The sequence below is a fragment of the Tasmannia lanceolata genome, unplaced genomic scaffold (genome assembly GCF_043159265.1).
Source record: "Tasmannia lanceolata isolate RefF3 unplaced genomic scaffold, GAP_Taslan_0.1 ptg000007l, whole genome shotgun sequence".
NCBI classification, from domain to species: Eukaryota; Viridiplantae; Streptophyta; class Magnoliopsida; order Canellales; family Winteraceae; genus Tasmannia; species Tasmannia lanceolata.
In genome coordinates this window covers 3,618,526-3,737,183 of record NW_027518684.1, presented here as the reverse complement: position 1 = coordinate 3,737,183, position 118,658 = coordinate 3,618,526, and the positions used below count along the sequence as shown (strand labels likewise).

Genomic DNA, 118,658 nt, shown 5'->3' with positions numbered 1-118,658 from the left:
ATATAAGTCTCTAATCCTATGCGTCGTCTATTGCAACTTGCCCTCTACCTTCCCCTCTTCTGAGAATTTTAATTGTGTACGACGCAGGTAGGACCTCCTAGGACACTCCGATGGATGGTTTGATTTGAAATGAATCGTGACCGAGACATGGGAAGTAAATTCCGAAGAACACTCCGAATCTGATCCAACCGATGAGGGATTTGAATGGATCGTGACTGAGACATAGATCCAAAGTGGGTCTGTTGACACCACTAACTAGGAGACATCCCTGGTGGTCTTCGGGGAACAAGACAGTCAGTAGAAATGTGGCACCCAAAACCCAAGTAAAACCCCTAGGAAACAACTCTGTTTAGGCTACTTCCAAAAAGAAGTGCAATGCTCAAAATAGAGATTCAGTCTCAATCTAGATCCAACACAATGGAACAAGGAACTCTATTCCACTGCACTACTCTTACCTTAAAAGCCTGTGCCATCCCAATGAGGAACACTCTTCAATACATATGGTAATCTGCACCTCCTTGCTTCCACTCTTTTCTGCCCTACTCTCATTAGACCCTGTCTCATAAATGTCTTAATACTAGCTCTCATAGCATCACAAAAGTCACATATCAGCTTCATATGGAATTCACACATTTTCCCTTTTGCCCAACGTCTGCTGTAGTATTATCTGTCACGTGAATTCACTTTTTTTTTAATCTATCTCGAGGCAAGCCCTTCTGTCGGGCTGCCATTGGATGATCCATATCTTAAATCGCTCTCCTCTGGGTTAGAGAGAGAAAGACATAGGGGGTTGATTTAAGATATAAGGGGGTCGATTCATCACTCCCCAAAATAAATGGAGATGATAAATTCGCACTAGATGGAGGGTTTATCTTGGTTGGAAATTGGAAGGGAGGGGATTTGGTGAAAGGAGAAAATGATGGGGAGTATCCTATCATTTGTAGATACGACTGAAATCAATCTAATTATGATCTTACCACCCACTTTCAATTTACAAGCAATTGTCAGTATTTACCTTCTCTTTCAGAGGGAGGCATGTAGCGTGTGAGGTTTGCACATGAATAAATACCAAGAGAGTCCATTTAAATTTTAAAGACACATAAATAATAAGGGACAACCCATCCTCACTTGCGTGTATGTGTATGAGAAATGATATTTTCACTCCCGTTTCTTTCACTGCATTAACTTCCACCACTTTGGATTTGTCCTTTCCAATCCTTCCAATTGTTCTTTATTATATCCTCCCCCTTTGTTTTACTTCAAGTGGGAGGGATTCAGTGGGTCCGGATTGCCACCTACGCTGAAGCTGGCTGTCCCATGTAAAGAAAAGGGGTGAATTTATCATTTCCCTAGGTTTGCAATTCGGCAGGTTCTCCAAAACCCTAACCAAGAAATTATCCCGGGTTGGGTCGGGTTATTATTTTTTTAGCTTAGGATAGTGACTAATTTCAAAGACGGTAGAAAACAACAAATTTTCACATTAGAAATCTCTAAATTTATGTGGTCAAGTGTATGAATTAAAGAAGAAAACTATTTTTTCACATCACAAACACGATCAACTCAAGCTATTCGAGAGATATTTCACAAAGTCATTGTACACCTATATGAGTCGGGTCAGGTTTTGGGTTTCGGGTTTGTTTTTCAACCTAAAACCTGACCCAGGTTATTTTCGGATCGGGTCGGTGCGGGTTAGATAAAACCCGACCCAAGTTGCAACCCTACATTTCCCTTTCAGAAAGAGGTCAAACGAAATAAGAATTTTCAAAAAGGGAAATGGAGTGGAGTGGAAATGTCATTTCTAATTATAAATAAGGAAGAACTGATAACCGCACAATCATGTTTTGATAATGCTATGAATCGCCTTGTTTTATGCTTTTTTAACTAGCCATGAAAAGAGAATTCTGGTTGAACTTTTATCATAAGATGGGTCTGCTTCGGATTGACTACCTTTCATTGTTTTTTACCAGAACTCAATCCTACCCAAGTTGCACACCCATCTCAGAAGATTTGTTTCTTTTACTGTATCATCTTTCTATATATCAAATAAACCGGTAGGGCTCCCTGCCTTAACCCCAGCTTATCTATAAAGAAAAAGAAAAAAAGAAGAAGATTTGTTTCTTTTCATTTCCTTTCAATTTTGTTGGGCCGTTTTTACTTCCTTTTCCTTTTCTTTCAGCAGAAAGCAACTGATCCAACAACTGATCTTTCATTTCCTTTTTTCCCTGATTTTGAGCCATTTCTCACCCTTTACTCATTCGTGCCCTGTAAGCCTCTCCTTCTCCCATCTCCTAAAATTACAAATTTCCTGTTTCTTAGCTTTATTTTCTCTACATTTATTATTTACATGGTAGTACTCGTCTGCTGTAAATTTTCCAAATGCTTATGCAAGTCATTTTGCACTCTTTGATTTTCTCATCTCAAATCAAGGAAAAAAAGAAAAGTAAATAAATGATAATCCTTTCCTTCCACTTCTATATTACATGCATCCAAACTAATTAACCCATCGTGAAAAGCTATTAGAATTCCCAAAATGCTCCCATTAGTCAATTAGAGAAGTGTTAAACAAGTCGAGTCGTCCCATTATCAAAACACAGTCGTAGATGTCAATTCATTATCTATGATGAGAAACACACTTCCATTCCATGCATGTAAAGATTCTCGTAAAAATCACAAAGAGTAGATGGTGTATCTATCAAAACAAGTGGGTACGAAAGTTCTACAGATATTATTAACCAGCCGGGTGTACTGTACCAAAACAAGGAGGGTGCATTTTCCTGTCATTCCTACGCCCATTGCCTTCCTAATGTTCCTTCTGTCCTCATTCCAATTCCCGATTCAAATGAAGTCAAAGAACCCATTGAACTCCACACGTGTGGCCGAATTGATAAACACCCACGTGAGAACACAACCTTCTACAGCAAAAATTATGCCTCCACCCAAAAAAGGCCTGCAGTAGAAAACATCAGAAGAGGAAATAATCAGCTCGCTTCTAACCATTTTCGTTTTTGGATTCTGAGAATTGATTTTTGAGTCCTATAATCAGTTTTTGACTCAGAATCAATTCAAAATTAAACTAAAACGAATAAGGTTAGTCTCCATCAATTTGATCGTAGTCGTAGCCTCGTATCATTCGTTCAGAATTATAATGGGTAAGAAAACGATTTTTAGAAAGAAAGTCATGTTTATATTATCTTTTTTTTTTGTAAGAATGAAGGTTTCTCTAAGGAAGTGATATATTCCCAGGGACACACCTACTTTAGTGTATTCATGACTACTTTCAAACTAGGAGGGGGCGACCTAGGGAATAAAAGGGGGGCTGTGTATTTATCATTAGTCTTTTAAAACTAGGAGGGGGTGGCCCTGGGAAGAAAAGGGGGAGAATATATCATCTCCCCACTTTCTGGTGCAACCACGAGGTTGTGGGTTTACGCCATATTACTTACCGAGAGAGAGAGAGAGAGAGAGAGAGAGAGAGAGGTGAGGAAGCCATGTTGGAGAAGGGGAGCACGTGCAAGAGTGAACCCGGACATGGGTGAAACGATGATCTTTGCACGTGCCCTGCTTCTCCAACAAGGGCCTGCTCACCCATTAACACCATGCCCTTCAACATTTGAGTAAGAAGAGAACGAAGAAACAGCTATTTATACAAGACAGAGGGAGAGAGGAATTAAAAGCAATGAGGTTTGAGTATTGGAGTGGATTTTCTTTAAAGAGATGAATCAATCGAGTGCTGAAGAGGGTCTCTCTGCCACTTTAATGAAATGGAAGTATGGGGAAACACCACGGTGTTGTCGGTCTACAGACCATAATCTTGTTCCTCTTAAAGTACCCATGAAAATCAAAGTGGAAATGATGTGAAAAATAGTACAGTTTCTCTTTTATTGCCATATCTTTTCATGATTTCTCATTTTTTTTCTTCCTAGGGTTTCAAAGATTATATTGTAAAAGGTTAATATTGTAAAAAGGTTTCCATTAAAGAATGGTTTTTTTTTTTGTCGTGAAAAGATTAACAGATGGTGCAACTAGGGATTTCCTTGAGAGAAGTTTGACTATAGTTTTCTTTTCCCTATTTTTCAGCCACTCTAGACCATCTCCTCACTCAAGCCCTCTCACTTCTCTTCCTCAATTTATAATGTTATTCCTCTGGATAAGCCATAACTATATGTATCATTTCTCTCTAAATCTTGGAGTAGAAACAATTTTTCTAGGAATTTTTTTTATCATAAGAAATATTTGTCCTGCAATCAAAACATGGCCTTAGTTAGGGTTGCAACTTGGGTCAGGTTTTACACGATCGGCATCGACCCGACCTGAAAATAACATGGTTGGGTTTAGAAATCATGGGTCTTGGGTAGGGCCGGGTTTAAAGAAAAAAAACTCGAAACCTGACCCGACTCATATGGGTGTACTATGACTTTATTAAATACCTCTTGGATGACATAGAAAATTATTTTCTAGTATATTGATACAATTGTTTTCACTGGGGTGATCATGTAAGTTATGTGAAAATATAGTGTCCATCTTATATGTATACACTTGATGCCACAAATTTGGAGATTTTTGGTGTGAAGATTTGTTTTTTTTCCCTATAATCTTTAAAATTAGTCACTATCCCACGCTAAAAAATGAAAACCCGACCGACCTGACCCAAACCCACCTGAGAAACTATGTTGGGTAGGGTCAGGTCTACAAATCTTGAGTTTTCCGGTAAAAAATTAGACCCGACCCGACCTGAGAAAATTCTCATATAGGGTAGTGCAAGGACTAAAAAAGGGTATGGGCATTTGGGTACGTTTTAATTATAGCTCTTGTGTTGGATTTTGTACAGAGTTTTGTAAGTATACTGGGGATTGCGTGCCTCACAAGTGTATATAAGTCTATATGTATTACGTAGATATGATATTAATTAAAGAAAGGACGCAGGTGAGGTTGGTGGTTTTGACTGTCAGGTTCCTGCCTTGATTTGATTTCTATGCATCAGTTTCTTACACGAATGTAAGGCCCTCTTTGGATACCCTAAAATTTTGCCGTTGCATGTAAATAAGAGTATTTTAATTCAGGGAAATGATTTATTCGCTCCCTTTTCTTCCCTGGGCTACCCACTTCCGCGTAAAAGAGTAATCATAAAACTATAAAAGCACTAGAGGGGCTGGCCGAAAGAATGGGGTGTACTTGCATGCACGTGCCAACACTATATGACAACTGTTCCTATATAAGAACTTATCGTATTATTTATATCTCACTGGGGACTTGTATGTGCAATGGAGACTGTTGATCTCACGTGGGGACTTGAACAAAGGGCTTCTTAGATAGGGGTGCAACTTGGGTCGGGCTCAACCTGATTTTGGCTCGGGTTGGGATGGCATTTTCTCGAGTTGGGTTGGGTTAGGGTTTGGAAAAGCCAACCCAATTTAAATTCGTCTTGGGCTAGGGTTGAGGCCTTGGCAACCCGACTTCCGACTTCCGACCGCTAATTTATTATTATTTTCTCATGATTATGTTTTTCTTTCTTGTATTTTTCCGTCTGGCCGTAGATGAACCCGACTCCAACCCCACTCAACCCAAACCCAACCCGACCCAATTTGGAGGCGGGTTGGGTTAGGGTTGACCATCCTCAACCCGAGGCTTGGATTGGGTCGGGTTAGGATTGAGGGAATGCTATCTCGGGTTGGGTTAGGGTTGCCCTCAACCCGACCCGAGTTGCACCCCTATTCTTCGATCAAGTAGCTAGGATCATGGTTTTAAATTTCGACCGAAATCTCAGTTGAGACCGACACGAAAGAGGTACGAAACCGCAGAAATTTCGGCGAAATAAAAGCTTAACTTTTATTATTTTATTACTTTACCAAATTTCGGTTGGAAAAAACGGTATTTTGTGGGCCAGTACCCAATTTCGACCAAAATTTCAGTTTCTGGAAACACCGAAATTTCTGCCGAAATCGAAATTTAAAACCTTGGCTAGGATCATCCAATCAAGGTTTCTCTAGATTTATGGATCAAAGATCAATACTGACGGAGCAAGTTGGGCCCAAAGTGTATTTTTAAAATCGGTTGAGAAAGTAAAATCAGTTGCACTAAATGACATGGATCCAATCAATGTCCTTTCTCCGGCTCTTTAAACAAGGGGGCCCTTGTATCTATCATTTCTCTATTTAATTAGCTCTCAAAAGCTATTACAGTTCCCAAATTGCTATCAACTGCCTAATAAAAAGGAAAAGAGAAGGTGATTTCGTCTCATTATCAAAATTCGGTAGTGAAAACCACTGATCGAATGGTTGAGATCATGTGATTGATGCAACTCCGCACGGGATGGAAAAAGACTTGTCAAAATATTTCCTTTCTGGCATTTTCTAGGCAATTTTAGTGAAAGCGATTTCGTGACTACTTTTGCAGAAGCAAAAAGCCACACGGGCTGAGTTTTTATCAGATTTTGTTTTATCTAAGGTGGATGCTGTCTTCTGCAAAAGTGAGCCGCGAAAAGACTTTCCACAAAATTGCTCAGAAAATCCTTTCCGTAATCTTCCCTTCGAATATGGCTTCTTCTTCCGTACTACAAAAAAAAGATGAAGTCATATCAGCACAACCATGTTTTAATAATTGCACTAACTCAGCTTCTCTTTTCTTTCTTAATGGGCTGAGGGGATCTTTTTTGGAACAGTAATAACTTAAGAGAGTTCTTTAAATAAGAAAAGACAATAAGAGTTAGTGCAATTATTAAAACATGTTGTTTTCATATCATTTCCCTAAAAAATAATAAAGTCTGGCTATTGATATTGGCACTACAATATATTGATAATGGTCCTAATGCACCTTGTCTTTTATTTAGCGGAGTGATAAATCGACTCCCATGTGTCTTTCTCTCTCCTCTTGGTTAGAGAGAGAAAGAGGAGAGAGATAGACACATGGGGAGTCGATTTATCACTGCCCTTTACTTATTTATCTAGCTGTCGAAAGCTATTACAATTCCCAAAAAAGTGGCGTAGCCGATTAAAATAGAAAGTACAAGGTGAGCTCGGCTCGTTAATAAATATTGGTCTTGTAAATATCAGCACCATGTATGCAACTTAAGCCCGAAAAGGCCCGAGGGTATTTTGGTCATTTTATGCATCTTCTTCAGTATGGACGTAATTTTGTCTCCTCCTGTCCACCTCCATGCATGGAGAAAGGTGGAGTGTGGCCCAGAACTTTGCCTGGGGTATCTGAGCCGTTGATCTGAAAATCTGACAATTTAGGTAGCTTGACAATCCCAGATACCGATCTGGGTCGTTGGATATTAGCATCCATGTAAATTTTACTTGAAAGAATCAAGAAAGCGCTGGGATCAACTAGGATTGCTTTGATACAGGCACCCTTTTGTAACTTCTCTTGTTGGCTTGTTGAAAAACCAATGAGAGGAGAAGCTTCAAGTAAAAAAAAAAATACAGTTCCAAATGTATACCAGTTTTCTTGCATGGAAATTAATTATTATCACTGAGACTAGCTCTAATGGTTGTTTCTTAGAAGGGGGGGAAAATTTTCACTGGTTTTGGAGGAAAACTACGTGGGATGCTTAAGAAAGAGCTTGTGGGGCCGGATCCAGGAGCCCTTCTTCTCCTTATGATGTGTGAGGTGTGAGTACTGGGTGGTAGAAAGGAAGGATGTAGAGAAGAAAAGTGAGTTGTGCAGGGGCTTGCTTTTGGCTATCCATTATAATTGGATTTGGGCCAAGAGGTTTTTGTGTCAAATTCTGCACGTATGTACATAGTTTTGTTTTGTACCAAAGTAGTGTAAGGTTATCGATCGTTTGAATTTTCCATGGGAAGTGGGATTTTTGTGAGATTTCTTTGGTTTATGGTTTATGGTTTATGGTTTATGGCCTTGCAATTAGTCATTTTCTTGGATGGCAATTGGCATGGTAGAAAGTAGAGAAACAATAGTGTTAATTTTTCTTCTCTCCCAGTCGAAGGCCATGTTTGGGAGCCATGGAAGTTTTTTCCATGGAATAATAGTTTATCAAGTGGTGGGAGAGGAGCAAGGAGAGGGTGGGAATGTGGTCTGAGATGAATGCGTGGGCCTGCCGGTTCTTGACGCACAATTTGAAATTCCATTTGAGGGGTTGACGACCGATGCAGTCCAAACCATCCATTTGATGGGCCACAATGTAAATAGGTTGTGCCCTAAAAATCATTTCGCAACCCTCCGATCTATAGAGGTTTCCATAATATGCAGTTTCTCTTAGATTGGAGGGCTACGATCATCCTATGGAAATTATATTTTGGGATGTAGCCTATTTACGTTGTGGCCCATCAAATGTCGACGGTTTGGATCATCATGTGGTTTGGGCCGTACAGTTCATTTTGAAAAATATGGGTGGCCTCTCTTGTTCAAAGATTTCAACAATTAAAGGAGATGATTTCTTTTTGCCCCACTACAGGATAATGCGCCCCCTTGTAATCTGATTTGACCTAAAAAAAGCGTTAAAGTCTGCCCATAATTCACTTTACAAGGGGGCACATTATCCTACAGGGGGTGAAAAAATAATTTCTCCATAAAAAATCATAGTGTTTTTTACTTTCTTTATTCGTCTTGTCCTAACCCCCGTTTATCTCTCTAATAAATAGATTAGGGTTTTCTCGTCTTCAACGCAAGAAACCCCGCTTCTCTCTCACTATCAGTGCCCGTCTCTTCCCTTCTTTTTAGCTAGGGTTTTAAACCCTCCAGCTAGGGTTTTAGCTTTCAGAAAATTTCTCTTTCGAATCGGAAAGTTTCGGCCGTCATTTGATTTCAAAATGTCGATTATGCAGATCTCTTCACCGATTTCTTCATCTTCATCTGTTTTTTTAGGTCAACGAACCATAAATTCCAGGTGTGTCTTTAAATCTGTTTGAAAAAACCGATTTTTTGTGGAATTCTAAAACTCCATGGACTTAAAATTCCGTTTTTTCCTTCTAGCAGAAGGTCAAAGAGTTCAATTACAGGGAGAAACTTTGGGATCTGCAAATGCATTGCGACACCTCCTGAAAAGACTGGTAAGATTCTCCTTATGTATTAATGGATGGATAGTTGGGTGAATAAATTTAATTTCTTTATTTTCATATACAATTTTTTTTTTGTAACTACAGAGCATGTAGATATAATTTTAGGGTTTAGGGTTCTTGGTTAGGGAGGAGACGAACATTTGATATAAGACTGGTAAGGTTCTTGTTTTGTTTTATGTTGTTTTTGCTTATGTATGTATGTATGCATGTATGAATTAAATTAGTTTCCTCATTTTCATATATCCTTTTTTTGTACCTTCAGAGGATTAGAACATACTGCTTTTGTAGTTTGATCCAGTATTGAAAGCTCAGACTTGACACAGAAATGCATTCGATTGAAAGGGAAACTTGTAGATTTTGTAGAAAATGGTAACAAATTGTTCAATGATTGCATTAAAATCAAAAGTAAGTGTAAATTGATGATGCATTACTCAAAAAAAAAAAGTGTATATTGCTGATGAAAGAATTGAACATAAACCAGAATTTTCCCACTTTGTTGGTGGAAACTACTAAAAGTTTAAAGCTTTGAATATCTGAATTTGAACTTGGTAATGGGAGAGGGTTTGGAGTTTTTGAATTAGAATTCAGATTTGAACCTGGTAGGTTGCTAAATCGGAGGCAAACGGGGCCTTAAGATTAAGTCAAGTTTGAAGGTTTGGCGTTGAATCTAGCCGTTCGAATCTTGTTGGACCCTGGTTAACAAATCAGACCCTGTACTCATACATTGTGACGTATCAGATCTGGTCCGATTTTAAGTTTTGGACCTTATCTCATCAAAAGAACTACTTTAGACCTCATAGAATATTCTAATTGTGATTTCTCTTAGAATCTACATGTACATGTTCTAAAATATGTTGACTATACTATTGTTTTAGAGCTCCAAACTTAGAGATCAATTCTCTTCGCGTTATTTTTATTTCTGAATTTCGTTCAATTTCTCAAAACTTAATTTACTCAGTGTACACGCTGAATTACTACTCAAGAGTCAAGATAACTTTAACTTTGTTAACCAGGGTCCAATAAGATTCGAACGGCTAGATTCAACCCCAAACTTTCAAACTAATCTTATGGCCCCTTTGCCTCTGATTTAGCAACCTACTAGGTTCAAATCTGAATTCTAATTCAAAAAATTCAAACCTATGATTTGACCGACACTTCGAATTTACTGCCGACTCATGTGTCCTGCCGTGTCCGACACGACACCTGTGTCCACACATGTTGACATTCCTTTGGACACTTTTGCTTGTATTGCTGGAAGTTTTAGACTTAATGTGGGTGTGTGGACATGTTTTTGTACCGTGTCAAGTGTGACATTCTATTTTTTTTATTGAATATTGTGTTTACTTCATTTAGACAACTCGTATCCATGTTGAAACTGGACACACGAATCCATATCCACAAATCATGATTACATATACTTTCTATTTTTGCCGTGTCCCCGTTTCTAAAGTCTGAGGGTTTGCCATGTCCGACACTCCGTGTCTGTGTCGACACGCAACACTCGTGTCCGTGTCCACAAATCATAGCTTCAAACCCTCTCCCGTTACCAAGTTCAAATTCAAATATTCAAAACTTCAAACTTTTAGTAGCTTTCAGTTGGAAATGCCAAATGAATTGGTGGAGAGCTAAGAGTTTTTGAGTAAAACAAATGCATTTGTGATATGGATAATATGATCATCTAATGGCATTATAGTCTTTTAGCTAGATGGAGTTCCTTGCATATAAAATTTTCCCATTTAGAAGAATATATACCTTTTGTTGTACCTAAAGAATTGGTCATATTTGAGTTTGTCGACCCAGTTTGCTCTGTTGATGAGGCAGTTTGCATATATGAATCTTATAATCACTACATTTATCTTGGATAGAGATACTTAGGGAACCATGTGCCGTGAACCAATGAAACCTGTCATGCCAATGTGTCCTTTCTTTGTTTTTCTTTAAAAAAAAAATAGTACGTTGATTAGTTACTGAAATTTAAAAAGTGGCTCTCTTCTTGTACCTTTCAAGAGTACCTAATAACTTTTCACCAAGCTTGTTGATGATCCGCTGCCTGCAAAACAGTAATCATTCTGTCCTGTCTCATGTGGTCTGCTCTCATGGTTCAAAATTAGTTTAGTTTGGCTAAAACATATGAGAAAGCAAAAGGAGAATACGGGAGATAAGAGAAGGGTTCGTAAAATTTGGATACATTACAAAATTTTGAACAATTGGCAGATTGAAACTCCTCGTTTAACTTCAAACCCATGTCAGTGAGAATATGTTTATGGTCCGTATTTGATTCAGATGTGATCAAGGAGAAGTTTGATCGAGCTAATCCGCACCCACAAGAAAACCCAGGCCTTTCAGCATATAGAAACCCATCAAATGATTAGAGATTGCAAACATCACCCCCCCAATTTTCTCGACCCCTGAATTGTAGAGATTGGCTCTGAAGATTTTGGTTGACCTCTAACAAACGATCGTACTCAAGAAGTAGGTCCTTTGCTTGTTCCTGAAGAGCAGTGATTTGAGATTCTGCAGATAGTGCTTGATTGTCCTGCTCTTCATATTCCAATTTCAGCTTTTGCAACTTCTCTGTTAGACTGGAGATTTCTTTTTGGAACAAAACTATCTCCTTTGAAGCTTTCTCTTCTCTTTGAGAAGAAAATGCTCGAACGTAAAAAAAAAACTAAAATTAGTGCTACTTTACTTATCTCCCCTCTTTTACAGAGGTTGCATTATCAAAGGTAATATAATTCTAGGATTCAAGCGTTTCATGCCTTTTATATTGTTGCACTCGTCTAAAATTTTATGTTGACAAGCATTTTAGTTGGCAGATGCCAACTTTTAGTTTTCTATTAAAAATTTGGGTATTTGAAGGAATTTCTTACAAAATTTTATTAGATATCCTCCATTCAAAAAAAGAAAGAAGAGAAGAGAATTTTATCAGATATCCTTCATGCCCTGTCACTGATCTGAAGTTAAATTGCTTTCTTTTGTTTGGTTCTCAAAATGTATTTGCCTTTGAGAAGCCAGGGTTAAATGCTTGTGACATTGTCCTTGCTTAGGTACTTTAGTTGTGTTGGATGTACACCTAGATTGCATTTTGGGTGTACTTTCGGTCTTTCTTGTTATAGTTCACACATAAACTACATCTAGAAGGTCTGAAGAACCTGCAATCTAGAAAAGCCCAAGTCATACCCAACTTGCAATCTGGGTGGAGATCCTAATGCACCCTTATGTAGTTCATTTGGAGAAATCTCTATTTGATTCTCATGTGTTCTGCTGCCATTCTTTTACATTGTCAATGACACTGGAAACCATTTTCTATCTGTGAAGCTTACACAACAAAGGTTTCTCGCAATGCAAACATGGCAAAACTTCAAGCTGGCTATTTGTTCCCTGAGGTTAGTAAGTACTACTTTGTTTCCTTTCAAAAGATAATGCTTTGCCATTATATTTGTTCATTAAGCAATAGATGTTGAAAATCAATGCAGACATTTGTGGCATGAACATTAAATGGTTGTGGGACTTCCTTTGGAGAAATGTATGGAAGCACAGTGGATATGTTTGAGCATCATGCCATGCCTTGAACCTATAATTAAGGGAACTAGACAACTAAACTGTTCTAATAATTGAAACCTTCAGATGGACTCATGGTAGGATTTGCAATATAATAATTGGAAAAAATTGCTGGTCGACTAATGGACCATTGTGAGGCAACATACTTTAAAAGATGATCTGAGTTAATCCCTTAACATGGAGGGTTTCTTTTTTGGAAACTTAAAAAAACATGAGTTGGACCAGTCAAAACAAAAACCGTTTAATTCACTGAGTTAACTGTGGCAGCTCACCCAACTTGTATCATCATTTCTCAATATATTTTTTTCCAAACAAAAAGGATAGAAAATTAAAAGATGAAAAGAAAATTTTCTGGATGCGAAAGATAAGGAAAAAGGGGGTATAGCCGTAGAGATGAATGAATATGAAGGGTTAAGTAGGTTGAGCTATGAGTGTACGATCATATTCTTTACTTTATTACTTTTAGATTAATATAATTTATCATGACATGTCTAACAAACACGACATATCTATTTTTATTATTGTATTAAAAATGTGCGGGGAATATGAATGTGCTTCCGCGAGGTCCAAGATAATGCCATTAAATTTCTATTTCGGGTATCAAAACATGAATATATGATGCAACCTGAGGTTCAAAATATGGTAAGAGGGTTTTCTGATTTTTTTCCAGAGGTGGGAACAGCTTGGGTTCCATTTACCTTATGATTCTGAAAATATAGAAAAAATTTCTTTATTTTCTCCCACAGATGCTTCATTTCCTTATTTCAAAGATTCTTGACAGCTGTCATTGTAACCTCTGTATTGCAAACATCTGTATTGCAAAGCATCTTGGGTTCCACTTCGTTTTTACTTTAGCTATAGTTATCTGAGATTCTAATTGCTGAATTCTTTCTCTTAACATTGTTTTCACATTAAAAAAACTTATATATATCCTGGATGGGTTTTCATGTATGTAATGATATCTCATCTCTGAAATCAGATCGCCAGAAGGAGGTCTGCACACATGCTGAAGTATCCTGATGCACAAGTTATAAGCCTTGGAATTGGTGATACAACTGAACCCATTCCAGAAGTTATAACATCTGCCATGGCAATGGTAAGCTATCTTTAATGACAATAATCTTCTTATATGTTGTTTCAAAAGAGAGTTTGACAGGTACCATGTTCATTTTCGAAGTCTTTATAAACTGAAAGATCCAATTCTTCATCCTTCTGTGTCATTGAATGTTAGTGTTGCTGGGAACTGGTATTCGTAACAAGATGAATTATCTCAATTGTTGATTACTCATTTTGACTAGATGAAAATTAGCAATAAATTTCTGGCATATGCTTTTTGAATGAAACTGTTATTGTATTTTTATGGCAAAGGTCCAAATATTAGGTTAAGAAGAATTATCTCAATTGTTGGTTACTCATTTTGACTTGATGAAAATTAGCAATAAATTTCTGGCATTTGTTCTTTGAATGAAACTGTTATTGTATTTTTATGACAAAGGTCCAAATATTATTAAAGAGAAACTTGTATAGGAAAATAATTAAAGAGAAAGGGAACACGGATTTCCCCGTGTACTTGGAAAGAAGTGTTAACTAATCTTGGAAGACTCAAAATCGATGCATATTTTTTTTTTTTCAAATGATCTATTTCCAAACTGAGTATTATTTGTAAGAGGAACGCTAAACTCAGGGGCGACGTTGCAAAAATGAGGTGAAAGGGTGTCCTCTTTGGCTGCCCATCACCAAAGTGCATTAATAATGGCTAAAAAGTAAGAGAATTGTGACATGCAGCCAATGGGAACACTCTTTCACCTCATTTTTGCAAGGGCGCCCTTGTGTCTAGGATTCCTCTATTTGTAATTGCAAATTTTCAAAGTTGTCTAAGATAAGATTTCTGAACCAGCTGATTGTTGATTTTTAATTGTGATTTGTGAATCTGGTGAAACCAATATGCTTATATCTGTCTATTTCCAATATATATATATATATATATATATATATATATAGAGAGAGAGAGAGAGAGAGAGAGAGAGAGAGAGAGAGAGAGAGAGAGAGAGAGGCAATGGTTTCTGCGCTCGAGCACATTTGATGGGCCCTTTCATGGATAGGGTGTCCACCAAAAATCAGCTCCATTGGATCACCTTAGGGTGTCCATTTGTGGGGCCAAAAATGGACAGATTTGTGGACAAACAGTATCTGTCCATTTTTGGCCCCACAAATGGACACCCTATGGTGATTCAATGGAGCTGATTTTTGGTAGACCCCCCCCCCCCCCCCCCACATCCATGATGGGGCCTTCCAAATGAATGGTTTGGATTCCCCTCCCCCCCTGTTTCTGTGCTCGAGCGCAGAAACCCTTTTCTCTTGTGTGTGTGTGTGTGTGTGTGTGTGTGAACAAAAAGAAATGATTTTCTCAAGATGGGATCATTAATTCTCCATACTCTAGCTCTTGATCATAAGTTTAACAAACCATGGGTTAATAAATATAGTTTATTGGGGATGCATGTGTTTTCTGTCTTGTTTTCCCATTTTGTTCTCTTGTAGGATGTTGGTAAGAGGGGACATATTTCTCAGATTTGGTTAGACTAAAAAGACTCCGCAGTTGTATTTATTTTCTTTCTTTTATGTTGTCCTTTGTGCTAGTGTTAATGGGACTTATGTAATTATGCATCATTGATTCATGTAAGGGTCAAATTGACAACTTGGGGGACAGACTTTTTCTCTCTCTTCTCTTTCTCCTTTCTCTTCTTCGCACTTGCAACTTTCTCTGAATCGTGTATGCGGATGTGGCATTTTAGTTCACTGATCGATCACACTGGTATACTCTTCTGTGTGGTGGCCATGAAACTTAAATTTGAGATAAGCAACAAGTACAATCCTAGGATTTACTGTTTCTAAGAATTTCATTGTCTTAGGGGGTCACTGCTTATCTTGTATGTCGATCTTTGGCAGTGCAGGATTAGCCATAGCAGTGGCTGAGCTTATTGTATTAATATAGAGGGAAGAAATAAGTTCTGATTAAGGATTGGATTACGTGCACAAGGAAATTAGTTTTCTTGTGATTGATAAGGAAATGATACATCGAAAAACAAAAGTTTATCTGTTGGAGTTTGGATTCCTTCTGAAAGCAGTTGCTAAACATTTTATCAGTAATTTTCTCTTGATAAGGGAGACTGCACCCTTTTTTCCTCCTGGGAGGTTCTTAGCTGTTTACTTCAATCGTTAGTTTAAAATGAATGAAACATAAAATATGTATCTTTCTGTCAAGAAATTATTGATATTCTGAATTGTCTTTGTTGAAAATTGGCAAAGGGCATTTACCAATCCAATTACATCATATTTTAGTTTACAAAAGGCGAGTTAACAAGAAATCCAAAATATATTTACTCTGAATGTATAGCATGTAACGTCCCATTTGGTGTTTAAATCTAATTACAAACAATGTTCTGACCTTGTCTATTTGTATATTGAATTGTTTTGATGTTTGCAGAGAGCAAATGAATTGACGACATTAGAGGGTTATAGTGGTTATGGAGCAGAGCAAGGTGAAAAGGTATGTAGCTGTTTACCTTGCTGCGATCATTATCTCACAACTTTGAAGTTCACATATACAGGGTTTTCATGGTTGTGAGTGGAAAAACGCATGTAGTAATTGGCATCACAAGATGTTTTGGGTGTCAATTCTGGTGATGTTCCTTATTGGAATGCAATTTACTGTTAATTTTTAATATTGCCTTGGTGCCATCTCCAAATACATTTAGGCTGTCTTAGATGTTGCATTCTTTTCACATGTAATCTTCGCTGCTTCAGGATTATTGTTTATCATTGATTATTAGCTCCTTTTCATGTTTAAACCCATCTTTTGTATTAAAGAGTGGAAAATCATGTTTCGGGGCTCATCACACATCAAAAGCAAAGTGTTGGAGGCATGAGAGCTTCAGGCCCAGATGTTGGGACCATACTGCTAGCATTTTATCATAGTATTTGAATTAGTATATATCCATCTTTTGTTGCCTAATAATAGCCAAAGATACCAACTATTCACTTTCCAAACTTTCCTACCTCTGTCCTAAAGAGTCATTGCTTTCTAATCAATTGTTGGTTTGAACTTTGAATAGGATCCTGATGGTGGAGCACTTTGAACACTGAGAACGGTGCATCCCCAATAGGTGGATCATGTGCAGGGCAGCAAGGGAGACAGTTTTATGTATTTTGATGCTTTATTTTTTCTAGAATAAGATAACTGATTAGTAAAAAACTCTCATCCATCTAGCCTTTTGTTGAATAATTTGATCCCAATTATTAATGTTGTCACCTCTTCCTCCGCTGCTTTCCCATTTTTGCTGATAAGCTATCGCATGCATCTTCTCCTTGTGTGGAGTTGCTTTCCCATTTTTGCTGATAAGCTATCGCATGCATCTTCTCCTTGTGTGGAGTGAGATGGATCATCCCTGCTCGATCGAGTCTTTCATAGAGGCTTGATCAGCATACCCTCTTAGAGGAAGAATAATGCAAAAATTGAGTCTGGTTGCTACATGCTGGGTAATCTGGACAGTGTGCAATAATAGAGTGATATGTGATAAACAGAGACATGTGGCAGCAATTAAGTAGAAGACCATCAAATGCATTTCCTGTTGAGCCACGGGTTCAAATGCATTCATAGGCTTCAAGTGTGAGAATTTTAGGAGGTGTTGGAGCATGATAATGACAAGGGATCCCGCAAGAAGAGTCTAGCTAAGTGTCAGTTTCTTCCAGCGGACCACCTAAAACTTAACTTTGACAAGTCCTCGTTCAATATTCTTGGACCTGCAGGTATTGCAGTGTCCTTTGGGATCATATGGAGATGTTCAGATTGAATTTCTCAGGTATGCTAGGGGTAGAAGTCTAGAAGACTCAAGTGAAACAAAGATCTTAGTTGTCTTGTATGCTTGAATTCGTGCTCTCCATTTGAGTTGTGGACCTCTATTGGTGGTAGGTGACTTGTAGAAGATAATCAGATAGGTATCCCAGGGCATACCCTTGAAATCTTGCAGACCCAATGACCGTGTTTGGCACGGGGCTCCAAGAATCCAGGGATAGCCATCCATAGAGCGGTGGATTGTTGGTTGTCGGCAGTTAGATAATAAAATCTCCCAGCTTCACTGGTTATGCCTCTTTTTCTCCCCCCTTTGCCGGTTTCAGTGATAAAATCTCCCATCTCCTATCGATTTCGTTGATCACGTAGGAGGGCAGAGAGGATAATGAAGTCTCAGCTCCTCCCTGAGATTTTGTTATCCTTTCCTGACCTCCTCCCAGAAACCGGCTGGAGGTGGGGGATTTTATTGGCGAAACTAGTACACTGGGCATGGCTCAAATGAAAGCATTATCAAAATTAGGCACGGCAAAACCTGGATTCTCGTATGCCAGTGCTGAGCAGGGCCAATAGAGGAGATGTTGGATTGCGCATTGATGGAGATTATATTTCAGCACATATTGAGGGACCGCATCCATTATTGTTCATGTTGTTGGATGGTCCTGTGGTGTCTCTTTGCCTTATATGTTGGCTTTGAGTTTTGCATGACCATTGCGGTCATTTATTGTACATTTATCCTTTTTCAATAAAATATTAATGCATCATTCGAAAAATAAATTAACAAAAAAAGACACCTATTTCAGACCTTAGAAAAAATTCCACTTAAAAAAATATCTGAAAAATAAATAAATTAACAAACGAGACACCTATTTCAGGCCTTACACTTTCCAATCGGAAAGATTTCCTAGTTTTGTCCCCCAAATATTATTCACAGTTTTCTTTACAGACTGAACAAAACCTATTTAAATGTCACCTAAATTTAGATAATAACTTTTTTTTAAAGATAACAAAATTTATTAATATGACTGACCTGATCAAAGTCACAAATATCTTTCTCGGGAATTTCTCTGTAAGGGAAAATCTTGGGATATATTATTAATATTTTTTGGGTTTATATAGGGAAAAACAATAAAAATAAATTTATTTAAAAATATATAAAATATATAATTAAAGAACCAAATAAAAAATAAAAATATTTTAAAATATCACGATATTATCATGATATTATCGCGGTAAATGATTAAAGTGAAAATATTGCTATATTTTTTAAAATCTTAGAATTATTTTGGGATTTTATTGTGCGTCCCACACATGCAAATGACAGCTGAACCATTTCACAATTTGTGTACAATTACACTATCCCCAACCCAGAAACCTCTAAACACTCACATATATCAGACCTCATGTTTGTATAAACATCTATCCAATTATGTACCTTTTTTATCTTCTCCTCATGGGTTTGCTATGTGATCTCCTACAAAGATTGGGCGTGGCATCTCCTACAAAGATTGGGCAACAATCTAGGATACCACCCACCCGACTAGCCCTTTATCTCGCCTATGTCTTCCTCCTGGACTGAACTAATAACCTCCATGCCCTCCTTTCTCACCCCGTCTTTCACCCGTTTATTGGCTTGTGCCCCATGTTGTTAAAATCGTATGATTCACGATTTGAATCTACTATTCAAATCGAATTGAGGGTTGAACGATTCAAATCGGAAGGAAGAATTGTTTTTTCGTAAAAATCTTACGATTCAAGTACGATTCGACTTAGAATCGTGTGATTTTACTATTCTTTTTTGTTTGCTTATTTTTTGTGGTGGGCCCTTTATGATTAGAAATAAATCAGCAATGGCGGGAGCCTCGTGTACTGGGCCGCCCTTTATGAATCCCCGCGCCAACTTATAACCTAAAAACAAGTAAAGAAAACCTAACTCTATTCTTCTCCTCCTCTTCTTTCCTTCTCCTCCTCCTCTTCTTTCCTTCTCCTCCTCCTCCTCATCCTTCCTACTTCTATCAATACCAGCCGCAAGTTTGGACTGCTAATCATGGAATTTTTATTTAATTTAATAGTTTTGGATGAAAAATAGATAATTACTCATTTTATTCTTATTTTTTATATTTTTTAATATTTTCCCCATTTTTATATATAAATATGAAAAACTCTACGATTTACGATTCGAACTCTGTTACGATTTACGATTCGATTTTGATTTTCAGAACCTTGCTTGCGCATTTGCTGATCTTCTCTTATGATAGACAAGGGCAATTACTAGTCACACTAAAAGTACTCTCAGTAATTGCCTCGTGCTATTAGTGAACTGCCTAAAACACTGATGCGACCTGAGCTGGATGACAAAAGGACGTTACTCCAGGGCAGGTCTGCAAAATTGGCACAGCTGACAATTAAATAGTCTCATCTCAAAAGTAATTTGTATTTACTATAGTAGTCAACTGAGACTTTCGCGAGGAACTGGCTGAGGAATACGTTCACATTAATAAGCTCGTTAAATTCATAAAAAAATAAAGGGAAATGATATCACCATTACTGTATTTTGATGATCGCACTCCTCACATTATTAAAAAGTACGGTCTGGCCTGCACCATAGGATGATCCAAACCTTCCATCAGATGGGCCACAGCCTAAATAGGTTGTGCCCCAAAAATCATTTCCATAGGTTGATCCTAACCCTCCGATCTATAGAGGGACTGAATATTAGAGGGTTGATCCTAATATTCAGTAGATCGGAAAGTTAGGATCAACCTATGGAAATGATTTTTGGGGCACAACCTATTTAGGCTGTGGCCCATCGAATGGATGATTTGGATCATCCTATGGTGCGGGCCATACCGTACTTTTTTATAAAGTGAGGAGTGCGATCATCAAAATACGGTAGTGGTGATATCATTTCCCAAAATAAAACAAAAGGAGTAACTCGGGAATAATCTAAGGTATAAAGACTTGTAACTGAAAGCAGTCAGATACTTTTGACTGAAGCTAGAATATACTTATAAATAAGAGTTTTTCTGAGTACTTGTTTGCTTCAAAAAAGTGAAGGGAGATCTGGCCTCTGAACTTGAGATCTGATATGAGTCTCTAAAAAACAAGAGGAATCCCAGTTTCTCCAAAAACTGTGTTTAGTTAATTCATTCCCAAGTGAGGTAGGTTCCCTTCATGTTGAAGGCCATAGAATTATTTCACAGATTACATCTGACTGGAGCAATGTGCAGAGTGATATTATTCCTTTCGTATCTAAACCCTTCTTTTTTTCTAAATTCTTCTCATTAATTAGCTTTTGAATTGAATTGGCTTGAGGCTAAACTGTCTGCTTCATTGTTTCATTTAAATGGCATGCAGCAATTTTGTTGGATCAATTTTGTCAAATAATTTGGAAGCTTTCCATGTTTCAGTTTGAGTTAAAATTAATGTGATCACGATTGGCTGATTATTTTGGTGCAGAAATTGAGGGCCGCTATAGCTTCAACATACTACCGAGACCTTGGCATTGAGGAAAATGACATATTTGTCTCGGATGGGGCAAAATGTGACATTTCCCGTCTTCAGGTGGACTTGAATGTTTATATTAGTCGAATTCATATCATAACACAACAGTTGTGTGGAATGTGACCAACCCTGATCTTGACTGAGGGTTTTATTCATTATTGACTATTAAACCATACAGTGACATGCTTCTCTCTCTCTCTTTTTTTTTGGCAGCTCCTTTTTGGGTCTAATGTGAAGATGGCTGTGCAAGATCCATCATATCCGGTAATGTCAACCAATAACATTCTATACAATTTTCCAGGCACCAATCAACAAAACAATCTAGAAATGTGTACTTTCATTTTTCTAATTTCCTAGGTTTGGGTATTGAACAAGGGTTATCAAAATTCTTTTCACTTTTGCTTTGATGCATCGTTGATGACCCTAGATTATTTCACAGCTTTTAACTTTAAAACTTTCCTTGGCAGGCCTACGTTGATTCAAGTGTTATCGTGGGTCAAACTGGTCTATTCCAGAAGGATGTGGAGAAGTTTGGAAACATCGAATACATGAAATGCACACCAGCGAACGGTTTCTTTCCTGATTTATCAACTGTTTCACCAACAGATATCATCTTTTTCTGTTCGCCAAACAATCCAACTGGGTCCACTGCGACAAAGAACCAGCTGACGCAATTGGTACAATTTGCAAGGGATAATGGATCAATCATAGTTTATGATTCTGCATATGCCATGTATATTTCAGATGACAGTCCAAGGTCTATCTTTGAGATTCCTGGAGCAAAAGAGGTAAGCTGAATGATACTTATGCATTTCAATTCCATAAGCAAATTTTGAAACTTCAATTCTCTCCTTTAATTCCATATTTTCTTGGATGTCAACTCTGTTCATGGTTACTTATGCATTTCAATTCCATAAGCAAATTTTGAAACTTCAATTCTCTCCTTTAATTCCATATTTTCTTGGATGTCAACTCTGTTCATGGTTATCTCGAAGTTGAGCCTTTGCCTGGTGGTAATGCCTTCAAGTGTATGCCATTGAACTCAGATGTTGAAACAATTGAGGAAAATTACGATTATGACTAGAAAAATGATCGAAGTAGGAACAACAAATTGAGAACTTATTTTTTTTTTTTTGAATGATAATTTAAAATTTGTTTACAGAATGAAAACTAATTAGATATTACAAACAAAAATGGAATTGCGGAATAGAGACAAGGCAAGCCACTTAAGGCTCTATCGTTAATGACTTTTATTTCCCCACTATGTCAGGTGACTACCAAGGAAATAAAGGCCCCTGTAACATGCCCAAGCACACTTTCAATCACTCAATAACTGGACCCCAGACAATTCTATAACTTGCTGTAATTGAGAATCCCAACCACCATTTTATGGGCATGGTTTTAAATTTCGACCCGGTAGAGACCGACACCGAAATGGCCGAAATCCGAAATGCCCGAAACGTATCAAATTTTGGTAATTTCGGCCCAAAAAACCGACATTTCGAGCCTCTTTACCGAATTTCGACTGAAATTTCGGTTCTGCTAGGTACGAATTATATGTCGAAACCGAAATTTCAAACCATGTTTATGGGAAGTTGAATGTCATGAAGGCACCTCTTCACACTAAGGGACTTTTGAATAAAATAAAGCAATTTTGATGATTTCTAAGAATACTAAGTGACTTTTGAATATAAATTAAAACATTTTTTATGATTTCTTCACTCTGTCACATAATGGAAGTATATTTCCTTTCAATTCAATCCAATGCAGATCTCTGAAGAATGAATTGTCATCATAAGAGAAGGGGACATTTACCCTTACTTTATGCACCATGAATGTACATTTACCCTCAGTTTTGCACCCTAATGATATTCACTTCTTTAGTTCCCCATGAGTATATAAAGAATGAATATACCCAGAAATTACCTTTTTAACTCCAGGGTTCTGATACACAGAATACAACACTCAAGCTGAAATGGGGAAAAAAATACATGAGGTTAGTCTCCATGGCAACTATAAATGTTAAACATTTTTTTTTTTTTGAATGCTGAAAAGAAATGCTAAACATGAAAGGTGGATTTTATAAACAAATTTGTAGTCTTCTGATTTTGAGTTAAAAAGAGAGAAGATAACACCCAAGTGATATTTCTTGAATAAAATGGATAGTTATCTTGATAATCTTCATCCTCTTGAAACGCAAGATTGGGCCGACTTTGGATGGTGTTGATGAGTTGAGTATCTCTGCTAGTATTACTCTATTGCTCAAGTTCAGGCACTAAGTTCACAGGTTATAGCATCAATTGTTATATATATTGCGAATCAAGTATTATCCCACAAAATATTATGCTGATACAGGCATCCTTGGATAGTTGCCCTTGGTTAAGAGGATGCCTTGTAGTTTTGGCAATCCTTGTTTATGTCTTACTTATTGGTTAGGGTAGTCACACCATTCCTCACTTTGTTTCTACTCTTTGCTTAGAGAAGCTTTTGCATGATTATTCAAAAGAATATACACACACATACATACATACATACATACATACATCCTTACATATGTATATATGCATACATACATCTATGTATCATGTGTGAATCATTTTGTTGCAGGTTGCGATCGAGACATCTTCCTTTTCTAAATATGCTGGGTTCACTGGAGTTCGCCTTGGTTGGACTGTCGTGCCTAAAGAGCTGCTTTTTGCAGATGGATTTCCCATCGCGAAGGACTTCAACCGTATAGTTTGCACTTGCTTCAATGGTGCATCCAACATTGCTCAAGCTGGAGGACTGGCTTGTCTTTCTTCTGAGGGCCTTAAGGTCGGTTTTTTAATGTTCTGTGATGTTGGTTTTTAGTTATATTTGTCTAACCATTCTGCTCTGTGATCTTGGGATCCATTTCTCTGCAGGCCATGGGGGACGTGATCAGTTTCTACAAAGAGAACACAGCAATAATAGTGGATACATTTACCTCCCTCGGTTTTAATGTGTATGGAGGGAGTAATGCACCATATGTGTGGGTACACTTTCCTGGTCAGAGTTCATGGGATGTGTTTGCTGAAATTCTTGAGAAGACACATGTGGTTACAACTCCAGGCAGCGGGTTTGGACCTGCTGGTGAGGGATTTATCAGAGTCAGTGCCTTTGGTCATAGGAGCAATGTTCTAGAAGCCTGCAAAAGATTGAAGCAGCTCTATAAGTGAGGGAGATTTGTCCAACAGGTTCCAATGATCTTTCCAATTATTCCTATGGTTTCTTTAATCGATAGCATATGACTTGTGCAATTTTCTCCCTTGACAATTTATTACTTAAGGATTAGAGGAGTTCGATCCTTTCATCATAGTTTTGGTATTCTTTATGTTTATTTAATGTTAGTAGGATGGGACCCATCATGGATGACCCTAATTGCACGGTATATTACTATATTATTATGTTTAAGTGCTGCATTTCTATAGAAGAAAGTGGCTGTGGGGTTTTCTCTCAAGTCACTTTACCGTTTTACTCTATTTCTTCCTCCTTTGGTGCTGAGCAACGCATAAGCTGCGTTTGGATTGCCGGAATTATTAATCAGAATCCATATCCTATTCCGATTCCCCTATACTATAAATGGAATGGGAAAAAAAAATATAAGTAAAACAATTACAATAAAAATTTCATTCCGACTGGGGTGGAATGAAACCACCTCTTGGGGCGGGAAACTGATTCCAGCATTTCCCACCTTTAATTTTGCCCCGGTGTCATTTCCATAGGGCATGGAGATGCAAACAAACCCATATGGTTTTCTCTCTTTCTTGTGCACAGAAACTCCATGGGTCTCTATGAGTATTGTGCCCTAGAGTGTACCATTTAACCTATTCCTCTTTCGCTGCTAAATCAAGGTGAAAGCTGTGCAATGAAGCTAGTTTCATGAAAGGCTGGACTGTGATGCCCTTTATAAATTGAATTTTGGACTTTCGTGCTTTCGTATGAAGACTTTGTGCCTTCTTGTAGTAGCCGTGCCTTCGAGTGAGAAAGCTGAGGTACCTTTCTGTGACTGCTGTCCACTTTTCTGTGGACTGCTTTGGATCTGTTTGGACGGTTGTACCTTTGTGTGGCTGTTGCCCCCTTTCTGTGGAATGTTATGCATCTGTGTGGACTGCTGTTATATCTCGTATTATATATGTGTCATACTCTTGATTCCCTATAATGACTGAGAAAAAACCTACTATTTTAAATATTATGGAGATGCAAAGATACAACTTACCGCAATAAAGTTGAATGGACCCAATTCTCTCTCATGGGCTCAATCTATGAAGGTAGCCCTTGGTGGAAAGAAAAAGTTGAAAGGGGACCTAGTAAGTCTGATAGTAAGTATGAATGGTGGCTTGAAGAGATTTACCAAATTATGAAATGACTATGGAACAACATTTTATTTTTTTTGAAAGATCAGTATGGAACGACATGGAATCACAAATTAGAGTGAATGTGATGTTCCTTGATACAACTAAGGAGATTTGGGAAGTTATACGTGAAACGTATTCCTTTGATGCCAATATATCACGTGTATGAGCTATTTGAGAATGTGTTCTTGTTTTAATTAGGAAATAAGAGTTTGAACCCCTCACTGTCAACCTAAAACTTTTGGAAAGCCAACAAAAGTTTCGAAGTTCCTTTCGAGGCTAGCTTCAAAATATCATTCCGTTCATGGGAAAAACTAAATAGCAAAGAGCTCCCCTCTTTAAATAGATTGTATTTTCTACTCCAGTGAATTGAGATCCTCTTTGCATCTTAGCATTGAAGAGGAGACTGCCTTTCACATCTTTATTAACCAAAGGTGATGGTAGCAGAAGACTTGATCAAGTCACGTTGTGGGAAATTTAATCATAGATCTAAGAAGTATTGGGACATGGTTGGAAAACCATCATGGGCGAATCAAGAATCCTATTCACTTGACTGGAACAGTACTTCTCATCATGCTCCCATTAATAATCAGCAACACGGTATTCCAGCTCGTGATTCGATTGTGCATCAAGGGTGTGGTAATAGGAAGTGTGCACACTGTGGGAAATATATTCGTTCCTCTAATGAGTGTTGGGACAAGTTTTGAAAATCATCATGGACAAATTAAGAATCATATATAATTGATTGGGACGATACCTCTCAGCATGCTCCCATTAATAATCAGCAACATGGTATTCCAGCTTGTGATTCGATTGTGATCACCTGTAGGGAATAGGAATGCTTGTTAAGTGCAGTCAACAGTTTGTCAATCATCCATTCCCATCTCCAACTATTTTGGTACCTTCATGTAATGCCTCTCTTCTTGTTTCTTGTAATTCTTCCCTTGGAGTCATTGATTCGGGAATCTCTGACCATATGATGGGTGAGTAATCAATTTTCTCATTGTTTGATAAATTTGTTTTGAATTCTTCTGATACTTTGGCTGATGGATCATTAGCTCTCGTTACTGGCCAAGGAACGGTGTGTCCTGTAAAGTCCATTTCTTTATCCTTTGTCCTAGATGTTCCAGTTTTCCACTGATTTTTTTTTAAGTAAACTAATTCTCTTCACTGTTCGTAATATTCTCCCTTTCATCTTAGATAAAGATAAAGATAATGATGACGGTTGATGTTGAACTTGTAGTAGTGTTTTTTTTTTGAATGATTGGGAAGTGTTGCTCTTCATTCCATCAGTCACCCCCCAACTTTGGCATCTACTCATCCATCCATCCCTCTGTAGTTTGAATTTGGTAGATCTTGTTCTTTAGTCTTTTTCTACCTTAGATTGTGAAGCTTTTGAGTTAGGCAAGCATCATAGCATACCTTAGCTCCTTTTTCGGTTGTTCATTCTGAAATTTAGCGTCTAGCTAGAATTCAGAGTCTTCCAGATCACAAATATTTTGTTATTTTTGTGGATTATCATGGTAATATTCAATGGATGAAAGATCTAAGGGTTTGTCAACTTGATTAGGCGGTTAATGGAGAGATTTAGAGAAAACAAAAAGGACCTTCATTTGGTGTTTATTGATTTGGAGAAAGCATATGATAGGGTTCTCAGGAGTGTTATGTGGTGGGTCATTGAAAGGAAAAAAGTGCCTACTTTAAAATTATCTGGCACAATCTAGTATTATGGATCAAATGTCAGCATACTTCATAACAAAATGAAGTAGTTGAACATAATTGTCACCATCTCTTTGAATTTGCTATGATGCTTATTACTTAATATGAATGTTCCTAAGATTTAGTAAAGAGATATAGTGCTAACTGAATGCTAATGCGTTAATCATATGCCCTCCTCTATCTTGCATGAGAAATCTCCTCATTCAGTTCTACTCCGTGATTGTCTATCGTTTTTTGTTTACCATAAAGCGTTTGGTTTTGTTTGCTTTGTTCATTCTTTGAGTTCAAGTATAGATTAATTACCCTGTGTTTCTTTCTGGGGTACTCAACTCAACCCAACACAACTAAGTCTTTGTCCCAATCTAGTTGGGGTCGGCTAATGAATCCTTTAGAAATTTTTCATGAAGGTGAAAAGGTCTACCCGGCTCAAATTGACCAAGTCTAATCGTGACACTAGTTGAGTTCATCTACATGGATAATTTTCTTCCATTCTCTTCTATCCAAGGTCATGTTCTCTGTTATGTTCCTAGCCATGGAGTCTTTCCTCACTGTTTCTTCTACCCAAGTTGTTTTCAGTCTGCCCCTTGCTTTTTTCACTCAATCAACTTGACACGAGTCACTTCTTCTCACTGGAGCATCCAAAGGCCTACGTTGGATATGCCCAAACCATCTCAAGCGGTGCTCTCTCATCTTCTCCTCCATTGGTGCTCTCTCATCTTCTTTCTGGGGTACTTGTACTTAAGAAAGAATATTGTTGCCATTAATCCCATTTCCAAAAAATGTTTGTTTGTGAAAATATGACCTTTGAGGATAACTTATATTTCTCTAATTCCAGTGTCGACATACAAAATTAGTGTCCTCTTGTCCTATCTCGCTTCGTATTGTAGATCCCATGTTAGAGATTGTTGCCTTTTCTCCCTAGTCTCCACAAATTAGGTTGTTCAAGAGCAGTCATTGTTGGTTTATACTAGAAGGGAATGGATTTGATTCAAATCATCAATAGATCACCATCTGGCCAGAGAATCCTAAGCTGGACTCATGGTTTTAAACTTCCAGTCACGTGTCGGCTGACATGTGTTGACTCTTATGTGGACTGAAATATGAAGTTTGATTTCTTGCATATATACCGACATAACTAAAAAACCCATATATTCTGAAAATGCTTGTGCCCATTCCATTACTAAAAGGAGTAATTTGGAAAGTAAAAGAAATGTATGATCGTCAACTTTCAAAACATATGAAATGTCTATGTTTAGAATGAACGTGACTATTCTAGACATCCACAACTACTTTGTTAAACCATTATGGATGGTTGCCTTATGTGATAGCTTCCAAGTGTGTAGCTAGTATTTCTTGAAGTTCCATCTTAAATTTCTGTCATTTCCATTGACTTCCATAAACTTCCACGATGTTAGAAGATTTTAATATACTTCCATAAAATTCCACGAAGTACTTAACCTTCCACAGGGATCGCAGTTCGGACCGAAACCAAAGTTTGATTCATTTACTCGACTATACTACTTCCAATGTTCCTATAACTGTTTGTAAAGGTGAAGGGGTCTTGTATTCTGGATCCAATTGGTAGTTTTGTGTTCTTTGATAATTTATCTCCTTGTATAAAAAAAAATTACATATCTTTTTCTTCTATTAACTTTGTACGTGTTGAGACACTTTCTCATAGTTGAGAAGGCTGTGGATGATGAAATGTCTACACTTAAAACAAAATCACATGCGGGATCTATTTAAACTACTTGCAGGGAATTTGCAGTTGATTGTAGATGGGTGTATATACTTTAGTTTCTCCTTACTAGAACTATTAACAGATTAAAGGCTCGATTGGTTGAATGATTTAACTGTTTGGTTTATCAACTTTATTGAATGCTTTGTCTATAATTTATGCTGACAATTGGTCAAACAATTAGGTTATACTGGGCTTTTGCATCAATTGAATTGCAGCTAAAGGTATATATCATTATCCACAGAGTCATTCCTCACCATGTCTTTCGACATTAGTCACAAAAAAACCATAATTTCCACATGAACCCTAGCTTAGAGATGTTGAAGCTTTTGAGCTCTTGAAAAAAATTGTAACTTAGAATTATTTTTCTTTACCCCTTCAGAGTTTTCTCTTATAAACCTTTGTTGCAGCTGCGGCAAATATAGAATAACAGAAATGCATTTTTCATTTAAAACACGTCACATGGTCGATTCTGAGTGATAGGACAGTGCAATTCACAACAATAGTTAGCTTAATCAAAGTAAATTTCTCTAAAGTAGTATCGACTAAACATCCTTGTGAAGGAAATTTGATTTATTTGAGAGCATGAGTCCTTATGTTGACATTGAAGTAGATCAGTTCTCAAATGAAATTGAAGCTACCAGCCTTCTAAAACTTCAACGAGAATCCATTTCAAGAGGAAATCTGTTGACGGTCCTTAAGGTGTTGGACTCGGTGGGACCCAGTGGGGTCCTGCCTGCCTAGGTATTGGATTCAGTGGGACCCATCCTGGTATAGAAGGGACAGCCTTGTTTAACGCATTTCATTAGCTTTGGAGCTTTTTGGCGTGTTGGTTAGGTAACAAACAGTTGGAAGCCCATTCAAAATAGGGCTGTTTTATTCTTTTCATTAAACAATGTATGTTTTGGTCTTTTTTCTTAGTCAGGGTCAACTTTTGTACGAGACTACATGTGTTTTTAAGAAATAATGCATGCTGGTGGTAATCCTTTGTTAAAAAAAATCCCTTTTTAAAAAAAGACTAACAAAGGGGGTGAAAATGAGGAAATGGGGGTGGAAACACCATTACCGCGGTGATGCATTTGGATTGTCGGAATCAGGTACTGGAATCGGCATTTAAGAAAAGACTAACAAAAGGGGTGAAAATGAGGAAATGAATGTATAGAATAATAGGGAGGGCGGAATTGGAACCTGGGTGTAATAGATGAGTGGAAAATGCTAGAAATTTAAGGAATGCTAAACTAAAGGGTGCCAGTGCCAAAACCAGACGCAATAGTTCACTTCATCAAAGGGCATTAATAATCCAATGGGGGCGCCCTTTGCATCTGGTTTTTGCAAGGGCACCCTTCAGTTTAGCATTCCTCTAAAATTTTTATTAGAGTTTTTTATATTCAATTCACATAGGAATCCGAATAAGAATATGCCGAATTCAAATTTGTCTGCCGGCCGCATCATATTTTCCCTATCTTGGTTTCCTATCTAGTGTAATTACGACCATCCGTTTACACTAAAAGGGGTGGCCCATGGAAGAAAGGGGGAGAATGTATCATTTAAAATTCCTTATGTTGAACAGTCCAAATGCACGCTCTGCCTGGCCATCTACTAGTCCACGGTCTTCACTAGGTGGATCGATCTAGTGGTTGGGTGACCGTTAGATACATATGCAAAAGATAACAAAACCATACACAGAGAGAGAGAGAGAGAGAGATGACTGTAACAACCTTTCTATGGCTCTGGTTCTGGCTATGGCTAGTCGGCACGGCAGAATTGGTCGAACCCATATCGGTTCACAACACGTCGACGGCCTACGAAGCTCTACAAGAGTATGATTTCCCCATAGGAATTCTTCCCAAAGGTGCATTGGGCTATGATCTTGATCGAAATAGCGGAAAATTCTCTGCGTATTTGAATGGTAGCTGTAGTTTCTCACTTGAAGGTTCCTACAAACTCCGATACAAGTCCACCATCAACGGCTATATCGCCAAGGATCGGCTTAGAGATCTCACTGGCATAAGTGTAAAGGTTCTCTTCTTATGGCTCAACATTGTGGAGGTCGTGAGGAGCGGTGATGACCTTGAGTTCTCTGTCGGAATCACCTCCGCCAGCTTCTCGTTGGACAATTTCGAGGAGTGCCCGCAGTGCGGTTGTGGGTTTGATTGTGTTGGGCGACGGCGCATTTCTCCTTTTTGAATAGAGGGTACATCAATTTCCCTTCGATTTTTCAGTCTAAGCAGGAAACAATATACCTTGATATCATTGATCATTTTTTGAATCGTCTCATCTCAATTTCAAAAGCAAATTTCTTTTTCGGAAGAACTCGTATTGTCTTTTCTTTCTCCTTTTTTTTTTTTAAAGTTTGATTCTGCGTAATCCTTTTCAACATATTATTTCTGGTTTTGGGTATTTTATTTAAGATTCTCTTGATTTTGGATTAGAGTTGCTTTGGAAGGTCTCATTAATCTCCATCAGTTAGGCGCAAAATAAGAGACGAAAAGATAGAAACAGGCGGAACGGGCCAGTTGCCTGAACTTCATCTTCAGAGATTTTTGGGATTTCTTATTCACCACACGGAAGAATGAGGGCGGAGAATGGTTGTCCAACGGCACCTTAGTCTCTTCTTAGAATTTCTGTAACTAGTACTTGATTAGGCTTTGTTAACATGGTTGTTTCATTGAGTGGTGCCATTTGATTTTATTGTTTCTTTCCATTTGTGCCTAGGGTTTGCTATTGTTCATGGTTTGAAGGTTTGTTTTATGGGTCTCGCTCTCGTGGTTTGTTTTATGGGTCTCTCTCTCTCTCTCTCTCTCTCCCTGTTTTTTTTTGGGTTTGATAGGTAAGCTGGATTGAACCTCCGACCTCTTGGTTGAGGAAGAGACCTCTTACCAATTGAGCTAGAGCTAGAGCTAGAGGCTCAACCCTGGGTGTCAACTTTCTTGGAGATTAACTCAAAAAATAGAAAGAAAAGGGATGGGGAAGATGTTGGGTATGATTGTTTGGCAGTAAAATATCAGATATTAAGACCTAGTGGTTGAGTGACCGTTAAATAAGTTCTGTGAAGACTTGTGTACAAATCTAACCACAAGGTCAATATGTAGCAATTTTTTTAGGGCAGTGATGAATCGACCCCTATGTGCCTTTCTCTCTCCTCTGTGTTAGAGAGAGAAAGAGGTGAGAGAAAGACACATAGGGGTCGATTTAAGATATATGGGGTCGATTTATCACTCCCCTTTCTTATTCGAGTGTAACTTTACAAGAGCTGGGGTCCTATATTGTGAGCGCACAAACAACCAAGGAAGAGAGCTCGTGTTGTTGTTCATTACGTTGAAGAAGATGATAAGAGAAGAAGATGACAAGAGAAGATGAAAGGGGTTCCAAAGTAACCAATCTTGGGGAGTTTTTTTTGGTGCCAGTGCCTTCTACCGTGATAATATACAAGGGCCATATCCCTTATTTCTTGGTTCTGTTTATGCTCCCATCCCGCAACGCCATGAAATGTACACTCCCCGACCGTTACAGCTAGGCCATGTGGCCACTACCGTAACATCACTCTCACTTGGCTACATTGGCCTAGTGAATTCCACTTAGGTTTACGGCTCAGGGCCTAATTTTGCAATGTGGAATTGATTCTGGACTCAATTTGAATCTACAACCGCATCCCAAATACCCAATGTTGACAAGAATGGATTTTGGACTTAAAAATCCAAAACAAACAGGGTATTGGCTTTTCTAGGGTGTGGGAGTTCAAACAGGAATCACAAACAGGGTCTTAGGAATTACATTATTTCCCTTAAAATCATGGAAAGGAAAAAAATTCCCCAAGAAAAGTTTTGTGAAAAATATTTTTCTTGCAGTCCAAACAGGGCCTAATGGAAGAGTTTGTGGTTGTGGAGAGTTTTTTTTTCCGCTGTTTTTGTGTTCTTAAGGGAGGTTTTGGATGCGTCTGCTAAGTTATTCTTTGATAATGCTTAGGACCCGATAATGCTTAGGCCGGGTCCTGTTCGTTTAATATTATGCTAATGAATTTTGAGTCCAAAACCAATTATTTGACTCAAATTCTCATTTTATTTTGAGTCCAGCAATTGGTTCTGGACTCACAATTTTCAGTCCAACTTGTTATAGTACCATTATTCCGGCCCCCTAAGTGTAAATTCCTGGCTCCACCCCCTGCTCACATGCTCGATAAATTTTGCAGCTGGGATATTTTTCCCTAACACCTTACTTAGACATTTCTAAGTCCCATCAAACTCACAATGTCGATGAATTCCGCAGCTGGCACATTTTACCGTAGCTGAGGCATCTCACCATCCCTCACGTAAACTTTGTTGGAAAATTTGTTGAGGGTACTGTTGATGATAGAAAACAGAAACTTGTTGCTTCAAGGCGTGATATCACTTTCCTTAAGACAAGATTCGCCCCCACTAGTAGTGTGCAAAGGAGATCAGGGAATTGCCTCTAAGATACAATGAAGCCTAGTAGGAAAGCCCTACTAATGTTTGATGACGCTTAACACTAGCGGAATCAAACCCGAAATGCCCTTCCGAAATTTCAAGCCTTAGAGAAATCTCTAGATTCTGTTTCTGCAGAAAAAACAGTATCTAGAACAGTAAACAAAAGAAAAACAGTATGTAGAAATACTTGGGGATTTTTGTAGGAGTGTAGAAGAGAGTGTAAAGTCAGTCAGAATTGCCAATTCGATTTCTATATGAAATGACTGAAGTTTGCACATTTTTTATAGACCATCTGGTGTCTTTTTAGTGTGAAAAACACCTCTACAGAACACCTTTCCAGAATGTTTGAAATCTGACCGTTAGATCGCACCCATTGATATTGAATGGTCCTGATCGATTCTAGAGGTGACTGTTGGTTTGAGTAAAACCTCTCTCCAACCCAGTTATCGTTAGAGCAACCATCTATGGTATGGATCGCACCCCCTTGGCACATGACCGTTAGGGGAAGGGACACAACCCATTTGATCACACCCTTTGACCGTTGGAGTCATGGGCCCGTTGGGCCGACCGTTAGACCCGAACCGAAACGGGCCCACCGTTAGGCCCGAACCGAAGCCCAACCCAACTGAACCATTCGGCTTGATGGGCCTGCGAACCATTTGACCCACCCATCCGACCGGTCCACCTTCATCTTGATCCAATGGTGCAGATCAAATCTGGAAAAATTAAAGGCTCCAATCGCTCATCGCGACGTTGTGTACGTGCGAAGTGCAAAGTGCGTCAAAAAAAAAGCGCCACTATGCGTCCTATAGCCCATTGGCCATTGCCCACGCCGCGCGCGCGTGTGCGAACGGTGCGTTGCACCGTCCCGCGGGTCCAACCATGGGTTCAACCCAATGTGCAATCAACAAGAGTTAGAAAAGGTAGTGCTTTATAAGCCCTTCTCTTTCTTGTCTCTCATCCGGTACGAGACTATCTTTTCAACTACACTTCTAAATCCTTTTGTAAAAGCAAATATTTCTAAGAAAATATTTTCTTTTTCCCAAACGCTTTTGATAAAACATTTTCCAAAACACTAAAACATATAATATACATGATTTTGAAAATGCAAAATCACTAACAAACTTTGCCCGCCAAACATACAATTTCAAGTGCTGTTTTTCAAAATAAGTTCATAAATCTCAAAACATTGGGAGCGCCCCCCACATGGTAACCATAGAAAGCCATGTTGTTGTAAGCATTCCCTTGACTTATACAGTAATAAAAAAAAGCTTTGTTGCTCGGTAAATCCTACTATCAGCCAATACGAGCGGCAGATCGATTAGGTATTCCTCTAGTCTAAATAATGAGAGCTGTTCTAGAAACACCATGTTTTTTTCTTCAAATTTATTCATAATAAATATGTGTTACACAGACTCATATAAACTACAACATCAAACACAGTTGATCTTATTTATTATCCCCTAAATACAAAGAAGCACTAGGAATGACATATTGATAACTTAACAGACCAAATACACTCGGTCTTTTTTATTCCCTTAAAAGCAAAGAAACACTTGGAATGAAATATTAGAGCTTAATCTTCTTCTTCTTCATCATCAAGCTACTACTGCCAATGCTTAAAGAACACCAGGAAGGAAGTTGAAACCGCCTGCGCCAAGGTTGACGATGCTGAGAAGCCCGGCGAGGGTCCTGGTAACAAACTGTAAAGGCGATTGAAGAATTCCGGTGCTCGGAAGAGCGGAATTGCAACTAGACAGAGGGGTATTGACTACCAAATTGCAATTGTTCAGGAGCGACGAAAGAAGCATCGTGATCGGATCGAGCAAGATCGAAAACACTCCGGACCCATTTGTGGTTGCACTCGAGACCACCGTTTTGGAGGCCCCACATTGTAGTTGCACCAGGGCATCTGAAAAAAAAAAGGAAAATGATGGAATTAAGTAGAATACTACTTCATGGGAAATTTTATATCCTCTAATTCAATTTGAAGAAAAATGTTCCATGATATACATAGGCCATGTTTGGCAACCATGATTTTTTTTTTCTTATGTGAAATTAGTTTTTCAAGTGGTGAGAGAGGGATAGGAAGGGTGAGAGAGACTTAAGAAAGCATGAATGAGTAGAGGGTGATGACTAGAAAATAGGGGAAAAAATCATGTTTTGAGTGGAATTTTTTGTTTCCTTATTTGTCAGCCTTTTCTTATATCCTCTCTTCACTCAGTCCCTGTCGTGTCTCTCCCTCTCCCACCCTCCCTCACCATTGGGTAAGTTAATATTTCTTGGAAAAATAATCCATGGTAGCCAAACATGCCCATAATCTGTGATTGGAGAGCTAACAATACACTACAGATTAGATGTTGTACTACTTCATAGCAAATTTTCTCTTCTATAAGAACGTAGTCACAAATATTTGCATCCGAGAATTTCTCGAGAAGTGTATATCATGGGAAACTTTAAATCTTTTGATTACTCTTGGGTTCATATCGGGAAAAACTAGAAAAAATACTGTTAAGAGATATATGGATACTGATGTTGGCACTACCATGTTTTATGATTTTATAATTGCACAAATGCATCTTGTCTTTTCTTTTTTAACTAGTTTTTGAGAGCTTTTTGGGAACTGTAATAACCTCTGACAGCTGTTTAAAAAATAAAAGACAAGATGAGTTAGTGCAATTATAAAAACATGCTAGTGCCAGCATATATAAAAATATAAAATCTAAGAAAAATATAAAATAGAAATATCATAAAATTATCACGACATGTTTGCGATATTTTTCAAAGTAAATTGTAAAAATGAAAAAATCATGATATTTTAAAAATCGCTGGATTGCTTTGGGTTTTTGTCATTTTATCAAAATGGTGCGATAAAGTCATGATATTTTGAGAAAATCAGAGATATTTTTTACTATGTCTAATAACCATTTGTATGAAAATATTCAATGATACACATGATATATGGTTTAGAGAGCTAAGAATGCAATTGAGTCATTGATTTTCATTTAACACTACATAACACTTAAAACATGGAATTAAAATAAACTACACCATGGGAAATTTTCTATTATCTATTGTGGGAAAATGTTGTATGCTATATATGATGTGTTTAGAGAGCTAACAAAGGCAATTAACTCATTAATTGCTATTTAACACTGCATTTGGAACATCTAACATGTTTATATCTAATGGTATCCGATCTTCGAGAGTGCGATAGATGAATGTTTTGATGATGGGTGATTAGATTAATTACTTGAAAAAGCGGGGGTTGCTTGGCCATTGGTACCCATGTTACCATTGGCAGTGCAAAAAACAGTGCCTGAGATGTTAATCAGGCCGAGGAGGCCCCCTAGGCCCCCGAGTTGGGCCTGGGCCATCGGCACCGCCACTCCAACTAGAAACAAGGAAAGAAAGAGGAGAGATTTAGACGCCATCACTCTTGATTATGGGTTGCAACACAACAATGTAGTTAGTGAAGTGCAATTGATTTTCTATACTGCTATGTAGCTTGTGTATTTATAGGGGGTGGGTTGAGGAGAGAGAGAGAGAGAGAGAGAGAGAGAGAGAGAGAGAGAGAGAGAGAGATTTTTTAGCTTTTTTTTATGGTTGCTTTTGAGTAGGGGTGTCAACTGATCCACTTCGGGTCGGATCCACCTATGTCATAGTCACGATCCATTTAAATTCCTTATCGGTCGGGTCGGAGTCTGATTGTTCTTCGAATCCTACTTTCCACGTTATAATCACGATCCATTTTAATTCGGACCGTCCATCGGAGTGTCCTATTATGTCTCACTAAGCTAAGTAAACAATTAATTTTTTGAAAAGAGATAGAATGGCAGTCCATTATTAGTGTGTCTCTATGCATTTTCTTCAGCTAAATTAAAATTTTATTTATGTTTAATCTATGTGTATAATAATGCTTGTAAACAATAAAACTAATCATTTCAGATCGTGACTATCCAATGGGCATCTGTGGCGTGCCCATACACAATTCAAAAATTTTCATATCCCAGATTTCATGATCCAAAATATGCCCATGGATCCTATTCATATGTTTAGATCCTGTTCATTAACGTTCGGATTCGGACGATCCATCGGACCATCTGGATCCATTGACACCCCTACTTTTGAGCCTTTTATTGTTGCAGCTATTTCTGGCCCTTCACTTCATCACATTCTCAAGTCTTTGTATTTTGGCAGTATCACTGAAGTTGGGGGAAATGATATATTCTTCCCCTTTCTTTCTCGGCCACCCTCTTGTAGTGTAAAATACACTACTGGGGGTGCCACAGGGAAGAAAGGGGGAGAATATAATCACTATCAAAGTGTGGAGACTTTTGCATTAAGCGACAACTGGATGCTTTCGCGCATGCTCTTAGATGAAGGAATGCAAGATTGTTCTGTCACAAAATCTACACTCCTTTGCTTTGATATTGACACTCCAATTATTTTAGACTTCCCTTATATATGGGCTAAGCCAATGAGAGAAGTGTGTACTAAACAGACTGTTACCCATTTCTAGGGTTTGAATTATAAACTTTTTTTTAGGGATTTGCTAGGCGATTTCACGAGAGCCATTTTGTGGTTGACTTTTGCGGAATAGAACAGCCACCTCAGATGAATTAAATGAATAAGACAAAATCTGCTAAAAAGTGAGCCTGCGTGGCTGTTCTCTCATGCAAAAGTCACCGTGAAATGGCTTGATCTGTGAAATTGCCTAGCAAATCTGTTTTTTTTTTTATGAACTGATTTTTCTTACTTTTGTACCTAATCACATCTTGGTTACAAAGAATGTCATTTCAATATATTCTTAAAAGGGGTTATCATAATGAAGTCCCTATAACATTTCTATATTATAAATAAACCCCCCTGATTTTGACATTATTTCAAAATGCACATACCTGAGAAAGAACTGAAGGGTTTAGCTTCTCTTGGGGAAACCCTAAATGGGACTCGGTCGAATCTTTATGGGTCACCAGCCTAGGATCATACAAATCAAGTTGCCATTGATCAACGGATCCGATCATGTAAATAAGTCAGATTTAGGCCCCACTAAGTGTCTTTTAGGAAGGAGCCTAAAAGTGACTTCCTTAAACAATTTACAAATTATAAGTGCCGAAGATTTTGGGTAGTTTGTTTTTAGCTTTCCCCATCAAAATCCCAATTGCGTCATTGCATTCCTCATCACCCTTTTAGAAGCATTTTAATCCCACAATCTAAAGCAACTCTCCTCCCAATTTGCCTCTCTCCAACGGCACCCAAATTCAAAAAGTTTCTCTTGGCCTCTCTACTCTTTTCAACCTATAGGCCTGTAGTAGAGCCATTGCAAGTTGTGCCTAGGAGAAAACTAGCCTCCTACTAATTCAAAAACTGCACCAGAGGTAGTGTTAGTGTGTAGATACTTCTTTCAGTCCCAAGACAAACACTTACAGACAAAACCACTTACATTGCAAGTAGAGAAACTAAATGCACTCTTTTGTGTTGAATTTAAGCATGTGATGGCGTGTCCAAATCTCCCAACTGGAATTGGGTTTCAGAGATTGTGACTGACGAGTTCGAGGAAGGCCAAACCAAGCACAATTAAGTAGGCTTTTTCCTTGAGCTCTTGAAGAATCCAAATCCTATTATTGCGGCAAAGCCTAGGTTCAGCTAGGTTTGAGCCTCTAGCTCAATGGTCAAGGTTTTTTTCTCCAGCCTGGAGGTTGGAAGTTCAATCCCAGCTTACCTATCCTAAAAAAAAGGAATAGTGGTAAGTAGAGTTTGGTTGTCAACTGGTAGAGGCAGTGATAGCGGAGTGTCATTGCCAATATAGAGAGAGGAGTGGAGAGAAAAATAGCAAGGAGTGAAAAAGCATCAATCTCAAGAAAATCCAAGCAAAAAACCACCTTTTGCTTGGATTTTGTTGGGAGTTTGCCGGCATTTATGTCACCAGACAAGCATGAGACAACCAGGAGACATCTGTGGTAGTCTTCAGAGATTTCATTACTCTGATGGTAACTAAACATGGGATTTTGGTGATATGGCACCCAACCCAAGTTGAGAATTTTAGGCCCTTTTGTCAAAAACTGATTATTGGACTCAAAATTTAATTTTTAGAATCAATTTTGGACTCGAAATCAGTTCTTAAAATACAAAACGAACAGGGCCTTAATTTTGAGTACAATAATCAACTTTGCACTCCAAATCAATTCTCAAAATAATATGATTATGGTCAATTTAGAAGAAAAATAATCATAAATTGAAGTTCCCTCTAAAAAATCAATGGGTTGGTTCAAGTCAGTTTTCTCATGGGCTCAAAAAGTAGGCAATTTTACAAATATTTTTTTCCTAACTTTTCCATAAAATTCCAGCAATCCAAACAGGGCCTTAGTGAATAGATGCTTAGTTACTTAAGCTTTTGTTTTGTTTAACGTGACTTTGAGTAATTAGGATCCGTAATTTGGACAGATATGATTCAATCTTAGTCTTTAGACAATTTGATCTTAATGCTTATTTTCATTATTGGATCCTTGGAATGTTGTACCTACTCTCAGACGCGATTTTTCTCAATGGAGTTTAATTCTTCTTCAATTCCTTTTTTTCTATCTGTACAAATCATTCGATTCGAAAGCTTCTCTATAAGATGAAGACTCATCAATTTTACTTTCATTATCATTCAAAAAAAAAAAAAAATCAATTTTACTTTCATTAAGAATATATAAAAAAAAATCTCTTGGCATTGATAAATGTAGTCTAACTAAGACATACTCAAGGGAAATTTCATTTCATTGCTGACTGAATCACTTTATTTATTTACTTTCAATAACTTGATTAACTTGCCAGGGTTTTCTTGTATCTGAAGATTCTTCTAAGAAATGAGCATCTCTGATTTCGACTACTCCCGCTAATCCATTATCATGGTGAATCGTAAACTCTTAAGAGTACTTAGGAATGTACATTTGATAATCCTATCGATGAGTTTGTCTCTAGTCCGACTACGCAACAATCCATTAGCAGCTGATTAGCTAAAAGAGTTAACATTAAGAGGATACAGTACATCAACCTTATGTCCCAAAAACTAATACGACCATGTTTTCCCATGGAAACCTGACAGAATGAAAGCGAACCCTAAGGTGAGACACCGAGAGTAAATTACATATCATAGTCAGCCGCATACAAAACATCTATTAGAAAGAAATTAACATCACCGACTACTACACACAATTGGATTTATCATCCATTTTCAAGAATAAATAATCAAAAGGGGGTGGAAATATCATTTCTCCACCTGTAAATGTTCGAAAGTATGTTCAACAGGGAAGTGGTCACTAGGCCCCCACCATGGATGGGTCATCAGTCTAATTCAATTTCGTTTGAACAAAAATGGCCAATGACCCTTCAATGTGTAGAAGAAATTCCATTTGATAGAAAAAGTAGCAGCAGCAGATGCCTTCACGTCATATAGATTTGATAGAGGTTTGAGATCATTGAAAACAAGTAAGACACCAACATGAAACTAGAATGAATTTAACCAAATTTCATGCTTTACTAATATATCAGCTGAATCCTAGCTACAACACTTTTATGTCTATAGAGGACCACCATTAACAGGCTCAGCAGTCTTATTAAAACTAATACTGCATTGATTCAAGATGCTCCATATCATCTTATTTAAATGATTTTGCTTAATGTTCTTACCTTACATTGGCCTTCACTGTCATATTTGAGACAGACAATCGTGGGGGAGCATAAGAAGGGGAAAGATTGCAGTAATGGTTCTAGAGACGAGACTTGACCTGCTCCGCTGGAGCACTCTGCATTGGTTTCAGATGTTAATGAGTTAATTAAAATCAACAAGCAAGAAATAGAAAATATAAGATGATAACCCACACAAAAAAAACAGAATTTTCTCACCAGAGAAGCACCACTGGCAGCTCTTTCTGCCAAGTAGGAACATGGCTTAAAGAAATCACCATACGCCTTTGACCAGGCATCCAGTCTAGAACATATGTAACTTGAACCGAGAGAATCAGCCCAAAACATGACACCCCCTCTGAGGACAAAAAAAATACTAGAAGGTTAAGAGTGGTAGTACTATTTGGTTTGGCAGAAGAGTAGTTCCAGTTGCCAGTAAAATTTAAAACCTTGGAAGCTTTTAGTAAAATTTCCGTCCCATCCAATGTTTGGTTGCCTTTTAGCACTAGAATTTTTTTAATGCCACTCTCGTAATGATTGCTTATGAGTATGACATGGACTCCTTGTCCCCTCTTTTTCTTTCGTAGGGAATGACGTCCTCTCTCTTTCTCTCTCTTCCCTTCCCATATTCGGTAATGACACCCCTAAATTTTGCTGGGAATTTTAGGAATTGTAGGAAAAAAAAAAACCTAGCAAATCCCGTTGACGTCACTGTTGGGATTAAAAAGCTCCTAGGATAAAAATTTTACTGGCAACCAAACGGAGCAAGGAAAATTAGAGGACCTGTATGGTGGGAACCCCATGCCCATAACAGAGGCAATGTCAAGGTCTGATGACTTCACAGCAATTCCCTCCGCAAGGACACAGCATGCCTCATTCACAACTGGGAAAAAGATCATCTCCACAATATCCTTATCCGATATCTTTGCTAGCTGCATGCAAGACCACATAATATAAACAAACCAATGAAAACTTTGAAATCCAAACCCCCAAACGGGATCCAAATCACAGAATAGAAAAGCTGTTAAAATTTCTCACACGGGCATATTGTCCGCATGTGGAAAACATTAAAATATAAAGAGAAAAGACCCGGTGATCAAGCTTTTTATCTCTTTACATTTAAAACATATTGACAATTTAATGGTTCCCTGAGAATATCATCGTGGTGCCCTTTTGTTCGTACATGTGTCCCAAATACAACTAGGATAGCCCTGAAATGTTATTTCAGGACAAATGTCAAAACCATTGGTCCGTGAGTTCACTGTACTATCACAAAGGCAGAACTCTTAAAAATACTGAGAACTGTTGGGGGTAAAATTCGCCAACCACTTAGAAGTGGAAAAATGGCATCCAATCGGAGACGGACATGTGGCGGGCAACCAACCAGTAGACAGTAATGACTCTAACCTTTCCTATAAATAGAGGCACAATCTCCAAGGTATAGGACGTTTAGTCATTTCTGCATTTAGTCACTTCCAAACTTCTCATCAGAGAGCTCATATTACTATTGCCGGTTCTAACTTAAGCATCGGAGAGCCTCCCCGGAGTCCAAACTCTAGATTGTTTTCTAACCATTTGCTCGTGAGAGCGGGTCACCTCCTCAGGCGTGCTTTCAGCTGGGACACATTCAACCTCAGGTAGATTTCAGCGGCAACAAGAACCCAAGTTCAAGAAACCTAATCTTCTCATCAAAGTTGTCTAAGAAAGTAAAGAAACCCCATAAAAACAGAAGTCGTTTTGATTTCTTAAATGGAAAGGACACTTCCATGGCCATGTTTAAAGAGATAAGTACACTGAAAACATTAACAGTGAGACATAAGAGACAGAGAGAGAAGGGGGACCTTGGGATCAGCAGTCACACCAGCAATGCTCCTAGACTTCTCAACGTATTTCTTTATTTCAGGGTCTGGACTAGCCTTTCGCTTATTATCATATATGTAAAAACCCTTACGAGCAGCTTCACCTGATAGACGTGCCATAAAAATGAGCTGTTAAAACTTTGGACTTGAATACATACTAGCTAAGATAATACATACCACACTGACAACATGAACAATAAGAAAGGGGAATTGTAAAACTTAGTTCAGTTACTTTAGCATTCACAAATGTGCAATTACAGAACTTGGTTCAGTTTTTTTAGTGTTGCAAAATGTGCACAATCACAAAGTTGTCCTCACCTGTCCTTTTATCCTCAGCCATGACTAATATCAGTGCTGTTTTGTAGCATCTTTCGGGGAAGCTCTCAAGGAATTGTATACCAGTAGCCATTGCTACCCCAAAACCAACCAGATCCATCATTCTGCATAATGAAGGAAATATCGTAGAGATTCATTTAACATGAAAAATCATCTGATTTCTCCAAGTATACACATGATACGAAAAAAAAACGTAATTTCATGGAGTTATGGACCTGAACTTATGTTCAAAATGTCGGAAGGTAATAATTTCTGGTAAGCAAAAAGAAATCACAACTCCATAAAAGATAAAAGCGATGGCTTAATTACCTGAATGGGCCCATTTGCATTCCAAATTTGGTGATTGCGCTATCTATCTGATAAATATCTAAACCATGATCGACAACTAAGAATGCAGATTGTGAATAAGGAAAGAACATCCTGTTGACAGCAAAACCGGTGCAGTTCCCAACCACAACAGGGGTTTTATGGATTTTCTTCCCGACATCTAGTAAGTCAACAATCACTTGAGGAGATGTCTTTTGAGTACGAACTATTTCCAAGAGTGGCATGATATGAGCAGGACTGAGGCAGAAAAATTGATCAGTTGACTCAAACGAAGAAAAAAACAATCTATGGAACTGTTTAGTATGCATTACCTAAAGAAATGTGCCCCAACAATACGATCATGAGACTTTGTCCTTTCTCCAATCAAATTCAAATCAATGGTAGAAGTATTGCTTGCAAGAATGCAATGGGGCGGGCAATACTTTTCGAGGTCAGAAAAAATTTGTTGCTTCAAAGACATATTCTCAATAACAGCCTGTTTTAATACAAGAGTTGCCAGACTAACTACAGTTAATAAAAATTAATAGAGAAAGGAAGATGAGAAAAAAAGAAGAAGAAAATAAGCTAAGCTCACCTCTATCACCATGTCCACATCTCTAAAGCTTTCATAGTCAAGAACGCCCTTGAGAAGAGAGAGGGTTCTCTCAAGCTTCTCTTGAGTCATTTTTCCTTTCTTTACACGACTTTGTAAGTTGGCTGGAAACACATTCCATGCAAATAAGAATTTCCTACCAAATAATGGAAAAAGATACTACAATCTCTAGGATCCAAAATACAAACGCCTTACATTGGAGGAAATTACTTGTCTTCTAGTGATATTGAGTAAATTAGAGGTGGTTTATATTACTTGGTTCAGGATAGAAGGGAGTGTTGGTGTCTCTTCTCGATTAGTTCTTCTTTTGCAATCCTTACCTCTTTATTATTAAAAAAAAAAAAAACCCTAGCTTCTTCACCTTGTGCCAAGGTGTAAAGCACTCCCATTCCTCCATGGATGGAGGACTTATATTGGATGAAGAAGTGGATAAGATCATGATGTGAAACTTTCTAGAAAGCAGAAAGTGTGAATAGAAAGTATATGGTCAATGCAGAGGAGCCGTCGAAATAATTAACCACATCTTCATTCAAAAATGAAATGACCAGATAGGTGCAGGTGTGGCTGATTGTTCCCAAGTTGCAGTAGATTTGTTTTGATGTAATTATAATGCAAATCATGCGGGCCAACGACCCTGGCCAACGATCCCCAATTGCTCTTGAAAGCACTCAGACAGAAGGGAGCAACAAGAAGAGTCAAAAGAAGGGGCAGAAATAAACCCAACTGACGACATCACAAGGCCTCATGCTAACATCAGCAGGAGCTCTGGGCTCCACCATGGTCCTTTGTAGTAGATTTATTTCCGTGTGCTCCTAAGTTGTTGTAGATTTATTTTGGTGTCGCTATGATGCAAATAATGTGGGCCAACGAGGCTTGCCAATGATCCTTAATTGCTCCTAAAAAAACCCGGCCAAAAGGGAGCAACAAGAAGAGTGGAAGGAAGGGGCACAAATAAACCCAACTGATGGAATCATGCCTCATGCTAACGTTAGCAAGGCCCCCCGCTATGGTCCGTTTCCCTTGAAAATTGGAGAGGATGGTCAGTTTTTATATATTGATATTACGGTTCTTTTTTCAGGAAATTAAGAAGCTTCTGGGCTGGGTTTTTCAGAAAGTCAAGTATAAGGAGATTTAGGTTAATTTCTTAATCAGTAAGTTAATGCGATTGGGTTTCCAAATGCGCTAGGAATTGAGTTTAGCAAGTTGCTTCATATCAAGAATGCTGTCAAAGAATGCTAGTTTTGATTTGTTGGAAGTTGGGAATTTTTTTTTCCGAATGGATGAGAATTTACTAATAGATAGAAAAAGCAGGAGACCGAGTTGGGAATTTCACACACCACACAAAATCACACACACACACAATATTATATTTGTGTTTTACCTATTTTTAATGCGTGTTGTCATTTCATTAGTTAAAATAATTGCTTCTACACTTGTAGTTCTAGTAACCAAAACAATCTTCAAACAAGTAGACAAACGGGCGGCTTATATGCTTTCCAGCGCAAAATCTATAAATCATGTTAAATTATCAAATCGTAGCTTTTAATTGATGTAAATATTCAACAAATCATAAAAAATAAAAATAAACACAAAACATGGTCAAACATTGCATGTTGCTTTATTTTTTGGACCATGAGAATTCGTATCACCGGAGTCACAGGTACATCATCGATAGGCGATACATATCGTTTCAACTTCCGACCGATATGTTGATCGATAAGGACATTTTGAAACTTGATTAGACGCGACCTTTTTCATGTTACGTTTAGAACCATATTTATGCTATGTTTATGATCCTCCTAGGGTATTTCTGCCATTTTATAATGGTCATTGTAACTCATGCCGAATGGGTTTCGACCTATTAGTGTTATGATAGAATATACAACCAAAGAAAACCCATCTCCTCTTTCATGATTCTATTCTCTTCTCTTCTCTTCTTTATTTTTAATAGTCATCTGTTGTGAAACTAATGATAAGAAAACTGTTAAGGTACATAAGGAATAGTTTTTTACTATTTCTACATTGTGCAATCTATTCCGTCTTGAATTACCTTTTCTTTACTAAAGCAGTTATTCATCAAAAATAGTAAAAAAAAGCATACAGGCATTTATGAAATAAACATGGTGAAAGTTTAATAGGATGCTCACCTTTGACTCTGCCAATCCCTGCCTCCAGGAATTTTTCATTTACTTCTTTTAGGATCACAGGATAATTACTCATTATCAATGAAGTTGCTATTCCTGAACCCATTAATCCTCCTCCAAGGATAGCAACTTTAGTTATTCTCCTTGGCACCAAACCTAGGTTAGAGATCCCAGGAACCTGTTGTTGGTAAGTGAAACAAGAGGAGAAAATGGTTGTATTAGTGAATGAGTATGTATGTGGCTCTGCACAAAATAGATATATGCATATGTAAGTGTGTATGTTGACAAAGTAAAAATAAAGCAAAGCCCTGCTCCTTTTCTTTCGAAGAGAGGGAAGGGAGTCTCCCATTACGGCATGCTATTTGCTAGTAAAATATATAAAAAGTAGAAAGCACCATAGATATCTGAAAAGGAGAGGCACCAAAAAGAGATTGGCAGGCCAAGAAAGAGGCAACATAAATATCTGAAAGGAGAGCTACCTTAAAGAGGTGTTTTTCTATACTTATTAGGAGTTTTTATATGGTGGACAGTGGTGCATGCACGTGCAGCAAAAAAATTACATTGTGGCCCACAACATTGGGTGATTTGAACCATTCATTTGTTCGGGCCCTGACGTAGATAGGCCATGCGTCAAAAATCTTCCCAATAGGAAGGTTTAAAATAGACGGCACCGTATAGAAACCTCCGCAGATCGAAGGGCTAGGATCATCCCATGGAGAAGATTTCGGGGCAGAGATTATCTAAGTCAGTCGGGCCCCAACAAAAAAAAGGTTTAGATCACCCAATAATGGGGGAGCCACAGTATTTTTTGCTGCACGTGCAGGTTTTATTGTCTACATATAAAAACTCATTTATTATACGCTACAGATGCAATTCATATTTAAGTGTGACAGAAAAAGAGTGAGAAACACCTGATTTGTCAAGCCCTTTCTACAATTTCAAAGCCAATAAAAAAGCTAGTATCCAATACCAAATGTCTGTTCACGCAGGTAGCACTTTGATTTACAAGAAAGATTAAAGGATAGTCAATGATACCAATTCATCAGTTTAATGGAGACACCATTTTTGCTTGTCAAGTATGTGCAGACACATGCATGCATACGTGCGGAAGCAGTCAAGAGCAAGAAAACTCCCAACCACATATGCATGAACACGGCTACATTGTTTAAAATTTCGGTTGGATTTCTGATTTCGGCAAGGGCAGACACCGAAAGTATATGACTTCCGTGTCGGCCCAGATTTCGGCTGGAATTTTGGCCTTTTTTTCCAGAAATTTCTTTTGGGTTTTCCAAAAACAAAAATCCATTTTTTGATTTATTTCATCTATTCCATGACCGGAACAAAGAGGGATACACGTTACACCACGATTTTGAATCAGAAGAGAGATTTCAAGAAATGGCGGATCTATTCACTCTATCAATAATGGTCCAATGGGAGCAAGAACTTCCAGGAACATTTGGATCATTTTGTTTCTGAACAACAAAGGTTTATTTTGATGGCAGCTCTTGCGGAGAAGGCAATGGTGGCGGAGTGGTCCTCTGGCAAATGCAATTGCAGCTTGCAAGTTCACGTGAACGAAGGAGCTGCTTTTTATCTGTATCCGTCCTAAGTCTATTTTTTCTCTCAGAGTTCCGAAGTGATCCGACTTTTCGACAAAAATTTTGGAACTTCTATGATTTTTTTTTTTAATTACCGAATTTCGGCTGAAATTTCAGTTTCAGGCAGTGCCGAAACAGACACCAAAACCGAAATTTTAAACCTTGCACGGCCAAAGGTGTCCATAAATATAGTAGAAATTGAGATATTTTTTACCTTTGAGGTTGCACGTTGTGATAGGAAGATGTGGACTAAGCTCTTGCAGGTGTCCGAAGAAACAACTTTGTTAGCAGCCTCTGTCTCCTGCCAAGACCGGACATGGCATCATACAGTTAGCAAATGCTTAAATACCGACTCTATCTTGCAAGAGAAATAAGAGGTAATGTACCTTAAGAAGCCCGGAACGGGGGCCTGAAACAATGCCCTCCTCGATGACATCAATGCAAATAAATGGAAGTTGGAGATTGGCTGCTTGTTTTTGGGCTTGAGCTCTTGCAAACTTGAGTATTTCCCTAGCCTCCCCAAGAGGCTCTAACTTATCACTTCTGTAAAGGCTGGTAACCCAAGGTCTTCTACACTCTGCAATATCCAGAGCCCAACGACGAGCTGTCTTTACCAATTCATTCGATGGGGATATGGCATCCACAAGACCCAAGGCATGAGCTTCCTCCCCTTTGATGGGCTTTGACATCTGTTAGGAGAGAGAGAGAGAGAGAGAGAGAGAGAGAGAGAGAGAGAGAGAGAGTAAAGGTGCCTGAGATTACATTTTACTTGAAAAAAAAATTAAATCAATATTTAGTAACAGAAAAATATTTATATATAATAATCCTGAGAAATTGACAACATACCAGCATCATTTCAAGGGCCTTAGAAAGTCCAACGAGGCGAGGGAGTCGCTGTGTTCCTGAAACAAGTCAAGAGGGTCAGGTCAATACAAGAAATAACAGAAAACATGGGTTGTCAAAGTCCAGGATCCATAATACAAGACTCCATGTTATATAGCTTACAAAGAAGTATCAAAAGAAGGGCAAGAATGATCCAAATTCCAAACCATAAAAATGTGGAGTTCTTTTTTTTTTTGAAGGTAACAGATTATTTATCTCTGGAAGAAATTACACAAAGAGGGGACAAGATGTCCCTGTGTAATATAGTAAATTACAGGAGATTCACTCCCGGAGCATTAAATACAACACTCGGAACCGATAATCCCACTCCCTCCTTCGCTAGACGATAGGCCAAAGTGTTAGCCGTACGCCTTCGATGTGTTATCAACAGACATCTGATACCCATGAGATCTCGTATCTCATCAATCTGATTTGCAAGCCACCAAGGACAAGGACATTGATTCCTCGCCCATGCTATGACGTTGGTTGAATCACCTTCCACGATTAAGGGCCCCAAATTATGATTCATAAACCAACGAAGCCCGAATAATAGTGCTCTAGCTTCCGCCTCGTTCGCATCACAGACCACTGCCGGTCCTGAGAACGTCATAATGGTGTTTCTACTGGAGTCACGAATTGCTCCCCCAAACCCCGCAAGTCCTGGATTTCCCAGCGAGCTTCCATCAAAATTAAGTTTAAGAGTGCCCTCCGGCGGTGGTACCCAATTCGGCTTGATGGCCTTTACAGCCCGCTTTTCCATCATGACCGTGAATCCGTTCCGCAGTATCTGTGATATTGAATATGGTACACCCCCATTACAGATTACCCATGAGAGAATTGTGATAATAATGGAGAGGCATAGAAATCCAGCAGCCTTGCTCCGATCATTGAAAAATCGGTTGTTACGTTCTACCCATAAAAACCATATTGTTGCTAACGGAATAGCATTCCAAATCTTCTGCCCCATGCAGCCATGAAAAGCTCCTGTCCAATTCATGAGCATCTCTGAGATGTTATTTGGGCGCACCCAACACATTCCGAAGAATCTGAGAATCCCCATCCATACCTCGTAGGAGTACAGTCATAGTAACAACAAATGGTCAATTGATTCAGTGTTATTGCAACATAGAGCACACCTGCTTGCCAACCTAACACTCCTCCTCTGAAGCCTTTCACAAGTATTAATGCATCTGTGCGCAACCAACCAAGCAAAAGTCGTTATCCTCGGGGGTATATAGTGTAGCCATAAGCGCTTCCATTTGCTGTCCCGTCTATCTCGCATTGTTAATTTCAGGAAAAAGCTTTTTATAGTAAAAACCCCCTTCAGAATCAGGTGTTCATATCCACTTGTCCGATAAGGTAGCGGATAGATAAGTGTTAGCTAAGAGATTGAGGAGATGTGAACGATTCGATCTCCTCATCCTTTAAATTCCGCCGAAACCGGATATCCCAAAAAGCCGTCTTCACCACGAATTACATAATCCAAAATTGTTGCTTCTCTTTTTAGGACCACTCTGAATATATCCGGAAAAGGTACAGATAGAGGAGAGTCTCCTATCCATAGATCAATCCAGAATCGAATTTCGTTGCCCTTGCCCGGGCCCAGAATATGGAGTTCATGTAGTATATGTTATTGCAGAGATGTAAAGATGATTTGTGTCCTAAAATCATCCCACGGCCCACACCCACACACTAAGTATTTCAGAAAAATAATGTCCGGGTTGCCATGCCATCGAAAACTTATATATTTCTTAAACAATACAGGACGGCAAAACCAGCAATTAGAAATACCATATTATATTTGAAGCACAGACAAAGCATGTGAACGTTGCTTCTCCTAGATGAGACAATGAGAGATTCACTCTATATTAGCAGTCCAATAACCAATTGAGACACGTCCTCTGAAACTCCAATATCACATATTGCATATTAGTGTTTTTAAAGGAAACAAATAAAATTAATAAAAACAACTACAAAATCTAGAAAAATATATGCTTCATTCCACCATAAGCGATGGCTATTGATTCTGTTGAATTCTCCCTCCCCCCCCCCCCCCCCCCCCGCGCTACTCTCTCTCTTTCTCACACACACACACGCGCGCGCGCGCGCGCGCTCGGACAAAAAACTTAAATCTTCAGAGGGGTTTAATCTTTAAAAAGGAAAAAAAAAAAAGAAATGAAAAAATGACTCCGGTTTGAATTTTTGCCACCTTGGATGTGCCTTTCGTTGGAGGCTTATGCCTTTCATTAGAGGCTCGTGCCTCAAGTGTTGCGTATGCCTTTCTACTCCCCACTCACACCTTTGATGAAACACACTTTTTTTCCTTCATTTTGAGTGTGCCACGCCTCAAGTCTCAAGGCGAATGCCTAATTCAGAAAATTCGTGAGGCTCCTCAAGCTTCAAGAGAGTTGGATGCCTCGCCTTACGCCTCTGCCTCTAAGAAAACTAGCATATTGTGTAACCATACCTCCTAATCCAGGAATCATTCCAAGTTGAAGTTCTGGCAATCCTAGTTGAGCAGTAGAAGTAGAAATGCGTGCATGGCAAGCCTGGCAAGGTAAGAATAGCCAAGTCATCGAAATAAAGCATAAACCCAAGCACACATCAATATGAAAGCATGAAGGAAACAAAACACATTACATACCATTGCAACCTCTAGTCCACCACCAAGAGCAAGGCCATCAATAGCTGCCACTAAAGGTTTTCTTGCAGCTGAAGAGTAAAATATCCATGGAAATAATCACTATACAAATATCCTCAAATGTAGAAAAAATAAAGATGTAAACCCCCCTTACCTTCAAATGTGTCGGTAATAATTTCTATTGATATAAATCCAGGCTTTGGATGCACAGCTGCGGGATACACAGAGAATTTTTTTAAACAATAGTGAAATAAATTATTAGGATTTAAGGCACACCATATACTAATCATACTCTCTCCCCCTTGCATTCCACCAAAGGCCGTGATATCGAAGCCTCCAGAAAATTTGCCTCTTGAACCTGTTCAATTAACTCAAGATGTAAGCCTTATGCCTTAGTTCTCCAACCTTGACAAAAATGAAAAGGCTATAAATCACTTCATTAACCTGTAACAACAATTGCTTTCACGTCATCTCTTCCCAAAGCCTTCTCAAAGTTCTCCTTGAAGCTGTATAGTACTGGATAAAGAATCAAATACTATTTTGTATAGTTCAAAGATCTTAGAAAGGCAAAAGAGAAAGAGAACTGATAAATGATATATTAAGGGAAATGTTATCAGCACTATTGTATTTTGATGAGGGCACTCCTCACTTTATTAAAAGTACGGTATGGCCAGACCATAGGATGATCCAAACCGTCCATTAGATGGGCCACAGCCTAAATAGGTTGTGCCCCAAAAATCATTTCCATAGGTTGATCCTAACCCTCCGATCTGAATGTTAGAGGATTGATCCTAACCTTTTATAGATCGGAGGGTTGGGATCAACCTATGGAAATAATTTTTGGGGCACAACCTATTTAGGCTGTGGCCCATCTAATGGACGGTTTGGATCATTCTATGGTGCAGGCCATACTGTACTTTTAATAAAGTGAGGAGTGCCCTCATCAAAATAAAGTAGTGCTGATAACATATGGTTGGTCTGATAAAAATGTCCTCAACTTTCTCTAATCTTTAGCAGTTCCTTTGATAGATTTTACAAATTTCTCCCAAAGAAAATTTCCCTAAATCTTAACAAATTATTTAACCCAGAATTCCTACATTTTCCAAAAGCATAAAGTTGATCCGAAAATAATCTTTTTCAATTCTTTCAGAAGTTTCTTATAAGTCTAAAAACTCATCAATGATTTTTAGGCAATTAGTTTTATTTCATTAAAATTAATTTTCCTAACATTCTGTCCAAAGTCCAAACATATTTTTCGATGAACTAGAATCACCAATCATCCATTGACTTATGAACTTGACTATTAGGCTTCTTTAATTTACAGACATGATCATCAAGATCTCATGATTGTTATATTTATACCTAATTACTGCTCCATGAAGATTTCTGTTTCAGTTCCTAATGAAAAAAGCATCATTGACATTTGGCAACTGGAAGTTCTGCTACAATTGTGATTCGGGACCCTTCATCTTATGTTAACAGCTACTTCCAAATTCACCTTAGACTTGGAGCCCTTTCAACACTGTCATTGGCTTTGTGTTCCACCCCCGGTTTAAAACCTCCGTCGATGTTTGACTCACCTGAGTTGACTCCCTTTTACCATGACCAAGTTCTCGTAAAAAGTCAGAGTGTTGTCCTACCAAGTCAATAAAAACTGAGTCACTCAAGTTAGACTGTATCGATCATTGTCTCGCCCGAATCGGTTCCCTTTTACCTTGGCTGAGTTCCTATCCAAATCCGAGTTTCAAAAAACAGTTTCACATTCACCGTCATATGGAGCCAGCAAAGTACTTACTTTTTAGGAGTGGGTGCAAGATTCCAAGTTTATTTTTGCTGTAAAGAGTAAACACGTATCCATCCATGTTTGCAATCCATTTCTCTTGTGGTATGCTTATTCACAAGTTTTCAGATCCATAATTGTCCTTGAGACATGGAAATGCCTGATGAAGGTATCATCTACAATTCCCACAACCAAATTCTCTTGGATCTCTCGTTCCTCATCCTAAGTTTTTACTTTTTCCAATCTATCACTCACTGTCTCCCCACATCAAAGACACGTGTAAGGGTAATGTTGATCGCACAAGGTATGAAGTTTGAGCTTTCGTGGTTGTTTTTGTAATGTGTCTCGCCCTCTCTTATCCCACTCCTCATCTCACCTCCAGCCACAAACCAAAGCCTCAAAAAAGGAACTCAAGGTAGAACAAGGTGCAGCCTCTAAAAAAATTGAAGTTCACCAAAAAGCAAGTGATGTCCATCACACTATCAATCCCCAAGGGGAATGATCCACCAAAAACCAAATGCGGTCCATCACACGAAACTCCAGTGAGCAATGATCCTCAATAAACCATACAATCCGTAATCAATGGACCACTTTTAAATGGCAGGGGATCCAACAAAGAAAGGTGTTGTGAGTCAGCAATTCATGAGCAAATTAATGTGGCCCCTGCCTTGTTGGAAGTCATTGTAGAATGATTGCTGTTGCACACCAATTTGTCATATGATTAGACAATGGGTGACATAAGGGCACTCTTACAAGGATCAACCTCTCAACCTCCCAAACTCGAATCGTTAAGAGATGGAAGTTTGGGGAGATAGAAATTTGGTAGTACCACTGACTACCTCACCCAACTGTTGGCCAAAGCTTGCATTGGTAATTAGTATCCTACTATGGCTTAAGACTTCAACCAACAATCAGGGGTTCCCTTGTGAGGGTTTTCCTGCCACCAACAACAATCCATCATAACAAGAAAATTGTACAAAGAAAGACAACAACCAGTTCATGTTGAGTATAAACATCAAGAATGAGACCGACCTTGTAGAGAAACCTACATTGTCACCATGTATTTTCAGTTTGAAATCCATTTACGTGCCAATTCACCACCCTCACTCCCTTGGTTCCTTTATCCCTTCACCCTCTATAACATTGCATTCTTATGCATGCTCCAACTTTGATATAGTACGACTGCTCAACCAGATTTTGATTGCAGGAAGAAGATTGATCGCAGCCTAGATTTTTATCCAGTTCCCCTAGGAGTGGAGCCAGTCAGCCAGAGCATGAGCCAAAGAGGGAGTTGAAAGCCATTGTTCGTGATCTAGGTTTGGAGCACAGTTCTGACACAGATGGGGCCCACTTCAATGTATGACAGTGTGAAGAAGATGGAGCCGACTCACAAGAATCAAGAACGGGTCAATTACGTTACTTAAGTGAATTCGAATAAAAGAGGGCCCACTTCACTACTTGCGTCACTATTCACAGTTTTAAGAGTTTGAGACTGAAGTTGATTTATTTCTGTTTATGTGTTCTTTTACGTTACTTTAATTTTCTTATAGAGATGCAATTTCCCGCATGGGGAAGTCTATATGTATTTGAGAGGGTTTTTTGTGACTTTTGGAATAAGAGAAGAAAGGAGATCGGGTGTAGGTATTTTTCTACAGTTTTTTCTGTTTCCAAACCTTGGAAGATTTCTGCCGTAAATTTTTTTCAGAATTTCAAAGATTTTTTTTTTCAACAGTCAAAATTGTTTCGCTGCAAGTTTCATCATTGGGACCCTTATTCTACTAAAGGTTAGATGCTGTGATTTTTTTGCAGTGATTTATTCCTTATATTTGATTCCAGATTTGAATTAGACTGTGGATATTTTGTATCAAAGCGTCAATCATAGATCTGTTCTGCGCTAAACCTGAAACATTTGGCATGCTTGGAGGGATGATAGATCATCTTCTCAAGTTCATGCCATCACTAGAGCTTTATGAATTGAGATGTCGATATGCCACCATGTGATGGTGTCATCATAGAAAATTACTCATTTACAGTGAAGGGACCCCATTGTCGATTTCTCCTTCATCTTAGCAGTGGTTTGATTTCTCACAGCTCGTACCTCCCAATTTCCCATCCCCTTCCTAGTTCGCAATGCTACCCTTGCTCTTCCAAGTTCTCCATTGAAACCCCAATCATGAACTTAGTTTTTTCCTGCATCCATAAACTTTTCCATATCCTTTTCTTGGCTATAATACCTACCACATACGACCTTATATTTACCCTCCTTCCAAAGGCATCTAAAATAATTGATTCAATTTTTTGATGTTTTAACCCATTCCAAGAAACAACCAATGGATTTTCTTCATTTTCCAGCAGTAAGTCATCTCCACTCTCTGAAGGGGAGTGGGGGATGAGAAGTAGCTCACATCAGTACCGAGATTTTGTTAGTATTGACTTGGTTAGAGGATTTGATGTGTCTTCTAAACATATCCTTGCAAGAGGAAAATGAGGTAGTAGATGTGCTAACGAGGGAAAATGCAGTTGTATTTGACATGTATTTGGCGATCTGTTCCATTATTATACCGGGCTTCTTTTCTGATACTAATGATGTTGTTATTTACTGCAGAGGAACAAAATTATAAACAAGAGAACATATCAGTAACAAGGTCGCATATTTCGTTGAATTTATCCTAAAAGGATCTTTAGTTCAAATGTCAACCCATACTCATTGATTTAGCATTCTTCTCACAAATAAACATTACAGTTGTGCAGATTCCCTTTGTTTAAGTGGACTGCCAACAAAAACAATTTTTATAAACAATAAATGAGAATCGAACAGGACACTTTCAAACTGAATCTGCAAGCAAACGCATTGCCATATTGGTCTTGATAAAAAAACGCAAAAGCAGGCATAAAGAGAGCCACAATCATGAGGAAACCAAAACACCCATTACAGTAAGAATTCCCAAACAGACACCCAATTCACCAAAATGCAAAAAAAAATGTAAGCGCATAAAACTAATAGCAAGAACCCCAAAACCCTCTACTTAAAAATAACACTCAAGGACAAAAACACAAAGCAAGCATAATGAGAGCTGTAATCATGAGGAAACCAAAACACCCATTACAGTAAGAATCCCTAAACACACAACCAATTCACCAAAATGCAAAAAAAATGTAAGCATAAAACTAAAAGCAATAAACACCAGAGCATGCTTCACATAAATAGAGCTGTAATTATGAGGAAACCAAGACACCTATTACAGTAAGGAATCCCAAATAAACACCCAATTAACCAAAAAAAAAAAAAATGTAAGCATAAAACTAAAAGCAAGATCCCCAAAACCCTTTACATAGAAAATAACCCAACCCCCCCAAAGAAAAAAAAAACTCTAGAGCATGCGCCATCCAAGTCCCATTTTCTTTCTAAAAAATTCCACAGATGAGGTGAGGGATGAAAGGAACATTAGAGGAAGTTGGAAAAGTAGTCCTAATTTAGAGAAAAGGTATTACCATCAAAGGATAGTGAATTGACAGGAGGGTTTGTGATGGTAATGAGAGCCACCCCATCAGCTCCCACTTCCATGTCTGTTCTTCCTTTGTTGCTACTGCCCATCTCTCTCTCTCTCTCTCTCTCTCTCTCTCTCTCTCTGATCTGGGTACTGCTCCTAAGCGTACTATTAATAATAATCAATGGTAGACGAAGCCTGTTGAGACTATTAAATAGAGTCCCCTCTTTACGTAAGAAACGTACGTCAGAAAGCCAAAGTTTAAATAAAGGCTTTCTATCCTGATCTGTGCTAACATAGATAGAGATAGGTAGAGGAGGTTAAGATGTTATTTTTATGGGAAGTTGAAATCCATCCATGGTAATCTCGTTTCTGTAACAGCTGCCATGTCAGCAATGTCTAGAAGATGGTGGGCTTGGATGAGGGAGTTCCACTTTCGCGGTTCACACTTTTCGATGATGTGGGGTTGGCACGTGCGAGTTAAGTGGATAGAAATAAGAACACCCTACACGCTTGAACATATCTGGCATTCTGGCCTGTCACCCATCAAAATGATCCAACGGTCCAATTGTCAGGATATGGCATCTCCATTGTGGGCCCATCTGCTGATTTGGTGGACCCACCAGAGCGAGTAAAGTTTGAATCCTTCTACAAAAGGGAGTGACACCATGAGATTTTCCTATACATGGACTTGTAAGATAATTAGGAAGAATTGCATAGCATTAGTAAGATTTGGATTGGGGAAATGTTCGCCCCTTTTTCTTCCCCAGGCCACCCCTTGTACTGTAAGAGGAGTAGTCATAAGCAAGGTTTAAAATTTCGATTTCAGTACCGGTTTCGGTCTTCCCTAAAACCAAAATTTCGGTCGAAATTTGGTACTGTTGTTCGAAATTTTGTAACGCTTTTTTTTAAAAAATAAAAAAGTCATTTTCTCATATGGCGAAATTTCTAATTTCGCCAAATACCGGTTTCGGTCCCCACCGAAAACCGAAATTTCGGTCGAAATCTTAAACGGTCATAAGTCATAACTCATAGCTCATAAATGCACTAGAGGGGAGTGGCCCGGGTAAGAAAAGTGGGGATATATATAACTCTCTTTTGGGTAGTTCATAAGGTGGGCCCCACCACAATTAGGGCCATTTAATACGTGTGACTTTTTAGGCAGTTGGATCTAAAATGAATAGTACAAATTTAAGTGGATTGCTATTTATTAGGCCCACCCAGTGAATGGTGTGAATGTTAATGTAGTTCGATCTCCATTATTATGGTACTATATGACCCACTTCATTGGATGATCCAAACCGTTCATTTGTTCGGTCACAGTGAAAAATCATTTTCATAGATTGATCCTTCCCTTCCGCTATGGACACACATCAATTATCCTATAAAGTAGGCCTACTTTAGAGGTGTGCGTCTTTGTAGTACATATAGTCCAGTATTTTAAAGTAGCCTTACGTTGCTTATTGATAAATACTGGACTATATGCACTACAAAGACGCACACCATATAAAATCTCCCATTTTTAAGCTCAAACCGATGAATTGTGCAAAAGATACTGGTACGGTAAGAGGCACCCATGTGAGTAGCTATACCGTATGCCTCATGAGCCATGACTGAGCCCACCCATGTGGTGCCTACTTGAGTCAGGGTATTCAGATAGTGAAATTTTATACGGTGAGCGCCCACGAAGTCCAATAATTTTCAGATCCTCTTTATGTGCATTTATCTCCTCCTTCATTGCCTTATCTCCTCGGGTCCATGCCCACCCACTTTTTTCACTCTTCTGAGACCATCCATTATTAAGCTTTTGTCTCCGTTCATAAGGTGGCCTGTCTGACATGAGACAGACTAGCCGCGGAATGCCTTTTGCGATGGACACTAGCAAATCCCTTGTATTAAAGTCTCCTATTTGGCCCACATCTCATCACCTCTGTCGCAAAAAAGTTGAGGACCACTACATCCCTCCTGTGCCCCCTCCAGATAGGGGTGTCAAATGGACCCAGACAGGTTCGATGGACTATCCTAATCCGAACGTAAAGAGACAAGATCTAGGCACATTAATCCAAGATGCATGGACCCATTTTGGATCCTTATCACAGGATTGAATAGGATCCAGACAACTAACTGAAGCCCGTTGGCCATTCTTAATTCCGAATTTATTATAGTATTTTACAAAATACGTTGTAATTTTTTATATATTTAAGTATAATTTCAGGGTAACAAGTCATGTGCATTTTTTTGAATGATTCCCATTTTTGGCATTTTGTCATTCCATCTCTCATGTGTTTGAGTCACCTTCTTCTCTTCCTTCTACCATCATTGAGCCTATGTCCCTAACCCATTTTTTTTTACACCCATTATAGTATATTTATGACTACTATTTTACACTAGAGGGGGCTGTCCCTAGTAAAAAAATGGGTGAATGTATTATTTCCCATAAAGGTATATGCAAATAAGGGAATTGCTAGTGTCCATCGCAAAAGACATTTGGGGGCTGATCTGTCGCATGTCAGACCAGCCACCTCGTGAACAGCAGTGAAATGACTTTTACGATGGACCCTACCAAATCTCTTCTAATAATTTTTAGGTGTATCCAAATAAGCCCTGTAAGTTGTGAAAAAGATGGGGAGTACGCCCAAATTATGGCCTGGAAAATCATTGGAATCAGATGATCCTAACCATTGGTTGCATCAAGGTATTTAAAAGAAAAATCCTTCTTTATTTGCATGCTAGTGACTTGACAGTCGGGATATCCCAGTTGGATTATTAGTCTGTTGTGACATCTGCACGGAAAGATGAGGACATGAATATAGGTGGCAGAATTGTATATCAAACTCATCCTCTTTATTTTTTAGGGAAAATGACCAAATAGAAGGGGTTTCTACTGACTATGACATTTCAAGAGGGGTGTTTTCTAAATCACCAATCAAGAGTGCATATGACTAAAATGCCCTTGACTCTCTCTCTCTCTCTCTCTCCCTATCAAATCACATTTTTGAAATGATTGCATTTAGAGAAAAACAAATCTCAAAACCCACCTTTTTCCCTCTTCTTCTTCTTCCTCCCACCTACCAAAAAAACGTACGTATGAAAAACCCAAAAACCTCCATTTTTGAAACCCAAAAACCTCCATTGTTAGATGCCAAAAGCTCCATTCTATTGCTGAAAACCTCATTTTTAGATGTAAAAGCCTTCCTAACCCTTCATTGCATTATACAACGCCTCCATTTTCAACAAATATTGGAAAAAAACGTTATTGGATTTGGAAATCTTAAAAATCTTCACTAGAAACCACCATTCCATTGCAGAAAGCTTCCATTTAATGGAAAGGTGTGTATTTTTACCCCTCTCCCCTCTCTTTCCATTATAAGGCATGTTTATAAACTTGAATGAAAGTTTTCCATGTTAAACTACTGTCTTCCATTGCAGAAAGCCTTCAATCACTATTTAATCTTATTTAAATTACTTTAAACACTTTATAATCATTGTTATTTTTCTGTAAACCACTAATTTCTTAAGTTTAACCAGTATTTTACTACCATAAACCGGTACTGAAGTGGGTGTTTATAAGTGGTTTATATAGCTTCTTTGGTTAAGAATCCTCCGTAGTGGTTTATAATCGTAATTAGTGGTTTATTAAGGCTTACCAGTGGTTTAGAGTGTTTATAATTGGTTTATAAGGATTTATAAATGATTTATACAGGGTGAGCAGTAGTTTATAGTATTTATAAGTGGTTTATATAGGCTTATAAGTGGTTTAGAGTGTTTACAACTGGTTTATATAGGGTAAACAGTGGTTTATATAAGCCTATCAGTGATTTAGAGTGTTTATAAGTGGTTTATGTAGGTTTATCAGTGGTTTAGAGTGTTTATCATTGGTTTATACAGGGTAAGAAGTAGTTTATAGTGTTTATAAGTGGTTTATATAAGCTTATCAGTGGTTTAGAGTGTTTACAACTGCTTTATATAGGGTAAACAGTGGCTTATATAAGCCTATCAGTGGTTTAGACTGTTTATAAGTGGTTTATGTAGGCTTATCAGTGGTTTAGAGTGTTTATACATGGTTTATACAGGGTAAGAAGTAGTTTATAGTGTTTGTAAGTGGTTTATATAAGTTTATCAGTGGTTTAGAGTTTTACAACTGGTTTATATAGGGTAAACAGTAGTTTATATAAGCCTATCAGTGGTTTAGACTGTTTATAAGTGGTTTATGTAGGCTTATCAGTGGTTTAGAGTGTTTATACATGGTTTATATAGGGTAAGAAGTGGTTTATATAGACTTACCAGTGGTTTTAGAGTGACTTATCAGTGGTTTATAGTGTTTATAAGTGGTTTATATAACCCTATCAGTGGTTTAGAGGGTTTATAAGTGGTTTATATAGACTTACCAGTGGTTTTAGAGTGTTTATAAGTTGTTTATTTAGGATTACCAATGGTTTAGAGTGTTTATAAGTGGTTTATATTAGCTTAACAGTGGTTTATAGAATTTATAAGTGGTTTATATAGGGTAAGCAGTGGTTCATATTTCCTTGTCATGACTTAGTAGTGGTCTAGAGTGTTTAAAAGTGGCCCGAATTATCTTAGTAGTGGTTTATGTTGTTTTATGGAGATTTAGTAGTGGTTGAAGTTGTGCATAATTCTAAAATTGCTGCTTTACTTGTTAATTGGAATGATTTTTTTTCAATTGGTTATTTTGACAATGGTTTAATTTTGTGTAAACAGAAGAACGGTAGAACGAAGAGCTTCTTTTATCTTACACGTCGACGGCTTTGTAAAGGATGCGGTATCATTTGAATACATCGGCGGGAAGAAGTTGTCCGTAATTGTTGGTCGAAAAAAAATTGTGAAAAAATTGGAAGCAATTAGGGGTTTAAACCAAACTTTATGGCTCTAAACCATACAATTCTAAGAAATTAGGGGTTCAAACAAAACTTTACGACTTTAAACCATATATTTCTAAAAAACATAACCAAACTTTAGGGCTTTAAATCATAGATTTCTAAAAAAAATTAGGGTTTTAGTTGCTGATTTTCCAAACTGAAAGAGAGAGAGTACCAACCCTAACTTATTGATTTGAGTCTAAACTGATTTGGGAAAATTATAGAGTTTTCTAAATTGATTTTCCAAAATATACGGTTTTCTCAACTAATTTGGGAAAATATAGGGTTTTCTAAACTAAATTTCTAAACCAAACTTGGAGGTTTAAACCAATAATCTGTGAAAAATTTGGGGAAAATTTGGGGTTTAAACCAAACTTTAAAGCTTTAAACTATAGATTTCTAAAAAAATTAGGGGTTTAAATAACTGAGAAGGAGAGACTACCAACCTGTGAGAGGAGGTTCACTCAGAATAAGAGGATACCGGAGAGAGGTGCACGAACCTGAGGGGCATTGTGACCCTCTAATGGACGGTTGGGATCATCCCATGAGAGAAATAGGGCATTGTGGCTCTCTAATGGACGGTTGGGATCATCCCATGAGAGAGAGAGGGGCATTGTGACCCTCTAATAGACGGTTGGGATCATCCCATGAGAGAGGGGGGGCATTGTGGCCCTTTAATGGACGGTTGGGATCATCCCATGAGAGAGAGGGGGCATTGGGGCCCTCTAATGGACGGTTGGGATCATCCCACGAGAGAGAGAGAGAGGGGGGCATTGTGGCCCTCTAATGGACTGTTGGGATCATCCCATGAGAGAGAAAGAGAGAGGAATTGTGGCCCTCTAATAGACGGTTGGGATCATCCCATGAGAGAGAGGGGGGCATTGTGGCCCTTTAATGGACGGTTGGGATCATCCCATGAGAGAGAGGGGGGCATTGGGGCCCTCTAATGGACGGTTGTGATCATCCCACGAGAGAGAGAGAGAGAGAGCCCTCTAATGGACTGTTGGGATCATCCCATGAGAGAGAAAGAGAGGAATTCTGACCCTCTAATTGATGGTTGGGATCATCCCATGAGAGAGAGAGAGAGGTGACGGTATTTTAAAAATGAGGGTATTTTTGTCCTAAACCCTTGCAAACCAGTCACCATCACTATAGATTGGTTATTTTCAAGTCTCCCCTCTTCATATGTCATAGTCAGTAGAAAGTCCTTTCATTTGGTCATTTTCCCTTATTTTTATTAATTAGGGAGTTGTATTGCATCCCCCCTTTTGTTTTGGCAAATTGGCAGCGCTGTGCTCATCTCTTTATTTTGAATTGAAAAACGATAACAAAGTAGGCGTATGTTTAATTTTCCTCTATTAAAGAGAAGCATATTCTTGTTTGAAAATACTTTCAAGAGGGATATCATATAATCATATCATATAACAGGAAAAGGAAAAGGAAAAGGTTTACGAGGTATCGCGCAGCCTGAGCAGCCCTCTAAATACACCATCGGCCAAAGTTGTTTGACTTATCCAACCCATTCATTCTATAGGTTATGGTTATGGCTATGAACTTATGGTTATGGTTAGGATTATAGGTTATGGTTACGGTTATGATTTGTAGAGGTTTAAAATGTACTGTTAGAAATTAGGCTCCTATAGATTGAATGGTTAGGATTATGGTATGGAGATGGTTTGTTAAAAACACCCTATCTGTGTGAGGTGCTATAGAATGAATGTGTGGGATGAGTCAAACAACATGGAGATGGTGTGTTTATAGTGGCTTGCTTAGGCTGAGCTATAGCTCAGAAACCTCGCCCCCATCATATATAATAATATAATTATATATGTAAAACAGAATCCTGGACGACGTGGGTGCGCCACAAGGCACCCGTCCTCAAAAGACGTAAAACTCTCTCTATAAGGTGATATATTTGGATTGTAGAAAAAATCTCACCATATCCCACGTCTTTTTGCAAAATTGTTTCTATTACTCAATATCCGACGTATATTAGCAAAATTGTTTCTATTTATTGGAGAAAAAATCTCCACTGTGTCCCATGATTTTAGCAAAATTGGTTCTATCTCTCAATATCCTACGTATATTAAAGGGCAATGATAAATCCCTGGTACAACAATAGTACAAACCGGTCTCTTTCTAACATGAACCATTGGTGGCCCAACAATTAATTTGTTTAAATCTTAGTAGGCCCCACGCATATTTTCCAAAATGAACTATACAGCCCACACCATAGGAAGATCCAAACTGTCCATTTGATCGGCCACAACGTAAATAATTTGTGCCCCAAAAATCATTTACATGGGATGATCCTAACCCTCCGATCTAAAGAGAAACTGCATATTATGAAAACCTCTATAAATTGGAGGGTTACGATCATCCTATGGAAATGATTTTTTGGGCACAACCTATTTTCATTGTGGCCCATCAAATGGATGGTTTGGATCATCCTGTAAGTGGGTCGTACAGTCCATTTTGAAAAATATTTTGATGGGCCAAATAAAAAAGGCCATTCCCTGAAAATCATATCTATATTGGAACAGATACGGAAGTGCACACATTCTTTTTAAAATAAAGTGGGGTCCACCTTTTTCAAATACATAAACCATTCAATGGGTAGGTCCCAACGCAAATACTCCGTACCATGAAAATCATCTCCATTCAATGATCCGAACTCTTCAATCTATAGAGATTTCTATATGGCATAGTTTATCAATTGATCAAAGGCTTAGGATCATCTGATGGAGCTGATTTTGGGGGCAGAACTAGTAACATTATGGCCCAAATGTAGGCCCCACCCATATTTTTTTCAAAATGAAGTGTGCAGCCCACACCATAGGATGATCCAAGACATCCATTTGATGGGCCACAACGTAAATAGGTTGTGCCCAAAAGTCATTTCCATATGATGATCGCAACCCTCAGATCTATAGAGGTTTCCATAATATGCAATCTCTTTAGACCGGAGGGCTAGGATCATCCTATGGAAATGATTTTTTGTGACAACCTATTTACAATGTGGCCCAAAAAATGGACAATTTGGATCATCCTAAAGCGTGGCCGTACAGTTCATATTGAAAAACATGGGTGGGCCTTGGCTACAATTTAGAGATTTCCTATCAGTGGAAATTCCAAAGGGAAAGAGAGTTTGAAACCCTTTGAATTTGGAAACTTCTACACAGTTCTACACATGGCCAAAATTTTTTTTTTACCTTAACTAGTTTCTAATTAATCTAAGTTTCCAAATCAAGAGGGATTCCTAAAGGGAAACAAAGATCCTTGGGAGCTCAATATTAGTACCTCTAGGTGTGGATGATTTTATGCCCACACAGTTTCTTACCTAGAGAAAGTCCCCCCCTCCCCGCCGCCCTCTCTCTAGTTGTAGTTCTAATTATAGCTCATTCCTAGTTCTAGTTCTTTAGAAGAACTAAAAGAAGGCTAGGGATTTCAAGTTGGGTTTGGAACCCAAGCATTTCTTCTCCTTCTTCTTCCTTCATCTACACGTAGATTAGAAGCCACTACTTCAACTTGCGAGGAGTTCGGGTTTGAGAAACGCCGAGCATACCTAGGAGGGATTGTCATGAGAGGACAATCAAACTGTAAGTTATCCATACTCTCATACTTCCAATTCATCACTAATATGAATCTAGTAACTAGGATCTTAGTTTGGTTGGTGAAAGTTGAAAAAATTTTGTTTTTCGCTCAAGCTAACTTCCGCTGCCTACAACGATTCCACCACCAACTTTCAGGAAGTACCAAAACATGCTCATTGATCAAAGTTGAATCATTTCATAATTCCCCACCATGAAAGATTCTTCCCTTACACCTTTGGATCCCTACAAAACAGAAAAATCCCATGATATTCTCTTTCAATTTTTGAATTTTGACAGTGCTTATGAGTCATGGAAAAGAAAAGACAGATTAAAGCTACCTTGTTTCTTTGGACGTGATGCTTTTGCTACTCCCCTGTTTTGGTATCTTTCCACCCATCTCTCGAACAATATACTTAGAATGTCAAGTTTTCATGCCCGCATCTAGTCTAGTATATTTCAAAAAGTACTGTATAACCCGCACCAGAGGATGACCCAAACCGTCCATTTGATGGGCCACAGCATAAATAGGTTATGGCCCCATAAAATGGACGGTTTGGATCATCTTATGGTGTGGGACATACAGTATTTTTTTGAAATATACTGCACTTCACGGCCATAAGCATATAAAAACTCGTAGAAGCCTATGGAAGGTGAGTGTTCTTGTAAAAGAGCCAACGAAATATTTTTAAACTAAAGAGAGGGGTGGAATTACCAAAACAAGCCAACTGATCAATGTTCAATAAGATCCTAATCCCGCACCATGCATAATTGCCGGGACACTCATCCAATAATGCTTGCTTTGCTCCCATTCGTTCACCCAGACAGAAAAAAGCCACTGATATTCTCTCTTTCAATTTTTGAATTTTGAATTTTGAATTGGATATTGATTTTGGCACTATCATGTTTTGATAATTTCACTAACTCATCTTGTCTTTTGTTATTTAACTATCTATCAAAGGTTATTACAATTCTCACAAAGCTCTCAGAGGCCAATTAAAACAGAAAATACAAACCAAGTTTGTGAAAGCCTTAACCGAGCTAGATGCTCAATCCCTAATTGAAAGCGTTGTTGTAAAAGTAAAGGGCGATTAAAACACTTGCTTTGCTTAAAGCCAGATTTTATATGGTGTAAGCCTGTATATTCCAGTATTTTTCGAATTGTACTTTACGTCTTACACCATAGGATGATCGAAACCGTGCATTTGATGGGCCATAATTTCAATAGGATGAAAACGACTTTTTGGGCACGGCTTATTTACATTGTGGCCCATCATCAAATGCACGGTTTGGATCATCCTATGGTGTTTTGGCACGACTATTTATGTTGTGGCCTATCAAATGGATGGTTTGGATCATCCTATGGTGTAAGTTGCACAGTATTTGTTGAAAATTACTGGACTATACCATCTCAGACGACTGAGTTTTTATATGGTGCAAGCTGGTATTGTCCAGTATTTTTCAAAAAGTACTGTACTTTTTTTTTAGGGGGAGATACTTTGCTGCCCACCTGCTTTGGGAGAAATTATATGATGTGTGGCCGTAAAACCCTATATTCTTGAGAAATTATATGGTGTCCGATGGGGGCACCAACACTGCTGTTGGATCAAATACCAGTGGTGGATGCCCCGCCTTGTTAGTGTCCGATCGGACACCGTATAAAACTCTATATTGTTTACCATTAAAAGTAAACAAACCCGTATCTTTCAAAACGCACTGTATGGCCCACTCCATAGGTCGATCCAAACCGTCCATTTGTTTGGCCACAATGTAAATAGGTTATCCCCCCCGAAAATCATTTCCGAATGATGATCCCAACGCTCTGCTCTTCATCTATGCAAATTTCCATAATGTGCAGTCCCTCCAGTCTATAGATGAAGAGCAGAGGGTTGGGATCATCCTATGCAAATGTTTTTCGTGGCACAACCTATTTACTTTATATAGCCCATCAAATGGACGGTTTGGATCATCCTATCGTGTAAGCCACACAGTACTTTTTGAAAAATAATGGACTTCACCGGCTTAACTCTCACCCATATGAAAACGAGGTTAAAAGATAAAAAGAGTCAAGAGTTAAGACTAGTTTGTTTAGTTTTTGGGGTGATGCTTTTGCTACCCTCCTATTTTGGTATCTTTCCACCCATCTCTAATTGCTGAACATTAGAAGTGTAATGTCTATCTTATACGGCCAGAGTTGCAAAAGGGCAAAAAAGAGGGGAAAATGACGGAGGAGAGCAAGAAAGGTGAAATGACGAAACTATCCTCCCCGGAGAAGAAGGTCACCATGAAGAGCGCCGACATGAAAGACGATATGCAGAAAGAGGCCATTGACTGTGCTCTCGAGGTCCATTTTTTTAATTTATTTTCCATCTCGATTTTCTCTCTTTCTCATGAAGAAAGTTGAATGAATGAATTTTCAGGCATTCGAGAAGCACGACGTGGAGAAGGACATTTCCGAGTACATCAAGAAGGAGTTTGATAAGAAGCACGGACCCACCTGGCATTGCATTGTAGGCCGAAATTTTGGTAACCATCTTTCTTTCTTTTTTTGAATTCCTTATGGGGATTGATGGGTTTTTCACGTTTTTGGCACTATCTGTTTGTAGAATGTACATTTTCTCTGCTTTGATGCTGTTATTGTTATCTTTCTGTCTGCTTTTGTGCAATTTTGGTACCCATCACACTCTCTCTCTTTTGAATTCCTTATGGGAATTGATGGGTTTTCGTTTTTGAATTGATGGGTTTTCGTTTTTTGGCTCATTCCTTCCTTCCAGTTTTTATGCACGCTATCTGTTTGTAGAATGTACTCAGAAGACCATATGCGCAGAATTGATGCTGTTATCGTTATCTTCAGTTTGCTTTCTTTGCAGTTTTGGAATCTCTCTCTCTCTCTCTCTCTCTCTCTCTCTCTCAATTACTTATGGGGATTGACGGGTTTTTTTCGCTTTTTGGCTCATTCCTTCCTTCCAGTTTTTATGCACGCTATCTGTTTGTTGAATGTACTCAGAAGACCATATGCGCTGCATTGATGCTGTTATTGTTATCTTCCGTTTGCTTTCTTTGCAGTTTTGGAATCCATCTCTCTCTCTCTCTCTCTCTCTCTCTCTCTCTCTCTCTCTCTCTGTGAATTACTTATGGGGATTGATGGGTTTTTTTTTTTCGCTTTTTGGCTCATTCCTTCCTTTCAGTTTTTATGCACGATATCTGTTTGTAGAATGTACTCAGAAGACCATCTGTGCTGCGTTGATGGTGCTGTTATCTTTTGTTTGTTTTTTGTGATTACTATTGCCCTGTTCGTTTTGGATTTAGTGATTTGATTTCGAGTCCAAAACTGATTATTGGACTCAAAATTGCGTTCAGTTTTGATTCCAATAATTTTTTTTGGACTCGAAATCAATTCTGAAAATCCAAAACAAACAGGGCCTATATGATGTTAACGAATCTTTTGCTTTTAAAGCGGAATTGTAACAGTTCTTGATGATAAGCTAGATGTTTTCTTATGAGGGGATTTTTTGTTGGGTTCCTGTATGAGAAGCATTGCATCCCTTTCTTTTGGTTTATAAGCTGGGATTGAACCACCTGACCTCAAGGTCAAAGAGTAAAGCCTTTACCTGCCACATTACATCCTTTGCCATGCCGGTGCTTAGATGTTATTGGGCTTAGGTTAATATGTGGATGATCGACCTTTTGTGTTCTTTTGTAGTTAGTGAATGACAAAAATAAAGGTCAAGAAGCAACAGATATGCTTAAAGGGAAAATGTGTCTCCTTAACAACATGTGCCATTCACCAAGAGGCTTGACGAAGTCATCACTTGGCGAAGCTCTCCTTGGCCGCATTATAAGGCTATCAATTTGAGTTCTTATGGTAAGATGTTGGATCTGCTTTTTTTTAAGTAACTAAAATTTTATCAACCGTAAGCCAAATATACGCCAAAGGGGGCAAGGCACCCAACATGCAACATAGCTTGTGTTGGCCAGCTTGACCACATCCGCTCATTAGCTGACCACCGCTTGTGTTGGAAATTTGGTGATGATATCTTTTCAACGAAATCTATGATTTCATCTATTAATGGTGCCTACTTCCACAGTCCAACAGATTTATTGCTGGCCCATTGAATAATATTGGTTGAATCTCTCTCCACAATCGAGGGGCCACGGCCATTTTCTCCCCAAAATAAAGCCTTTGCTTCGACTTCGTTTATATCACATATCCCTGCTGGTCATAAATGTCTCGACGTGAGCCGTCAATCCCCGCTCTACTCTGGTTTCCCTTTGAGCTTCTGTTGAAGTTTAGCTTGACCCACCCGGGGAGAGGAGGAGACCATCATGGTATCATTGGCCTTTTCTCTCTTTTTCCAGTCATTTCGGCTTTCCAATTTTTTAAAATTTCGCCAATGTTGTACAGTGGCGTATCATTTCAACACCTGCTCCAGAGGATAAGTTCGATCTTGATATCAGTGGTTAATTTCCCCCAGCATCTTAAATTATCATTGAAGATGTGGTTGTTCCGTTCTCTCCATATGTGCCATATCATTAGATACAGAACCAGCCGCCACACGCATGGTTTTAAAACTCCTCTGGGTCATCGTGGACTCGCCCAAGTTGACTCCCTTTTACCTTGGTCGTGTTCTTTTCCGAGTCCGCGTTGTGCCCTATAAAGTTAATCAAAACTCCTTTGAATCTCATGTGTTATGACTTCGCCAACCAAGCACTCGACGACGACATGCCAGGACAAGTAGGATTTGCTTTTCCGCGCTTTGACCCGCATCTGCATTTTGAAACAGTGGCGACACCGCTTGGCCCGCCTCCCGAAAGGCCCAACCACCCATTCCAAGTATCGTTTGCTTGATTGATCTTGGTTCTTGGGAGCGACAAGGATATTCCAAAGGTCTTTATGATGCACATCCATACACAATAAGAGAAAGGGCACTCACCAGTACGTGATCCAAACATTCCTTACTGTTGTTGCAAAGGACACACCGGCTTGCAAGGTGCACTTTCCTTCTTTGCAATCACCTTTCTCCTATGACCGTCCATGAAAAGGCCACCACCCAGGGTGGGGCTCTGGATTTCCCCGAGTGCACCGAGAATCTCTTCTAAGCAGACAAGCTAACCAGTAAAAGAATGATCGCACCGAGAATCTCTTCTAAGCAGACAAGCTAACCAGTAAAAGAATGATCGCACCGAGAATGAACCAGTGGATCTAGTGTCCACAGCCTGCAATCCGAGTAATTAGAAGAACAATAATAACTTAATAAGCATAGAGACGCGACAATAGGCTGGGCAGACACTCTATTTCGGTGTCTTGAAGGTTACACCTAAGTGTAAGGGATCATGTTATGAAACTCCCAATAGCAATCTGCTATTTCAACGGAAAATCAAAACTAAACAACCAAACACAAGCAAACGCATAAAGACACAAAGATTTACGTGGTTTGGCAAAGCCTATATCTATGGCTGAGGCGACGAGAAAATCCACTATAGAAACAAGAGATTACAAGAGAAGATCTGTATCTCTCACCAATACCCCAAGAAAACCTAGTACACCCTTACCCCCTTTTGAGCTCTCAACCCTCTTCCAAAAGACAAGAATACGAAATAAGCCCTAAAACCCCCTAAAGCGGGTCATAAATCATAATAACTTATCCAAACCGGGCCGAACTCACTTAAATAACTGGCCAGGCTGAGCGGCCAATAAACAGGCCACATCCGGGTCGTACAAAATATTTCGGACCCCGACCCACGCACCCACACACTATGTAATCACTCACCTTTGCTTCCCTCTCAGTCGCCAATAGGTATAAGCTCAGAAATTCATGGCACAATAGAGACTCACCCAACCAAGGATCTACCCAAGACCTTGTCCCACCCCACCACTCCACCTTAAACCTATCCAAACATTTGTACTATGGTATGGACCCACAGATAGACTTCCATGCACCCAAGCTTTTGCCTAAAGATGTGTTCTTACTCTCCCACCCCCAACCCTCCCCATATTTTCCCCTATTATTTTGTGCCATAAGACCTTTCTCTTCTCCAAATCTCCATAGCCACTTTCCTAGAAGAGCCTTGTTCCTTAATTTGATATTCCCAATTCCTACGCCTCCTTATCTCTTCAACGCCTCCTTATCTCTTCAACTTGGATGCTTTCTTCTAGTTCATCTAGTGTTTTAATTTATTTTTCCCTTCTCCTTCCCAGAGAAAGTCACTCTGCTGGTACCTTATATAATGACCAAGTATAATGGAAGGTTTGATAGCACGGCCTGTATTACGGTAATTCTTCCGCCAAAAGAGAGGTAATTCTTCTTCCAGGTCACTAATTTCCTTTCCATCCTTTCCATCACTGGGTCCCATAATGCCGCAATAGGGATTTCATACCCCAATGGAAGTCCTAGATAAGTGATTTCATACCACCAAAAGAGGATGTAACTCATCCTCTTTACATCCAAGGATAGAGGCATAATGCCTCACCTCATCCTGCTTCCATGTCAATCCTTGCGAGTGAACTTTTTGAGAAGTTGATTCTTAAGCCTCACATTATTTTAAACCGTTTAAAAATTCTTTTGAGGTTTCTTACGTACTCCTTCACCTCCAATAATATAAGTGTGTCACCGCAAATTCAAGGTGGCATACATGTTGCATGTTTCTGCTTAGTTCCAATCAGCTGATTGCTCCCAATCTTTTTCCTTAGAATTTAGATATAAGTGCGCTAAGAGCTTCCACTACCATTGTAAATAGATAAGTCGAGATTGGTCTCCCTACCTTATACCTTTTGAATTCTTGAAGAAGCCCATCGGTACTCCATTAACCAGGATAGAGTAGGATGCTGTGGTGTTGCCCTCCCTGATTCATCTTGTCCAAAGCTGGCCAAAGCTCTTTTTTTTTTTCCTATATGAACTCCAAAAACTTCCAATCTACATGTTCATATGCCTTTTCTAGGTTGATTTTGCACATGATTCCCCGAATAAAATTTTCAAGATAGCAAATGTGCTCTTATCCTCATGTTGCAACTGACCAGATTCTTTGAGTAATATTGTATGCAAGATTTGCAAGATAGCAAACATGCTCTTATCCTCACATATTCCTCATGTTGCAACCATGGTTTAAAATTTCGGTTTCGGTACCGGTTTCGGTACTTGGAGTTTCCGAAATTTTGGTCGAAATTTGGTAATAAATTAAAAAAGTGTATTTAATAAATTTCGAACACTTTTTTTTTTTTTTAATTTACATTTTCTCGTGGTAAAGGCTGAAATCCGAAATTTCACCAAATTTCGGTTTCGGTCGAAATTTAAAACCATGGTTGCAACTGACCAAATTCTCTTGTAGTTGAAGCGAATAAGGAGGTTTCCAACATGGATGCTAATTACATATTCTCCCCTGCCAATTGTGTTGAGCAACCATAACTCTTTGTCCCATCATCTAGTATGGCCTGTTAAATGGATTCTTCTAAATGGCCGAAGCAACTGTGTCGGAAAAGTGTTGGATTCCAACACTTCTAGATCTCTTTTATCTACTTTTTTCTAGCTACTACTATCACAAATTTACAGTTACCACAGGTTTTAAGTTCTATTCATCCTAATAGTAAGATTTTTATATGGAAACAAAACATTAGAGTTACTTAAACAGTTAAACCTATTAAAATTTCCAATATATTACTTGCTGTAACCATGGTTTTAAATTTTGGATTCCGCCCTTTACAAAATTTCAGACCAAAATTCCGAATTCAGAATTTCGGTCTGAAATTTCGAACTGGAATTCGAAATTTCGGACCGAAATTTCAGAGGGGTCCGAAATTGGTACCGAAACCGAAATTTAAAACCTTGGCTGTAACATATTGTTTTGTAAAATTATTAAGATTTCATAATTAATAAAAATATATTTCCGATTCCCCCAAATCCTTTTTCTTGAGGTTTGCCGAAATTGATACTCAATACCCCTGCCAAATTCCAACACTCGTACCCATACCCATGCCCATGTAACATAGCTCGTAATGATTAAATTTTCCATGGTGATCCTTTCTAAATAAGAAGGGATGTACCCTACTATGCCCAATAACCACTTTTTGGGTAAGCTCTACTGTGATCTTGCTTGATGTTTAAGATCTCCAACATCAATCTTAATTTCTGCATAACTTATATATATGATGCAATAGGGCATTGTGCATGCTTTCCTCTATTATATGCAAGCATACATGTCTCATATATGGAATGGTAACCATGCTTTCATATTTAATTTATAGATGATAGAGTAATCTGTGCATCAATTTCATGCTCTCAGTACCCTGTTTACATATAGCTATACAAACACACCATCTAATGTATGTGCATGTCTTGGGCAATATATTTGATTTTAAGAATTGAGTTCTCTAGAATTAAGCTTACAATGGGAAGTGCACTCCCTTGGTTAGAAAGAAATTAGTCCTCAAGTTCTTTTGTCCTGGTATGTTGAGTAACTTTGATCAGGCTTTGTCAATTTTTTTATTTTTACTTTTTTGCAAATTTGATGAAAGATTCTCAACCAGTCTAGTACTTTGATTAGAATGACAGGCTGCTTTCACAAGATCCCCAATTCATCACCTTTTGAATTATTGGACCTGAAAGGCTCCAAAAAAAAGGTTGCCTTTTTTATGAATATGTCAGGAAAATCAAGGAACACTGGCTTAAAAACCTCTCCTCCTTTGACAACTTGACTTAAAACTTTTGATTTGTGAAGCTCTGAATCCAAAATATTATTATGTATAATGCATACAACTTAAGGATTGTAAATGACATCAATTTTTGCTCCATCAGCTCCACCAATTTTATCATTATCGACGGGCTCGTCAGAATTCTTTGAGCAACCATCCTCGCCATTTTCAATGCATGTATGGCCCTCCTCCATTGAATATGGTCTTGTCTTCTCGATGTTGATTTAGGTCGGATCACCGAAAACTGGCTACTCCACAATACTTCCTTTTCCATATTGCTCTTGGACATCATTCAAAAAATAAATAAAAATTCATCCTGCTTGCAGAAGGCTCCTTGCTCCCATCTCTTCTAGGAGGATCTTCCTTGCTTTCGATTCATATTCCAAACTTCTTTTTCCAGCAATGCAACTAGCCTTCTGATACCATATATTTCTCCCTTCCAATAGGCTTGACGATCCACAATGTCCCCTTCAATAGGCCTCCCTCTCCTGGCAATCTTTATACGTACAATACACCTCTAGGGATCAGAAACAAGCTAAGAGGATGAAGAAAACCCAGAAGCGAGGATAAAAGTTGATTACACGATCATTTGTAAGTGGGAACAACTCTCAATTTCGTAACAAGGGTAAACGTGTAACAAGAGAAATACCAAAATCCTAGCATTCGTGTATATATGTCTGTCTAACTCTAAAACCTTAATAATCTATTAAAGAACTTCTTTTTCTCTAACCTGAGGATTTCCCAGTTATGAAATTAGAAAGGCAATGGATACAATACATAATGTGGCCTTTTAATTATAGCACTTCCTTGAAACAACAAAACTATATCCAAAAATAGAATAGAAGTTCACTCGAACTTCCCAAACTTTTAGGAATGACCAACAATTAACTGACCTGTTGAAATTAACCTTGATTGACCCGCAAAATATGGCTTGTTGAAGTGCACATTTTTAAGTTATACCACATCAATTAACTTACCTGTTATGGAAATTTAAATACTAATGCAGGAGAAATTGCCACTGTGACGTTAATGAATATGAGAAATCACAGGAGAGCATGACAGAAACTCTTGATGTGGTAATTTAACATCACAGAAATTGCAGGAGAGCATGGCAGGAACTCTTGTAGATATTTAATGTCACATTTAATGTGGCAATTTTACATCACATTTAAATACTAATGCAGGAGACCATGGCAGAAACTCTTGTCACTTACCCTCTTTGACACAAACCCTTGCTCCAATTTTCTCTGTGCGAACAACCGTATTGCCTTCAAGAGTGACAATGATGTAGCCATCTTTACTTCACCCTGTACAACATAAACACACAGAGGCAGCTTTATTTAGCTTGAATTCATGGCATCATCCATGGGTTACATATAGAATATAATATTTAACAACTCACTCATTGTGCTAAACTAATCAACCATGTAGACTATACATGTATCTAGTCATCAATTACAGTCTGCCATGTACGCATGGAAATTTGCTTGTTTGCCTCTAGAACTAAAGTGTTGTGGACCTTTTTAGCTGGATTAAGCTAAATAAATTAGGCTTATATCAGTCAAACTCATTAGCTGCATTTGAAACAGCTAATGTCAGTTTAAAGTACTCTATTTTATGGGGTTTGCTAGGCAATTTTGCGGGAAGCCATTTTGAGAAAATTGCGTAGCAAATCTCCTGTTTTATATGTTGAAGGAGGAATTCATTCTGGTATCAATGCATTCAAATTTTTTTGCCCATAAACATATAGGTAGAACTGTTGATTTGGTGATCCAACAAAGTTTTTATCGCTATTTTGTTATCATCTGTCTCTGTTTTTACAGGTTCATACGTGACTCACGAGACACACCATTTTGTCTATTTTTACTTGGATCATAAGGCGATCTTGTTATTCAAATCTGGTTGATGATGACAGTAATGGCGATGAGGATGAAGAGAATGGTGGGTTGTGATTATGGTCCTAAAGCAGCATCTGTATTGTATTAGTTGACAACTTGGGTAAGCAAAACTTTATCAGGACATTCCCATTTCTTCCTTAATCTGTATATTTCACCATGTTTACTGCATTCTTCAGTTGCGGATTGGACATGAGAGTCTGGCTCCTTGTTGGTTAAGCTTTTGTCTTAGGCTTTACCAAGAGATTGAGCTTTTCTAATATGGTTTCTTGTATGAGAATTCAGAATCAAATCTTTGGTAAATGCCAATTCTTTCTCACCCTGCTTGCAAATACATCCATGCCAACTAAATAGGTGTACTCTATATCTGTATTAAAAGTTACTAATTTTAATTTACGAATGCTCCGTTTCTTTCAGCGTCAATCGGGCTTAAAACAAATTTTATGCCTGTTTTTCCACCTCTTTTTTTTTTTATGTAATGGTAGTCACAATTATCTCCTACTTTTTAAAAAAATATCGAGATAAAAAATATTTTGATAAAACGATAATATTTTGAAATAATCCTGAGACTGTTTTATAATTTAATGTAAAAAAAAAATATTTTGATAGTTTATTTTATATTTTTTCATAAATCATATATACATAAGAGGAAAAGGTTTCTAATTTTTTGTCCATATTAAGCTGAAATTAGTAAAAGAAATTAAAATCTCCCAAGATACTTACTTTATGAGAAATTCCCTAGGCAAACAACTGTGATTGTGATGGATAAGTGAAAAACATCGTGGTCACATAACCCAAAAAATGTCATTTAACATTGATTTTTTTTTTGTCATTTAACGTTGATCATAACAGTGACCTTGGAAGATGGCTATTTTATCAACTTAACGTGAGGCATGCCTTCTTTAATTGGGTCATATCTTATATGGGAGTTGTCCGTAGCATATTTAACTTCGATCAGTACATAATTTGGCTAATTTATCAATGTTCGGACCCGCGTAGAACTCACCCTCAAAAGGTAGCTGTTAAGGGGAGGGTGCCCAAGTCTTTAACAGCTCATCCCTATCCATTCACTTTTCCAATGTGGGATCTTTGCTTTTGTGTGGAACCCTCAACAGTCTTCCCCTCCAGTGGAAGCAACGTGGACCGCCCCCTCAGTGCAGGAGCAATGTGGGAACTATGAGATCTTCCTCGAGGGATTTTCTCCGTCCTCTAGGGTGTAGAAGACACCGAGATCTTTCACGAGGGATTTTCTCCATCCTCAATGGCACTTTCTATGTCCTTGAGATGGGTTTACCGAGATCTTTCCTGAGGGATTTTCTCCATCCTCAACGGCACACCGAGTTTACCATGCTTCTAGCTCTTAGACCACTTGTTGGAACTCGGGTGGAACTCATCCTTAAAAGCTAGCCGTTAAGAGGAGAGTGCCCAAGTCTTTATAAGCCCATCCACATCCATTTACCTTTTCCGATGTGGAGATTTTTGCTTTTGCATGGAACCCCCAACAATGAACTTGATGGGAGGAATGTCTTCTACTGCAGGGGTTGTATGTAGCATTTTTTGCTTCAATTAGTACATCATTTCGCCCTTAGGGGAAAGGCTTGAGTATGTAGCTTAAGGCTTTGGATTTACGGGCTAAATAACACCATAATGTTGCTTTGAGAAGGCTCTTAGTTAAATAAGGAAGCCATTCAAAAAAACAACTAACGATGACATGAAACTACTGTTGGGACGACTTGGCACGATGAATGATCAAATTAGAGATGCAAATGATCAAAGTAGGAGAAATTGAATTGAAACTATTCCCTGTACCCTTTTCATTCCATTTAAATAGCCAACAAATGAACTGTTTGGATCATCGTATGAAGTGGACCCCACTAGTTCTACATCACTCATTATCTGCAGTAACAAATGTTCCTCGTTTTGATAATGCCACAACTCACTTTGTTTTATACTTCTTAATTAACTTACGACTGTCACATAACAGTCCAATCAGTCAGATAAGTGTAAACTAAAGTGAGTAGTGCCATAATAAAAAATTTCAAAATGAAGTTTTAATTTTTTTTATTTTTTATGGGTAAGCTGGGGGTTAGGCAGACCCCGACCAAATTTACCAAATTTATTAAAAGAAAGAAAAGCCATTAGAAGGGGGGCCTAAAGCGGCGCCAAAAGAGGAAAGATATATCAACTAAAACACAAAACTAGTCCAAAAGAGAATAAACAACATTATGAGAAATGGGCTCAATAACCAGCTCTTGCAGTAAGAGGAAGATCGAAAACAGGAACGAGGAGCGTGCAATGGGGAGATCCCGGAGAGGGCCTCCAAGAAAACTTGACAGAGCATCTCTCAACAGGGAAATCCATATAACCAGGAACACCAAGAATGGAACCAGAGGGGGTTTGAAGAGAGAGCTGGCATGGAGAAGGCTACTGGCGTTGGTAGGGGACTCCCAAAGAGTCAATGTTGATGATGTTAATCAACTCCAAAGGCAGATCAACTGCTATGAGGCTTTCCCCTTTTATGGGACAATCTGGCTTGGAGAGATAGTCTGCCGCCCCGTTAGCTTCCCTCCAAATGTACGAAATCTGCCAGGAGATCAGGGAGTTAAGCTTGAGCAGGAGATTTTGAATTTTGAATTTTTGGCGCCACGGGCATTTGCATATACCTTTGATAATGTTTACTGCCTGAAGGGAGTCTGATTCGATCCACAACATGTTAGCACCTTTCTGCATAGCCAGAGATGAACCTTTGATGATTGCTTCGATTTCTAATGCATTTATATTGGAGGGGGCTGAATATATAAAGAAGGCACCAATGATGCTTTTATCCCCATCTCTAATGATCCCACCTATTGCAGCTTTGTCTCTTGCAAGGGAAGTGTCCGAATTTAGCTTGATCATATTGCCCAAGGAGGGGAGCCAGACACAGGTTTTGAAGCTGGTAGAATTTTGGGAAATATGAAGGCCAAAAATCTCTGCAAATTTGGTTGCTCTGACACTGGGAGTATCTTCTAAACCCAGATGAATTAGCCACTGCTTTATGGTGACAAGGATGTCAGACAAAATTTTCTGCTTGTGGGAGCTCTTCTGATAAAAAAATTTCGGTTTCTTTCAGCCCAGAGATGGTAAATAGAGGCCCCAAGAGCAATCCTGATTGCAGATGCCATACGCTACTTACCTTTGAGGGTGTTTCGAATCCAATCTTCATCAAGAAGAAGTTTTTTGAGGGGTTTTCGACGAAAAGAGAATCTCCGAAGAATGGATCTCCACACCCAAGCTGAGAAGGAGCAGTTGAAAAATAAGTAATCTATAGACTCTCTGTCGGAAAAGCATAGTTGACATCGCGATTCTCTGGCTGCACCAAGGAATATGAGACGATCTCTAGTGCTAAGGCGATTCAACAAGGCTTGCCAGACGACAAAGCTGTGCTTTGGGATGTGCCCTTTGAACCAAACAGAGGTGGACTAAGGAACTTTTGGGTGGTGGGTGCGGTTGATGTCCCAAGAGCTGTTGATTGTGAATTCACCATCATTGGTTGGCTTCCATATTGCTTGATTTTCTCCCTCTGCACTGAGTAAGGCAGAAGACAGAATTTGCTGAAATGATGGCATTGTAAGCTAGATAATTTGGTCCCATTCACCATGGTGAAGTAATCTGTCAATAGGTGTATGAGGGAGGATTAAGGGGGAATGATATATTCACCCCTTTTCCTTACATGGACAGCCCCCTCCAATGCATTTATGACTATTCTTTTACACTCAAAGGGAGCTGTTCCAAGTAAGAAAAGGGAGCGAATATAGTTCTTCCTTTTTTTAAAAAAAAGTACAGTGGGTCCAACGTGATTAGATGGTCCAAAACATAACCTAAGTATGCCCTGACTAGAAAATCACCCTATAAAATTATCCTAACCCTCGATATGTTGAGGATGATACATTGTAGAAACCTCTACATATCCGAGGGTTAGGATATGTTAAGTTAGGGCCCAACAAATGAATGGTTTGGATTATGTTAAGTTAGGGCCCAACAAATGAATGGTTTGGATTATTGAGCTATGTGGACCCATTGAATTTTTTTAAAATAAGCGCAAATACAATATATAACATCTGTATCACAGTATGGCCGTCCTTCAAGACTCAAAGATCGTGGCCTCCCGCTGCTGTGGGGCCTACATTTCGTAAGTGCGCACAGTTGAAGCTTAACTGGGTGCGACTAACATGCGCGGATTGAAACTGAAGAACCACGCGACGCTAAAGTGCGCACAGTTGAAATTTCAAAACGGGTGCGGCTAACATGCGCACAGTTCAAGTATAGACCCCCGCTCGCTTAAAGGCCTCAACTCAAACTACACCAAAAAAGGGCGATGATAAATTCGCACCCCATGTAGGATAATTCGCACCCCTTTACTGTGAAAATGCGTTTTAACAATAGAATGATCCATTGAGATTCATTCGGCGGTGTTATTGAAACGATCATCACTATCATAACGATTACTTCTAATCTCTGCAAAGAGTCCTAGTCCTAGTTGGGATTCCTGATTTTTAGAGTGCAAATCGTGAGTTTTAGTTGCTATACTAGACAAACATTCTAAAACAAACAAAGAGATTCTAAAACAAAGAGATGTAGAAAACACTATTCACAAACACAAACGCTAAAATAAATAGGAATTGAATCTGCATAACAAAGTCTATATATCCCATTCCTTTGAAAATTCTCATTAGTTCATGTTTAAATGCGAAAAAAATAAAAAATAAAAAGAACCAAGAACCTTATCTCAAGAAAAATTAAAGAAAAGAAAGAACCAGAGCCTATCTCAAGGATCAAAAGGGCCCATGGGATCCAACTGCTTGCATAATCCAATATATGTAAGATATAGAACTCGATTCTTTGCGCCGGTTCGATGGTTGTCAGTATGCTCGCAAAAGTACTTCAGCTGCTCCAACGTGCAACACCCCAACATCTGACCCAAGAGCAAAAACAACCAATTAATCGATTTCTTCTCCTTCAAGATCACCGGCTTCACACACTGTTTCTGCTGACAAATCTTACAATCAAGAAGTTGCGGATTAAGCCATTGCTTCGGCGCACGTTGGTGCATGTTGTTCTTCTTCGAGCATATAAACAATCCGATTTCGATAAACTTTGTGCGCAGATCATACTCCACTACGAATTGCCCTTGGCACTGCTTGCATTCGACATCGCCCGTTATCTTGTGGATGTCGTTCGAGATAAGATACTCAAGGCTATGTACTTTGGCGCGATGGGTCGTCGCCCAAACAAAGGCTGCAGGTACATGAGGGTCCTTGCCTTCTGAGGCCTTGGAACGCCGTCGGACTATTTGTTGGGCAGCGGCGAATGGAGGCGGCGGTGGTGGTGGTTGTTGTGGTGGTGATGATAGTTCAGAGGAAAGGGAGAGAGAGAGGTCAAGACCTTTATTGTCTTCTTCCATGTCTCTTTGGTAGAAGAAAGAGAGTAAGAATGGGGAGATTAAAAATAATCGTTAAGATAGTTATGATCTTTAAGATAGTGATGATCGTTAAGAAAGAGACTAACAACTAGGACTAGGACTCTTTGCAGAGATTAGAAATAATCGTTAAGATAGTGATGATCGTTAAGAAAGAGAGCAAGAAGACTAGGACTCTTTGCAGAGATTATATGATATATGATTTATCTTGCCCTTGTAGGCTATTCCCACCCCCCACCCCCCTGACGGCTGGCTAACGTTAAATGCTAGGATCTAACGTATATGTCACTTTCCCACCATTTGACCGGTCTCTCTCTCAGATCCCTGATTTTATTTGAAAGAGCTCTCTCTCTCTCCACACACACGACCGGAACAGTTGGTGGGCCCAACAGAAACCGTTGGTGGAATGGTGGGCCCATCTTTGAACAACATAGGCCCCGCACATAACACACCATAGGATAATCCAAACCGTCCATTTGATGGGCCATAAATGTAAATAGGTTGCGTCCCAAAATATCATTTCCATAGGCTGATCCTAGCCCTCCGATCTAAATAGAAACTACATCTTATGCAACCTCTATAGATTGTAGGGTTGTGATCATCCTACGGAAATGATTTTTGGGGCACAACCTATTTACATTGTGGCCCATCAAATGAATGGTTTGGATCATTCTATGGAGTTGGTCGTAAAGTAACATTAAGGCCCGTCCACAACATAGGACGATCCAAGCCGTCCATTGTTTGGATAATCCTATGGAGTTGGTCGTACAGTAACACTAAGGCCCAATCGTAGGCCCCACCGATATTTTTTCAAATTGAAGCATACAGTCCACAACATAGGATGATAGCCATCCATGGTTTGGATCATCCTATGGTGTGGTTCGTACAGTAACATTAAGGCCCAATTTAGGCCCCACCCATATTTTTAAAAATGAAGTGTACCGTTCAGACCATAGGATGATCCAAGCTGTCCATTTGATGGGTCATAACGTAAATGGGTTGTGCCCCCAAAAGGGTTGGCCCATCAAATGAAAGGTTTGGATCATCCTGTGGTCGTACAGTAACATTAAGGCCCGTCCACAACATAGGATGATCCAAGCCGTCCATGGTTTGGATAATCCTATGGAGTTAGTTGTACACTAACATTAAGGCCCAATTGTAGGGCCCACCGATATTTTTCAATTTGAAGCGTACCGTCCACAACATATATAGGATGATCCAAGCCATCCATGGTTTGGATCATCCTATGGTGTGGTTCGTACCAATTTAGGCCCCACCCATATTTTTGAAAATGAAGTGTACCGTCCAGACCTTAGGATGATCCGAGCCGTCCATTTGATGGGCCACAATGTAAATAGGTTGTGCCCCAAAAATCATTTCCATAGGATGATCACAACCCTACAATCTATAGAGATTGCATAATATGTAGTTTCTATTTAGATCGAAGGGCTAGGATCAGCTTATGGAAATAATATTTTGGGACGCAACCTATTTACGTTTATGGCCCATCAAATGGACGGTTTGGATTATCCTATGGTGTGGTATGGGCTGGGCCTACGTTGTTCAAAGATGGACCCACCATCCCACCAACGGGTTTCTGTTGGGCCCAGCAACTGTTCCTGTTGTGGGTGTGTGTGGAGAGAGAGAGAGAGAGAGGCCGGTCAAATGGTGGGAAAACGTTAGCAAGCCGTCCGGGGGGGAATATCAGCGCTCTTTATTTTAGATCGTTTGCTATCAATGAGAGACTCTTGAATTCCTTGAAAAGAATTGGGTTATGGCGTGGGAGATTTGGCTTTTGTGTTTTTGGCCTTTCTATTTTCTGTTGCACTATGGAAGATGGAACTCCAAAAAACTCGAAGAGGAGATTGAAAAACTCAGAGATAGTTCTGCAAAACAGGAGGAAGTGTTAGAGGAGATAAAAAAAACTCACCAATTCTATGGATGAAAAGATCACTGCAATGGATCTTAAATATGATGAACTTTGGTGCATCTATAGCAGTATCACCACAGGATCATCACAGATCGAACCACAACGCACCACGAACTCAGAGCACCCAAACGAAGTTTGGGAAGGTGGAGTTTCCGCGGTTTGATGGCAATGATCCCTTCAAATGGATTTGTAGAGTGGAGAAATTCTTGGAATACAAACTTTCCATGGCGAAGGGGCGTAGGAAAGGTGAAATGACCAAATTCTCCTCCGCTAGGAAGAAGGTCACGGTTAAGAGGGCCGACATGAACGACGACATGCAGAAAGAGGCCATTGATTGTGCTCTCGGGGTCCATTTCTTCACATTTTTTCTCTTTTATATTCTTTCTTTCTCTATCTATTTGTGTCTTATGAAGAAAATGAATGAATTTTCAGGCTTTCAAGAAGCAGAATGCTGAGAAGGACATTGCCCAGTGCATCAAGAAGGTGTTCGATAAGAAGCACGGGCCCACTTGGCATTGCATTGTTGGCCACGATTTTGGTATCCATCTCTCATTTTTGTTTGATTTCTTTATGGGAATTGATGGGGTTTTCACTCTTTTGGTCCATTCCATACTTTCAGTACGTGTTCATGCACACTATCTCTTTTGTAGAATGTACTCAGATGACTGCTTCATTGATGGTGCACTTATTGTTCTATTCTGTTTCTTTTTGTGACTACTATTGCCTATGTCTTCCACATGACATTGGTAATCTTTCTTCGGAGCTCTGTATCAATAATCTCATACCCATAAATTTGAAGACCCTAGGCATTTGATTGCCACTACACGGTAAGTTTGTAAAATTGTAAGTATTGATACTAGACTTTGGAAATGGAATGTAGGTACCTATGTTTAGAGGACTTCATAAATCAAAGAGACATAGATTTGAACTCTTTATTGCACTACAAAATGTGAGCCTTACCGGTTTGAGCAGAACATTAAATGAAGTTTACCAATCCTTGCAAAATGGTATAGTAGCTATATACCGAGCACATACCAATATTAGCTAATTGTTGTTATGCACTGTCTAGAGACAATTGCTAGCCCAAATTCCAAAATTGTGATAAGAAACCATAAGGAATGATGTAATTGCATGAGTAATCATGTTCCTAAAATCTTTGAAAAATTTAAAAGGAATTCCCTCCGTGGAAAAAATCCAAAATTTGAAGTTTAAGAAGATAGCGGGAATACATGTTGACGTGGATCTCATACATTGGATACGGGACCATCCCTCCTTGCCAATCAAAGAGAGAAAGTCTAAAGGGGCTTACACCAATTAGAGGGGTCCATTATATATTTTCTTTTAGTCATCGGGGTTTAATTGAGGATTTTAGTGACTTTTAAGTCCTTATAGGTAATACTCTTTTCATATCACGATGAGGATCATAGGCATGTGGGGCCTAATAAGTGGCATATTGCCCGATAGGACTTTTAGGGCCTATTTGGATACCCCTTGGATTTGGATTTGGAGGTGAATTTGGATTTTTAAATCCAAATTCGGCGTTTGGCAAGCCTTTATGACATTTGGATTTGGATTTGAGTGAAATCCACAAGATTTACAAATTCCTCATCTTAGTGTAATTTTTTGGATTTATAAATCTTTTCTGCGAGAGGTTATTTATAAATCTAAATCTAACCCATAAGGGGTTAAAATGACCAAAATATACCAAAAAAGTGTTAAATGACTTAAGTACCAACATGACATTAAAAACTGATCAAAATACATCGTATTAGGTAAAATGACTAGAAAACTCCCGAGTTAGGCAAAATGACCGAAATACTCCTACACCAGGTAAAAATGACAAAATACCTCCGAGTCGTGCAAAATGACTAAAATACGCTTATGACATAAAAATGATCAAAATAACCTCATATAGGGTAAAATGACTAGAATACCCCAATATTATGGAAAATTACTAAAATACCCCTAGATCAAGTAAAAATGACCCATGGCTCATAAAAAATGACTAAAAATACCATTATGAGATAAAAATGATAAAAATATGTCATATTAGGTAAAATGACTAGTAATACCCATATACCAGGTAAAAATGACAAAATACCCCAGAGTCGTGCAAAATGACTAAAATACCCTTATAACATAAAAATGATCAAAATAACCTCATATAGGGTAAAAGGACTAAAATACCCCAAGATCATGGAAAATTATCGAAATACTTCTATATCAAGTAAAAATAACATATGACTAATGAAAAATGACTAAAAATATCCTCGTGAGATAAAAATACGTCATATTAGGTAAAATGACTAGAATACCCCCGGGTCATGCAAAATAACCAGAATACACTTATACTGGGTGAAAATGACCAAATACCCTGAGTCATGGAAAATGACTAAAACACTCTTATGACTTAAAAAATGATCAAAATACCCCCATATAGGGTAAAATGACTAGAATACCCCTGGATCATGGAAAATGGCTGAAATGCCTCTATATCAAGTATTTTAGGGCTTTTTGGTTTTGTTAGATTTCAAATTCAAATCCAAAGAGCATCCAAACAAAACAAAAATAATTTAGATTTGAAATCCAAATCTATACGTGGTCATCCAAACGGCATTAAATTTGTGAATTTTAAAATTCTTGATTTCAAATCCATGGATTTTGGAAATCCCAATTCACCTCCAAATCCAAATCCAAGGGGTATCCAAACGGGCCCTTAGTGATTTTATTTTCATGTTATATTATTTATATATTTGCTCCACGCTCAGATTCGAAAATCAGCATGGGTATGTGACCCTGTTTCACTTGTTCCAATTTTGTGTCTTTCCTTTTGCTTTGGGTTTTTATCCTCAACAAGGTTTAAACAGGTAGCCATATCCATCCGATGTTTTCTTATTAGAAAGTTATTGTTTTTTGTATGAAGTGCACGGCATATCTTGACCTTCGAAATTTTGAACTTTGAAGCAACCATCATATATAATCTAACAGCAGAAGTTACATATTAATGTAGGAGAGAGTGGTGAAAACTTCAATTTTCTGTGTGTGAACAACCTTGATCCCCTTCGAGAGCGACAATGATGTAGCCATCTTTACTTCACGCTGCACAACATAAACACACACAGATAGCTGCTTTATAGCTTGAATTCATGGCTTCATGAATGAGTTACATATAGAATATAATATTTAACAACTCAATCATTGTGTTAAACCACTAGTCATGAGTTACAGGCTGACATGTGTATGCATGAAAATTTGTTTGTTTGCCTCTGTAAATAAAGTCTTGTTGAGCTATTTAGTTGTATTAAGTCATGCAAATTAAGCTTATCCAGTCAAGCTATTTAGCTGCATTTGAAACAATTGATGTCAGTTTAAAGTGCTATGTTTTATATGTTGGAGGAGGAATTCATTCTGGCATCATTACTTTCAATTTCTTCTTTCTCATAAAATCAGGTCGGGTTGGGTTGAAATTTTACTAAAAAATGAATTGGAATTGTTCCAAACCCGACCCGATTTTATCGTAAAAGTTCAACCCAAATTCCCAAAAATCACCCAATTTGCACCCCTAGGTAGAACAGTTGATTGGTTGTTCCAATAAAATTATTATGCTGTTTTGTTATAATCTGTTTCTGTTCTTGCAGGTTCATATTATTAGAGGAAATTAGGTCAAGCAAGGTTGCTTGAAGCATTACACCCAAGGTATCTACTTTGGAATACCAAGTTTGTTGCCTCCAGCTCCTGTATATATTAGATACACTAGGGTTTTAATAGGTTAGTGGGCTCTAGTCCAAATAGGCCCACTACACCGGTCAATTATCTTATTGGGCTTATATTAGAACATACATGGGTTATATTATATACCCAACAATCTCCTCCTATGTTCTACATATAGCACAATCCAATAGATAGATAGTGTAATGTTCACAACAAAATATTGAATCATCCACATCACCATATGGTCTATATCATAAAAGATTTGTAATCCAACTGAAAACACGAATCCTTTTATGACAAACCAAGAGTTTTAGATATACAACAAGCTAAACTCAACCAAAAGGTAGTTTCACATATAAGTGAACCCCATTGATCTCAGGGGAATTCATTCATGGGGTATGATTCTCATCAAGATCCAAAATAAAGTTTCACAAAAAAGTGAACTCTATACATACTGAAATAAAAGCATAGTCTTTATGACTTTAGAAGATTTAAGTAAGTCATCTTCATCAAAGTCCAAATCAAGACAACTCCTCCTTTTTCGCCAATCCCTGTGAATTACCAAATATGGATTTCATAAAAATGAATCTAATCATTTGTGTAAAACACTAAAGTATCTAGTTCTACCTGAAGAAGAACTTAGTACAATTCCAAATGACTGAAAAAGTATCAGTATCACTCTCACCATAAGCATCATTGTCAAGTTTCAATAAAGAACAAGACCTAAACAGCTTCATTTGCAAATAATCATTCCTAATTGTCAAGTTTCAATAAAGAACAAAACCAAATAGTTTCTTTTGCAAAGAACCATTTTATGTTTCTTTTTTGAAATGTTACAGTCATCTTATCCATATTTGAGTTAAGCTGTATCATCAAATTTGGAATGTACAATCTTTTCCAAAAAAGGACATGTCATCAAATGTGGAATGACATACAACAACTGTAAACATCATCGAAACATATCAAGTGCCTATCTTAGCCAAAACAGAGGGAGATTCTAAAAATTCAAAATAACATGGATGTAGGTTAAGACATGTCTACACGGTCTTTAACCCCATCTCCCCCACAATTTTGAATATTCGATCTTTGGTCAGTTCCTGTTGTGAGAGCTTCGGCCTATTATCCTTCGATTTCGTATCAATCAAAGTGATAATCCCGTGTTCTTGAGATAATTCAGCATATGGCCTGTTGCAGCCTAAGATGTCTCCTCTTACCATTAAAGAGTGAGTTCTTCACAACCATTGTTATAGCTTGATTATCACATAACACACATAAGGAACTAATCCTTAACCCACTAAAGAACTAATCTTTAATCGGGTCAGTGGAATGCCATAACCATAATCAGATGCTTTATCCCTTAGCTTTCATTTATAGCTAAAGTTAGGGCATAAAGTTCCAATTCGACTTCCACACAACAACAATAAATTTGCTGTCATCTGATTCTGAGCCCCATGATACATCAGAATAAACTTCCACAATAAGTGGATGGCCACCATAGTTCAGAGCATACTCTTGAGTACACGAAAGGTATCTCATCAGCCTCATAAGGGCATTTCTATGCTCATAGCCAGGAGAGCTAGTCAAATGACTCAGCATGCCAACTATAAAGGCTATGTCTGGTCCAGTGCAACACATAACAAACATGATACTACCAATCAGTTTAGAATAATCAAACTGATCCACACATTGTCTCTGCCTTAGAGTTCAGCTTCTTGGTATAATTAAAATGGTGTCTCAATCGGTTTGCACTCACTGCATCCCCATAAGGAAAGTATTTTTTTTCTTCATATAATGGGCTAGGCCAAGGGTGATTCCTTGCCTTTCAAAAACTTACTTTCGTACCAAGAATGGTGTTAACAACACCGAGGTTTTTTCATGTCGAATTATTTACCCAAGGTTAGTTGCACATTACTCACCACAGAGAGAGATTGGAAACAAGAATCAACATCTACATACAAGCAGATAATCATGACATTATTTGACACAAAATGATAGTAAAAGCATTTATCAGAGTAATTGATCAGAAAACCCAAAGCTCTTTACTACTTTGTCAAATTTTTGATGTCACAATTTAGGTGTTTGATTAAGACCATAACAAAATTTTGTATAAGCACGTACAAATATCTACTTACAGCCCATAGTCTTAGCCTTTTTTGGAAAATCGACTAGCTCTTAAGTTAGATTTTCTAACAGAGAGCTCATTCCATCATGAATGCCTTTTGCCCATAACAAAGAGTCCCTAGATCTCATCACTTCCTGATAGGATGATGGATCATTCTCCAAAGGGTAAGTCACAAAGTCCTCACCAAAATTCTTGGGTACTCTACCATATATAAATGAAGTGCATATACCAAAATAATAGTAACTACTTTAACATCTTATAAAGTTAGTTGTTTACCTGAAGAAAGGGCCAAGTTCACAGTACCAGTGTGAGTGACCTCCATGTCTGCTCCACTAGCCACTATACCAGTCTCCTTTACTTCGATAACACCAGTGAAAATTTTCTTTGAGTTGTAAACATGACAAATGGCTTCTGTATCCGACCACCAATTTGAAGAAGTACTGGCTTTATTTTTTATTTTTTTTCAACATGGCAATGAAACTTTTAGGCTCAGCCTTATCTACCAACATAGTAGCTTCCTTATATGGTGTGTCCAAACGATTAACGTTTGACCATCTCAAAGGGAATTGCAGTCTTGTCCATTTTATTCTAATTTACCAAAATAAAATATGGAAAGAGTGCACCTGATTTGCGAAGCGCGATAACCAATTAAGAATAACTAAGTCGCGAACCAAATCCAAACTCGAATCCGAGATATCCAAGATGAAGCCCAACAACAAGAGATTACCACCAAGGGAAAAAAAAAACCCAAACCCAACCTATTGGGATTTTCAGGGGGTGAACCATGAACAAAGAATCAGCCAAGGCGAAACCCGAGGCGAGGTAAAGCCAGCCAGCAGCAATTGCCTAATATGTGTCACCAAAATTCAGTCTTCACCAAAACAAGATTCGGCCACAAGATGTCTGTGGGATAGAAACCAAGCCAAACAAGATCTGTGGGAGCATCCACGGCCAAAATTTTGACAGGAGAAACCCAAGCCGATTGCCTCTTACAATCCATTGTCGAGAGAAACCCCAAGATGTTCGGTTTCAAAGAGAACCAAAGCTCTCTTGTTTCACCGACCAAGACAACCCAAAAGGGTTTCTTAGACCAACACAACCCAGATTTTATGCTCTGTGTTTGTTCTTGTGAGAAGAACAAAAAGAAGAATAAAAAAGGGGGGGCAATAAAGGTAACAATCAAGGTATGGCAATAGCAGAACCTTGTAACAAAAACCCACATCAATTGATGGAATTGATCTCCCCAAACCACCGAGTACTTGCAACGTGGTTTCAAAGAGAGAGAGAGAGAGTTACTAAAATCAAAGAGTCACCCCAATCGACCCTTGTTTCAATTCAAGGATGGGTTTGATTGAAACTCCCTTGTTGCACAATATGAAATGGTTTCTGCAAGATCGGTTTCAGCCACCAAGAACAACCGAAAAAATTGGTATCTGCAAGATGGGTTTTAACTAAAAAAAAAACGCCAATCCTCCCGGCAAAACCCACGGCCAAATTTTGATCGGCTCCTTGCCAAACCACCATGAGAAAACAATCAAAGATGAGAGGGCTTCAATCGAAATGAGAGGGCTTCAATCGATGGTACCCAACGTCTTTGTGTGTGTGTAGAATTCCCAATCAGAGTAAGTTTTAGAAGTTGAAACCAAACCCAAATCGAAACGGTTGTTTCACAAGAGAGGCACGCCCAAATCGATTCTTTGACGAGTAGAAATCCACGCTCAAAAAATTGATTCAACGAATTTGATTGAGAAAGGAACCGACTTCGTCATTTTTTATTTAAGAGGTCGACGATCCAAAACGAGAGGAACCTTTTTGCCAACCCGAACACCCAGCCCAAGGAACCCTTTTTGCCAACCCGAACCCGACCCGAGTTCAACCCGACCCAACCTGAGATCTTAAGCTTAAAAAACGGGTTGAATTCGGGTCGGGTTGCCCAAGCCCTCGACCCGAAACACGCGTCTTTGAAAAGCGAACCTTTATCAGTCCACGTGAGTCGCATCGTTTCAGTACAGAGTCATGCATACCTCGTTTGGATACTCCTTATCCTTCTTTCTAATTCTGTTTTTTCCTTTCTCGAAGTCTTTTCCTTTTCTTCTCCCTAAAAAACCAAAAGAAAGGAGGAACAAAAAAAACTCAAAAACGGAATATCAGATCTTACTCCCAATACTCCTCTCTCTCTTCATATTCAGACCTACTATTTGCAGTATATTAAATTGTTATTCGCACCCCCCCCCTAACCATCTATGATGATGTTGAGGCGCCTTTTGCACAGCAAAGCATGGAATTCTACTCGAGGGATCGCGTCTGCTCATATTAATCAACTCCTGTTCCGATCTTCTTGGGACCATCAGACTCCATTTCTAGGGTTTTTTTTGTCTCGCCTCCATTTTTCACCATTCCCCTCTTCATTGCATTCTTTCCATGATCATCGTATCCATGTGAGTTTCTTCCCCAATCTGTAATTTTTGGGTTTTTGAATAGTTTCTAATTGGTATTCATTGTTCTAATCCGAGGATCATTTTGATTCTTTAATTTGTTGATTTTGGAGAGAATTTTTTGTCATTTTCATACTTGTTGATTGTGAAGAGAAATTTTTGTTTTGGGTCAGAATCCTTTTTCTGGGTTGTGTTCTTTTTTTTTTAAAGTTGGGTTTGTATGGGCAAATCTGATTGTATCTTAGACTCTGTTTGGATGATGGCAAGAATTTTGTGGAAAAGAAAAATATTTCTAAAATTTCGTACTTTTTTTTTACACATGAATAAGATAATTGGAACCAATCCTATTCAAATTTTATTTTGTGGGACTTGCAATTTATGACAATATCTGTCCAAATTAACCATAATCATGTCATTTCCTTCTAAATCGTGGAAAGAAAAAAAGAAGAATTTTTTCCCATCAGAAATGGTTTTCTTGCAATCCAAACTGGGCGTTAGAGGCTGAAAAATTGTCTGATTTGAGTTTCGATTAGTACTTTAAGCATGTGGAGTTTATTATGTTGATAAGAGAATAAATGATTGGTATGCTAGGCGGGCCAATGTTAACCTCAGTTGATATGTGACCTGGTGCTATTGATCATTGTAGAATCATATATAGAACAAACATATGATTGCTTAAAAATATCCATATTGAGTCAATTGGTTCTGTAAGTGCTATTTTAAATCTGTTATGTGATATGAGAAGCATGGTTCTTCCCCTCTTAGCTCATCCATTGCTACAATTGAGTCTTGGAACAGTGGGATGTGCTTACGGTATTTAATAACATAATAATGGTATTTTAAAAAAATATCTTGAGCATCAATTTGATATGTTAACTTGTAGAAATTTTTGTAGTGAGGCAGAACCCTTTTTTTCAGGTTGTGTTATTATTATTATTATTATTATTATTTTCCAGTTGGGTTGCATGAACAATCAGTTTGTATCTTAGAGCCTGCTGAAGTTGACTGTGTTCAATTTCAATTAGTTCTTTAGTTTAACCCCGTGGAGTTTATTCTGTCGATAAGAGAAGAAATGGTTGGTATTCTAGGCCAATTTTAACCTCAGTCATTTATGTGACTTTGTGGGATTGTTTGAGTTCATTTCTAATGACCCACTGCCATTGAGCATTGTAGGATCTTATATAGAACTAATGGATGATTGCTTAAAACGATCCATATTAACTCAATTGCTACATTGCTACAATTGAGTCTTGGAACAGTGGGGTGTGCTTATGGTATTTGATAAGATCATAATGGTATTTCCAATTTGGGCCATACATGTGCTGAGCTGTCTTTTGTGGCTTCTTGACCAATTGCGATTTCTAATAGATTGTCACACGTGTTTGTTCGTTTTTGACTCCTTGACCAATATTCATTTTTTTTTGTTCTATTGTCTTATTTAAAATTTTATACTTCTCTTTGATTTATCAATTGCATTCTCACAAACTTTTCATGTGTGTGAAATTGTTTTGTTTGTTATGTAGCACAGAATTCATTCACCAGCAGGAGTTGTGGCTTCTCAAGCCAAGCATGGGTTGATCTTCCAATAGGGGGGATAGTTGAAATACCACTGGCACAGACAGGTGAAGGTATTGCTGAATGTGAGCTTCTCAAATGGTTTGTTCAAGAGGTGAGCAAATTACTTAGTTTCATGGGCCTTCTATGTGTGATATAGTTAAACCATTGGGTAATGTCCTTACTATTTTGCAGGGCATAGATTGATTAATTTGCATTTGATATTGTCTTTATATGGGCCTTCTATGTGACCTTCAATCTTACCTTACATGATAATAAAACCATCAAATAGCAAAAGATACGTTTTATTTCTCAGCATTAAAAATGTGAAGATTGGTTTTACTGTGGATTTGGTTCTATCATCTTTATTATCCTAATCAAGGGTTGCTACAATTTTACTTGTACATAGGACATCCAATAGCCAATCCCGCTAAGAGTGACTGGAAGGTTCTACATATTGGGATCCAATGGTTTGAATTTTTTTTCCCAAATTGGTCTCTGCATACATATAACTATTTTTTGTAGTTTGGAAATAGATATATTAAATTGATGAATTGTTGAAAATGTTTAGGCTATCTCGCAGTAGCATTTTTTTTTCCACTCAAGTGAACCTGTATGGGAAATTTCCGTACATGAAAAAGGGGTATAATATGCCAAATACCCTGAGTATAATATACCACACACCCTTCCATCTTTATCTTTTATGTTGTGTCATTTCAGCCTAGAAGCCATGCCACACAAGTCTGTATCATATACAGTTTTGTTTCATATGAATTTTGTTGTGCAGAAGATAGAATAGGAGCCTAGTGTCATGCAAAAAATATTGGCAAATTTGATCTCCACCTACCACTCAGCCAAAGAACCGTATCAAGCATACCTACAGGGTCCACGGAACTTCTTATTGATGTTGAGAATGCCATTACCAATGCAAAATCCCACAAATGTTGAAGCACTCCCTTATGGAGGACATCCTCTGTGAAATTGTACCATGCCAATCTTAGGTTAAGATTAATAGCGAATTTCTCAACGGGAGAAATATTTCTCAACCAGTTGTTTCCAGTCACTTCCCCATTTGAATTCTCAGAGAATTTCAAAGCACATTAGGGGTATAATATTGCCATTTGGAAGGAAACAGTTCAATTAACATGGTTTTGTTAGTAGAGGTTTATAAGAACTTTAAAATATTCGAGATGAATTTGAATTAAGGACCTTCCCGGCATCGGTAGAATTTTCCTTTTATACAGTGATGCAGGAGTATCTGTCAAGAAGAAAAGGGTCTAAGGGTTTGTTTGGATTGAAAATTTAGAGGTTTGGTTATTTATTTGAGAGAAATTATGGTGATTTTCAACTGATTGTTCTCAGGAGTTTAGGTGGGTTTTGAGGTACTCTTTTAGGTCGGCTTTGAATAACTCCTCTTTACCAAAATATAAACAGTGCTTTTCCTATTTTATTTGAGTTTTAGTACTCATTTGTCTCATGTCTTCTTTTATGGTCAATATTTGTCCGTCTACTTTTGAATGGGTAGTCTAGCTTCCATTGGATCAGTCAGATCATATAATTGGGTATATGGTATGTAGACATCGTCATGTGTTTTGGTTTTGGCCATAGGCATGTGACTGATATTGAAAATTTGTTGACTTTTTATCTATCTGAATATTTTCAAACTTCTGCCTTTTCATCAGAATATCAGGAAAATTACTGAAGAAAATAAAACAATAAAATATTTGAAATTCAAAATTTTAATTAAAATCTAAAAATGTGTATTTATAAAGAATATATTTTAATATTAAAAACTACAGGTCTTTTGAAAAAAAACAAACAAAGGTACTTCTTGCTATAAATTCAATTTATTGGGGAAGTATTTCCATATATGTTGGTTGATAATTATCATGATAAATAGAATTTATTGGAGATAATTTTCACACAGTTACTTCTTGCTATAAATTCAATTTATTGGGGAAGTATTTCCATATATGTTGGTTGATAATTTTGATGATAAATAGAATTTATTGGAGATAATTTTCACTTAGGCCACTGATACGGGCCACCAACCTACTTTTCCTTAACAAATGACTTTTTTTTTTAAAATCATGAAAGTTTATGGAAGTCTTTGGAAATTTAAGATGGAACTTCAGGAAATGCTTGAATAAGCACAAACACACACTTAGAAACCACCACATAAACAAGACAACCATCTATATCATCTATAATGGTTTAAGTAGACCAAACACCTAGGGTTGGGCATGTTTAGAATAGTAAGGTGCATTGTAATTATATATATTTTGCATGCTTTGAAATATGACTATCTTGTCATTTCTTTTACTTTTAAACTTACTCATCTTATTAATGGAATGGTTATTTATATTTTCCGGATATATGGTATTTTTTGGTTACGTGGGTCCATCATGCAAGGAATCAAACTTTAGACTTCGTTCCCCACGGAAGTCGACACATGTTGGCCAAAATCAGCACATGTCGGTGGAAGTTTAAAACCATGTTTGAGAATAATTTGCTTTGTTTGTGCATCATATGGTCCGATTGATAGCTTCAGCTGTCAGCTGTCAGCTGTCAGCTGTCATTGAAGAGCATCAGTTTAGTGTTTGGTTTCATAGGTTGCTGAGTGTTATCCTGCATGCCTGGATAGAAGTAACACACTACCAAAAGGAGTAGCTAAACTTATTCGTTTCATATTTGTAGTTTTGTATATTCTGCTCTGGTTAGTATGTTGTCCATTATAATTCTTCACCTGATGATTTTGACATTACATCGTAATCAAGTGTCGAGATAATTCTTTTTCTGTCAGGGGGATCAAGTCGAAGAATTCCAACGCCTTTGTGAAGTTCAGAGTGACAAGGCAACCATTGAAATTACAAGTCGTTACAAGGGAAAAGTTAATCATATTCTATACGTTCCTGGTGACATTGTGAAGGTAGAGTGATGAAATTCGATGTTACTGTTGGGAATGCTTTTTTCATTAAGGCTTCTTTCATTTAATCAGTTTGTTGCATACATTGGTGTTGAACCTTGATTACAATCATTAGTTGTTTTAATTTGTCATGCATATTCAACGCTAGCTTGTGGACCCATTTTATGTTTTTTGGATGATATTTAAGGCAGATTCTGAAAATAAAAAGATTTATCAAAGACCAATTTGTGAACTTTCATGCCATCTGCATATCTGTCAATATTGACCTGCTGCTAGATTAATTCATTAACTTGTTGAGTTGTGAGTGTGAATTATTTGGAACTTGAGAAGATACCACCATAGATTTTTCTCTTAGGACATGTGGGCAACAGTGAGTTCCAGGTAGAAGAATCTTATAAGATATTGATCGCCACCCTATTATTCTTACCGTGTATACAAGTATATAATTTTCAGTTAGTATTTTTGTATCTTTTTTTTTTTTTTGATGATGACATAGGGTATCCCCACCCCATTTTAGGGCGGGACTAATCCCTATGGATACATGCAATCACCCATAAACCACATAGTTTGTTTGTATCATATACACAAAGGATAAGTCATTATGGTGAAATTCTTTCACCATCTCTCCGTAATAAAAAAAAAGTGATGCCTTCTTGCAGTGACGTATCTTGAATTTATAGTATAATCTGTAGAGATTAGTGCCATAAGAACCTATGTTTTTACTTTATGAGAGCCCTCAGGTTCCGCAATGAAAGAGCCGGTGCTGCACAATAACAAGCACATACCTACTGTGAAATAAGTCAAATTGTATGCATCGTTTGATGTATAGACAAAATGACTGAAAATGAAGCAGCCACTAGGGATGGTTAGATTTTCTTCAGAGAATGCAATGTGTAACAGAGATGATATCTAATGATAAGGAAATTTTATCAGCAAACTATGTTTTTTTATCTTTTTAAGATTATCCTTGGTTTTATCAACTAAAATTGATCCTCTAGCGATTGCCTTATCTTTGCTGGTTTGTGTAACCGGTTCTCTTATTTAGTGCAAGACTGGAAGTACATAAAATATTGAACGCATACTAGAAACTGCAAGTGGTAGCTAATTTCATTATTCTCTGCAAACAGTCATATTGCCAACTCATTTCAACGCAGATTGAGTAGGTAATCCTAGAGATATTGTAATCTATTGGAGGAATTAAAATTCATAAGCACCCCACATTGAAACTCATGTGCAAAATCTTAGAATTGTCTGCATTTAGAGACTTTGAAAATGGCCCCATAAGCCAGTAAGTGTGAAATGTAATGACTAATTGCAATACTTTAAACTGACACAAATCTTTTGTGTGAATGTAGGGATAATCAATTTTTTTATTATGGGTCAGTATTTGACATGTGGAAGGTAGGATTTGTTTCATTTGAAGAACAGTTACCAAGTCTCTTTACTAATTCTCCAGTCAAGGAAAAGCATGATGATAATGAAGCTTCTTTAACCCTTCTGATGATTGTTAATGAAGCTTTTAACCCTTAAAATGATTGTCGGCTTGAGTTACTTCTAGAAAGTGGGGGAGGTTAAAGAAGCTTTTAACCCCTAAAATGATCATCTACTTCATTTTCCAAAAAAAAAGTATTTTGCAAAAATGTAAAAGTGTGGGTAGCGGATCCAAGAATCATATTAGTGCCCAGATTTTTTTTATACTTTTGCTGTATATGTCATCCTCCTAAATTTGTTACATTCATATATGGCTGAAGTATTTTATGAAATGTAAACACGTGCATAGTGGATCCAAGAATCATTTTAGTGCCTGGTTTTTTCTACTTTTGTTGTATATGCCATCCTTCTAAATTTGTTATTTTTATTGTTTATTGAGCAGTACATGAAGAGGCAGAAGGGCTTCTTGTGCACTAAGTTATTATTTCAGTTTTCCAATTGTTCTTTTTCTTTATTGATATCTTAGGTGGTAATGCTTGACACTAAACTTGCAGGTTGGTGACACTCTATTGAAGATACTTGTTGAAGAAATCCAGACTCCGAGTCTTACTTTTGACAGTTTGGACGATTCAACATTTGTAAACTCTGAGATCTCTGAAACAAACTGTCAAAGCTCATTGCTTAACAAAGAGAATGTAGGAATTCTATCTACACCTCATGTTCGGAACCTTGCTAAGCAATATGGTCTAGATATAAACGTCATTCGTGGAACTGGTAAAGATGGGAGGGTTTTAGAAGATGATGTCCTGAAATATGGTACTAACAAAGGGATAGAGTCATCTGCCACTTCACATTCGAGTTTTGGAAAACCGGTGCTGCTAAAAGAGGAGAAAACACCATACCCAGAGGCTATAGATGAGGCGTGCTATGAAGATAAGACAGTTCTCCTCAGGTAATATTGCATTGCCCATGCACTAGGAAAGAGTCACTCTAATTCGTTTGTTTAAGAAGTTGGATTACTCCCCTTTCCCTTTTTAAATTTGAAGATGTTTACAATCTCTGACACTTGGAGATGGCCGCATGTCAGTATCAAACACAACCACCCTAGTTTACCCTTTACATTGAAAAAACCATAAAGTTATGCCATAAATGAAAATAATACTATGAACATTAATTGATACCAATATAAGTATGCACAATATCTTCTGATAAATAGATTCAGTCCTATTATCTAGGCTGATGTGCTGAAATTTGTATCTCATATGGATGTTCTTTTTGTTACATTGCTTACTTCCCATTTAACTATTTAAGCTTTAAAATTATATTTCACCGGAGATCAGATAAGAGCAAGTGTTTGCTACAAGTGAAGTCGTTCCTTGTGCTTCTATTGCTATTAAATATGGAGCAGAAGGTGGAGTATATTGGGCTGTTATCTATATGTAGTTACAAATTCTTAGTGATTTATTCTATTTATTATTGTGGATTCTATGATCGTGATATAGAGCAAGGAAGCATGATTCTTCCCTGGGAGCCTTCGATTTTCGCTTTCGATTCCTGTTTCGATTCCCGCTCTGGCAACCTTGAGCAGGATTCTTCCCTGGGAGCCTTTGATTCCCGTTTTTTATTACCGTTTCGATTCCCGCTCTAGCAACCTTGATATAGAGCGACATTTTTTCCTCATATGTTATAATTCTTGGTATGGTTCATTTTATAAGTATAGAACTTGTTAATATAGTGAATTAGTGGGTGGTTATTTGCACATGATGCTTACATAAATTACGCAATCGACTATCAATCTCCTGTTGAATTGTCTAATATGCCTCCTTTGTCTTACATATCTTTTAGACTGATACATGTTTCTTTTTAGCGTTGTGATATTTTATGTCAATAAACTGCTATGGCAAGTGTCTATATTTCTTTTGGTGAGGGAATTCTCATTTTTGCAATTTTTTGACATTCTATGAAGCAGACATCATACAATATAATAAATTATGTGATCTGTAAAAGATTTTGGTTGGAAATTAATTATGTACTTCTATTTCAGGGGATTCCAACGGTCAATGGTTAAATCAATGAGCATGGCAGCAAAAGTTCCACATTTTCACTATTTAGAAGAGATAAATTGTGATGCTCTTACGAAACTGAAAGCAGCTTTCCAGAATGACAATACCGATCAGAATGTCAAACATACTTATCTTCCATTCTTAATAAAGTCACTTTCAATGGCATTGAGTAAGCATCCCTTACTAAATGGTTCCTTCTGTGAGGAGTCAAATGAGGTGATCCTTAAGGGTATGAAAACACTAACCTTCCTTTATTAATTCCAATGCTATTATTTTCTGTTGGTAAGGGTTTTATACTTGTGAAACACCCAAATATGCATATGATGTAGGAAATGAAACCAAAGAGACCCACTGATGTGTTTAGTTTTATGTGTACATCCCTTTCAAAAAAAAGGTCTTTGTGTACACTATTGAAGATACCCAGTTTCTGGAGTAGTTTATAATTTGCAGGAATATTCTCTTCAATTCTTTCTCTTCTTTTCCCTGTCTTTAAATGCAGCATTCTAAAAGATCTCGTCTTTTTCTTTCTTTCTTTCCTATTTGTAGGAATATATTGGGCTAGTTAGTAAATGCCACCGACTTACCTGATACACGTGGTGTGTGTATCAAAAAAAAGTTCTCTGTGTACACTATTGAAGATACCCAGTTTCTGGAGTAGTTTATAATTCGCAGGAATATTCTCTTCAATTCTTTCTCTTATTTTCCCTGTCTTTAAATGCAGCATTCTAAAAGATCTCATCTTTTTCTTTCTTTCTTTCCTATTTGTAGGAATATATTGGGCTAGTTAGTAAATGCCTCCGACTTACCTGATACACGTGGTGTGTGTGTCGTTGTGTGTATCCGTAGGGACTAGTCCTACTCCCGAAGGGGGTGGGGACATCCTACGTCATCAAAAAAAAAAAATGAGTTAGTAAATGCCACCACCTCCTTTACTTTGGACTTCATGTCCCTCTATTTTCTACTCTATGGGACGTTACATATCTTCCTCTTTTATTTTCTTTTTGAAGTTGAATTGACTTATTTCTTTCCCATGCAAAAGTTTCTTAAAGCCTTTTATTTTTTCCTTAAATTTAGGAATCTCTCTTTTTTAACTTGGCCGTAGGTATGCAATCATTCTTGGTTTTTACCGGATTTTTTTTAATTTCTTTTTTCTTTTTTTGATAAAATTCTATCTCAACATATAAATTTCTTCTTTAGCTATTGAACACTTGCATCTCTACAGTATTTTTTAGCTATTAAGCACTGGTATCTCTGCAGTATATAATTGGAAATTTTGGGTGGCCCCCTATCATTTAACTCAACTCAACTGAGCCTTTGTCCCAAACTAGTTGCCCCCCCCCCCCCCCCCCCCCCCCACCCACACATACACACAATCATTTAAAACCTTATAAATTTTAATTTTCTCTTAGGTATGAAATGCCTTATATTATAGTATGTAAATGGAAAATTTAAGTTCCTATAAATTGAATTTCCTCTTAGCTATGAAATGCCTGATCTAAGCAGTCATATAATTGTAAAAGTTTGGTGGCCCACTAGGTTATTTAGATCTTATAAATTCAAATTTTGTCTTAGATACTAAATACCTTAGGTCTTTATAGATATTAAATACCTTAGATATTTAGAGCATATAATGGAAAATTTTTGGTGGCCCTCAAGACCATTTTAAATCTTATAAATCTACATTTCTTGTAAGTTACTAAATACCTCATCTATAAATTATTAACGTAAAAACTTAACTATCTTACAATCTGAATCCAAGATTTTTTTGTTTAATAATGGGAAAACCTATGATTTAGCCGACACTTCGAATTTATTCCTGACACACGTGTCCTACCGTGTCCAACACGACACGCGTGTCCACCCGTGTCGACACTTCTTTGGACACTTTTAAATGTACTGCTATAAGTGTTAGACTTAATGTGGGTGTGTGGACACATTTTTGTGCCGTGTCAAGTGTGACATTCTGTTTTATTATTGCATATTGGGTATATCTCTTTTATTATTAACTCTTCTTTTATTATAAACTCTTTTTTAGCTCTTCTTTAACTAGTATTTGCCGTTGTATCATATATATACTTTCTATTTTAGCCGTGTCCCCGTTTCTAAATTTTGGGGCACCGACACCCCGTGTCCGTGTCGACACGCGACACCTGTGCCCGTGTCCACAAATCATAGGGGAAAGCTTTATTTCAAAATGTAGGGATCGAGTCCGTTCCGTTGGGCACCAAAATTTCTAGAAAAGATATTTCAAAATGGGAAAACTTTATCACCTGCACCACCAAAGTCATTCATTTATTTATATTTAAAAGGTACAACTAATAGATAGAACAAAGGAAGGTCAATGCCATACAATTAATAGAAAAACTTGCTTAGGCGTGCAATCTTATTGAAAAAACAGATCATCTATCTCTTAAAGCCATAGTTTCAAAACTCGCCTGTGTCATCGTGGACTCTCCCGAATCGACTCCCATTTCCCATTGGCCGCGTTCCACATTTGGCTGCTGCATTCCTCGTTTTGCCCTACAGAATCAATAAAAACTCCTTGGACTCTACCGAGTTATGAGTTACGACCGCGTCAACACCGAGTACTTAGCCGCATCAACTGTGTACTTGACCGCATCGTGCAGAGTCGACTAGGATTTTCTTCAACCGTGTTTTGACCCGCATATGCGTTTTGAAACACTGCTTAAAGCCCTTATCTCGAACTCTGTAATTCATGAGATACAATATTAAAAAAATTGCATGTAGTTTGTGCCATTATTTTTAGTCTTGAAAAGGCTCATAGGGGCTTTCTTGTAACTTAAATTCTTTAATGCCAAGTTTGATACTTGAAATATTTATTCTTCATGGTTAAGGTATTAGATTATAATTCCTTCAAGCCATAGTTCCTTTTCTTACCGATATAACTTCTGCTTCGTGTGCAACATTTAGGGCTATGAATTCTTGAAATAGGAATGTAAGCTATATGATTGCCTCTATTAATGTTGTGAGAACTTTAGCAGTTCCCTGTATGAGCAATAAAGCTGATTATTTCTTTATCTGAGTTGACTAATTACAACTGTTATAGTTGCGTTGGAATGCCGTGAAATCAATTCTAATGCTTGTGGGACATTATGTTTATCCATATCGTGCTACTCATATTTTCTGTTGTTATTGTTCTGGTGGTTGGTGTGGGATTAAACCATGATTCAGTTTCCATTGATTTATTGTAGGTAGCCACAATATTGGAGTTGCCATGGCAACTCCAAATGGTTTAGTTGTACCCAACATAAAGAAGGCCCAGTCTCTTTCAATTTTAGAGGTTAGTTTCGGCATTTTACATTCATTACTTTTGAAGTATCTGATTTATTTTCTTCCCATCCAAATTGATTCATGAAAATTAAGGGGCCGTTTGGATACGCGGATTTTAGAATCTTGGATTTCCTCAAAATCGTAGATGGGAGATGAGAGAAGGAGACCAGCCGTCATTTTCTGATTTCTCGCCCTTCTTTCCATCAGCAAGAGAGAAGGAGATCATCCCATGTTTCTAGGTTTTAGAAATCTCGGGATGGGGGAGAGATTTTTAAAACCTGGTTTTCTTACTTAAAATCCAAGATTCTAAAGAGAAGCGAAACGGACGGTCTCCTTCTTCTCTTGTCTCCCATCCAGGATTTTGAGGAAATCCAAGATTCTAAAATCTGTGTATCCAAAGGATGTCATCCATGGATGAGGTCCACGGGTTCCGCTTGAAAAGAGCTGTCAATGGGCAGGCTATAGGTACATTGAGTTTGTAGTTGTAGCTTAGACCTCAGTTTACCCCAGAACACACTTACCCACTCAACAGTGACAAAGATGCCACAAAATTGCCTTTCCAAAATAAGCACACTTTCCTATCTAAATACATTTAGAGGACAATTTACAGTGCTTCGAATTAGATAGTTGGTAACATGCTGTGACGGATAAGCATTCTAAGTTCGCCACATATTTTCATAATTAAGAACCCTTGTTAATTCAATTTCATATCTCCAAAGTCTTAAAGGAATATCATGGAATCTTTTCTGAGCACATATGTTATTTAACACCAGTCTAATTCTTTCCCAGCAATGCCTCATCACAAGGATGCATCTCATAAACAAAGAAAATTATAACGGAAATCATTGTTCTGCATAAGTCGGTATGCTTGCAAAACACCCATGTAGGTAGAGAGAGAGAGAGAGAGAGAGAGAGAGAGAGAGAGAGAGAGAGAGAGAGAGAGAGAGAGAGAGAGAGATGAAAATAAAAAGGAAATTCCTGATAATGGCAACAAGTATATTCCCAACCTCTCTTAGATAAGTTTTGGATGGAAATAGGAACTGCCTCCTAAAATGCCCTTACAAAACCTAAAAGGCCCATTATTTTCTTACGGAACTTAAAAGGATTATTGGATTATTTTAGATATTTTATGTTGGAAGGTTCTCAAACAAGAATGAAAAAGGTTGTGTTTACATTATCATTCAAATTGCTCCAAATCACACAAGGGATAATAAATTTTGTTATTTCAAATGTGGTAGTTTCTAACATTTCTTGCTGAAATCGGGGGTTTTGATGGTGGAATGGTGGAAATCATGATTGACCAGGTCTTATTCTAACTTTGGAGTTCCTTTTTCTTGTCTATACTCTATTCACAATCTGGCATTGTTTCCTGGAAATCATAAAAGGCCTCTTCCTCCTATATTATGAATTTATGATTATTGTGCTCATTTTTAGTATAAACCAAAAATTTGGGACCATCTGAAACACACCTCTAAGTGTTCAACTTTCACTTATCATCTGCTTTAAGTCTCCTCGAACCTTCAAGTTGAATGGAAGGAGGCAATTCCTGACTTCATTGGGACTTTCAGACATAATTTAAATGTAAATGTAAGGGGATGAGAACATTTGCTAGTGGCTTAAATTTGAATAAACTTCCAACTCTGAAGAGAAATCCAATCTAGCTTTGCAAAAATGGTTGAGGCTGTTGGTCTTGTATAATTAGCCTAGTATATCTCTCACCTCTCTCCAGATAATTTGCCTGCTTCAAAGACTATCATTCTACAATACCTTCACATATATACTTAGAGAAAGGCGCTACAGGATGCCTCTTCTCCCAATAGGATGCAAATAAAACTGCCTCTCAAACCTTATACCTACTTAAAAGCTGAAGATAATATTCTATGATTTCATCCATGATAATTTTCATTGTGGCCATAGACTAAAATTGAGGACTACTTCTTGCTAAACTATAGAGATGAAACCCAAACTTTTGTCTCAACCATCCTCCAATAAAGTTCTCTAAGAAACCCAATTCCCTCCTGCTGTTTCCAATGGTAGCCTAGAAACAGAGACAAGCTGTATTATGCCAACTGCTGAAAGAAAGAACAATGATGGATTTTTTTTATTTTTTTTGTGTATCATGACGTTATTAAACTGAGGTTCTAATTTTTTTGTGGACCATCACAAAAGGTCCTGATGGTTAATAATCTTTAATCTTTATCAAGACTAGATTTTTAGCGTTGATGAGTTGCTATGTTCATCCAAGATCAAGATTTTTGGGGGTATTTGTCTTTCTAGTTCCTTCTGCATTTCTCATAATTGCCAAAACACTTTAATAACCTTACCCCAAATATTTCTAACACAGAAGCATGTACTTTCACAAGATTTTTTGGTAAAAGGCTGATACTATGCCTCGATCTGGGATTATATATAATTTTTAATTTTTTCTGGCATTCTAACTATATACTCTCTGTTATTAGATAACAAAAGAAATGTCACGGTTACAACAAATGGCATCAAACAACCAGCTGAACTCAGAGGATATTTCTGGTGGAACAATCACCCTAAGCAATATTGGAGCAATTGGGGGAAAGTTTGGCTGTCCACTCGTCAACCTACCTGAAGTTGCAATCATTGCAATTGGCCGAATTCAGAAACTTCCACGTTTTGCAGATGATGGGACTGTATATCCTGCTTCCATTGCCAATGTAAGTAATAATGTCCATTATGGACGCAGCATGCTCAAGACACTTACTTTCACTTGCACACGCACTCACACACGCGCGCAGATATAACTCATGCAAAACTATGTTGCCATATTATCGAGGAAGTGATGTGGTGTTGGTCATCAACATCAAGAATAGACTACTGGAGAACCTTTGGAATCCAATCATTAGTTGAATTGTGATAAGAAGCAGGCCCCACTTGCTTTGATTTTTCAGGAGGTGGTGGGATCAAGTGGGCCCTACTTATCATTTTCTGAAGGTTTACCAAGTAGCAAATTCTCTATTTGTTCTAATGTTAATTATGGAAGCAGCATGCTCAAGACACTTACTTTCACTTGCACACACACGTGCGCGCGCGCAGATATAACTCATGCAAAACTATGTTGCCATATTATCGAGGAAGTGATGTGGTGTTGGTCATCAACATCAAGAATAGACTACTGGAGAACCTTTGGAATCCAATCATTAGTTGAATTGTGATAAGAAGCAGGCCCCACTTGCTTTGATTTTTCAGGAGGTGATGGGATCAAGTGGGCCCTACTTATCATTTTCTGAAGGTTTACCAAGTAGCAAATTCTCTATTTGTTCTAATGTTAATTATGGAAGCAGCATGCTCAAGACACTTACTTTCACTTGCACACACACGTGCGCGCGCGCAGATATAACTCATGCAAAACTATGTTGCCATATTATCGAGGAAGTGATGTGGTGTTGGTCATCAACATCAAGAATAGACTACTGGAGAACCTTTGGAATCCAATCATTAGTTGAATTGTGATAAGAAGCAGGCCCCACTTGCTTTGATTTTTCAGGAGGTGGTGGGATCAAGTGGGCCCTACTTATCATTTTCTGAAGGTTTACCAAGTAGCAAATTCTCTATTTGTTCTAATGTTAATTATGGAAGCAGCATGCTCAAGACACTTACTTTCACTTGCACACACACGTGCGCGCGCGCAGATATAACTCATGCAAAACTATGTTGCCATATTATCGAGGAAGTGATGTGGTGTTGGTCATCAACATCAAGAATAGACTACTGGAGAACCTTTGGAATCCAATCATTAGTTGAATTGTGATAAGAAGCAGGCCCCACTTGCTTTGATTTTTCAGGAGGTGGTGGGATCAAGTGGGCCCTACTTATCATTTTCTGAAGGTTTACCAAGTAGCAAATTCTCTATTTGTTCTAATGTTAATTATGGAAGCAGCATGCTCAAGACACTTACTTTCACTTGCACACACACGTGCGCGCGCGCAGATATAACTCATGCAAAACTATGTTGCCATATTATCGAGGAAGTGATGTGGTGTTGGTCATCAACATCAAGAATAGACTACTGGAGAACCTTTGGAATCCAATCATTAGTTGAATTGTGATAAGAAGCAGGCCACACTTGCTTTGATTTTTCAGGAGGTGGTGGGATCAAGTGGGCCCTACTTATCATCATCTGAAGGTTTACCAAGTAGCACATTCTCTATTTGTATCCAATTCTGTATTCCTATCATATATTCAATTTAGACAAAAATAAAGGCTGAGCGTATTGCATCCATCACATTTTCTCTCAAGTTTGTTTTTTAGATAAATATCTGTGTAACATATTCGAAGAAAACAAATTAAAGGATATCCCTTCTAAGCATGTTTTTTCCCTTCTCAGGTTGCTATTGGTGCTGATCATAGAGTTGTAGATGGAGCTATGGTGGCAAGATTCTGTAACGACTGGAAGCACTTTGTTGAGAATCCAGAGCTGCTCTTGTTGAATATGAGATAATTTAATCTTTTGCTCAGTAACACAATAATCTGACACTGCCCGTTCGTCATCCTTCCCATCAAAATGTTGGGGAACTCGTAGCTTAATCGATTCAAAGCAATAATTAACAAACCCAACAAGGTATTTATGCTACTCCCTGTTGTTGGCAATTGTATGTGTAATTTGCCATCTATGCTGAGGAATAATATGCTTCACAAATGTACAAAAATAAGCCTTGAATTATCAAATAATAAATCAGCAGCATTCATTAAATTTATGATACGAGGGGATAGGATGTGATCTATAGCAGTTGAAATGAAGATGGGAATGATTCATATTTTTCATCATTGGTTGGAAGCCATGTTACATGCATTCTTCTGAATGGGCGACGTACCCTTGTCGGATTACAATGCTTCAGGATTCTATGTGACACTTCTAGATCTCTTTTATCAAATTTTTATGAACAACTTTATTATTACCACATGTTTTGAGTTTTATCTAAATCGAATTAAAATTTGAGAACTGATTTAAATATTTTAGTGAATCTAGGAATTTTTCATTTTCAGTTTTGTCAAATCCAAAATTGAGTCTTTCCTTTTGATGGATTATGGATTATGGGAATGATTCATAAATGATTTTATTATGGATTTTGAGAATTGAGTCCAAAATTGATTATTGGACTCAAAATCAATAATCGGTTTTGGACTCGTAATTAATTCTCAAAATCCAAAACAAACTGGTTCTTAACATCAACCATGGGTCTGAAAGATTGATTCCTTTTTTACTAGTAAGATGGTCGGAACTTAACCTGGGCTCGATCCTACTGAGCATCCATTAGATGTTAAAAATTGCTGAAGAACAATAACATGCTATTTCATAACTAGTATTGCCCATGCAATTATGAATTTATGTATATCCCACTTAATATTTGACATTAATGTCTTTCTTTTTTATGGAATGATAGCTATAGAAAAAATAAAAGATCCTGCCAGAGAGTGGCTACCGATTGGCAGTCACAGCTTAAGCATTTTCTCCCCTTTCTTAGTTTGTGGGTGTTGGTGTGATTGGAGTGTTGGGGGTAGTAAGGATTAAGGCAAGGAAGCAACAGCAATAGGTCCTGCTGGTGTTGACAAGGTCCTACCCCTCTCTCACCACTTGGAGATACTGATTTATCATGAAAAAAAAATTCTTGCCTGCCAGACATGGCTCATATATATTCTGCCATGGGTCCTCAGTCATATGCATGGCTTTTTAACAAGGACCTGCTGGTGTTGGACTTTGAGAATTGTTTTTTGAGTCCAAAACTGATTGTTTAACTCAAAACTGCATTTAATTTCGAGTCTAATAATCAGTTTTGGATTCAAAATTGATCCTCAAAATCTAAAATGAACAGGGCCTGATGAATCTTATATTATCATTACATGTTGTTATAATTTAAATATTTATCAATAATCATGTTTGTGAATAATCATAATGTCAAACAATAATATCTTAAGTAAATAAAAATAACATTCGAATATTTAGCTAAAGAGGGCGCAACCGCCTATATTAACAATGTGTCACTTGCCCAAAAAACTTCATTAATGGTATGATCATAGCCATCCATCTATGACCATCCAAAGGGTCAGTAATAAGAGAACTTATATGATGACCGACCGTCAAAGCAACAAGGGCCAGGTGATTTTTCATCGGGTCAAAACACCTTTTTAAAAGAGAAATTGACACCGTCGGATTCTTAAAAGATCAACCTCGGGACCCGTATGGCACCTACATGTGTTAACCTTAATCTTGTAGATTACAATGAGGCAATCAGATGTGCTCACCATTTTACACTTCATATTTTGATATGATAAGGACCCACAATCTCTACCCAAACCAATGCATATGGCGGGGTCCACTATTTTACCTCATGCTTTAACGGAGTGGGACCCATTATTTTACACTCATCATCCATGTCATGTGCCAAGAATGGTATTTGTTCACTTATAAGTAAAACCCATCACAAATGGCGTAGTTGTTTGGCGACCAGGGCTTCTTGTGGCCCCACCTCCATAACATGCCAGTTGTCACATCTAGGCCCCATATCAAATTAAAATCACCAAAGCTCTTTCCATCAAAGGGTAAAAAACCATCCCCTTAGATCTGATCATTTCACACAGCATCATCGATATGATGTTGGTCTACGAGATGAACGGTTGTCATAGCATCTGTAGCACCAGGTGGCCCCATAACTAGCTAGGCTCACAATCGTCACACTAGGACCACTAGTGGGCCCATAAGTAGCAAGTCGCGGACAACAAAGTCTATGCAGTGTAGGGCGAGCTACTCACTTTGGTAGTCCGCGGTCTAATAAACTGCTCACCAAAGAAAATAAAAACCCTAGAGATCTCAAAACATTTTTCTCACTCCGCAAAACGTTTTATCAGAACCAGTAGCCGCGGAGGAAGAGCATCAGCATCAGCCATGGTACCTTGAAACCCTAGAAATTTTCTTTTATCTCTTCTTCATCTTTTTTCATCATCCGATCTGAGATTTTTCAATATCTGTTCTTTTTTCTCAGGGTATCGATCTAGTAGCAGGAGGCAAAAGGAAGAAGACTAAGCGCACGGCGCCCAAATCGGACGATATTTATCTCAAACTTCTCGTCAAGGTCTGCCCTAGATCTCTCTCTTCCTTCTCTCTCTTCGTATGATCTGAAATTAGGGTTTCTGTGATCAGCTTTATAGGTTTCTTGTTCGAAGAACTGGGAGTAAATTCAATGCCGTGATTCTAAAGAGGCTTTTCATGAGCAAGGTTAACAAACCTCCTATGTCTCTTTCGAGGCTTACTCGCTTCATGAAAGGCAAGGTAATGTTGTTTTTTTTTCACCTTCTTTCTCTGTATATGTATTCTTTTTCGTCTAGGGCCTGTTTCGATTGCAAGAAAAACATTTTAATTTCTTTTTTTGGGAATTTTTTTCTTGCGATAATTTCGAGGGGAATGATATGATTTTGGTTAGGGTTTTGCTAATTAGTTCAGTGAAAACATAATTTTACCGTGTTTTGAGTTTTTTTTATCAGGGAAATGATATCAGCAGCACAACTGTATTTTGATATTTTTCACAAACCATATTGTCTTTTGGTATTTAATTAGCTGTCAAAAGGTCATTACATTTCCCAAAAAGCTCTCACATGACAATTTAAGAAGAAAAGACAGCTGGGTTTGTGCAAATATCAAAATATGTTTGTGCTGATAACATTTCCTTTTCTACAAAATGTTTTAAGATTTTTCCATTGTAAACATATGTAAAATTATGTTTCCAATGCACCTTAACGATAATAATGCAACTCATTAGCACAAACCCTTTTGGTTAATTTAGAGGGATATTGACTCATAAAAAATTTAAGGTTCCTCAAAATGAAAATGGAATAATATTGGTTCAAGATATTTTATGACTAAAGAAAGTAAGAAATTTTAATTTTCCTTTCCAAACTTTTCGTGAAAATTCCTGCAATCCAAACAGGGCCCTATTGATTTTCTGCTAAGATATATCAGGTCAACCGACTGTGAGTGCCAAACTGATTGTTTGACTCAAAATTATGTTTAAATTTGAGTCCATTATAACCCTGCTCATTTGAGATCGTAACAACAGATTGTGTTTCCCAAACAGATTATTGGACTCAAAATTTAACATAATTTTGAGTCCAATAATCTTAAACGAACAGGGCTGAATCCGTTTGGGGCTCACAATCAGTTGTTACAATCTCAAACGAACAGGGCCTAATCGGTCTAGCACTCACAATCGGTTGTCATAATCTTAATGCCCTGTTCGTTAAAGATTATGAGAACTGATCGTGAGTCCCAAACCGATTATTCGACGCAAAATTAGATTTAAATTGAGTTAAACGATAGGTTTTGGGCTGACAATCAGCTGTCATAATCTAAAACGAACTGGGCCTTAGATTGGGTAACCCAGATAGATTAGGAAACTAGGTTGCATTGGCTTGATTTCTTTCCATAGTTATCTCAATTCCTTTCCATGTTTATCTTTAAGTGCTTAATATAACCACTGATTGTAATTAATTTAGACATTCAAGATTAGTAAAATCCCTAATTTTATAATTTTCAGGAGGAGAAAATTGCTGTCCTCGTCGGGACTGTAACTAATGACACTCGGATACATGACATCCCTGCAATGAAGGTGACGGCCCTACGATTTACTGAGCGTGCGAGAGCGAGGATCCTCAAGGCCGGCGGGGAGTGCCTGACGTTTGACCAGCTTGCGCTCCTAGCGCCCCTCGGGCAGAACACGGTAATATTCTAGCATGTTAATGGAGGCAATCTATATTCATAATTTAGGAAAATCCCTCTTGCCATATATTAGTTTTAAAGATGATTATGGATTTAGCTTGGGTCTATATAATTGGATTGGCTTCTTCGTAGACATTTGCATATTAGATTTACTAGGAATTATTGTTACTTACCTCTTGTTGGTCGGATCTGGTTTTGCGTTTGATTTTGTCATTGTGTGGAACTTTGAAAGATTGGGGATTTATGTAATTGGATTGGCTTTTTCCGTAGACATCTGCATATTAGATTGACTAGGAATTAGTATTCCTTACCTCATGTTGGTCGGATCTGGTTTTGTGTTTGATTTTGTCATTGGGTGGAACTTTGAAAGATTGTGGATTTTTCTACTGGAGACCATTTGCTATATTCGTTGGTTTGGCAACATTTTCGGCTCATCTCATGCATAAGACAACATGGTTGTATCTCCTTTGTCGAAGTTTGGTAATTGCTTTTTCTTTCAGTTTTAACATTCTAAACCTTGGAAGTGAGCGAAGTGGATAAGTATGAAATAGTTATGTGTTTTCTTGAAGTGTTGCTGGGCAAGAATGATTGGATAGCAGTACACAAAGTTGCAAACCAATGGGTGAGGAGGATGGTTTGTTACTAGACGACTTATGGGCCCTTACGTAAATGATGGTAGACGAGTGTTAATTTTTGTTGGAACCTTTTCTTGTAATTCTTTTGGCAGAATACTAGAAAGGATTCAACCATGTACTTAAGATTAGGAAACATGATACAGGGTAAGTATGTGGTTATTAAAACTGAAATCTTGGTTGAGGTCGTATTTGGGAATTTCTGAAGACCTTGTCTTATGGGCTTCAAGATGGAGATAAGGTTTATCTTGAAATTTGCTTGTGTTCATGGTCCTCTAATAACCTGGCAAAGGGAGTTTAGATGGGTATTTTCTTAACCATGTGTTTGTGTCTTTTAATGTATGTGTGGTCTAGAACCACTATCACATGACTTGGATTGAAACTTCAAAAGTGGAGAAGACCAACTTGCAAATAAGAGTGGGCTACATTGATTCCATGTGCTTTGCAAAGGGGTTTGTGAAATTAGCAGTTGCTTTTCTCTTCTAGTGTGCTTGGAGCCTTGGACACAACAAATAGTTGCCTATATGACACGAATTCTGCTAATTTATTCTCTAATTTTTTTGGAATATATGGATTGGATGTGAATAAGCAAGGATTACGATTTTGGTTTCCAACATGTGTTGGCTGATAACATCTCAATTTTGGCTAGAGACCAATTGGAAATGACACTTAAGTCATGCTATGTATGCTGCACATAAATTTTGAAAGATTTCACCTACTTGTTTGATTCTGGTAAAACCTAACATTTCTCAAATTGTTGCAAATCTTTAGGTTCACAGATGACTTTCTGAAATTCTGATAATTTAGGAGCATTATGAGTTTTAACTCAACAAGACAACAACATGCATTCCCAAATCAGCTCAAATAGATCATAAAATAATCAAATACATTCAAGATTTTCAAAAATAAATGCTATTCTTAAAAGTCCAACCATCAAAGAAAACACTGTCTAACGAGTACACATCAGATCACAGTCAAATTTATCCTAAAAAATCAGATCTGAAATAAAATACCAAACTAAGGACCGAGTAATATTCAAAGGTTAAGGAAATAAGGGAGGGGTGAAAAGATCAAGCTATGTTATATGGGTAATAAGGGCAGGGAGTAGGGCTTATTGGGTTAAATCGGGGTGTAAAAATTGATGGGAAAGGGTTGGTTATGTAAAAAAGGAAGGCGAAGATTTAAAGGGTGAGATTTTGGGGGAAATAGGTTATAGAATGTAGAGGGGAAATGGAATCAGTACCTCGGTGGGCAAGCTGGCAGGTGGGCCAGAATTTGTTCCTTGATCATCTAATACAAGCCATTGGCCAAGAGGGGGAAGAGAGCAAGCTGGAGAGAGAAATAAGGGCTATTCACAACAAAGATAAAAAGAAAGAAAATAATAGAGAATCAAGATCGAGAAATGAGAAAGATAGGGGTTAAAGGATGCGGCTTATGAACCCAACCGTGTGCGTATGAGAGCGGAATAGAAGGAGAGTTGCCTGTATTTATCTTCCTATCTAATGGAACACTATTGGATCAAATAACAGGGGCGGCTTATGAACCCAATCGTGGGGGTGAAAGAGAATAGGAGGAGAAGTTAAAAAGGATGTGGAAAGGGAGAAGAATAGGGAGCGAGGTGAGGAAATCTGTGATGGGGGGAAGAGGGGAGGAAGGTGAAGGAAGAAGGAGAAGATGAGAGGAGAGGGGATATACCTTGACACAAGAGGGGGCTTCCCTTTTTTATTTCATTAAACTTCTGGTTTTGGGAGGGGTGTTGGGGCTTATAAGGGGGTTCTTTTAGGTTAAATGGTGTGCCAAAGGCTGGCCAATAGGGTAAAAGGAAAATGATTTAAGAGTGTGTAAAAGAGTATGAGTAGTGGGCCATAGAGTGTGTAAAAGAGTATGAGTAGCGGGCCATAGTGTTGGCCAATATGATATAAAATAATTTTAAAGGGTTAAGTGATGGGTACATCCCCACGTGACCACGTCTTGGCTAACCAAAATGCAATTAAATAATCAAGTAAATCTTAAATAAAAAGAAAAAAGACATTTCCATATGTGGTTTTAAATGTCCACAGAATCTGACATGAAATGACCGAAATGTTTCTGTTCCCATCCTCACCGAAATGCTTAACACATACCGAAATCAAAATCACAAGTGCATCATAGTATACTATATTAATGTGTGTATTACATAATTATATTTATATGAAGTGCATGTGAAATGTAATGTATGTATCAAGTATAAATATTTAAATGAATAACATGTGAAATATAGTATGTACTGAATTATCAGAATGGGCGGCGTCAAATGTCACTAGATGTTCTGTGTTATTAAATCATTATGGATGGTTGTCTTGCTCATGTGATGGTTTTTAAGTGCATTTGGGTTTATTGTAGCATTTCCTAAAGTTTTATCTTAAAATTCTTATCATTTGCATATGTTACATACGTTTTCGTGATTTTACAAAATTTCCACTGAAATTTCCAACGGAAAACAAAAGGTGTCCGTTTCTGTGATCAAAATTGAAACTGAAACAGAAATTCAAAACCTTGTGTCAATCACATCAATACTATAAAAGCGTAGTCATGGGTCCTTGGATCACATCAATTATGTTGTAGTGTGCTTGCCATGGAACGAAAAAAATAAATAAATTCAATGCTATTTGTAAGTCCCCTAGGAAGTTGGTGGTGGATATTTAGGGGCCGTTTGGATACGCGGATTTTAGAATCCAGGTTTTTAGTTTGAAAACAGTGTAAAAGAGGGTTAGAGACGAGAGAAGAAGAGGACCAACCGTCGTTTTTACTCATTTTTGACTTCTCTCCCTTCTTTCCCTCAGCAAGAGAGTGCAAGATCCTTCCATATTTCCAGGTTTTAGAAATCATAGGATGTAGGAGAGATTTCTAAAACCTGATTTTCTTGCTTAAAATCCAAGAGAAATGCTGCCAAGACAGCATCCAGCAGCTTGATTCATACCCTCGTTTACATTGTTTTCAAACTAAAAACTGTTTTCAAACTAAAAAGCTGGATTCTAAAATCCACGTATCCAAACGGCGGCCGTTTGGATACGCGGATTTTAGAATCCAGCGGCCGTTTGGATACGTGGATTTTAGAATCCAGGTTTTTAGTTTGAAAACGGCCGTTTGGATACGCGGATTTTAGAATCCAGCTTTTTAGTTTGAAAACAGTGTAAAAAGGGTTCATGATCAAGCTGCTGCCGCTGTCCTGGCATCGTTTCTTGGATTTTAAGTAAGAGAACCAGGTTTTAGAAATCTCTCCAACATCCTGAGATTTCTAAAACCTGGAAAAATGTGAGGATCTACTACTCTCTTGTTGTCGGAAAGAAGGGCGAGAAGTCAAAAACGACGGCTGGTCTGCTTCTTCTCTTGTCTCTTACCTACAATTTTGAAGAAATTCCGGATTCTAAAATCCGAGTATTCAAACGGCCCCTTAGTTGTCATTAATCAATTCCAAGAAGGAATCTTGTTGGTAGTCGGGGCTGTCTCTTGATTGTAGATCTTTTCCACAATTGCTAGCAAATGGTGTGGTGCAATTCTAGTGTTGGCAAGCTATTGTTAGACGTCACCTTTGCTCCCGAATTTTCTCGAGTTGAATTTGATGGGCACTCTTGCGGTAATCCAAGCTCACTGTCATTGGTGTTAGCAATGTCTTGGGGGGTATCATCAGACTTCAAACTTGATCACATGAGCATCAAGATTAAGTCTGAGCCCTTTGGTTGTTCAAATTTTCATGTCAGATTCTTGATATCAGTGCAGGAGTAGTTAATTGGTTTGGAAACATCCCTCAGATTATATGCTCTAGCTATGGCTTTGTTAAAATTTGACTTCTACACTTGTTTTTGTGGGTCATCTTAACTCCCCCCCACCCACACGCACGCGCACAATTATTGTTTTCAGGAACATCATCTTTCAGGCACACAAAAAGTGACCGTGTTGGAAAACAATTAATAAAATATAAGGCCATTATTCATTGGGATTCCAACATTGAATGTGCCATTAAGTTTAACTTCAATGGTAGTTCTCTGCAAAATAAATGAGTTCGTTGTCGATGAATGACTTCGATTGTAGTTTTTGGCTGTCTAGTTGAATTGGCAGTATTTGCAATTTTTTAAATCTTACACATTTAAGAATGATAATGCAAGCAGTCAATAGTATTTGGTCTAATTATGACGTAGGAGGTTTGGAATACTGACACGTACTTGCATGCATGTAATCAAACTTTCTTAATTTCACTAAGCAAGTATCCAAATTCCGAAGTTCAAACCATGAAGAGGAAAAAGGCTTTTTGTGCCAGGAAACTAAGTTCTGAGAAATGTTTGACCTTGATAGGCAAATTCAGCATTTAGTTAACATGATCATACAAACCTTGAAAGCTGACTAACCTGTTCTTGGTAGCAACAGTAGTGAAACACTCACTTGGAGGCTGGCTCCTACCAATTCTTGATAGGCGACAAACAAAACTTATTGCTTCTATCTACTCAAGAGTCACCTACTTTTAAGTGAAACTGATAGTTGTCTCCCAGCAGAAGTGTTGATGTGATGTTTAGCTGACAGACATTAACTTAAGCTCCTACTTTTAACGAGTGGCCATGGGCAATGGCTAAATCGAGGATTTCAATTCTCACAATATTTAGAATTTGCATTGGCCTGTGTTGGGGCATCTAGATTTACCTTTGGTCTACCAACCCATGTTCACTACATTAACATGTTAAAATAGAGCTTATATTGCTGATGATACCATTTTATGTGGTTTCCCCACTTGATGTTATGTTTTTCCATAGGAAGGCATGAATTGACATGAAATGCTGAATCTTTCAACATTTAGGTGCCTTCTTGATATTTTTACTATTGCTGTAGAGCATGTTTTGATGTAAGTTCATCTGTGAACATTTAAGAGCATTCTTCAGACTTACTTTTGTACGAGCATGCTTTGATTTAAATTCATATAACTCCATTGAAACAACTGCGTGATTCCTGAATTTGGACATTACCATTTCATTTCTTGAATGGGGAAACCTTTGAGGATACCCCAAATTCGGCCCCACCCAATCTACTGTATATGTACAGCTGTGGTGATTGGATCGTAGGCCCACCATGGGTTGCCCATAGTCCAAAGACCTACAAGGTTGGGGCACTTTTGGCAACTTGGCCCATCCACTGTTGGCCTACCTTATGGGAAGTACAATTATTGGATCATTTTATATCAGTGATGTAAGAAGCTACACAATTTTGGGTGCCGTCTCGCATGACACTAAACTGCTATTTTTGAAATGCTACTGATGCTTCTACTGATAATGAAAGAACCAGACACACCAATCTTGACTCTTTGAAATGCTACTGATGCAAGGGAGAATGAAGCTTTTAATTATGTTGAATATTGTGCGCATTATTTTGCAGGTTCTCCTTCGAGGTCCGAAGAGTAGGGAAGCCTTGAAACACTTTGGAAAGGCACCCGGTGTGCCTCATAGTCACACAAAACCTTATGTTCGCTCCAAGGGGAGAAAATTCGAGAAGGCACGTGGCCGCAGGAACAGCAGGGGCTACAGAGTTTAGGAAAGGAAAACTGCACCTCCTACTTTGTTCTCCAATTTTACTTTCTAGTTTATATGTGGAACTTCGTGTGTGGATTTTCTTACCTTATCCAGTTTTGTTTTGAACAGTAGGGGTTTATAGGTATCATTTCATTAGGAACTTCCGTTTGCTAGACAGCTATTTCCTTATTGATATCATTGACTCAGAAATGGGTGACATTGTTGTCAAACTAGCTATCTATTGACCTCCTGTAATTTGCTGTGTGGCTAAGTTTGCCAATCGCTCGGAATTTCAGTTTCCATGGTTGGACAGGACTATGATGAAACAGTTACAGGCAGCCAAGCACCCAACCATGGTGCCCCAATATCATATTATAAGGCTTGTGGCTCTGGGTTGACATGGGCACCTGAAAATTGTTTTAAAAGTTATAAAAATAACCCTGGTCGTCTAAATTTTGATGGGGTATATGTTTAGTTGCCATGAAAAGCAAGAACGGGAAAGAATGTAAAATGAAAATTGGGGGTTTTCCCACTCCGTTGAATGCAAGTTCGGTTGATAGGGGAAGAGAATTCAATTTCACCAATAATCCTGGTTGATCTCTTGTCAGCCGAGGTAGCACCCAAGACAGATGCTTCTTCTTCTTTTTTTTTTTCTATTTTCCGCCCAAGCCCCTAAATCAAGCGGATTTTGGCAGAGCATGAATCTAAGTTTCCGAGTTAAGTCTCCCAGTTAAAGTCTCTCCCGTTGGCCAAGGTGACACCCAAAACAGATGCTTTTTTTTTGGCATTTTTTGGCCTAAATTAGGTAGATTTAGGAGGAAAATGAATCCTCGGGCACCCTGGCCTGTAAAAACCAAACATCTACTTGGATTTGGATACATTTTAACGGAGATAGTCTTTACATTCTTTCCCTTTCTATTCTTTTCTCTCTACTAGTGCTTCTCTAGGTCAAGTGCCCGATTATACAACTGTTGGATATTGTACTTTTCTGCTTCATGAGGCTTTACTAGATATTGTACTTTTCTTCTCCAATGCTAAGCCTCATTATCACCTGAGTCTTTACAACAGCCCAACCGCTTCTCCTTCATTTAACACGATATTAGCATTCATCTTTCCAGACTGCAGGATTGAGCCCCTGGCTCAATGGTTAAGGCTTTGTTTGTCAACATGGAGGTCGGAGGTTTAAAAATAAATAAAATAAAAGTAAAAATCTTTACAAACCTCCAAAAATTTTCATTGACAATCTCATGTGCTTT

General features: G+C 38.0%; 8 protein-coding genes across 9 annotated transcripts; 5 read left to right on the top strand and 3 right to left on the bottom strand.

Annotated features, from left to right (window-relative positions):
* The first annotated feature begins 8,581 nt into the window (after nucleotides 1-8,581).
* On the top strand, nucleotides 8,582-24,428 carry AGD2 (Pyridoxal phosphate (PLP)-dependent transferases superfamily protein). 2 transcript variants are annotated; one of them, XM_077384565.1, is made up of 10 exons: nucleotides 8,582-8,845; nucleotides 8,932-9,008; nucleotides 12,336-12,403; nucleotides 13,558-13,674; nucleotides 16,063-16,125; nucleotides 20,884-20,988; nucleotides 21,142-21,192; nucleotides 21,396-21,716; nucleotides 23,536-23,742; nucleotides 23,832-24,428. In XM_077384565.1, exons 1-10 carry the CDS (start codon nucleotides 8,769-8,771, stop codon nucleotides 24,123-24,125), a joined length of 1,380 nt encoding a protein of 459 aa, XP_077240680.1. In that variant the 5' UTR covers nucleotides 8,582-8,768; the 3' UTR covers nucleotides 24,126-24,428. The 2 variants fall into 2 exon arrangements, with proteins under 2 accessions (XP_077240680.1, XP_077240681.1); XM_077384566.1 differs by having other exon boundaries at nucleotides 8,583-8,845; nucleotides 8,935-9,008.
* Nucleotides 24,429-30,423: 5,995 nt separating this feature from the next.
* Nucleotides 30,424-31,509, top strand: LOC143881483 (uncharacterized protein At5g01610-like). The gene is made up of 2 exons (XM_077384567.1): nucleotides 30,424-30,952; nucleotides 31,191-31,509. Exon 1 carries the CDS (start codon nucleotides 30,463-30,465, stop codon nucleotides 30,943-30,945), a length of 483 nt encoding a protein of 160 aa, XP_077240682.1. The 5' UTR covers nucleotides 30,424-30,462; the 3' UTR covers nucleotides 30,946-30,952; nucleotides 31,191-31,509.
* Nucleotides 31,510-34,624: 3,115 nt separating this feature from the next.
* Nucleotides 34,625-36,677, bottom strand: LOC143880813 (phylloplanin-like). Its single transcript, XM_077383792.1, has 2 exons — nucleotides 36,457-36,677; nucleotides 34,625-35,115 (listed from the first exon to the last, which is right to left on the bottom strand). Exons 1-2 carry the CDS (start codon nucleotides 36,635-36,637, stop codon nucleotides 34,823-34,825), a joined length of 474 nt encoding a protein of 157 aa, XP_077239907.1. The 5' UTR covers nucleotides 36,638-36,677; the 3' UTR covers nucleotides 34,625-34,822.
* A 4,031-nt stretch (nucleotides 36,678-40,708) lies between these two features.
* On the bottom strand, nucleotides 40,709-56,708 carry MFP2 (multifunctional protein 2). Its single transcript, XM_077384564.1, has 18 exons — nucleotides 56,529-56,708; nucleotides 51,701-51,772; nucleotides 51,549-51,614; nucleotides 51,411-51,467; nucleotides 51,260-51,327; nucleotides 51,083-51,164; nucleotides 48,580-48,635; nucleotides 48,120-48,422; nucleotides 47,948-48,034; nucleotides 46,139-46,313; nucleotides 43,974-44,095; nucleotides 43,711-43,874; nucleotides 43,382-43,636; nucleotides 43,055-43,176; nucleotides 42,719-42,840; nucleotides 41,661-41,809; nucleotides 41,097-41,235; nucleotides 40,709-40,996 (listed from the first exon to the last, which is right to left on the bottom strand). Exons 1-18 carry the CDS (start codon nucleotides 56,629-56,631, stop codon nucleotides 40,961-40,963), a joined length of 2,178 nt encoding a protein of 725 aa, XP_077240679.1. The 5' UTR covers nucleotides 56,632-56,708; the 3' UTR covers nucleotides 40,709-40,960.
* A 10,478-nt stretch (nucleotides 56,709-67,186) lies between these two features.
* On the top strand, nucleotides 67,187-75,892 carry LOC143880812 (uncharacterized). The gene is made up of 3 exons (XM_077383790.1): nucleotides 67,187-67,338; nucleotides 67,415-67,520; nucleotides 75,504-75,892. Exons 1-3 carry the CDS (start codon nucleotides 67,216-67,218, stop codon nucleotides 75,584-75,586), a joined length of 312 nt encoding a protein of 103 aa, XP_077239905.1. The 5' UTR covers nucleotides 67,187-67,215; the 3' UTR covers nucleotides 75,587-75,892.
* A 4,490-nt stretch (nucleotides 75,893-80,382) lies between these two features.
* On the bottom strand, nucleotides 80,383-81,018 carry LOC143881256 (uncharacterized). The gene has a single exon (XM_077384243.1). The coding sequence runs from the start codon at nucleotides 81,016-81,018 to the stop codon at nucleotides 80,383-80,385; it is 636 nt and encodes a 211-aa protein (XP_077240358.1).
* A 9,816-nt stretch (nucleotides 81,019-90,834) lies between these two features.
* On the top strand, nucleotides 90,835-107,228 carry BCE2 (2-oxoacid dehydrogenases acyltransferase family protein). Its single transcript, XM_077384563.1, has 8 exons — nucleotides 90,835-91,234; nucleotides 92,760-92,900; nucleotides 95,589-95,714; nucleotides 97,697-98,094; nucleotides 99,187-99,434; nucleotides 102,418-102,506; nucleotides 104,956-105,183; nucleotides 106,854-107,228. Exons 1-8 carry the CDS (start codon nucleotides 91,040-91,042, stop codon nucleotides 106,965-106,967), a joined length of 1,539 nt encoding a protein of 512 aa, XP_077240678.1. The 5' UTR covers nucleotides 90,835-91,039; the 3' UTR covers nucleotides 106,968-107,228.
* Nucleotides 107,229-109,259: 2,031 nt separating this feature from the next.
* LOC143881478 (large ribosomal subunit protein eL18y) lies at nucleotides 109,260-117,666 on the top strand. The gene is made up of 5 exons (XM_077384562.1): nucleotides 109,260-109,412; nucleotides 109,507-109,596; nucleotides 109,665-109,793; nucleotides 111,055-111,237; nucleotides 117,269-117,666. The coding sequence occupies exons 1-5, from the start codon at nucleotides 109,410-109,412 to the stop codon at nucleotides 117,422-117,424; spliced, it is 561 nt and encodes a 186-aa protein (XP_077240677.1). The 5' UTR covers nucleotides 109,260-109,409; the 3' UTR covers nucleotides 117,425-117,666.
* The last annotated feature ends 992 nt before the right edge of the window (nucleotides 117,667-118,658 follow it).

Coding starts and splice junctions, on each gene's coding strand:
- AGD2 (XM_077384565.1), top strand. CDS start 8,769: ATGTCGATTATGCAGATCTCTTCACCGATTTCTTCATCTTCATCTGTT. Junction 9,009..12,335: donor GACACCTCCTGAAAAGACTG/GTAAGATTCTCC, acceptor CTATCTGTGAAG/CTTACACAACAAAGGTTTCT. Junction 16,126..20,883: donor GAGCAGAGCAAGGTGAAAAG/GTATGTAGCTGT, acceptor ATTTTGGTGCAG/AAATTGAGGGCCGCTATAGC.
- LOC143881483 (XM_077384567.1), top strand. CDS start 30,463: ATGACTGTAACAACCTTTCTATGGCTCTGGTTCTGGCTATGGCTAGTC.
- LOC143880813 (XM_077383792.1), bottom strand. CDS start 36,637: ATGGCGTCTAAATCTCTCCTCTTTCTTTCCTTGTTTCTAGTTGGAGTG. Junction 35,116..36,456: donor AGCAACCCCCGCTTTTTCAA/GTAATTAATCTA, acceptor TTTTTTTTTCAG/ATGCCCTGGTGCAACTACAA.
- MFP2 (XM_077384564.1), bottom strand. CDS start 56,631: ATGGGCAGTAGCAACAAAGGAAGAACAGACATGGAAGTGGGAGCTGAT. Junction 51,328..51,410: donor TATTACCGACACATTTGAAG/GTAAGGGGGGTT, acceptor TTTACTCTTCAG/CTGCAAGAAAACCTTTAGTG. Junction 48,035..48,119: donor CCCGTTCCGGGCTTCTTAAG/GTACATTACCTC, acceptor CGGTCTTGGCAG/GAGACAGAGGCTGCTAACAA.
- LOC143880812 (XM_077383790.1), top strand. CDS start 67,216: ATGACGGAGGAGAGCAAGAAAGGTGAAATGACGAAACTATCCTCCCCG. Junction 67,339..67,414: donor CCATTGACTGTGCTCTCGAG/GTCCATTTTTTT, acceptor ATGAATTTTCAG/GCATTCGAGAAGCACGACGT. Junction 67,521..75,503: donor CATTGTAGGCCGAAATTTTG/GTAACCATCTTT, acceptor CTGTTTTTACAG/GTTCATACGTGACTCACGAG.
- LOC143881256 (XM_077384243.1), bottom strand. CDS start 81,018: ATGGAAGAAGACAATAAAGGTCTTGACCTCTCTCTCTCCCTTTCCTCT.
- BCE2 (XM_077384563.1), top strand. CDS start 91,040: ATGATGATGTTGAGGCGCCTTTTGCACAGCAAAGCATGGAATTCTACT. Junction 91,235..92,759: donor TCCATGATCATCGTATCCAT/GTGAGTTTCTTC, acceptor TATGTAGCACAG/AATTCATTCACCAGCAGGAG. Junction 99,435..102,417: donor AAATGAGGTGATCCTTAAGG/GTATGAAAACAC, acceptor GATTTATTGTAG/GTAGCCACAATATTGGAGTT.
- LOC143881478 (XM_077384562.1), top strand. Junction 109,794..111,054: donor CTCGCTTCATGAAAGGCAAG/GTAATGTTGTTT, acceptor TATAATTTTCAG/GAGGAGAAAATTGCTGTCCT. Junction 111,238..117,268: donor CGCCCCTCGGGCAGAACACG/GTAATATTCTAG, acceptor ATTATTTTGCAG/GTTCTCCTTCGAGGTCCGAA.